This window comes from Centropristis striata, chromosome 13, assembly GCF_030273125.1.
Source record: "Centropristis striata isolate RG_2023a ecotype Rhode Island chromosome 13, C.striata_1.0, whole genome shotgun sequence".
In the NCBI taxonomy this organism is placed as follows: Eukaryota; Metazoa; Chordata; class Actinopteri; order Perciformes; family Serranidae; genus Centropristis; species Centropristis striata.
In genome coordinates this window covers 10,230,829-10,375,007 of record NC_081529.1, presented here as the reverse complement: position 1 = coordinate 10,375,007, position 144,179 = coordinate 10,230,829, and the positions used below count along the sequence as shown (strand labels likewise).

General features: G+C 37.0%; 6 protein-coding genes and 1 non-coding gene across 13 annotated transcripts in view; 1 reads left to right on the top strand and 6 right to left on the bottom strand.

The window, feature by feature from the left end:
• Positions 1–11,188, bottom strand: part of LOC131983711 (ral guanine nucleotide dissociation stimulator-like 1) — a 27,681-nt gene extending 16,493 nt beyond the window's left edge. Inside the window, exons 1-8 of one of the 2 annotated variants that reach the window (XM_059348489.1) lie at positions 10,839–11,188; positions 5,441–5,730; positions 3,954–3,998; positions 3,648–3,847; positions 2,575–2,729; positions 2,239–2,487; positions 1,124–1,227; positions 655–739 (exon numbers count right to left, since the gene is read on the bottom strand). In XM_059348489.1, the coding sequence (XP_059204472.1) occupies positions 655–739; positions 1,124–1,227; positions 2,239–2,487; positions 2,575–2,729; positions 3,648–3,847; positions 3,954–3,998; positions 5,441–5,730; positions 10,839–10,862 (1,152 nt within the window). In that variant the 5' untranslated portion in view covers positions 10,863–11,188. The remainder of the gene's footprint in view (positions 1–654; positions 740–1,123; positions 1,228–2,238; positions 2,488–2,574; positions 2,730–3,647; positions 3,848–3,953; positions 3,999–5,440; positions 5,731–10,838) is intronic. The other variant, XM_059348490.1, reaches the window with a different exon arrangement.
• A 14,602-nt stretch (positions 11,189–25,790) lies between these two features.
• Positions 25,791–63,479, bottom strand: LOC131983092 (choline transporter-like protein 2). Of its 3 annotated transcripts, none has more exons than XM_059347682.1 (22): positions 52,367–52,658; positions 49,232–49,280; positions 49,066–49,139; positions 48,893–48,977; positions 45,760–45,844; positions 43,214–43,327; positions 43,052–43,112; positions 41,770–41,893; positions 41,563–41,646; positions 41,334–41,446; positions 38,785–38,916; positions 38,585–38,684; positions 38,209–38,301; positions 37,444–37,528; positions 37,010–37,272; positions 36,834–36,928; positions 34,788–34,891; positions 34,121–34,194; positions 33,940–34,010; positions 31,538–31,626; positions 31,332–31,416; positions 25,791–26,552 (listed from the first exon to the last, which is right to left on the bottom strand). In XM_059347682.1, exons 1-22 carry the CDS (start codon positions 52,416–52,418, stop codon positions 26,446–26,448), a joined length of 2,139 nt encoding a protein of 712 aa, XP_059203665.1. In that variant the 5' UTR covers positions 52,419–52,658; the 3' UTR covers positions 25,791–26,445. The 3 variants fall into 3 exon arrangements, with proteins under 3 accessions (XP_059203665.1, XP_059203664.1, XP_059203663.1); XM_059347681.1 differs by lacking the exons at positions 25,791–26,552; positions 52,367–52,658 and adding exons at positions 27,148–30,829; positions 63,321–63,479; XM_059347680.1 differs by lacking the exon at positions 25,791–26,552 and adding an exon at positions 27,148–30,829.
• Positions 63,480–66,112: 2,633 nt separating this feature from the next.
• On the top strand, positions 66,113–82,981 carry LOC131983093 (glutaryl-CoA dehydrogenase, mitochondrial-like). The gene is made up of 12 exons (XM_059347683.1): positions 66,113–66,264; positions 67,980–68,095; positions 69,602–69,634; positions 69,744–69,884; positions 72,194–72,256; positions 73,063–73,233; positions 73,972–74,101; positions 76,800–77,016; positions 77,849–77,952; positions 78,500–78,625; positions 81,148–81,308; positions 82,480–82,981. Exons 2-12 carry the CDS (start codon positions 67,993–67,995, stop codon positions 82,551–82,553), a joined length of 1,323 nt encoding a protein of 440 aa, XP_059203666.1. The 5' UTR covers positions 66,113–66,264; positions 67,980–67,992; the 3' UTR covers positions 82,554–82,981.
• A 13,433-nt stretch (positions 82,982–96,414) lies between these two features.
• On the bottom strand, positions 96,415–107,555 carry farsa (phenylalanyl-tRNA synthetase subunit alpha). Its single transcript, XM_059347082.1, has 13 exons — positions 107,372–107,555; positions 106,991–107,128; positions 105,500–105,598; positions 105,282–105,400; positions 104,661–104,753; positions 104,056–104,184; positions 103,848–103,963; positions 102,523–102,607; positions 101,270–101,369; positions 99,197–99,365; positions 98,928–99,005; positions 98,113–98,227; positions 96,415–96,881 (listed from the first exon to the last, which is right to left on the bottom strand). Exons 1-13 carry the CDS (start codon positions 107,516–107,518, stop codon positions 96,776–96,778), a joined length of 1,494 nt encoding a protein of 497 aa, XP_059203065.1. The 5' UTR covers positions 107,519–107,555; the 3' UTR covers positions 96,415–96,775.
• Positions 104,489–104,623, bottom strand: LOC131984200 (small Cajal body-specific RNA 11). The gene has a single exon (XR_009395545.1). It is a non-coding gene; the product is annotated as a small Cajal body-specific RNA 11 (non-coding RNA).
• Positions 107,556–108,847: 1,292 nt separating the features above from the next.
• On the bottom strand, positions 108,848–129,686 carry LOC131982581 (interleukin enhancer-binding factor 3 homolog). 4 transcript variants are annotated; one of them, XM_059347079.1, is made up of 18 exons: positions 129,606–129,686; positions 127,816–127,908; positions 125,857–126,080; positions 125,568–125,742; positions 123,810–123,957; positions 121,745–121,836; positions 119,867–119,962; positions 118,387–118,498; positions 118,197–118,294; positions 117,611–117,722; positions 117,367–117,480; positions 117,072–117,277; positions 115,733–115,900; positions 115,362–115,628; positions 113,187–113,319; positions 113,047–113,094; positions 111,178–111,597; positions 108,848–109,700 (listed from the first exon to the last, which is right to left on the bottom strand). In XM_059347079.1, the coding sequence occupies exons 2-18, from the start codon at positions 127,816–127,818 to the stop codon at positions 109,561–109,563; spliced, it is 2,556 nt and encodes an 851-aa protein (XP_059203062.1). In that variant the 5' UTR covers positions 127,819–127,908; positions 129,606–129,686; the 3' UTR covers positions 108,848–109,560. The 4 variants fall into 4 exon arrangements, with proteins under 4 accessions (XP_059203062.1, XP_059203060.1, XP_059203061.1 ...); XM_059347077.1 differs by having other exon boundaries at positions 115,362–115,643; positions 129,606–129,685; XM_059347078.1 differs by having other exon boundaries at positions 115,362–115,643; positions 118,197–118,291; positions 129,606–129,685.
• Positions 129,687–132,302: 2,616 nt separating this feature from the next.
• Positions 132,303–142,595, bottom strand: LOC131982583 (prostaglandin E2 receptor EP1 subtype-like). The gene is made up of 3 exons (XM_059347083.1): positions 142,270–142,595; positions 138,464–139,347; positions 132,303–133,169 (listed from the first exon to the last, which is right to left on the bottom strand). Exons 2-3 carry the CDS (start codon positions 139,298–139,300, stop codon positions 132,894–132,896), a joined length of 1,113 nt encoding a protein of 370 aa, XP_059203066.1. The 5' UTR covers positions 139,301–139,347; positions 142,270–142,595; the 3' UTR covers positions 132,303–132,893.
• Between the last annotated feature and the right edge of the window lie 1,584 nt (positions 142,596–144,179).

The following is a 144,179-nucleotide window of genomic DNA, read 5'->3' as shown; positions in this document are numbered from 1 at the left end:
TACTTAGTTACATTCCACCACTGCTTGCAACCAATATTACTGAAGTTGTGGAAGTGTTGCCATAACCAAGTAGCTCAGTAGCTTAGCTAGCTCAGAAGCAAAGTAGCATAATTTAAGAGAGACTCTACAATTCCGTTAAAAGTATCTGCCATTACAATGAAATGACTTCATAGCTTACGAATGTTAGCTTGCTAGCTAACGTCACTGTTTTTGTAGTCCAAATTGGAGGTACTCGGTGTTAACAACTGAACGGAGTACGATGGATAATTGTGCGCTTTGGATACTTTAGGTGAATGTAGCCATGTCTAAACAACAATTTTTCTCGGTCTGACTTATTGGAACAGCCTAAAATATGGCAATAATTAACCATTTTTCTTAACAACACTCAGGATTTACTTCAGTGCCTGTGTGGAGTACCTCCAATATGGCGACTGCCGGTCTGATGACGCGTTGGGAAAACCCTCTATACATATATAATTTGATGATGAAATGATAAGTAAAGGAATATTTTTAGAATAATGATAAAGATGGCATGTATTTATTATGAAGAAAAAACATACAGGACATTTTTTACTTATAGAAGAGTGAATATTTGCATCTAAAGTTAACACTGTGAACACTCAAGTTATTCTAACAAGTTTTAGTCCTTCTCACCTCCACCAGGAGCTCTCTGTTGGTCAGAACACAGTTCTCATCAGGGAAGGTTTCCCAGAGATTATCAAACATGGACATGCACTCCCTGCAACAGCCACAGAGACAATATGTTATAAATATGCAGCAATTTAGTCCAAAAACATAAACTTTAATCATTAACTGTTATACATAATAACTGGTGTCATGGTGTTAGATTTCGCTACTTGGTCGATGACCAGATGCTTAGAGAGCATCATAAAGTTATGCTTCAGTTATCCTTGACTTTATAATAGCTAACTGTATGACCCGATTGAAAAAAAGAAAGTGTGTCATCCAACAGCCAGACATTTGCTGACTTAGTCTCTTAGTGACACTGAATTGCACTAGATGAGACTTCAACGTCCTCATTAAAGGACAATTATGGAGAGCACAATATAAAGGTAACCATGGAGTCATGGCCTTTAAAATGGTTATTATAACCCGACATTACCTGCTTACAGCAGCCCAGGTCTTTCTCAGCCGGTACACTGCATTGGACTGCAGGGCCGACAGGATCGCCTTGAGAGAGGAGAAGTTCTTCAAGAGACGGCAATCCTGCAGAATCACAACTTGATTTCAGTGAATTCATATCATTTTAAATTAAAAAGTAATCGTAGCTTTGCGCTAATGATTTGTCCCAAGGAAGTTCTTTTGCCTTGTGTGATTCCTTTTTAAGACTCATATACATTAAAAACCTGCTGAAACCTAAAGTAAGAACTTGAAATATATCTTAACTCTATGGAGTCTTGGGCTATTTTGTCCATTTTTGAATCCTTTCCATCCTGTCTGTATACACCACTTAAAAAATGTTTAAATGCCATGTTGGTATATTTTTTTCACCTACCTAATAATAATAATTAATTTTTTATTCTGACTTACTGGATCAACATTTTTAACCAAAAAAGAAACAAAGAAAAACCAACATTAATGTGATCTTGTGATTGTGTGTGATCCTGTCATCCAACTCTGGGGTTTTTCTCGCGTAACAATTTGTCATTTTGTCTTTATTAGTCATTTTGTGTCTTTGTAAGTCATTCTGTGTCTTTTTTGGTCATTTTGTTCCTTGTTGTATGTTTTTGTGTCTTTTTTGTGTCTTTTGTTGTGTCTTTTGTTGTGTCTGTTTTAGTTATTTTGTGTCTTTTTTTGGTCATTTTGTGTCTTTTTTTAGTCATTTTGTTCATTTTGTGTCTTTTTTTTGTCATTTTGTGTCTTTTTTAGTCCTTTAGTCAAACATAAAATGTGATTTTGAATCTTTTTTTTTAACTTTAAAAACACTATCATGCTCACTAAAGAATTTTAAATGTTACAAATGTGAACAAGGGTTCCAAATATAACATACAAGAGGGTTACATCCAGTTCTATCATTTTATACTAAATATATTTGACCTTACTTGGTATATCATCAAACTGAAACTGGCTTCATGGAGTTTACAGCCAGAACTTTAGAGGTAAATTTACAATAGGGCTCCACGCTGCTTTGTTTTCTAGTCTGGATGTGATGAAGAAGTCATGCTTTGGAGCTTTTGGAGACTCCAGAGGGTTAATGTTAAGTCATGTCTGACTGACCTGAGCTACTCTGATCCACTTCTCTATGATGCGGGCCCTCTGAGCTGGTGTAGTGGGGGGGCGGCCGGGGGAAGTGGGACTGGAGGTGGCGTCTGTCGGCCAGCAGAGCAGGGACATGATGACCTGGTTGGTAACGGCGTTGAACTGCGCAATGGTGGCTCGGATGGTGGGAGACATGTTTTCCTTCTTGTCCCTTTGCGACCACACACAGCCCAGACACTGGTATGGCACCACTTTCACAAACAGAGCCTATAAGCATAATGAACACCAATTATCAGCCTGCAATCATCAATGTACAACAATAGTGTGGAAGGTAAAACATATCATCTAACGTACAGAGTCCATTCGGGTGAGCTGTTGAGCAATGGCTGTTGTGGAGAAATCCATGAAGCCACTTTGATCCAGAGAGTTTTCACATCCTGAATCCTCATCATCAGAACACTCCTCTTGCTCCAGATCTGCCTGGGCGCCACTCAGGTTTGTCTCACCTTCTAAACAAGCAGACAGACAAGCATTTTAGAAATGGTGAGCATGGTCTTTTGCAGGAGGATGTATGTGGATACACTTTTCATGTTGTGAAATGTATTGAATATGTGCTCATGTTGCTCCCCTATCCTCTTGTTTTGCTGCATTTCTTCCATTCCTGTCTTCCTGTCATGTCCACCCCTTTGTCATATTGTATGTATGTTTACTTATATGTTTGGACGGGTTGGTGGTCATATCGTTGTCCTAGTACTTGTTACACTGCAAAAAAGGTGTGTCTAAAAACAAGATAAAAACACTAAATCTGAGGGAAATGATCTTGCTGCACGGACAGATAATTTCACTTGAAAAGATTTCTTAGATTAAGATTATTAAATCTAGAAATAAGCATGTTGTGCGTTTAAAATAAGAAATTAACTCTTAAAGCTACTCATTATTTTTTACATTGAACATGTGATTATCTATAGTCTATAGATGGATATAGTCAGATTGCAAGAGAAATAGAGTAAGAGTTTCAAGCATTTACAAGCACTTTATCCAAAATCCAAGCACTTTTCAAACCTTGAAAATACAACTTTTAAATTGAAGCATTTTCAAGGATTTCAAGCACCCGTACAAACCCTGTTGTTTCTTACCAAGATAAAAAAAAATTTGATTTAGAAGTGTTTTAAGAGTTAATTTCTTATTTTAAGCATTCAACATGCTTATTTCTAGAGTTAATAATCTTAATTTAAGAAATCTTGTCAAGTGAAATTATCTGTCCATGCAGCAAGATCATTTCCCTCAGATTTAGTGTTTTTATCTTGTTTTTAGACACACCTTTTTTGCAGTGTTCAATGACAATAAAGTTGAATTTCATCTCAATGTCATCTCATATGGCACGTAGATGTTATAATTTCTGATTATGTTATGTTGGGGAGGATCACCTTCTTTCTGGAACGTCCTGAGCAGCGCCTCAGCTTGCCCAGCCAGCGAGCTAAAGTTAGGCTGGCTACGCATGTTGTCGTGAACTGCAGAGCTGATCCTCAGGTGATCCAACAGCAACCTGAGTGTTGGGTGCAGGGGAGGATCCCTGAAGTCCTCACTGTACTCATCCAACCATGTCTGGACAAAGGCCAACAGAGGGCTGAGGAGGCAGCGGAACAATCATTAGTGTTCAACTCATGAAACAACACTTCAAGAGTGACATATTAGAAATAACCAAGGTAAAGGTTCAAAAGTAATCCGCCCACCTCCTGTAGCATTCACTGTTGTCCAGATCTGAGGCAGCATTGTCTCTATTGGGAGGGAGAAAAAAAGACAGACTTAGCCATTCTCTTCAGGTTGTTTTCGGCACATTTTTAAACTATTATGATTTGTTACTGCCCTGCAACTATCCGAGATCCGACCGCAGTCTAAAACTGCTCTGTGCATAGAACTGTTGTTGTCGAAAGCCTTGAGATAATGAGCACCTGCTATGTACTTATTACTACATCAAAGCAGGCAGGGGGTGGTTGCTTTGTCAGGGTAACAATGTATAAAAAGATCCTGACGCAACATGGTGACTTTGCATGTGAAGCAACCCAAGTTGTTTTTTTCCAAAAATCTAGCACAAAAGAGATGGCTTTTCACCTTTTCACCTGTGGCTTCATCATGTTTAAATTGGAGCGTGTACTTTTTGATCAGAGGAGGTTAAACAGAGAAAGAGTTGAAACTAATGCTAAAACGTTTGCAGTGTCTAAGAGAGAAGTAGATACACAAATTAGAGAGAAACTGAGGCACATTGAGTGTTTTGGATGTGTGAATTTGAATGTGAAAGAGGGAACTGCCATGAAATGTGTCATTCAGCTAACCATTACAAGAACAGTTTCACATTTGTTGAATTGGCACTTTTACAGAGTGTTAAATTGGGAGATTGAGATTGATTTTCGTATGCATGTATGCTAAATGTGAAGCTACCAGCAGCCAGTTAGATTAGCTTAAACCTGGAAAAAGTAGGTTACATTTAGTCTACAAAATCGGGTAAAACCACAAATTGTAGTTTTTCACAGTGTTACATACAGCAGCCTGTTAGCTTAGCATACAACCTGGAAATAGCAGGTTACATTTAGCCTACAAAATGTGGTAAAACCACAACTGGAAGCAGGGGGACATGGATAGCTTTTACACTTCAGTTTTGGTATTTATAAGTTATAAGGTAGACTTGCTGGTGACACATTTTATGACTGGACAGAGTCAGGCTAACTTGCCATCCATTTTCAATCCTTTTATGCTAAGCTAAGCCAAGCTAACGAGCTACTGGCCGTTACGTAATATTTACCATACAGACATTTAGCGCTGCAACAATTATTCGATTAATCAAACAATAATCGATAATTAGATTAATCGTCAACTATTTTTGATACATCCAAATTCTCTGATTTCAGCTTCTTCAATGTGAATATTTCTGGTTTCTTTGTTCCTTTATGACAATAAACTGAATATCTCTTTGGTTTGTGGACAAAACAAGAGATTTGAGGACGTCATCTTGTGGTTTGGGAAACACTGATTGGTATTTTTCAACATTTTATTGACCAAACAACTAATCGATTAATTGTTTCAATAATCGACGGATTAATCGATAATGAAAATAATTGTTAGTTGCAGCCCTACAGACATGACAGTGTCATCAATTGTCTTGTATTTTTTCATGTCAAAAGAGACAAAACCAGACACAGAGTGGTATAAAAAGAGCTTGTACCTCTGGAAGAGCATCTCTAGGAGCTCTGAGGTGCCGGTGAAGGTTCTGTATGTGGAGAGGAAGATCCTCCCGTAGTCCTGCTCCTGGTAGCCTGGGTTGAGGAGGTGATTCACAAGGAGGTCCAGAGAAGCGGCCTTCAGACGCAGCACCTTGCAGGTTCGGTACTGCACAAAAGCACAGCATGGACTCTTCTCACCGGGGTTGGGGGAGGACGGGACGGGCTCTCGGCGCAGAGTGACCCCATAAACCGCCCCATTCTCGAACTCCTCACCCCACTCCTGCACTGGGTTCTGGGGATGGCAGAGGTTGGAGATAATGTTTGAGGTGGCTGCTCTCCAATGTCCTGCTTGTTTCCTAGGGCTGGGCGATATATTCGATATAGTTCAATTTGTTTTCTTTCTTTATATATAAATGCTGCCCTTACTAGGGTTTGTCATATTTAGTTGTTTTGTAATGTTCGATATCCTTTTCTTATATAAATATATTTATTTCAGAAAAAGATTGGCCTATTTTATTTCATAGGCTATTTTCATTTAGATATTTACTTATTTATTCAAATGTGCACTTTATGGAGTTTTGATTTTTTTTTTTAAAAGGTACTCCTGTTGTTATACAGTATTTATCTTCACTTAAATAAACGGTTTCAATAAAACTACTTGTGACACGTCATATTTGGCTTTGACTTTGACTGAACATTTGCTCTTAGTTTGCAATAAAAAATATCGTGATATATATCATATATCGATATTCAGTGTAAATATATTGGGATATGACTTTTGGTCCATATCACCCAGCCCTATTGTATCCCAAAGACATACAGGTACGGCTCAAATAAACAAATATATATCTAGTTCTGTTACTGGTCACAACATGAGGGTCAGAGGTTGGCCTGTGAGGAGGCAAAAATAGCAGCAAGCCTCCATGGCCAAACAGCAAGGTGAACCAACACAAACAAGTGACACAACATCCCACTAAGACTCGCTGATCCCATGTCAGCCACAATGACTACGCAATATTTGCTCATATTCAGCATTCCAAGCCCTGCACAAACAGTTTAGTGTGTAATAATAATAATTATTAACATGCTGGTGTTAACTAGTGCTTAGTTTTCAATTTTTCCTGGCTGCACCAACAACCTGAAATTTCCCAGAACTTTGTAGGTTCACATGAATGTTTATGGACAAATATCGGATTACCAAAAGGTTAGTCCAATGAATAGTACACCAAAGCAAAATATCACAACACATGCAAAACACTAACTAAATGTCAGCGAGTTCCCATCTGCATCTCTCACCCTCCAACGTCCAATAAAAAAAATAGCCTGTAGGCTTTATGTTCACCAAGTGTCATGGCTTTGTTCAGAAAATGTTATACAGTCTATGGTTCAGACATACTGTTTTTCTCAATGCATATTCAGAAAAGAGGTCAGACCTTGTTTGATCTCAGTGAAAGATCTCAGTGTTTGATCAGTGGCTCCTCCAAAAATGCACTTGACACAGCAAACACAGAGGGACAGGGTTTAGCAAATACTGAGCGCCTTGTTAAGGCTCTCAGATTATCTGAACGAGACAACAGCTGTGACATGGTCCAAAGCTGCTGCTAATTATTATTTATTTATTCTAACACCAATGAATAATGAGAACTTTCAACTGCAGAAGACAAGATTCAAGTCAAAGGACACCCATCCCTTCCCTCTTTACCTCCATTAAACTTAGTATTACACTTTCACAAAGAAATAATCAGAATCAAAGCAGCGGAGGCAGATTTTTGTTTCTGGTAGCCAACAAAGAGCGCCATAAAAAGCTAGATCCTACATTGTAACATACAATGAAACTAGAATAGACATTTCCATCCAAATCAACACAAAAGGATGGTCAGCGTGGCGGCTATTTTGATGTGTAGGCCTACCGTTGTTATAACAACCTGTTGTAGCAGGCTAGCTTCTCTATAAACGTCTGTATAAACGGCTGAGGTGAGGCGTTGCAGTAACCAAATGGGCGTTGGAGCAGTAAAAAGCATGGAGAGCCGGCTGCTACCTGAATAAAATTTAACAATGGTTTGCTTCATCTAAACACTCTTGTCACACCATAGAGTGACAACTTTGTCCAGCTCATTTTCTGTAACCAGTGAAGCATTAAAGCATGTTAGAATCATCAAGCTAGCTATCTTACCAGCCAGCCCTCAGCTAGTGAGCTAGCTGGCCTGCAAATTCAACAATGCTTATGTTATACTTGGGTCATTATAATACTTTATTATAATACTTTACTGCAGCGTAAATGTAACTTTCCACTTTGCTGGTGATTTTTGTAATCTTTTTCTCACAGATTTACGAGGGCACAGTTTGGGTTTTCAGCTGTCATGTTTGGATTTGGTAACTCATACAGTACATTTACATGACACTTGAAAAAAAACAATTATTGCCTTAATCTGACTATACCTGGACAACTGAAGTTCATGTAAACGTGTAAGTCCGACTTTTTCTGCGGCATGTATGACAAGACAACGCATGCTACCACTTTTATAGTGTTCGTGGTTCACTCTAACTCAATTTCTGGGAAAACTATGTAATTCTGAGAGATCAGCATAATTTTTACCTTTGGCCAAAAATAAAGACTAGTATTGAGGCCTTACTTTATCTCCAGTGTGTGTTTTCTCTGGGGCTTCCAATCTACGAACCAGAGTGACTTTTACACTTTAATGCTTCACTGGTTACAGAAAAGCCCAACAGAGAGACATTGCCAGTAGCATTGCTGGGTCTGGTCCAACGCCTGGAGACTACTTTGTTAGGAGGAGAGCAGCACTAGAGAGCTAACTCACCCACTTTTCTTCTCTGAATCCACAAACACATTTTTCCGCTCCACTGACAACCAACAACAATTGTCATGTAGCAGCAAAATGACCTCAATGAACTATCCATTCTTGATTCTATTTCTAAGATGATGAGGTAAGATCAGTGGAGTGCTCCTTTAACTGCCCACTGCATTATATAATTACAACTCAGAGCATCAATAAAAATCCTTGCATGACTCCTATCAAATCAATCTTGTTAATTTGCAGATGTTTCACAATTCTATACTGAGATGATGCCCTGGAGTGAAATCCAATAGGCATTCAATATTAGGCTTGTTTTGTGCTCTGTATAGAATAGAGAATCATTTGTGTTGTGAGCTTTTGAATCTGCATTATTCTTTACAACTATCGACTTCTTGCATCTTAAAATATATATATTATAGTATGGTCTCAAGGTCAAATTTCACTGCAGCTTTTCTCAGTGTGGTTCCTTCTTGGTGACTTTATACTTACCACACGGTTAAAAAAAGGCAAAAGGCAGAGTCTCACCTACTACTGAATAAATGCAGACCAATCCTAAAATTATGAAAAATCCTACCCTTAATAGACAAAGACTAATTTGATCCATGCTGCTCATATCCTCATCCAACACTGAACCATGGATCAAACTCTTTTTTTTCTCTTTCATGTCATCTTATAATAATGTTACTGTCCCGCTTACAAAAAACATCTCTAACCCTTGTCATTCCCACTAGCTGTGACCAATAAATTTAAAAGCAAAAGTTTTACTTCTCGATGATCATAAGGCAAGCTGCACTGTAAAAAATATTTGTAGAAATTACAGGAAAACAATAGCCTGACTAGGAAAACACTGTCAAATTGCATCAGAAATAGAGCGTAAAATAAAAAAATTGCATATGTCCATAATAGACACTTTTAATAACCATAAATCAAGGAATAGTACAAAACGTTTGAAAACACACAGTTTTACTGTAAAAATACAAAACTGTTATTGTAAAATAAATGGAGAAATACCATATTGTCACAAGGACACAATTACTCTAAAAATAAAGGGACTACTCAGTCTAAATTACAGTTTTTGCTGATATTTACATTTAAATTTACAGTAGAAAACCCACTCACTGTATTTTTACTGTGAAATTCTGGCAACCACAGCTGCTATTTTACCGTAAATTTAACATATTTTTTTTACAGTGTGTCACACAAAATTTAGCCTCTGATATATATATATATGCATGCATTATACTGCAGAGGAGATAAAAGTAAGGGTCTGTGCTTTCAACAGTCACGGCTTGTTTGAAATCGAAATGGTAGGAGTCACATCATGATATGTAAATGATCATTTAAATGATGTTATGTAAAAACCAAAGTTTAGCTGCTGGCTCTGCTAGTGCTAACCAGTATCACACAAACCCCATTGTCCTTGATAGAAACTAGGATTGTTTGTAAGCTACACAGATGGGAAACTGTGCATTGTGTTCTACTGTTACTCAGTGTCAGCGATGGTGGTGCTAAGCACTGCCAAACAAGGTTATTATAGTTATTATAGAATTGAAAAAACATTTTCGTTAACTGAAATAAAAATAAAAATGAGTTATTTTAAAACAATAACTAACTAAAACTGTATTTTGTGGTTACAAAACTAACTTAAATTATAGTGAAAATGTCCTTAGTTTTGGTCTTTGTCAACTTTTTTCATACGTAAACCTTTTTGGTTGATATGAAATATATTTCATCTGGTTTTATGACTTAATAAACTTATTGGGGCTGAGATGGATCAGACAAAGGAAATAAAGGAAACATTTATTGTGACTTTTTTTAATCTGGCACCCAACGAATACCCCATTACAAAAAATCTAAAACTAATAAAAACTAAACTAAAACTAAGCATTTTCCAAAAATTAAAAACTAATTAAAACTAGCAAACTCACTCTAAAAACTCATTAAAACTAACTGAATTTGAAAATAAAAATTGACAACTAAATTAAAACTAAAACTAATGAAAAAACAAAACTATTATATAACCTTGCTGCCAACAACCACATTTAAATCAGAACTAGTATCTATGGAGATCAGATTATGTAAGCCTCTACAGCATTCTTGAGTGACAGATTTAAAAACAAGGAAATAAAGGCCCTTCAAAGTAAAACATCAATAGTTTGCCAGCATTTTTATCCCTCCAAAAAACACATTTCTGTTTCCCTTTTTTTAAACCAGATGATTTTATATATTTAAAAACATATATTCTACACCTATATTCTTAACTAATTTAATTATTCATTTTTCAGAAAACCGTTGCTTAGCACTAAATGTTATGTTAATATAATTGAGACACAAACTTGAGACTTTGCAGCTGTAGTATAAACAGCCTGTGGACATTATTTTACATATGAAAAGTAAAATTCAAGAGCTAAGTGGATCCCAAGGATCTCTTCACATATTAATCAGAATATTAATTTACATTTAGCCTTAATAGATTACAGAAAGCAATCGCTGGCTAGCCCCTTTAGAAATATACTACACAACATTTATCATTTATGGATCAGTTTATTCTTGCATCATATCAATAATCAAACATTAGTCTTACCATTGTTAACTCCCATTTCCCCATGTCGTCCTGTAGTCTTAAGGAGCGATGCTTTCCATCTTGACAGGAATTGTTGACTGAAAATTAACTTCCACCTCGACAAACAGCAGCTTTACGGTTGCATTTTGATATATTAAAAACGTTTTTTTAATGAGGTTGTTTGAAACTACATAATGCGCCTGTATTATAATTACAAAGACGAATTTCACTGCAAAGTGTTGGCTACATTTTACGCCAGCATAATGTGTCGAGTTGCTCCCCAGTTGAAACTAACGAGGTTTAAACTGTTCCGACTTGTTTTCTGTCCGCAGTGAAACGGTTTGTATCCACCGGGAGCCGCTGGTTCCTCTCACTGTGGACACTGGAACTGAAACTCACTGGGCTTTATACTGGGAGGAGACTCTCTGCTGGTGATGACTGGAGGAGTGACAGGAGGTGTGTCTGGCGGTGTGTGTGTGTGTGTGTGTGTGTGCGCGCGCGCGTGCATGTGTGGGGAGGGCTGCTCTGCTCTCTATGTCTAGGCTTGTCTCAGGTTTTAAAGCTAAAGTCTGGGGAATCAATTATTCTCTTTCTTGCCAGGAGTTAGATCAGAATATTGATGCGACTGTCTACTTTGAATGGTAAATGTGAAGCCACAGCCTTTTAGCTTAGTATAAGTGGTGGAAAGTAACTAAGTTCATTTACTCAAGTACTGTACTTAATAGTGGTCGACCGATACAGGTTTTTTTTTAAGGCCGATGCCGTTACCGATTATTTTGACATCAGTCTGCCGATTTTTTTGGGCCGATTCTTGAAGCCGATATTGCCTTTTCTTCCTCCATTTACATGATAAAAATGAAACAATGATATCAAATGTTACACAAGTCTTAATTTAAACAAAAAAGAAACATTTATTAACAAACCAAACATATTAACAGTTGGATAGCAAACAATGTGTATGTTGATCTAGGCCTCGAGGTGGTGGCGCCTCAGATGAGTCCACATATTTGATGTGTTTTTCTTTTTTCCTTGACCCAAACTCAGGTCAAAGGTCAGGATATCTCGGTCTCTGCTCTCTCAAGTGCCCTAATTTTATGGAAATAAACACTAAATCACTGAACTACCCCTTTAATCTTTTGTCACTGTACGGTTAAAGTTTTTCCTTGCAAATTCAAATAATGATGATCGCCAGTCAGGATGAAAACCATATTTACCAAAAGCCCCAAATTTTCAACAACAAAAAAAGATACTTAGCTCCATACAAACCGGCTGCAGATTAACAGAGGTTAAAAAAATGCTTTTTATATATAAATAGCTCAATCATATCAAGCAGAACTTTATCACAGAGTCCTAATAAAAGACATAGAATATATAAAGGAGTAAAGACCCAAAGAAGTGGGACTTACGGACCCAGAGAGCTCCACACAAATGAATCACACCAACATTTATTTAATCCGTTTATTCTATTAATGAATACTTTTAGCTGATGCTTTCTGTAATAATTGTTGCAGAATCAGAATGCTGAATACTGGACTTTTATTTGTAATGGAGTATTTTTATAGTGTCGTATTGCTAATTTGACTACGACTGTCCTAGACTCAAGAAGTCTACTACCTCAGTGAAAAACATTCTCAACAAACTTCCTCCTTTAACAGATGCATGAAAACAGCATTCTAGTTTCAAACTATGCACATACATCATTCTGCAAAGTGTAACTCAAACATCCAAGTTAAGCAACAATAAGCAAAAAAAACATTTTTGAGTGAAGGGGGATTTAAAACATATTTGCATTCTTGTTGTTGAAGAGCCCAAAGAATGTGTCATTAGGGCTGTTTCCACTACCGGGCAATACCCTGAATGAGGCGAGTCTCACTCACCGAAACGCCCCTAATTTGAATACCAGCAGTCCGGAGCGGACTTTTGTTGGGACTTTTTTCGTCCCTGTGGAAGAGCAGGGTCTTTTTTCTCCCCTGAAAACAGCCTGGTTACTGATTGGATAGATCACTAAGCAGGATGTGACGTAGTACTCTACACGACAACAACACACGCCATTTGTAAAAGCCGGCGAAGCAGTGTTCCCAACTTAGCCACTTTGTTGCTAAATTTAGCGACTTTTCAGACCCCCTTAGTGACTATTTTTCAAGAAAGCGACTGGAGACAAATCCAGCGACTCCTTGTTACTCTTCTTAACGAGCCGCTAACGAGCCAGAGGCCGGCTTGTTAAGAAGAGCCTCCGTTAGCGGCAGTTAGCTCCAGTTAGCTCTGTAGCAGTACAGTGTGTATATGCTGCTGCTACAGGAGGTGTTCACTTAGCGATCCTTGTTTGTTTACAACAAGCACCAGACACTAATTCACAATCACTATGTTTATGATCAGCGAGACTCTGTGCATTATTAGCCATGCTGCTTTCAGCTGCTGACGTTGTGCACAGTTAGCGACGGTGAAAACTATACATCACCCCTGGAGTCTCTAAATCCCTCTGGGGGCTAACTTGTAGTGGAGACACGCAGAGTGACCAGACTTTTGAGAGGGTGTGGCCTGAGACTTTTCCCCCTAGTTGATACACGGCTAATGCACCTTTTCTGGAGAATGAAAGTTTCGTTTAAAGGGTTGTAGGGGTTGTAGGTGAAGGCATCAGGTAAAAGTCTAAATGTTTGTTGTGTTGTCTGATTTGTCGGTTGGAAGGCTTCTTGAGCTACAGGAACACAGGAAAAGATACATTTAATAAAGTTTTTGGTGATAAAAATGTCAAGATCATATGACCTGGCATGTCAAGTGGTTTTTGATACTGATAGGAGTACATGGTTGAGCTCATGGGAATTTAAGATTTCTATCTGTGACACACTTTACATGCACACTGAATAATCTAAAACAGTCCGAGTGACTCTACACTTATTTTATCCTATTCAAAATTTCAAGGGGATGCTTTTGTCTGTCTTTCTGTCACTGGACTGGTTGTCCTTGCTTATAGTCTCATTTTCTTTTTGCTCTCCAAATATGGGAATCAGAATTGAATTAGATCCTTCCCCAGGTTAAGTATGAGTGAGTGAGTGTGTTTCAAGTAACAACTTCACAGTCTGACCTACACTGGCTTTCCAAGAAATTGAAAACATACTAAACTTTTCTATGAAACGTGGCTGTTCTTTCCTGAGTGTGGCATTTTGCCATGCGTCACATTCACAGGTGAGTGGTAGCTTTCCCCTTCCGATCCCAAGGTAACAGACAACAAAAGCACCAAACGCTCTTTATTTAATAAAGACACAGATGTGCTTTTTTTTTCACCCAGTGAATTACTAAACCACTGAGCCACATATGAAAGTTGTACGACTAACTGACGTCAAATGTTTTGACCTTATTAAATACTCATGCATCATACACCACATGGATCACATTTAAATCTTTTGTATTCACAATAGCATTCAAACTACTGACATGCGTGATGTTCATGTTTCCTCGTCATTTAAAATCTTGACACAGATTTGGTTTCCATTGCTTTGAACCCTTTGACGCCTTTAGGTGTGGTTCTGTCCCCGGGGTGCCTTTCATTGTTGATAGTGATATTAGCACAAATGTGACACCATGCAGGCCAACACCTACACTTGCTATGAATTATTTGAATAATCTCTTTTAATATATTGTAGAATTTCAGCTGAAGTGCATATCTTAAGGTGTGAGCAGACATTGCTTATTTTCTGGTATTATGAAGCTTTTCAGAGTGTAACAGCAAAGGAAGAAGTGAGGAAAAGAAGTATAAAGAACAAAAAAGCAGTTTAGGGCGGGTGACAGAGACGGTGAACGGGTCAAACAAACAGGACGTTCACCCAGGAGAGCAGCATTTGTGTCCTCTATGAAAACAAATGTAAACAATGTTATTGAATAAAGTATTGTATCTCAACTTCTGTGTGTCATGTTTTTAAGTTACCAACATAACTACTTCACTGCAAGTTCATCTGGTTTTTGGTCCTAACTTTAGGGAAGTAGTTTTGTGGCCTAAACGTAACAAAACTGCAGCAGATTCACAACATTAACAGCATTTTTTAACCAGCAAACATTACATTTGGGTATTAGGCATAGACTGTATATTAATAATGGACGTAGTCACTATGAAGTCACCCATTGGTTTGTGGCCCGTTGGAAGCATCAAGTTCAGCGTGACACTGGTCTCCATCTTGTTTCCAATATGGGGAGCAGACCATATCTGGACTGTGGAGGAGCGAGAGGGATCTGATCACTGACTACAGCCTCTCTACACCTCAACCTGACTGAGAGAAGTCGCTGCTAATTCATGTTAGCACTAACTGGAGCATTAACTGGGATGTTAGTCTTGGCTAGCAAAAAACAAAAACAAAATGTACGTTAATAACCTCAGAAAACTGAACAGCGACTCCTTGGAGTGTCTGTTAGTCCAACCAAACGCTGAACAAGACATTTTAATGGACAAAACGTTCAAATAAACTGTCCTTGAGTGAAAATACAGTGAAAGGGTCAAAGTTATGACACCAAACCGCTAAATGTCCTTTTTTATATCTATAGAACGTTATATATATCCTTATTGACATGTTGCCATGAATACGCATTGTTCTGCTTCTCTCCTGATGATGGCTCGCCTTGTTAGTGACCTGTCAATCAAAGGTAGCCGCCCCCTGCTGGAATTTTCGGTAGAATGCAGCTTAAGGCACTTCCTGGTTTGCCTCCCTGCTCAGACCCGGAGGTTGCCACTTGATATTAGGATGTGATCTCCTGTCAATGGTAAGGGCGCTAATTTTAGAAACACTCCTGTGGGCCATATTTGAAAGTAGGAACAAATTAAATATGCGGTCGTATAGTTTGGAGGACTTATTGCCATGCATGTGAAGTCGTTCGGCATATACTATATCCATTTTGATAACGCTTTTCACACATTGACTATCGCTACATCAGCTTGCTACCAGCCTATGTTTACACCCTCTAATGATGAAATGAATGTTACGAAGACCCTAGTGAACCCTCATACTCCTGGATGCAGAAAGTACAGTATAACTGGACATAAGGCATCACATGAGCAAGACTAAGAGTCAGAAGTCATGCTAGCAGAGTGTGAGGCTGGGCACAGCAGTGCTTTGAGCTAAATGCTAATGTCAGCATGCGGGAGCGTGTCTACGTTCCCCGGGTCCTATGTTCCCCTCTTTGTATGAGACTGGGGAACATAGGACCCTTTTTCCCCGCTTTTCCCAAAAAGGGTCCTATGTTCCCCAGTCTGTTACTTTTTCCACCATTACAGCCAAATTCCATGGTAAATAGGCCTAACCCTAACCCAGAGCGGGGAACATGACCCCCCGCATGCCAACTGGCTAACAATGCTAATAAGTTTCACAGGTTTTCGGTCTTAAACCAAATGTGGCAATCCATCCAATAGCTGTAAATGAATGTCACTTAAAAAATAAAAATGGTGGTGCTTGGGCGTCCCGGTGGCTCACACTGGTAGAGCGCATACCATTAAGGCTGAGTCCTTGCTGCGGCGGACCCGGGTTTGAAGCCGGCCTGAGGTCCCTTTGCCGCATGTCCTCCCCTCTGTCTCCCCCTTTCTATCTATCACTTTCAATAAAGCATGAAAAATGCCCAAAAAAAATGGTGGTGCTTGAGGAAAATTAGGGATCATCAAAGTTCATCCTCTGGGGACCATGAATGTGAAATTTTCTTGCAGTAGTTGAGATATTGTGGTGGTCCACTTAACTCAAAGGCCATGCTGCTAAACACATAGGCTACATACTAGACAACCGGTTGAACACACTCCCACCTCTGCATGCCGTCTACTGAGTGCTCTTCGGATTGTGTAAGACTCTTGAGCAGCTGTCCACTGAATATTTTCATGGCTGCTTTTTTCCCCAACACCTTACAACCTGACTTTTGATAATTGCAGTGATTGGGCAACAGAGAAACATTTATTACCATGGCACACCCATTATGATTAATTTTGACTGACACACTCTGATTGGCAAGCCTATCTGACTAAACATTTCAGACAATAAGAGAATTTGTTCTCTGTATTTTGGAATTCAAAGACTTCAGAGGATGGCTGACGCACAGCACTTACAGCATTGGTAAGGAATGCAGACAGACAGTTCTTTATCAACACACCAAAGGAGACAAACACCTTTTGAAACTCTTAGACTTATGATCCACATGATGGGTTTGCCTTAAGGGCAAAGCATAAACAAAAAGTATGTTAATCAACAATATGTTTATCGCTTCACTACATTTGGAGTCAGCTAGAGAAACATTTAGACTGGCCCTTACTGTCTTTCTAGTGTTACAATTATTTTAGCTGCACTCATCAATGTTTAATATTTACAATGGAGAAAAATATTGTGTGTGATGTTAAAAGTGTTGCTTGAAATGACAAACCCATTAAAGAGTATCAACCAAAGCACTTCTCCTATAATAATAATAATAATTCATTGAATTTATATAGCGCTTTTCAATAACCCAAAGACGCTTACAAGTATACATACAGGGGGGGGGACAACAAAAAAAAAACGAGCAGGGTGGTGGGGAGCAAGACAAGAAACTGGTTATGGGTAGGGGAGGTCAAAAGCTTGGGAGAAGAGGTAGGTTTTCAAACGGGACTTGAATGTGGAGAGTGAAGGTGAGTCGCGGACAGTTTGGGGAAGAGAGTTCCAGAGTCGGGGTGCAGTTCGGGAGAAGGCTCTGTCGCCAAAGGATTTGAGTTTAGATGGTGGTACTGTCAGTGAGAGAGTGGAGGAGGATCGGAGGGCACGGGTGGGGCGGTGGGGGATGAGGAGGTCAGACAGGTAAGGAGGAGCCAGATGGTGGAGGGCCTTGAAGGTGAGGAGGAGAATCTTGAAGTTGATGCGCTGTTTGATGGGGAGCCAGTGGAGAGAGTGGAGAACAGGAGTGATGTGTTGGCGGGACCGGGTGTGGGTAAGGAGGCGGGCAGCAGAGTTTTGGACCAGTTGGAGTTTGTGGAGGGAACGTGAAGTGATGCCAGTGAGGAGGGCTCTTCAGGTTGTGTTAGCATCTTTTAGCCCATTATTTTGCCTTTATAGTCCCCAACGCACTCTCTCAGTCAGTAAGTTTACATGACACTTGAAAAAAAATAATTATTGCCTTAATCTGACTATAACTGGACAACTGAAGTGCATGTAAACGTGTTAGTCCAACTGATGTGGCAGTTCTCCAACTACCATTAGAACACCCAGATAATGTGATTGGAATAGGATTTTCGGTGGCATGTATGACAAGACAACGCATGCGCCGCCTGCTCCACCCCTGCGCTGGTGTATGACCCCAGAACAAAAACATCCAAGAAAGTCGCTTGCATTAGCGGCTCGCACATTAGCGGCTCGCACATTAGCCCCTCAGTAGCGACGGCACAAAGTGTCGAACTGAGGTCAACTGGAAAGGGCGCCATATTAACCCACTGAAACGATGCATATCGCCACCCAGTGTTGAGGAGGAGGACACGTTCCCGTCAGTTAAAGTTTAAGCATAGCTCGATTAAGCTGTGCATGTAAACGCACTGACTGATTGTTAATTCAGCTGTTTCCAGTGAAAAGGCTCTGATAAACCCATTGTACTCTACTTGTTAAGCAGACAGACACATTGAACAAGTATCTAGTGAACATTGTGGAGGATATAGCAGCTAACACACCAGATGTCTCTCAAGTGGCAACCTCCGGGTCTGAAAGCCGAAGCAAAAGTGCTTTAAACCTGCATTCTTTCTCATGGCCAGCAGGGGACGACTCCACTGGTTGCATAAAAAAGTCAGATTGAATGAAAGTCTATCAGAAAATTATCCTACGTTTTACTTGATTAATAGTGAAAACAACATTTTCCTAGTGAGTGAAATAGGTGAAATAGCAGGGTATGCTTTATGGCAGGGCTACCTTGTGATAATGTGTGTTTTCCTCTTCTGTTTTAATCAGAAAGATAAAAGAAACATTTTTGTCGCCCCAAAAATATTTTTCAGCATTTGACAGTAAAACTCGCAAGTCCAAAAAAAGTTGGGATGTTATTATAAATGTAAATTTAAAAGAATGTGGTTAGTTGTTTATTCTCTTGGACACAAATTCAATTGGGAGCTGTACAGAGGAAATTGTTAGAATAATCTGTGATTCTGTCTCTGTTGTCTGTTGCTGTGTGACGAACGTCACTATCTATGCATGCGTAATTCACTATATGTGTGTGTGTTCCCACTCTGTGCATGCAAGATGCTTTGATGCAATGATCATGTGCTAATATTGTTTTTAAACTATGATTAAACTAAATAAATTTATTGCATATGATTAAACTTTCTCTGTCCTACTTAGAGTAAGGTTCTATGATCAAAAAAATATATATTTTATGTTTTATTGTTTTGTTGCAAAATCTGTGTCTCCAGTAATATCTCTGCAAGTCATATCAAGGCAGGAGTTTGTGTTTTGAAAGTTTTGTTCCAGGTCAGGTGACAGATATGGTGTGCTGAGAAGAAAGATAACTGTCTTCTCTGCTTGGTGACATGACGTGTCCACGTATTGATTGAACTGATAAATCAGCGGATTGAAAGGAGGTGACTTCTGGAGAGTTCAACCTACATTCTTATTAAACCTCTGTTAGGATATAAAATGGGTTCAGGGAAAGGAGAATGGTCCAGTCTTCATGATCAGTTCAGCCTTTGTCATGTCAGGGACGTGTAGATTGAACCCAGAGACTCTGTAACTGCACATTTCTTAACTTTTGTAATAAAATGAAGTTAAACTGAGAACTCAGACGTCTCCTGCTCATCATTCCCCATCAAACGATCGGCGCAGAGAAATAGGTGAGGATTTTGTGTTGGAGTCAGATAATTTCAGAAAAGGTTTCCTCAATGCATTTCTCAACAAAATATATATATATTTAACCTCCTAAAGCCCACCTGCCCACCAGCAGAATAGACTGGACCGTTTTCTCTCTACCCCTAACCTCCCCAGACAGCTGGGTATTAACCCTTTGATGCACAACATATTGACACCCCTTCTAATGCACAACATGGGTCAAAAATGACCCGCATTCTTTCCCCATGTTATTTAATGCTTGCTGTGTGTTTCTGTGCTCTATCTTTTGATATCAACTTATTTTATGATTGAATATTCCACGTATTCTTTAAATGTCTTGTTTTTAAATAACAACAGATCATTATTTCCATTTTGCCTCTCATACTTTATGAAGAAAAAAAGTATTATTACATAGCTAACTACTTGGCTAAGTAGCTTGCTAAGCTAACTACTTAGCCAAGAAGTTAGCTAAGTAGTTAGCCTAGCAAGCTACTTAGCTAAATACTTTGCCAAGAAGTTAGCTAAGTAGTTAGCTTAGCAAGCTACTTAGCTAAAAATGGATATGGGTCATTTTATACCCATGTTGTACAATAGAAGAGTAGTGACACAAAAAGGGATTTTATTCAAAAATTAATATTTACATTACATTACATTAGCAGACTTTTGTCCAAAGCGACTTCCAATAAGTGCATTCAACCTGAAGGTTCTAGACTTAGACAATAAAGGATAAAGATAATAAAGAAATAATGATCAAAAACTTGAGGAAAACCTGGAAAACTGAATGATGAAAATAATTTATTGCAAAGATATAGAACATAAGAACTCTATCAGGTCACTTTCGACCCATGTTCATGTTTTGCATCAAAGGGTTAAGAGGAAAATGCTTAAGCTGATAATTTTTTGTGTTTTTAAATATATACTCTGAATTCTGAATTGGATGCATTCTGTCTTTATGTATGTTTCATGCAGCTTCCCAACCATGTGGAAACAGGGTTGTATTAATGCAGTATTGGAGAAGAATTAAAACTTGTGAGTCAGACCATAAACGCATTAGAAAGAAGGAAAAAGGTAAAAGGGTTAAGGTAATAAATCACTTTAGAAGTAGGGTGATTTTCTCATTGAGTCGTCCCCTGCTGGTCATTAAATAGAATGCATGTTAAAGGCATTCTGCATTTGCTTCACTTTTCAAACCTGGAGTAAGCACATCCCTCTTAAAGATGGTCAGACACTTAAACACTCATGATTTATTAAAAAAATAAACAACATAAGAGCTTATGCCTCTTCGGGGGGTGCTACAAAACAGAAATAAGTCGAAATGACGAGGATAAAGTAAACTTTTTGTGTTCCGTAAAGTTGGAAAGATATTCACAGATTCTTGTCAGTAAGTCATCATAGTAACATTGTTTTCTATCTGAACAGTTAGGTAGACTGCAAGCTACAACCTGATTTCCATCAATAAGCAAAATAAGCAAAAACTACAATATTTAAGGTTGTAGCAGCACTAAAATCCCCCTAATTGAGATATTCTAAGTAATAGCTACCATAACTATTGTTTTGGGGGAAATCTGCTTTTATGTAATTTATGTGAATTTTTTAAGTCATATATTGTCTGATATTATATATAATACACAAATTTTCTCGACCTTGTATTTATTCTCGTCATTTCGACTTTTTTTCTCAAACTTAATAATGATTTTTTTTTTCTCCTACCTGACCTTAATCCCCTTTCCGTACTTTTTTCCTAATGACAAAAAATAATTATATCAAAACAGGAAATAAAGTGACATAGGATTTAGGCAGTAGGAAAGGCAAAATAAAAGCATCACAAATAACACTTGCATGAGGAGATCCCTTCTTTAGAGTGAAACAAAGCTGGCTCACTTCCATGGGGGTTGCCACTCGCTTCCAACAAAAAGAAGCAGAAAGTGGACAAAAAGAAATAAACTTTCCTTTTAGATAACAGGGCCAGTTGCTGTTATACAAGCTAAAAACACGTGCCAGCAGAAACTCCCCAGACAAAAGAAAAGTGGCATAACATGACTCAGACCGTATTACCTTGATTAACTTTATTTATCATAACCACGCTTGAAATGGAAAAACACTTAGGCATTACCAAAAAGCTGTTTGACATTTTTTCGGGTTGCCAAGGCCACAGTGGCTTATATCAAGTGCATACCAGTCACTCTTAAGACCTTCAGCACTCCTGCTAATGACTCCACCACTCAGGCTCTTCAGGTGTTCTCCATGGAGACTGGAATGAAAGAAAACCCTCCACTGGCCAACAAGCCTTTTCAACCACTCTGGTCCTCTGACGCAAAACTGCTGAGAAAACAGCATCTATTGTGACCCGACAGCTGAACCTACTGTTTGACTGTAAACAAAATGACACCAAGTCATACCGCCTGGGGACACTGATGATGATGCTATTGAGTCAGCTGTTATCTAGCGTGTGTTGACTGGATGTTTTTGTGCAAAGGTTAAAAACTATCTATGCTGAATGTGCATCACCTTTGGGAGAGGTGTGGCATAAAAATCGACCTTTTTCCTTCTTAAGTTACACAAAGAGTTTGATTCAAGGCCAAAAAAACATAAAAGTGGTAATATTACACTGAAAGATTATCGCTTCTTTTGTTCAAAAATACTAGAGCTGTAGCACAAAATATATGCATTCAAAACTTACTGAAGTAAAAGTACAAAAGTATCAGCATCCAAATGTACTTACAGTATCAAAAGTAAAAGGACTTGTTATGCAGAATGAACCCACTCAGATTGTTGAATATATTCTAAATATATTATTGGATTATTACCACGAAAAATTTGTCAGAAAAAACAGGGGGATACATAGACTTTGGCAACCATTTATTGATTATTTTAACCAGAACACATAGTCTGAGGGCAAGTTATAGAAGTGCTCTTAATAGAAGGAATTAACTTTTTTTTTTTAAATTTGATTTTATTTATGTATTTTTATTCCTGCCTGCTTATTTTCTTTTTTTTTTTTTTTTTACTTTTGAAGAGTGTATACATGTTTGGGATATATATATATATATATATATATATATATATATACATTTTAATAATATAATAATAATTAAAAAAAATATTTTTTCTTTTTTCTCCTATGCCTCTCTACTTTTCATTTTGAGATAAATAAGTTAATACAACTTAAATTACCTTTTTGTGTAAACGTGTACTTGTAAATGTGGATGGTGTCTGTAGTGACTGATATGTTTTGTGTTCAAAATGAGGAAAATCAATAAAAAGAGTTGGAAAAAAAGAAAAGAAAGAAAAACAGGGGGGAAAGTTACTCGGAAAGTTGTCGGAAAAACAAACCCAAAAATAAATGACTCAGAAATGTTTTTTTTTTTTTTTTTTTTTAAGTGAATGCAATACGCTTCCATATGGTAGGGTTCATTTTGACTACTTAATATACTGCTATGTGGTTTAATTTGTTAAAATGTGTAATCATTTCAATTGATCGTGTTTTTTATGTTAAATCTCTACCTGAAAAGTAAGGTATTGGTTAAATGTAGTGGAGTAAAAAGTACAATATTTGCCTCTAAAATGTAGTGAAGTAGAAGTATAAAGTTACATAAAAAGGAAATACTCCTCCTAAGTCCTATTCAAGGTCTCAAATACAGTTATTTGGTGTCCTTAATTCACCCAATAGGGCCATTTTTAGAGTCTCCAACACACCTGAGCAATGTTTCAACACAGTCAAAGTGACAGTAGTGACCTCACATGAACACAGAGAGATGATAGTCATCTGAACAGAGCAGAAGTTTCCCGCGGTCAGCTGACACCAGCATGGCAGACATACCGCAGATAAGAACCTCCATCTGCTGTGCTGATTGGACAAACTGGACATGGTACATGAACTACACATCATCTCATGGGTGGTAAGAGAACAGCAGGAAGCATTTATGGCCGTTAACCCTCTGGAGTCCACGAAAGTGTAGTAACATGAGTTTACTTTTTTTTGCAGATATTTTTCTGCAAAGAGATTTTGCAGTGTGCATTCAGCATTTTTAATGTAATCCTTGTGTTTACTGTTTTTTCGTATGTTTTTGTCATTTTTGTGTGTGTTTTTTTGTGTGTTTTTGTGTGTTTTTTGTAATCTTTTTGTTTTTGGTGTGTTTTTGTGTGTTTTTTGTCATTTTATGTCTGGTTTTTTTGTAATTTTCTAGTGGGGTTTTTTGTGTTCTAAATGTGTTCAATCCAGTAATTGAAGAGCAATTGAATGTACTGTTATTATATGGATAAGTAAATAAAGACTATAAAACCTAATTAATCCATACACTGCAAAAAAATTTCAAGGCAACAAACTTCGATACAATTTTAAATTGGACAATTAAACTAAATATTTTAAGTTTTGTTTTTGAGTTTGCTCAACTCTGAATTCAGATTTTTTTTCTCAACTGTAAATTGTACAAATTTATAATTTTACATTGTAATAACTTTTAATCCTTACTTCTGCAATGTGCTGAATTGGCACAATTGTAACGCTGTTATGAAATGTAGGCTAATGTTGTGACCACAATTTTGAGTTAGCATTGATACGCTAATGGATACTCTTGTAGCTGTAACAAGTAGCGCTGCTAGCGTCAGTTAGCCGCTAGCTTTCGCTAATGACGGAATTTCACCGCTTTCCGCATTTCACAACAAAGAAATAAGAGTTAGCAGAACTATTCTCCCTTGTTGTGAACCCCAACTTAAAGATATAAGTAACAACAACTCACCAACTTGTTTTTGAGCAGACAACTGGCTTCCTTTGTTGCCCTAAATGTCAATAATTTATATTTCCAAGTTTTACCAACTTAAATCACTGTTTTAGGCCAAAAAACACAAGTTGGCTTTTTTGCAGTGAACATCCGGGATGGGACAGAAATAATTACCTTGAAAAACAAACCAAGAAATTAATTATTCAATTTTTTCAAGTGAATACAATACACTTCCATGACAATATTTAAATGCTGTGTACATAAATGCAATCTGAGTGGGTCATTTATGATTTGCTCTGCTCATTAGTTCAGCTCCTGTATCAATCAATAGCATAATTTTGAACTTCATCATAGGTGTGTTGTTGATACAGTCTGATGTTTGCTGCCCCCAAGTGGCCAAGGACTATATTTTTCAAGGTTTCAATTCTACTGAGTCGATAACATTTGACATGGATACATGATATCTGTGAGAAAGTGAGTCTGATTATTATAAAATGTATAAAAAGTGAGAAAACATTTCACCCTTCTATCGTCAAGTAGACACTCAGCAATAGCAATAACAGCTGCTGATTGCCTAGCAACAGTCACTAAGTAAATAATCCTTATGGAAGTGATTATGTTAAACTGCCAATAGCTTTCTGGAACAAGGTAACCCTGTGATAGAGAGCTCACCAACTCTCATTACAAGTCTTAAGTGTCTTGGTGCCGTCTTATTGGTGCGGGACATTGCTATCCTAACACTGCCCTACAAAGCCTAAATGCAGTAACATTAACAAAAAAGTTTTTGGTCAAAATTGAGTTATAACTAAAAATTAACTCCTTGATGTCTGTTTTATCCTGTGACAAAGTTTTAGATTTCAATTTTGCTTTAATTCAGAGAAATAATGATGTAAATAATGAAAATTGCAGTAACTACAAAAAGCGAGATAAAATGATATTAAGACTAAAATATAACATTACTTTATACTATTAAATCTAAAATACACAAATCTTTGAATCGAGTTGTTTAACACTTAAATACACTGATAACAAAATCAATTTTAATGTCTATTCACTGAAAACAAAATATAAAAGCTGAAAGACGACCACAACATTGTAGTTACTGCACTCTGTTTATCATTACTATTAGAACCTTTTACAGCAAAACCAGAGTGCAGTAACTAAATTTTTGGGTCAAATAAATCATTCTTTTTTTTATTTTTTTAGCATAAAAATTACCTCATTAATACATGTAGAAATAAGTGTCATATCACTGACCTACCTATAACCTGTTTGGCAGGCAAGTTAAAACATGTTAAAAAAACTTTAAAGCAGTTTTTCTCAGTTTTACCTTTTGAGTAGTTGCTGCAGTTAGACTTTGTAGGGCAGAATACACATGACCAACTCTAAGAAACAAAACAAACCAGACTTTGGAAGCATTTGGATTGGAGACAAATAACTAGTCAAAAGAGATCATGCAATCACGTATAAAACTATGTTTTATTTCAAAAACATCAATTCAACTCCACACATATGAAAAGGCACTAAAATATAACCCTATACATCAGTTACATTATACATTTAGCTTTTGTTCTGATTTATATACTTCTCCATTTGCTCATGATAAAACTGCACCATAGCATCAGATGCTTCATAAGTCTGACTGTAGATGTGAATGACCTGTAATGGCTTTGGTAACTAGGTTAAATATTTATTCAAATAAGATTACACATTGATAAAAAGCACAAAAAGACTTATTAAAGGACTTTAGATTGAGCTCACCTTCATATAAGGCACAAATATTACAAATAAAACATGCTCAAAATAACCTGCGTCTCTGATAAAAATCTATAAACATAGTTACAGTGGTTTGGTTGTCATCTGCGTTCGAAATAGACTTTTTAAAATCCACGAAGCTCTAAATTGAATCGCTTAAATCGCTTTAAAAAGTATCGGATTCATGAGAATAAAAGTTTTGGCATCAACAAAATACAACGTATGACACTTTTGATTGTCACCTGTAGGCTCCTGGTGACTGACGGCATTAAGTTCTTGTCCAAGTCTAATGAACAAAACCACAGTCCAGCTCAGACCCAGTCTGGTCTCACTAGGGCTTCTACAGTGGGAGGAGGTGCTCTACTGAGCCGGCTCGCTCTTGTTCTTCTTATTCAGGACTTTTCGGAGGCTCTCGGGCATCAGGTAAGGCCTCTCTGCACTGCCATCGTTCCTCTCAAGATCCTCCACTGGAAAGACATTTCATAAAATGGCATTAAGGCAAGTGGAGCCACAGATACACATTCATAACTACACTGTAAAAATGTCCCGTTGTTTTTACAGAAAAAAAACTGGCAGCTGTGGTTACCAGAATATTTCCGTTAAAAATACAGTACATATGTCAACATCTTTATAGAACTTGTAAATTTTACATCCTAAAACTGTAGTAATTAAAAAAAATTTTTTTTTTTTAAAGACTTAGATTATACCATCCTTTACTGCTAATTTAACAGGATGATGCTGTTATTAATGCAAAATTTACATGCAGATTTTGCTTATTGTGCATTGAATACCAGTAAATTAACATTCAGTTATTATTTATTGTACACTGAATACCAGTTAAGTTTACAAGTTGTTCTGTAAACTTTTATTTGTACTGTATTTTTTACAGAATTATTCCGGTAACCACAGCTGCCATTTTTTATCTGTAAAAGCAAGAATTTTTTTTACAGCGTAAATCTGGAGGTTAATTTGCCTCATTTTCAGCTTTATTTGCATTCAATAAACAGATAAAGCCTTAATCAATAGTTCACACAACCAATGACAAGAATTTAAAGTACTTAATTGCCTCAAATACTGTTTATTAAACAAACTTTACTGCCAAGCATACACTTTTTGTAAAGAGGTACTGACTGCAAAACTACAGTATGTTGCTTTCACAGTAGAAAAATCAACTTTAAAAGAGTCTACAAAGCAGCTAGCCTCAAGAAAAAAACCCAGTGTTTGTTTATAAAGGATAAAAACCTGTCAGAAATTAAAGTGCATTAATAGTGCAGCTTACTAAAGAAGTAACAACTGATATCTTGTGGTTCTGATTGCATAAACTGTAAACAACTAGTCCAAGGTGCAAACAGACCGACGTTAACACTGTAAATTAGGCACATGAACGGCTTCAAGTTTCTATAGGCCAGTGGCACGGACAAATATAATATGGGCTGAAATATGTGCCACCAGAAACTGAATTTTAATTATTTATATTTGAATTTGAATTGATTAACTTGAATAATTAGTTTGGAACTGAACATTCAGTTCTCACAATTCAAATTCAGTTCGCAAAATTCAGTTTAAATTTTCTGCAACAAACATCCAGGTAGTTGAGGCAGAGCAATCGAGTGCAGATACACAGAGCTTCTCTTCTGCCAATCAGCACCTCCGTTTTCTTTTGTAACATTTGTTGCCACCCGGTTGCCATAGCGCCTCTTCGGCCAATCAGCACATCCGTTCACTACGCTTGATTGCTCTGCCTCAACTACCAGATGTTCGTCGCAGGAATTTTAAATAGATTTTTGCAAACTGAATTTGAATTGTGAGAACTGAATTTTCAGTTCCAAATTAATAAATTAAAATTTCAAATTACAATTCAGATTTTAATGCAATTATTTAAGTTAAGCAATTCAAATATAAATAATTCAAATTCAGTTTCTGGTGGCACATATTTCAGCCCATAATAAAAGGCTAAAACAAAGTTTAGCAGAGTCAGTTTCCCCAGAGTAATGACTCCCAGACATTCAGTTGAGCAGGACGAGTACCAGACACCAACTACACACATTTTAACCAGTGTCATTCAACGTGAGCAGCTGTTAACAGAAGCTTTCTAAACTAAATCTCATCACCTCCAATGAGATCATTTCCTTGACTTCATCGTGCAACAAATGATCCACATTTTATAGGCTCATTCCTCAGACATGTTTGATGTTCAGCTGACTATTGGCTAAGCCCCGCCCTCCTTAGTTACTCTTGATTAACGTTAATATGCCCGTCAAGATTAAAGCGGTGAGTCACATTCACCCTCAGTCCTCACTAACTCACTCTATAGGTTGAAATATGTGCCACCAGAATTATAATTACTTATATTTGAATTGCTTAACTTGAATAATTGCATTAAAAAACTGAATTTGAATCACATCATTTGAATTTGTTTTGTTCAATTTGAATCATTGCACTGAAAAACTGAATCCGAATTATAATTTGAAATTTATTAGTTTAGAACTGAACATTCAGTTCTCACAATTCAAATTCAGTTCGCAAAATTCAATTTCAATTTTCTGTGACGAACATCCAAGTAGTTGAGGCAAAAATTTAAATTTTGTGATTCAAATTCAGTTTTTTAATGCAATTACTCAAGTTAAGCAATTCAAATTCAGTTTCTGGTGGCACATATTTCAGCCCATAACGCTCAGCTTTTTTTGAAACGATGAATTTCAGACGGAGGTAAACAAAAGCAGCATCTCATTTCCAATCATTGATTTGTCCATCTGAAATGACACCTGTCACCGGAGTGAGTCAGTTATAGCTAAATAGCTAATAAAACACAAAACATTTTTTTCAGTGTTTCCAGCTGATTCATTTTTTAAACACAAATATGGCAAAAGGGGGTCTAGTAGGACCAGTATGTAGGATGTTTAATCTATAGGCTGTATAGAAAGACGGATAACATGAAGGTGAAGATAAAACATTATGATCGCCCCCTGGTGGCTGCCTCTAGTACACATCATAAGCTCCACCTCCTCTATGTTCATGGATGGGATATTGGCCAAACAAAAAAAAACGAAACAAAAAAAACGTGTTCAGGTGGGTCTCATCGTGCTGTAGTATGTTAAAGCGGTCATTTTTAAAATAAGTTTGGTTTTAATTTTTTGATTGGTCAGACGGATGTTTGGCTGGGACCTCACTACTCCACCTCCACCCCAATCAAGAAGGATTCTTTAAAATGGCTGAGTTTTGTCATGGACACCCAACAAAGGACCGTTCTGATGTCCCTAAAATTATACAGAGGACAGAGTCCTTCTTTTAAGCAAATTTACAAGGATGTCTGCGTTTCCTCAGCGCGCCTTGTGTACCCATAATGCTTTGTGGTCTGCCAGGAGTTTTAAAAACATCAACAGACTATTTTTTAAAAAAAAATTATATATATATAATTTTATGATAAAAGTATGTCTTCCTCTGTGCTTGAATTGAACATAGGACACGATGATGCACACCTACACACATGCAGCTCACTGTTCCATTTGTGTGTTAAACCAATGACTGGAAGGACTCTTGTCTTGCTTCTGTAGGACCAGACCAGTGGTGGAAAGTAAGTTAATTTACTCAAATACTGTACTTAAGTACAATTTTGGGGTAGTTGCACTTTGCTTGAGTATTTCCATTTTATGTAACTTTATACTTCTACTCCACTACATTCAGCTGACAGCTTTAGTTCGTTTTCAGGTCAAGATTTAACATAAAACATGATAAATTTAAAGTGATTAGACATTTGTTTTTAAATGACACCTCATAATAGTATATTTTGCATAGTTCAAATGAGCCACATCTTTACTAAAGTAAAATACTGCTTACATAATTGCATCAATACAAAAATTGTAATAATATATAAAACAAAACCCAGAGTGGGTTCATTCTGCATAACGAGTACTTTTACTTTTGATACTTTAAGTACATTTTGATGCTGATACTTTTACTGCAGTAAGTTTTGAATGCAGGACTTTTACTTGTAGTGGAGTCATTTCACAGTGTGTTATTAGCACTTTAACCCAAGTAACACATCTGAATACTTTTTCCACCACTGTACCAGACTCACAAGGACCTGTCCTATCAAGGAAGCATCCTTGACCTTAAGAAGCACCGTCTGGCTCCTAATGACATAACGAGCACAGGAGGGCAGTGCGTGTATCTGTCACAGTTTGGCTTCATATTTGTACAGCAGGAAGCAGTGGCGACATGTCGTCCTTCTTTATATACAGTCTTTAGTTCAATTCATGTATGTAAAGCTAACCAAAGCTTGGCCTGCTATGCGTGGTTAGAGTTGCAACAATTGGACAATCCTTGATTAAGAGAGGGGTTTAGCAAATGGTCAATTAAGAAAAAAAGACTTCACATATGTCTCTTTGCGTTAAAGGACAGATAAGGCAAAGGGAAATATACACCACTGATGGTTTGAGTTGGTTAAGTGCAAAGGAGAATTTCCCATTGGGCAACAACCAAGTTCGAGCTCCTTAGTGTCATAATTCAAGTCAGTCTTTAACTGCAGGATTTTAAAAAGTGTTGCATGGATTTTATTATGGCCGTAAATCTCCTTCCTCCTCCTGAGTCTGCTGCCGTTTCAGCTGGAGGTCTTCAGCGTCCTGTTGCTGAGCAGAAGACGGAGACGGAGCCACCGCCGCGTCCTTCCACAGAATCTCATGAAGAGTTGAGGACATGTAATACGGCCTTGCGGCTGAGCCGTCATTGCGCTCCAGGTCTTCACCTTATTGTGTGCATGTGTGTATATGTGCGTGTTAATGGATGGAACAGGAAATTAGTATTGAAATCAAGGTAAATAAAAGGTGTTATAGGGCCAGTGGGAAGGGGAATGGGAGGTGGTGAGAGAAAAAAAAGGAGACAAAAAGAGAAAGAAAGTCAAATAGCAAGCAAGCAAAGGCACCCACAGGCATTTTCAGAATATGAAAGTTAATAGTCCAACACCAAGCAGCAGCACTTTTCATATTCACAAACTGTTATTTTGAAATGGTGGGGAAATTTTCAGGATTGGCACACCATATTCATGCAATTTAGAATTAGTGACAGCCCAACACCAAAAGCAATGTGAGACTTAAAGAAAGTGAGGAAAGTTTGGATTCAGCTGATAATTAAGCTTTGCATTTTATATATCCAGGCTTTTTTTTTTTTAATGCTGGTGCATTTTTCGGACACTGGAGAGTCTAGAATACATGGGAGGAAGCATTAAGGGCTGAGGAGGTGCTACTTACAGAAACAGAGGAACAGAGTGTCCACACACATGGCGTACACACTGAAGAATCCGTGGGCAATGAGGTAGGATCCGACCACCAGAGTCTGGTGAGGACAACAACAACAACCGTAAATACACAAAACATTGTGGCTCATTCTAAACTAAAAGCGCTCTCTTGTGTTTTTTGATTAGATGTTCTTCTGGGAAAAAAGGAGCAGCACTCACCAGGATGGGTACCCAGTAGTAGTGGAGATGAGGAGCTGTATCCTCAAAGGCCTTCACTCTCCCAGAGAAGAAAAAGAAGGAAAAGATCCCTGTGGAGGAAAGAGCAAACACACACTTTGATTTGAAGTCATGTAAAAACTTTATAGTGGGGCGGCATAGCTCAATATATATTACAACAATTGTTTATTTTGCAATAAAAGCACCAAATTTGCCAAATTTGGCAGATGTGTTGATAACAAGGTTATAATTGTTTTTGGTTTTTCAATAGTTTTAAGTTAAGTTAAGTTTAGTTTTCTGGAAAATGCTTAGTTTTAGTTTAGTTTTTAGTTCTATAATGGGCATAATCTAGATCCTATAAGCCTGAGAACCAAATAAAGTACTTGTAGCATCCCTGTCTGACTGACGGTCGACTCTTTAACTGATGTTTCACAAGATTTATTCATTCAACAGTAGTAGTACTAGTAGTAGTAGTAGTAGTAGTAGCAGCTTGTGCCCCTGTCAGCCAGGCACAATAGAACCTTTTTGATACTTTAAATCATCAAAATAGTTGACGATAAATTTAATAATCAATTATTGTTAGATTGATCGAATAATTGTTGCAGCTCTATTGTAATGTTATATTGTGCCGTGAATTTTTTCTGCATTTTTTGTCAGATGGTGGATGCTACAGCAAATGTGGTACAGATGATTTTTAAAAGTATTTACCCACTTATATATGTGTTATTATATGTGTGTACTTTATTTTGCATGTTTACAGACAATAATTAGCAGAGATAGCTGCTCTGGATTTTCCTATTGATAACCGTTATACGGTACATGGAATTTCAGTATGTATAGACATTCTTTTATATTATATTCCAGCAGCTGTATGCAATGTCCGTCTCCATTCAAACTTCAAAATGCTCCATGCTGCACACTTATTGGCTGTGAATAAGATTATAAATGCAAAAGTCTGTTTTGTAATGTTGTGTATGCTATGCAGGGTCTTCTGTGGCAGAGCATAGAAGACACTACAGAAGACAAATTATGTTTTATACAAATCTAAAAGGACAATAAAGTCATCTGAATTTAAATTACAGAGACATGTAGATAGCTATGACTTACAGAACACATCGAAGTGTACGAAGTCTCATCGGTCTCATCATGTTTATCATGCAGCACATGTATTCTGTTTTAATTTAAAAATGCTCAGTATTTTCCACTCATCAAATGTTAATTATCTCATTATGATGGAATGTATAATTGATGAGTTAAATCTTTCATTAAAGTCAGTAGAAGCCCATTCAGTCCAAATTATATTTATAATGCAGTGCCCTTATATAGTACGATCTGGCTGTGAATAGGATCATTATGATGACCTGTGCAGTTTAAGTTCAAACTGTAATTTTTAATTTTGTAAGTTTTATGGTTGTGTGTTTTAAAGCTCCCGTTGCATTAATAACCTGGCCAACACATTCAGATTAATGTGTTTTCATATTAAAAAATATTATCAGAGTTTGACAGTGGTGGAACAACGAGTACTTTTATTTTTGATACTTTAAGTACATTTTGATGCTGATACTTTTGTACTTTTACTTCAGTAAAAGTCCTGTATTCAAAACTTACTGTAGTGGAGTAATTTCACAGTGCAGTATTAGTACTTTTACTGAAGTAAGGGATCTTAATAGTTCTTACACCACTGGTTATAGTTTAGTATCAAATGTAGATTGTCAAATTTGTTTGTTTTTAATTATTTTTTTCCAGGTAGCTTTAGCTAACCAAACTAGCTTTCTCCCTGGTTAGCTTTGCTGCATTTCAAAATGTTTCTAGTGTAAAGTAATACGTATCTTTCAAAGCAGCTTTCCAACACTGATGATTATAAATCAACTTCCATGTGCAGAGTATTGCATACCTTTTCTACAGGAAATACTTTGAGTCTAAAGCAAGATTATAATCATTTTGGATTTTTTGCTAGTTTTAGTTTAGTTTTTGGTGTTTTGAAAATGCTTAGTTTAGTTTAGCCCATTACAAAAAAACTAAAACTAATAAAAAACTATGTGTTGGGTGTGAGATTCAAAGAGGTCATGATAAATTGGCCTTTATTTCCTTTGGTTTATCCATCTCAGCCCCAATAAGGTTATTAAATCTTACAGTTCCAGGTGTTTTGAATTTTGGTTGAAGTGTAAACATCCCAGTCTCAGTATTTTCACTATAATTTTAGTCAGCTTTAGTTAGTTTTGTAATCACAAAATACAGTTTCAGTTAGTTATCTTTTTTTTTTTTAACTTTTAATTTTTATTTCATTTCTAGTTTTCGTTATTTTGTTAGTTTTTGTTAACTATAATAACCTTGAGCTGAAGTACTGTACATGTTCAATGAAATATCCAAGCATGAAGAATAAAAGGTGAAATAAAAAAACTCACCCACAAGCCCGACAATGAGCAGTTTGCCCAAAAACAAGAGGAAATCTGTCACTTTGTCCAAGACAGCAACCCTGAGGGAATAAAGAGAACATTTATCCTCTGCAATGACAGACTTCTAATTATATTCAATTAAAAAAGGTAAAGCCTTCAATTTATAGTCACAAACCCCATTAACACCCACCTGATCATGTTCCTCATGAGGAGGAAGAAGGCATCTCTGGCAGAGGTGCAAAAGTTTTTGCCATAAATCGCCACCTAGAGGCCAGAAACACTCATTACACCCAAATACTTCAACATTAAACCTCTGAAGTAGGAGATTTTGTTTCAAATTCATCAACTTCCTATGCATTAATTTCTGTCTGTGTTTAGCATCTTTCAGTCTATCACATGCATGGCTCCTTTTTCTCAACACAAACTTGGCTATCAGTCAGATTTTTCATTTTATTTTAATTAAAGTATAAAGCTGCTGAAAATACAAACAAAAGACAGGTTTCTATGGAAATGTACACATTTTTTTTTTACCATTTATACACAAAAAAACAGCAGAAAAAAATAATAAATAATAAAACTACAAAACAGTCTATTTGCATGTAAATTAAAAATAATATTGTAGAAAGAAAATTCACATTTTAAAAATGGTCTACAAATATAAATGACACAGTGAAAACTCCTATGATGCACTTTCAACTGGCTTTCTCAGCTTGTCTACATATCATATATAAATAAAGTCATTACTGTAAATAAAACTTGTAAAATGTGTATTTTCAAAAAATAAATGGACTCCAGAGGGTTAAAACAGAGACATTTTTTGTAACAATGAGCCGAGGACGGTGAAATAAACCACTCACCATAATGTAGGCATTTCTGTTTATGAACTTGACAAATTTCTCCAGACACCAGAAGCAGCACTTCAGACAGCACAACAGGAACTTGGTGCACTTATTGTGGGCTCCTGTGAACATGATTGACAGCTGAGTGAACATTAAACCCACACTGGAGACACGTCTCCCAGGATATTACAATGATGCATTGTAGGATAGTTTTACAGATGTATGTCAACAACAAAGAAACAAACTAACAGACTTTTACATCAGTTATGAGAGCGCTTTGACAACCCAAGTCTGTCTCGTTAATCCAATTCACAGCGAAATTGATACATTCTGTTTCATTTTGTATTTAGTCTGGTTTCTTTCACAGAGCAGAAATGAAGCAGACCACATTTAAAAAATATATTTGAAGAGGGGAGTTCTTGTGTACGAAGGTGGAGGGCTGGAAATCTACTCGCACTATTATTTTTTTATTGGTTGAAAAGTTGGCGGTGAAAAACTGTAAACACGGAAACAAACAAAGCAATGTGGAACTGAGCGCAAACACAGTACGTTTGAATTTACGGGCCGTAATCTGCTCTGGTGTTCAGACCAAACTAATGTGGGAAAAAGAGAAACACTGAGAATGAGCTCCTGTTGAGGCTCTGGTCATATGTGTTGATCCATTATTTCCACAGACATCTGATAGTGCTTCAATCAGAGTGGAGAGCCTTGATGCTCCTACCATAATCTGCCATTTTGAGCAATATGTTGATAATTCATCTCTATAATATTATCTGTGTACATCTCACTGCGCAGGTCGCCCACAATCCACTGCGTTTTGGTTCATTTCTTTTAATTGGGTCGGATTGTGGTTGGATTACATTCACAGTGGAATCGAACCACACTAGGGTCCGTTTGGAAAAAGACCGAGAGCCTCTCTCAATAGCTCCCAAACTCTGGAACGCTCTGCCTGCACCCTTGCGGTCTGCGGTATCTGTGGATTCTTTTAAATGTCAACTTAAGACATATCTGTTTAGAATGGCGTTTAGTTGACTATATGTAGCTGGTCAACTAGACGTCCAGGCTTTAATTATGTTTTCTTGATATATTGTGTTATTCTGTGTTTGCCTGTATGTTGTTTAATACCCTTGTAAGGAACTTTGTGTTTTTTTTCCCCGTGAAAAGCGCTTTATAAATAAAATTTACTTATTTACCCTCTGCAAGTGGTCTCGGACCGCTTGTTTTGGTGCGCACCAGAGTACGATTGGAGCGTTCACAAGCAACCAAACAAACCATAACAAGGACCAAGCACCGCACCGTTGATGACAGAGCCTTCTCCACTCCAACGTTTCTCACTGGATGAGTTTCAGGCGGACCGATTATACTGGAGCACCAACTAGCGTTCATGAGTTCAGACAACAACAAACCACAGTGAACATGAAGGAAGAAGCTGATGAGACGCTTTGGTTGGCCCCGTGGATGATGGGACATTTTGTTACAAAAAACCAACGGATGGAATCGTCGATAAGAGCATGATTGTGTTGCTATGCAACAAGGAATTCACATATCAGCGCAGCACATCCAGCCTCAAGTATCACCTCAATGCAAAACATATAGCAGCTAGCGGCTAGTGTGGTAGCTAGCGTGGATTGTGTTTTACTTAAAAAACCAAAGTATTATAGTTTACAGAAGGTCTACCTACCTATAGGCTACCTGAATTTCTGAAATGTACTATATTTCTAAATATGCAATTGCTACACTTAATGGCAAAAATTGCACTGGTCTGTTGGACTTGAACAAAAACAAACAATATTTTTGTTGCTTAAGCTTATGTCATTATTCAATGGTATACTAAAAATCTATGTGAAAAAAATTACTTCTCACTGTTGTCAGGTCAAATATTTATATGCGATTAAAATGTGATTCATTTCGATTAATTAATTACAAAGCCTCTAAATAATTAGATACATTTTTTTAATCGAGTCCTGGCCCTAATTATTATTAACCGCACCAGAGTTTGAATAAAACGGATTGGAACTTTGGGTTGTGAAAGCGCCCGAACTGGAGTGAAAAACAGCAGCAGACCTTTCAGCTTGTGGTCCAGATATTCCAGTAAAACCCTGATGATCTGAACTATGGAGAGGATGAGGGAGCCAAACGCCAGAGTTCCTGTATGATACCTAAAACAATATATACAACAATGTCACGCATTATGTCGAATGTGTAAAAGGTGTGAGTTGAACTGAACTTCCTCTACACACCTGAGAGATCTCCCGAGGGCAGAAAACACGGGGAAGGCAGGCATGTCATCCGGCTTGACGAAGGCCCAGTAGTAGGAGGCGAAAGCCCCGGCCAGGGTCATCTGTCCCATGGCCGTGACGAAGTTGGCACACCAGAAGAAGAGGAAGACGTTGTAGAACTGCAGGCCGATCAGGTACTTGTGGTAAATGGTCTCTCCGCCATAGAAGGCGAAAAGGCACTCGGAGTCAGGGCACTCCAATTTTTCAGGACTCGTCGAGTAATTCTGAACACAGATACAGATTATAAAGAAACCATGTACACACATTATGGAAGTCCACAAGATTTCTATTTTAACATACATTCAAGTGGACATTTAAGGGAACAAGTCAGGTTTAAATCTAAAAATACGTAATGCTTACTATTAACAAAGAAAACTAATAAAATGAGAACTTACTGCTGGTTCACAGGTTTTTCTTGAGTGTTCACAAACTGACTCATTGAACACTTTGTAGATGGGTTCATTAGAGGTAGACAAGAAGCTGATCAGTGCTATTCAGGACAATGATCATAAGGTGGAGCATAAGCAGTAGACAACTTGCCATTTGTAGTAGTCTGTGTTTCTGTAATCCAATTTATCCATCTGGCGGGAGATTAACCCACTAGGCTTCACTAGTGCCCCGCTGGCCAGCATTACCTGTTTCCATCTCACATGGGATGTGGGGTTGGGTTTTGTCAGACTAATCCACACCAAACTTGAAACTTTCGTAGTTTTTTGGCTCATGGTTAGTTCTTGGGCTGCAACTAATTATTTTTTCATTATCGATGAATCTGTCGAGTATTTAAATGATTAATCGATTAGTTGTTTGGTCAATAAAATGTTGAAAAACATCAATCAGTGTTTCCCAAACCACAAGATGACGTCCTCAAATCTCTTGTTTTGTCCACAAACCAAAGAGATATTTAGTTTATTGTCATAAAGGAACAAAGAAACCAGAAATATTCACATTGAAGAAGCTGAAATCAGAGAATTTGGACTTCTCGTCTTTAAAAAACTGCTCAAAACAATTATTCGATTAATTTAATAATCGATTATTGTTTCATTAATCGAATAATTGTTGCAGCTCTAGTTAGTTCCACAGGTGTTGCTGAGTGTTCATTTTCTCTATCAGTTGTTTTTGGCTGAAGTCGGCCCAAAGTAATGCCAAACGTTAAAGGATACACAGCAGTGACTGCCCAGTAGGCGACCACCATGGCCAGGAGGACGAAGGTGAACAGCGGGTAGAAAAGGGAAGACATCACGTGTCCGATGGCTCTGTAAACACAACAACATCACAAACAAGCCAAACAAGAAACAACAATCCGTGTATCATTCGTTCTTTCCATTTTCAATTGGCAATTTTTTTCATTATTTGATTTTTGATTGCTAATTGAAAATGGAAAGAACGAATGATACACGGATTAACAAGTATCACTAGGAGTTGTTGTTTGATTAATAAGACACTTTGCTGTGACTCATAGTAATGGATTAAAGTCATTGTATTTTAACTGTCATTGCTCTGTTTTTCCTACATCTCTTTGTGAATGTGAACTCTGACCTGCTGGCCTCTTTGATGAGAGCGATGGCAATGAGGATCCTCTTCCTGAGGAAGATTAGCAGTAGGATGATAATGACCTCCACAATGGCCAGGATAATCACTAAAGGAGAGGGCAGCAGAGGGAGAGGTCATATGGGGGTCCCTGTTTTACAACAACTTGTTAGAATCTAGAAGCATGTAGATTGTGTGTGTGTACTGACTGAAAGCCAGCCAGGTCTGTCTGATCTGCAGGTAGACTGTGAAGTCTGTCTGGAAGCCCAGTTGCTGTAGAGTCACATTAGCCCCAGCCTGTCCTTTCAGGCCAGCATACTCCATGTAGCAGTGGAAGATACCTACACACACACCACAAAACAAACACATATACACATCACTTAAGCTAATATATTTATCCTTCCAGAATGTGTCTATTTGTTAAAGTGAGTTTTTGTCATATAGAAATGGTCAACTTTTACATTAAAATGTCCCATATTGTAAAAAGTGGACACTTTTTGATTATACAGCAGGGCTAGGTGCTACAGGTGCATCTCAATAAATTAGAATATCATAGAAAAGTTTATTTATGTCAGTAATTCAATTCAAAAAGTGGAAATAACACATTATATAGATCCATTACACACAGAATGAAACATTTCATGTCTTTATTTATTTAATTTCTTCTAATTATAATGATTATAATTATGGCTTATGTTTAATGAAGACCTACAATTCAGTGTCTCAAAAAAATGTAATATTACAAAAGACCAATTTTAATAAGTATGTTTTCTGAAAAGTATGTCATATATATGACTCAATACTTGGTTGGCGCTAGTTGACTTCAACTACTGGAAATGGACTTTTCCATCATATTCCAATTTATTGATGCACCTGTATATTAAATTGTTAAAAGTATTAAAATGCTCAGTCCACAGAAATGCATATAGCCCATATTCTGAAACAGTGCCTTTAATCGAGGCTTCAGGACTTCTTTAAGTTTGTGATGTCACAACTATACTTTATATTCTATAGAAAGTGCAGCTAAACCACTTTAAAATTAATTCTGGGTATATGAGGAAGACCCAGAAACACTGACCAATCAGAGCAGACTGGGCTCTTTCATTAGAGCAAGATTATAATAGTTTTGTTTCTTTCATTAGTTTTAATTTCGTTGTCAATTTTTGTTTTCAAATTCAGTTAGTTTTAATGAGTTTAAGAGTGAGTATGCTAGTTTTAATTAGTTTTTATTTTTAGGAAAATGCTTAGTTTTATTTTAGTTTTTTTTTGTAATGGTGTATTTGTTGGGTGCACGATTCAATAAGGTCACAATAAATGTTGGGTTAGGGTTTGTCTTATCCATCTCAGCCCCAATAAGTTTATTAAGTCATAAAACCAGATAGATGAAATAGAGCGGCTTAAAGAGACAGGTGCTACAGAGTGTGAATACAGGTATACTCAGACAGACAATATGAGAAAAATAATGTGTCTTTTGATCATTAAAGCAATGTAAATATGCTAGTAGAAACCCAAAATAAGGGTATGAACCTGAAAATTAGCATATTATGCGCCCTACCACACGACTCTGATGCAAGTCAGGTGCCCTAACACTCGACTCTGATATGACGTCATATTTACATATTGCATGCTCGCAATAAAGCACCTGGTACAAAAGAGAGAGCAGAGTGAAAGAGACAGATTTTTTTTTTGATTTTTTTTTAGTGAGGAAGAAAACATTGTTTTCTCTTCTGTCACAGGCCGCACCACTGATGGATTTTAAAACAACATAAAGCTGATCGACTTTTTCACTCACTAGCTGCAGTTGCTGTGTTGCTTTAAAGATAAATGAGCTAAGTCCACATCCAGCTCCACTTGATAGATTAAAGTTGAGGCTCTGCTCTTTATTCATGTGTGGTGTCCAAATATCACACTACACACTGTGGTTTGAGGAAGTGCAGAACACACTCAGCCAAATATATGAAGTACTGGTGTTCTAAAGTCACACTTGCTTGAGGTTGTTCATTAGAAATATCGCATCACTTCCTCTTTGTCTTTAACAGTAATTGCCAAAGCAGGATACTATTGACATGATTGTATAGTATCAACTGTATACAGTAAGTATGCAGTATGGGATTGGGACCAAGGTTATTATAACTAACAAAATAACGAAAACTAGAATTGAAAAAACATTTTTGTTGACTGAAATAAAAATAAAAAAGTTTTGTTTTTTTTAACGATAACTGAAACTTTATTTTGTGGTTACAAAACTAACTAAAACAAACTAAAATTATAGTGAAAATGTCCTTCGTTTTCATTTTTGTCAACTTTTCTCATACGTAAACCTTTTTGGTTGATATGAAATCTATTTCATCTATCTGGTTTTATGACTTAATAAACTTATTGGGGCTGAGATGGACAAGACAAAGGAAATAAAGGAAACATTTATTGTGACCTTATTGAATCTGGCACCAAAAAAAAAAAAAAAAAAAAAACGAATAAAAACTAAACTAAAACTAAGCATTTTCCAAAAAATTTTAACTAGCAAACTCACTGGAAAAACTAATTAAAACTAACTGAATTTGAAAACAAAAAATCAAAACGAAATTAAAACTTATGAAAAATCCAAAACAATTTAACCTTGATGGGGACACAGTTTAGGTTCATTAAACTAACGATCTGTTCGGGAACCAGTATTATGTTAAACCTGCTCTCTGAAACTGGCCCCTGAAGTGGTAGGGCAGGTGTGACAAAATAATGAATAATGTGCTTTGGCCCTTACCATATCCTATGACCAGTATCACCATGGCGATCATGACCCAGACCATGATCCCTGCCAGGAAGCGCAGGAGGACGATGAAAAGCAGGCTGGTGAGCATAGCAATAACCAGGCCTCTGGAGAGTTGATGGTGTGAGGAGGGAGAGTAAGCACAGAGAGGGAGTGAGCGGTGAATCCAGCTCAGGTTTCATTGGATCAAAGAGAGATTTACAAATGTAGGTGGGAGACTTACAGCAGGATCCAATACCAGGACTGCGTGTAATCCTCAAAGATTTTCATGACCACCTGACGAGCCTCGATAACCACAGTGGCATTCCTGGAGAGAGATTCCTTTGTGTTTATTTCTCCTTAGGTACTGTTTGTAAAGCCTAATGTGGCAGGTTGGGACAGGCCAGGCCACAGATATTTACAAGTGGTGAAAGAGCTGTGATGTACTTACTTGACTCCATCTACAAGATCCTTGGCATCTCTCATTTTACCGCTTCCATCGTCAAATTGTGAGTTGTTTCCCACAGTTATCACCCCTCCTTTCTCCCCCAAAGCTGGGAAACACCTCCGAGTGACTGAAGGAAAGAAGAATAAATGAAAAATTTGTACAAAGACTCATAAAACACATTTTTTGCCAGATCTACACCAGCTCTCTGGATGTATACCAGTGGTTCTCAAATGGGGGTACATGAACCCCTGGGGGTACATGAAGGCACTCCAGGGGGTACGTGACGTGAGATTTTAAAATATACAGTACAGGCCAAAAGTTTGGACACACACCTTCTCATTCAATGCGTTTTCTTTATTTTCATGACTATTTACATTGTAGATTCTCACTGAAGGCATTACAATTATGAATGAACACATATGGAATTATGTACTTAACAAAAAAGTGTGAAATAACTGAAAACATGTCTTGTATTTTAGATTCCTCAAAGTAACCACCCTTTGCTTACTAGAATATAAGACATGTTTTCAGTTATTTCACACTTTTTTGTTAAGTACATAATTCCACATGTGTTCATTAATAGTTTTGATGAATCTACAATGTAAATAGTCATGAAAATAAAGGAAACGCATTGAATGAGAAGGTGTGTCCAAACCTTTGGCCTGTACTGTACATTTAAAAAGTAGCATCCATGCAATAATCCTTTAAACATAATTATTTAATAAATATTTTAGGAAAATGTAAGTATAAGTTCATAAAATGAATTTTATATTCAGTAGGCTATTCAATTTGATTCTCCTAAAACCCCAGAGTCTCCCAGGATGGTTGGACCCAACCTGTCATAAGCCACCTGGCATCACCTGTCAATCACTTGAAAACTCAAAGATGGAGTCGTGGTTGAAGCGTAGCAGTTAGCAGAGTGTATTTTGGTAATATTCTCACTGTTTTTACTACATTAGTTTGAATCACTACATTTTAGTGATGAGAAATATTTGCAATACATTTAGTCATGGATTATTAACATTTGAAATGTTTGATTTTTTTTTTTTTTTTTTCAAAGGTTTGAATTTTGTATGTGTTTATCAGTTCCAAAGTTTAATAAATCAGACACTGATGGCACAGCGCTCTGTTCTAAAAAAGTTTTTTTCCCCAACCAAAAATGCTTTGCCCTGGTTAGGGGGTACTTGGCTGAAAAAAATATTTCACAGGGGTACATCACTGAAAAAAGGTTGAGAACCACTGTTACATAGCATGTCATATATCATATATTTGGGATTCAACTCACAGGGTCTGCTGGGGGTCAACATGGCAGGACAGAGACCTAACCTGAGGATTTCTGGTATACCCTGAAACACAGTGTATCCACAACAGATGGGATGTGAGGATGGATACAGTACAAAGTGGCATTGGAAAGTCTCAACAGTCAACAACATGGCTTTAAACTCACCATTGTGTTAGTCACACCTTCCTTGCAGAATGTCTTGTAGTAGTCAAAGTCCTTTTTGTTGGTGTAGGCTTTGACTAATGTCATGAACTTCTCAGGACACTTCTCCACACACATCTGAGGAGGAAGCAACATTGACAGCAGGACCCGGTTACAACAAGTGCAGAATAAGGGGGACTGGTCAGGATTTTGGATACAAAGGATACAAGGAGGTTTGATGCCATGACAAACTATTTTCAAGCAATGGTGATACAAGAATTACTGCCTTGCAAGTGTATGCATCAGCAAACAAGTCAAGTTTGCATTTCAAATCCATATCTGTCCAGACCAGGGATGGGCAATTAATTAAAATTAATTAAGGGGCCACATGAGACACTGCGAAGGCTGTGGAGGGCCGGACCAAAACTCCACAGCCTCCAAACCTTAATTCTGCTCAAAATGTATTTAATCGCTTTATAAAATGCAGTAAAGTATCTGGTTTTGAGCTGCTGCTGGTAAGAATACATGTTATGATAAGACTATGTTAATGTGGAGTCAGATATAGCAGTAAAATATAGTAAAAACTCCAATCACTATCTCACTTTTCCCTTTATTTTAAACACAGCATACATCCAAAAAACAATATAGAGCATGTATTTTGCCAGATCTACACCAGCTCTCTGGATGTATATACCAGTGGTTCTCAAATGGAGGTAGGTGAGATTTTAAAATATACATTTAAAAAGAAGCATCCATGCGAAAATTCTTTAAAAATAATTATTTTATAAATATTTTAGGAAAATATAAGTACAAGTTCAGTAGGCTATTCAATTTAATTCTCCTAAAAACCCAGAGTGTCCCCCATACCATGATGGTTGGACCCAACCTGTCATATGCCACCTGGCATCACCTGTCAATCACTTGAAAACTCAAAGATGGAGTTGTGGTTGAAGTGTAGCGGTTATAGTTTTAAATGGTTATATGCTCACTGTTTTTACTACATTAGTTTGAATCACTACATTTTACTGATGAGAAATATAAAGCATGTATGTTATGCAGTGAACCAGCAATTTATTAAATTCATGCAAAAAGCAATAAGTGTTGATCACAAGGTAACTCAGTGGTTTTTGTGGAACGTATTTCTGTGCAGGTGCCTATGCATGCACAATGGTAAATCACCTACAAAATAAAAGTACTATGGTTGTATTGGTTTCTAATTTCTGGGTAATCTCACGTGGGCCGGATGTGTCCCGCAGGCCGCCTAATGCCCAGGTCTGGCCCAGACTCATTTATATGAAACCATGACAGTTGAAAATAATTCAAATATGCATAATGCTGCGAAGAAGCTACAAATTCTAAAACGTGGCTGCTTGTCAGGTAGTCAGTTTGGTTTTTGCTGGTGTGAATGCTCAAATGAACTCTGGTGGAGACCAAAGAACCGAACTCTGGTCCCCTAAAAAACTGGGGGCTTCCAAGTGCACCAGAGTTCAGTTGGCTGCTTGTGAGAATGCAGTCCCAACCAAAGTTGGTAAGGCAACCAAAACACAGAGCATTCTGGGCTGAATTTAGGCAGAAATTTGAGAATCAACACCAGGCAAGAAATTAAAAAAAATAAATAGATTTTTTTCCACACAATGATGCTGCATAATGTAGTAATTATCCTTTTCTAAAGATCAGATTATGTGTTCTCTAATATACTGTATTTAAAGCAATCTGATAAATGTTCCCAGAGCAGACAGAAAATCAAGATAATCTTCAGCATTCTTTTGTATTTTATCAACAAACTACAAGTTTATAGTTTTAACCCTCTGGAGTCACCGAAAGCTCTGGGGCATTATTACTTAATAACGTGAAATCGAAGCAACACTGAGCCTTGCCGCCAAATTCCCTCTAATGTACTGGCTTGAAAGTCCATGCCACTTTTTGTTTGATGGTGATAGGCTAAGTAAAACTGAAGATAAGGTCAAATATATTCAGTATAAAAATATAGAACTTGATCCTCATTTAACTCATGCGTTATATTTGCAACCTGGGTTAAAAAAAATGTTTATTTTATTATTATTTATAATTTTCAAAATCTGATTTTATGGGGTTTTTAGGTTCAAAATGTTGATCCAGTAAGTCAAAGTGAGAAAATAATTATCAGGTCATTTAGGTGAGGTTGTGCTGAAAAAAAAAAAATGATACCAACATGTCATGGTAAACATTTTTACAAGTGGTATATACATGCAGAAGGAAAAGTATTTAAAAAAAAAAAAATACAGTCCAAGTCTCCAAATGGTTAAATAGACATCTGAAAGGCTTGAAAAATGTACCGTGGACAGTCGTGTTTAGGGCTATTGTGGCTGCATTTCTACCTCTGCTGCGGGTTCAGAGGCAGAACAAATCTGTCCCACCATTCTGGCCCTGTAAATTTGATATATATATATATATATATATATATATATATATATATATATATATATATATATATATATATATATATATAGACAGCAGGCAGAATAAAGGCACACTATTCCCCCTTTGAGCAGGCTGTGTAACAGACGCTGAGAGTAAAGAGGAGTTGACACCTGTGTGGTCGGACACTGGAACTCCAGCAGCACCATGGGGCTGGCACACTTCATGATGTTGAAGTAGAACAGCAGCGGCTTGTTCCTGTTCAAACACACATTCAAATTAGTCAGAGGAAGAGAACGCTTAAAGAGAAAGTACATGAGAGGTTTTCGAGCAATATCTGTGCACTTCAATGACAAACAGACTAATGCACCATGTTTCATTCTTATTTTTGGCTACTTTGTCAGAAAGTACCCAAAACAGCATTGTCAGCCTGTTATATAAAAATACTACAAATATTAGTTGATACAAACAGAATGGCCTGTATGAGGAGGGTTCAGCAATCTTCATAAAAGTAAAATGGTACAACTGAGAGGAGTGGTTTCATGAACCACTAAAGGTGTTCTTTACCACTTAACATGTCCATATCATCCACTCTGTTCCCTTACGTATATGGGAATGAAGGCGTGTTTGTCGAAGAAAGTTTGATTTAGAGAAAGTGTTCTTTTAAAGCTGAGGCAGCATTTCTGGAGAAGTGTTAATATTTGAACTCCACAACCAAATACCACCCCCCACCCCATTACTCTTTCAGAACATTATCGTATACCAGATTTACCGTCGCTCTCATTCCCACTTACTTTTTATAAATCCATGGTCTCTGCCCTGTCCTGTTTATGAGCGCCAGTGGAAAAGTGGTGTGGCTCATTCTCAGCCACTTTGTTTGTTTCCAATTTACTGAGCCAGGGCTATGTATGAAGTAGATATTTGCTGAATGTGACAAAAAGTCTATTGGATTAGAATCTTAGATTGCCCCTTGGGTTTTACATTTAGTCACATGGGATACGATAAAACATAATTTTAAGTGTGACTTCCACTTCTTGAGGGTACCATTAGCTCTGGAAAAGTTTTACTGCAGTTGTGTATAATCCATGGGTACACTGCAAACATCATTCACATCACTCGGAAATAATAGAGATGCTTTGACTAAATGTGAACAGATAGAATCAGGAGTTTTCTGTGGTTGAGGAGGCTCGGGCATGTGTCCTCACAAGTATAGTAGTACAAATATGTGTGTGTGTGTGTGTGTGTGTGTGTGTGTGTGTGTGTGTGTGTGTGTGTGTGTGTGTGTGTGTGTGTGTGTTGGGACTCGAACCTGTGGCTGCAGTGTCACATGGTTTTTCCATATCAATCGGCTGATAAAATAAACCTTCCTTCAGTTTAAATCCCACTCTTCATTAGGGTTGTGCAGCTTGGGGGGGTTAAATAAGGAACTAGACTTGAAGAAAGTTCAACAGAGTCTTCTGAATTATATTTGTTGTCAAAAAAATTATTTTTCCTATAAATGGATGTGTAAGGAGAACTGCAGATTTTGATTTGATTGATTAAGGTTAGTGTTGACCAGAAAGCCCAAAAGCCTCCTACCCCGATCCACACCAACACTAGGGTGCAGGTTTTGCAGAGCTAATTGCATTTATCGGCTTCTTAAAGTCATAAGGCACATTTCCATCAGATACTTTTCCCTCTAATGAGCTGCTATGGGTGTGGCTTGGGAGAGAGGATCCACCCAAGATCTGCCCAACTTCACTGGTTAGCGGCTCAGAAAATACCTGCCTTGGGTCGTTACTTTCTGAGCCGCTACTAACTAGTCGACGCTGACTGGATATGGTTGAGGCGGGATATGAAGTGAGTAGAACTCAACACAACCACAACATAACAGCTCCATCAATGGCTGATGTCTTGTCTGGTGCACGGTCTCCAAGACCAGGCGAACAAACATGACAAACAGTATTACAGAAACCATAGCCGTGTTTCGACTAGGGGGAGAAGTGGCCACTTGGAAAGTCTCAGGCCACACCCTCTCAAAAGTCCGCTCACTCTGCGTGTCTCCACTACAAGTTAGCCCCCAGAGGGATTTAGAGACTCCAGAGGTTACGTATGGTTTTCACCGTCGCTAACTGTCCACAACGTCAGCAGCTGAAAGCAGCATGGCTAATTATGCACAGTCTGATCATAAACATAGTGATTGTGAATTAACAACATCACTAACTGTGCACAGAGTGTCTGGTGCTTGTTATAAACAAACAGAGATCGCTAAGTGAACACCTCCTGCAGCAGCAGCACATACACACTGTCTTCTTAACAAGCCGGCCTCCGGCTCGTTAGCGGCTCGTTAAGAAGAGTAAGAAGGAGTCGCTGGATTTGTCTCCAGTCGCTTTCTTGAAAAATAGTCGCTAAGGGGGTCTGAAAAGTCTCTAAATTTAGCAACAAAGTCGCTAAGTTGGGAACACTGCTTCGCCGGCTTTTACAAATGGCGTGTGTGGTTGTCGTGTAGAGTACTACGTCACATCCCGCTAAGCGATCTATCCAATCAGTAACCAGGCTGTTTTCAGGGGAGAAAAAAGACCCTGCTCTTCAACAGGGACGAAAAAAGTCCCGATGGCTCGTATTCAAATTAGGAGCTCATTCCGGGTATTGCCCAGTAGTGGAAACAGCCCTCATCTCCTCTTCTTCCATGTTGATGTCTCGACTGTTTAGATATGCCGCATCAGTCTGTTGTCAGTGTCGCGTCACTGACATCACGGTCACATTTGTCGCTAGTAATCACACAAGTGTCGCAGAACTATTTACGTCATAATGGAACTCCGTTGGTTAGCCGCTACAAAGTACCTGTATGGGAACAAAGGCCGAGGGGAACTGTTTGACACTCAGCCACTTTACAGAAAAGTACTCAGTGGAAAGACACCTATAGTTCTGATTTATCAACAGTGCGCGGGTTGATTTTTGATGGACCGCAAGTGATTTTTTCCCCCCCAAATCATATAGACCGACATATATCCTATTGTTAATGCATCAATGGGTTTGGATAGAAGACTGTTATTGCCAGAGAATATTCTGTAAAAGGGGTGTATAATGATTAGGTTTTGTATTCATGCTCATTTAACTTGCAAAGTTTGTATTACCGAAGAGTCTAACATTTGGAGAATGCAGGATGGCGTGTGATGTTTGTTTTCAGTTTGATGGACATTTGTTGCACTGAAACTCACACAGGTCCGCACCTCGCTGTGTGTGCGCTCTCAAAGCAAAAAGAAAATGTCCAGCAGAGAAACAGGGACACTTCTTATTATAATCTATACTTAGAAATCAACTCACGCGAGCTCTGTGCCAGCCTGCCCACAGAACTGGCCTCGACTGTCTGTGGGATAGATCACCTTCCTGGGGTCACCCTGGGACCAGGCTGCAAGCACGGAAATAGAAGGTTACAAAAAAAAGGTACTGACATTGTATTTTTTAAGATAAACTCAAATGAAGAGCGCTTTCCTTACCAAGTATTCCCACAGCAATATAACCCAGAATGCAAATAATGAAGAGGATGCAGCACACAATGTCTGTGCAGCCCCTGGAGAGGAGAGAGCAAAGTTTAATGGGTTTCAAGAAACTCTTTGTAGTGACTTACACACTGTAAGAATAGAAAAAGCACATCTATCTCACCTGTTGTGGATTGGGCCCTTGAAGGTTGGGTCATACTTCCTTGGCTCACCTACACAGAAGAAGAAAGTCTTAGCTTACTAAAGGCATGGTTTGGTGAGCGGCCCACAACCAAATAAACAATGTTTTTTAAAAAGAAACGCCCCTTGCACTCATATCGAGTTTCTAAATTGGAACTCTTTGGGGTTAAAAACAGTACGCCCCCTCTCTTCCTCCCATTCTTCTGTCAGATGACTTTTCCCTTGAGGCAGACACGCCTGGCAACCCAACAAATTCCTCCCTAGTGACTAAGCATTAGCAGACCCATGTGAAAGACAGAGCCAACATGACATGTACAACCGCTAGAGGGCCTAATCATTTATTGCAATACATTACTTTGACATGACAATGTTGTGAAGTTTATGTGAGAAGAAGACTTATTATTTTGGGATGAAAAATTGGAACAAGACTTGTTCCAAATTAATTTCTAGAGCAAAACACATTCATTTCATAGTCCTAGATGCATCCATGGGATTTTAATACGTGAACATGAAACATTGATGTGTTATTTTACTGCCATGTCTTAATGATATTTGAGATTCTGCCTAATCGCCATTGATGTTCTGTGGGTTCTGAGAATTAGCTTTTAGTCAAATTTGAGGCAGGTTATCTGAGGCCAGCATGTGGGAAGCAGGAGGCGGAGCTTGTGTTATCTAAGCAAATTCATCTTGCAGCTTTAAACTTATTCATCAGGAAACATTAGCTTCACTTCACTCCAGGACAGAAATTAAAAATCTATTTGCTACTTGATTACTGAACAGCAAACGGAAAGTATTGATCAGAAGGCACCACTCCAACACAAAATAAATGATCAAAAATAATAATTAACTTAAAAATACATTTTCCAGAAAATCATATGTATGGATATATATTTATTTTCAATAAATTAATGTTTTATAACTTCAATTGAAACAGAATTCCCTTATATAATTAACTACTTACTTTTTCTGGTATTTAACTCACACAGGGATAAACAAAAATCTGTTTTTTCCATGTGGTTACTTTATATAGATTATTAATTATTGACTTGCCAGAAAACATTATAAATAATCATATATATCAAGATATGAAAGGACCTATATCTAGATAGAAGCCATATCACCCATCCTTAATAATAATAATATTATAATAACTTTATTTATATAGCACCTTTCCAAAACAGCAGCTTACAAAGTGTTTTGACAGAGAGCAGTTAATCACAACGAGAATGATGCCATAAGGCTAGAAACTATTCTTACATTAAAATAAAAACAATAAAAGACAGAGCAGGAAAAATCACAAGAAATTCTCAGATACACAGAAAATAAAAAAGGTAAAAAGATTTAAAGTAAAAAGTGAATAAGTAAAAAGGAGTGGTGAGATAGAAAGCATTACATAAAGCAAGTATATATAAGTGGGTTTTAAGAAGTGATTTAAAAGAAGTTACAGACTCTGTGCGCCTTATCTCCTCAGACAGCCCGTTCCAAAGTCGGGGCGCTCTGGTGGAGGAACCCTTTGGTTTTCAGTTTTGACTTTGGAACGGTCAGCCGGGTCACTCTAGGATCTTAGGACGTGGGTCGGCTCGTATGGAGACGTAAAAAAGAGCTTTAAAAGAGATCAGTAAAATCTCTCCATCATTAACACCATACAACCACACCATGCATGTGAAACAAGGGTGTTGTAATTCTCCAAATCCATGATTCAATTAGACTTCTGATTTCAACATGGTATCAAGTGTGATAAAAGGTCGACATTTATTTTCTGGAATGTAAAACACTAAAGGCCTTATGATCAAATTTCCTATTTCCTTGATTCTGCTTTTGATTTCATAACTTTGATTTTAAATGGAAACTTGTGACGCCCCTAATGAGTCAACATGGTCAACATTAACTAGAACCGTATCAGCACATTTATTGTTCAATATGCGCCAGTTATTATTAATTTAAATTTTAACAACCGACTGATACTGAACATATGTTAAATTCTTTTATTTTTATTTATTCTTTATTCTCTTTCAATTTTCTAGAATTGCTTGACAGTGAAATACATTTTTTGTGAAATCATATCTTTTTAAATAAAGTGTAGACACACTTATCTGTGCAAAATCCACATAGAAAAAGTCTATTTTCATTCCAGCTCACACATTCACTAGATCAGCCTTCTTTTAATTTTCCCCTCTAAAACCTGGATCAGTCGTGAAAAACCACAAATCAGTCAGGCTCTACTGAAGAGCAAACAAAAAGCATTGCTCAAAAGTCAAAGACTATGATGCAGCACATCAACCCTCTTCTACAAAAATAATAGTTTATACCAAACACAACCAATATTATGACAACAAGGCTGCCTTTTTCAAATCTCTGAGTACCATCACCAGCCCCATACTACCACATCATGTGTGTGTGCATATGTAGCATTGGATCCTGACACCTTAGAGTCTAGACAGCACTATGATATTCTCCATGGCGTCTTTGCATATTAATTATGTATGCAGTCCGGAAGATAATGCTGCAGCAAGCATTTACCAGATGAGCTTTTAGAGAAGTCACAGCTTCCTGTTAGAAAGAGCATGGCTGTTCATACACATGCGCAATGTCAGCTGTTTGTAGTTCTCGGTTTTATATACATTTCAGTACCAGAGCATTTTAATTGACAACTATAATCAGAAGAACAGACTCAATTAAAAGCGAGGCCTTCTTAACTCCTACACGCAGCTGTAGGAACCAGTGACAAGCTTAATGAAGCATTGATTCATTAGTAGAACAACTGCCCTTATAATGATTATACACACACAGCACAGCACAATGTTTGTGCAAGAGGAAACCGTGATAAAAGAGCTCCCTGCTGCCATGCTCTCTCACACACCTGTATAATCAGCCCAGCTGCCAGCAGTAGCAGGTTCCACACAAACACACACACCCAATCCTTCCCCACAATGTTGACATGCTGATACTGCTGCTCCAGTTTCACCCAACACCATTTACACACTTCATGACACAGATTCACTTTTTTAAAGCAGTAAGGAAAGAGAGATAACCAATAGTTATACAATCATTAGCTTTTCTTAGACGTACACAGACTTAAAACAGCTGAGAATCAATAGAAGCAAAAAAAAGCAGTTACCATGCTTTCCATAGTATTCTCCCTCTCCCTCTCCCTCTCCTTCCTCAGGCATGTTGATATTCCTCTCTGGGCAAAAGGTTGAAATGTACAGAGAAGCCTTTTACTCTTTCCACTGCTACTTTTATCTAGTGCACTTCTTCCTCCCTCTGTGCTGGTATAAATGATCGAGAGCGAGGGAAACACTGGTATTGTGGAGGGAGAAACCAGTCCAACCTGTCCCTGAATAGCTGTGAGCCTGGCCAGTCAGCAAAGCTCCACCTCACCTCAGACTTCCCTCTGTGTTTATCCTGAAACAACTGCCTCTTTCCAATCCCTGCCCCACCTGTGCATTTCCCTCTGTCTCCTCCCACTTCCAAAAGACTTCTTTCTGTCTGTTCATTCCTCTTGGTTTCTGTCTCTAAACAGGCGAATTAACCGTGAAGGCTGTGAGGGAAAAAGAAGAGGCATGGAGAAGAGAGACTAAGGGAGGGGAATGTTGTTGGGAGCAAAACTAATTGCTTAGATGTTATCAAAAACATCTGTTTGGAGACAACAAGGAGACATTGCGCCTGCACCACTGCCCCTGGTGGTGTTTGGTGAAGCTGCGGAGGAGTGGGCATGATTGGAATCAGGTGCGCGGAGTATTTGGGAAAGGAAATACTAAACATGTGGACTTCAGTTATTGTGACTTGGACACAAGTCGACTCAAGTCACTGTTTTAATGACTTGCTGCTTAACAGAAAATACATGACTTGAAACTGGACTTGTATGTTAAAGACTCGAGACTTGACATGAGGCATGAAGACTTGAATGTGCTCACTGTATTTTTTCAGTTTTACATTAAATATAATAAGGCTGGGCGATAACTCAATATATCATTTATCTTATTTGAAATAACTACACAGAAAATCGTATGTATGGGTATATATTTATTTTAAATAAATAATTAATTATATAAATAATAAATAATGTTTGTCTGTAACTTCACTTGAAACAGATTTCACTTATAATTAACTACTTACTTTTTCAGGTATTTAACTCACATCGGGGTAAACAAAAATCTGTTTTTTCCATGTGGTTACTTTATATAGATTATTAATTATTGACTTGCCAGAAAACATTATAAATAATCATATATATCACGATATGAAAGGACCTATATCTAGATAGAAGCTATATTGCCCAGCCTTTAATAATAAGAACTTTATTTGTATAGCACCTTTTAAAAACAGCAGCTTACAAAGTGCTTCTACAGAGAGCAGTTAATCACAACGAGAATGATGCCTTAAGGCTAAAAACAATTCTTACATTAAAACAAAAACAATAAGAGACAGAGCAGGACCAATCACAAGAAATTCTCAGATACGCAGAAAGTAAAAGGTAAAAGGAGTAAAAAAATAATAATAATAAAAAGTGAAGAAGTAAAAAGGAGTGGTGAGATAGAAAGCATTACAAAAAGCAAGTCTATAAAAGTGGGTTTTAAGAAGTGGTTTAAAGAAGTTACTGACTGAGCGCTTTATCTCCTCGGGCAGCTCGTTCCAAAATCAGGAACAAAGTAATATAAAATACTAAAACTGTTCAGTGATTTCAGTGTTCAAGTTAAAGTGAGTAACGTTACTTGGTATGCAAGCACACACTGCTGGGAATGTCATGTTTGGATGACTCAGTCAAGCAGTCACTAAGATTACAACATCCAACTTTTGTTGTTTGAAGACTCATTCAGATCAGTATGTGTCTATGAGGGCTGATGTTAGCTAACATTAGCCAGATAATAACTGATATCACTAATCAACTCAATCGCAAGTATAAAACTATAGCTTTGTAATGTTAGAGTTCTGCAAAACACAGATATGTTGATTCTAAATCTAAATGAATAGTACGTATATAGTATTATAAAGTTACGTTTCAATGTTGGTTTCATTTTTTTAAAATATGAGTGTCGCCATCATTTAACACAGAAGTAAATGGCCATTATTAGTTTAATAAGTATGGGTCATATTTCTGACTGGACTTGGTATTCTACTTAAGGACTCGACTTATCAACTTATACCTGGAAATACCATCACCAGCAGTGAATTGACAACATTAAGCTCAACAATGCATGATTTTGTGATATTGAATAGTTGCCATTAAACTGCCATGTGGAGCAGCTCAACAGGACATTTTTTTCTCCCATCTTGTGGGGACATGGCAGTATACTGGCACCAAATATGATAAAACACAAATCTGTTTAGATCCCATTTTTTCTGCTTTCCTTCTTAGTGTTTCACGCATTCAACATTTCGGATAACTCTCTAGACTGTTTTCAACAGCCAGAAGCAATCACAGTATGTTAGAGTCCAACAAAGAGTCCACAAAAAGACTAAATGCCTCAAATGTTTTTAACAGATGTGGACAGAAACTTTCATTTCAGCTGGAATGACTGAAAGTTTCCATCCACTCTGTTCTCATTTTATGGCCTATGTTACTGTGCATGGGATTTCCCATCAGGAGCCCTGGCATGCTGTAATTTCCATCACAAAAGAAACAAGTTTCTGGGGAGCTAAATGTCTTGGGTCATGATACCAAACACAACAATAGTCCTTACTTCCATTTATTGCAATTAATCCTGAACTTTTAGCAGACAGCTAGTTTCACATGTGGGACAGTGACGTATGGTGAAGTAAAACCCACTGTTGTGTTTTGGGGGGTTTTAAAAGCTAAAGGCTAAATTAATTATTGATAATCTTTTTTCTTCTTTGGTGGCAGTGAGCAACTGTTTTAATCTGTTAAAAGCTCTCTAATCCAATTCCTATGAGCCACCCCTGTTCAACCAGACAACCCTTGAGCATTTACTAAAATCATTAAAAAATACAAATAGCATTTAAATGGTAAATGGACCTGCACTTATATAGCGCTTTTCTAGTGGCTTTGCGACCACTCAAAGCGCTTTACACTACAGACTGACTCATTCACCCTTTAAACGGTGGCTCTGGCCACCATTAGGAATTCATTCACACGCCGATGAACGCAGCACCGGGAGCAATTTGGGGTTCAGTATCTTGCTCAAGGATACTTCGACATATAGGCTGCGAAGGGTTGGTGGTTCGGGCAACCCACTCTACCAACTGAGCCACAGCCGCCATTTTCCGCTATATACTACACGTGTAAGAGCTTTGATTTAATTATCAAATGCCGGCTGACTTACAATGAGTATTTTCAAGGGCACCCATTTACAGAAAAGGTACCAGAAGTTATAGTGGGTTTTCCTTTTGATTGTGAATTTATGTAATTTTTGTGTTATTTATTATTAAAGAATGAATCAATGGGGTGATGGGTTTTTTTCATATGTTTCTGTTGCAGTTCATGCTAACTTGGAGAGTTCTGTTTCTGCAGAAACTAAATCAAAAATGAAACTGAAACCAAACTTGGTGTATAGTGTCGCCTTTAGGTACAATATTTATTTTGGACATTGTCTGATGTGTCCTGACATTCCTGAGTTTCCCTGCTTTATTTCCTTGCCACCGCCCTTCACATCCTTAATCTACAAGAATTCTGGCCGGCCTTTTCAGTTTAGAAAGATCACAGAAGGATAAGCACAGGCCCAATCCTAATCAGTCAATCAAGTCAATCTACATTTTTGGACCTTGCAGCACAAAGTCTGTGAGGGCTTAGGGCCGTCTCACTGTCAAATAGTAAAGGCCATAAGGGTTCTCTTGCAGACATTTAGCACCTTTTATGCACACTTTCTGTTCAAGTTTGCAAGTTTGCATTTCTGCAGACTTTACCGAAAGAAATTACCCATAATTCAAAGCGTTGCGACACAAGCTATGCTTTCCAACACAGTGTGTAAAATGCAGTATGCCAAAAGTACCAGGATGTCCTGTTATACCCATTGTAATTTACAGTATGCAAGCCAGCATGTATTTCTGGATACTCTTACCCACAATCCTCTGCACAGCATGTATATGAGTGCCAGGTGTCTGGTAATGATGAAGTAGTATGTCCTAATTTTATGCATTTTATGCAACAGTATGCACTTTGTAAGGGAAGCTGGAGTACATACTAAAAGTAAAAAGAAGAAGCACGCAATGTGGAAAAGAGCTTAAATACGGTGTTATGTGAAAAGCCCAGGAGGGGGAGAAAAAAAAAACAAGAACAAAAAAAAAAAACGGTAAACAGATATGGAAGGAGCGACCTCAACTTCTTAATGATGATTTGTGGACAAAAATGGGTAAATTGATTATTTGATAATTCGCTCACATTCACTTTGTAAGGAAGACGTTCAAATCAGGCTGTCTGCCTGTTATGTGAGTTGGCCGTGAAAAGTAAAATAAAAAAATAAAAATAAAAAGTCCAGAACCAACAGTTGTCTGTAACATGTTTTGTCAGGGTAATGTGATATGTCGTGAAGTGTTGTCCAATTCCTATTTATACCACTTCGAGCCCTTGAAGCCTCTCCCACTCAGGTAGTTACCATACGGCATCAATTAGGTTCCTGACGGATCAAGGATTAGGGTTAAGTGGAGACATTGGGATTGGGCCAAAATGTCTGCTGTGAAAAGAGCATACGTCCACTTTAACCCTTCGATGCCCAACATATAAACACCTTCTAATGCACAACATGGGTCAAAAATGACCCGCAGTCATTCCCCATGTTATTTCATGCTGGCTGTGTGTTTGAATATCTTCTAACAGATCATTACATACATTTTTTCGTTAATACTTTATGAAGAAAAATATATTTTTTCATTATTACATCAAGTTTACACACATGGGTCAAAAATGACCTTGTGCATTAGAAGCGTAGTAATACAAAAAGTGATACACTAAATTAACAATTTGAGTATATGTGTAACTATGTTTGTCTTATTTTTAAGGTTTAACTTTAAAAGAGTTGTTAGAACCACCAGATAACATTGGAAAATCACATATTTTAACATTTGAGACTTATTAGAGCCACCAAATAATAATTTCCATTGAAAAAACACAAATTTAACAACATAGGATAGTTAATATTTGTGTCTTCTTTGTCCGGTTTTAAATTGATGACAACATATAAACACCTTCTAATGCACAAAATGGGTAAAAAATTACCCACATTCATTCCCCATGTTATTTCAGGCTGGCTGTGTGTTTGAATATATATATATTATATATATATATATAATAATAATAATATAATATAATATATATATTTTTTCAACAGATCATTATATACATTTTTTCGTTAATACTTCATGAAGAAACATTTTTTTTATTATTATTACATCAAGTTTACACACATGGGTAAAAAATGACCTTGTGCATTAGAAGCGTAGTGATACAAAAAGGGATTTTATTCAAAAAGTAAGAAATGAAAACAAAAAAATTAGGATGTGCGATGATCAAAAACAAGTTAATTGAGGAAAACCTGCAATACTGAATGGTGTAATTAATTTATTGCAAAGATATAGAATATAAAAACTTAGTCAGGTCACTTTAGACCCATGTTGTGCATCAAAGGGTTAAATGGTACAGTACAAATGTATATTATCTAGCCCTGTGGGTCCTTAACTCTGTATTTATTTTGATCATGCCACCTCATGCCGCCATAATAACATTTCAGCCCCACCCCAAACTTTAGCATTCTAATTGACCTGCAACGATACTGGGTATGTAACAAGTTGCATTTTATTGTTATAACATTAGCAATATTTAACAGAATTGTGACATTGTGACTTGTCACAGCAGGAAAATCACAGGTGGAACATAGAGCGTTGCCAATGACTCCCACCCAGCAATTACTGCCCGCAGCAATAAATAATGGCATTTGTTATCTGTGTTTGACAGGTCAACATGTCTGCTGTTTACGAGCTCCGTTCAACAATGTCATCGTCATAAATTGGCATGGTGTGTGAAGCAGGAGCTGCTTTTGCCAAACAAAATTTCGCCCCTGTTATGAAACAGGACAACAATACATTTTTTGCTTTTTCTAAAAGTAGCTACAGTAAAGGTCAAACAAAAAGCTGTATATATGAAAAAGTATAAAAGTAAGAAAAAAGCCAAAAGTTCTAGATATCCAAGGGCCATATATTAAAAGGACTGTTATACTGTACAGTAGGCAGACTGTTATATCATCTAAAGGTTACAGCAGCTGTTTCCCACATGTATTTCATTACAGTAACAGGGGGTGGAGTGTTTAAGTACAAGTTCTATTTTTGATGTTAAAAAGGTAGCAACGTAGCAATCACACACACATCTACAGCATATGGGTGATTCTCATGAACATGGTAGAGCTCATAGCAAAAATCCAAGAGCATTGAATACATATTTTCTTTGACCCTTTATAACATATACAATCTAAAGTCGCTGTTTAATATGAATTTATAACCTTTTTTTTTTTTTAAATTAAGGTATTTTCTGACATTTTTAGAGACACTGTGAGCAAAATTCATTACCGTAAAATATTTTTAAATAAAAAACACAACAAAGGGTTTTGTTTTTTGTTTTTCTTTGGCAAGCACTTAAATATGCTCAAGTGTAGCTGGTATCACCAAAATGTATTTTATTAAAATATACACATATTTTAATTCAAACAATTCTATCATTACCGTAACATTTAACCATTTTTTCTCATCAATTTTCATTCAGATTTTGCTCATTACACATTGTTGAAAACCATTATGACTGATTATATTCTGTAAAATTATACATTTTTAAACAAATGTATATTTATTTTTATAAAGTTTATTAAATATTTATTGTATATAAGTGTGGGGAAACCATGACATTTTTATCTGAATTTGTAAATCAAAAATGTTTAATGTTTAGAAATATAGAAAATATTATGTTAACACAAAACAATGAATTGTGCCTCATTATGGCTTTATTGTTCATTAATATAAAAGTGAAATATATTTAGTTTAATAAAGTATGTCCTTATAATCTTCACAGACATAACTTAGACTGGCTTCATGAGAATCACCCTTAAGTCGTAGTAAAACTGTGTATCTCGAAGACAAGCAAATAAAATGTTCCCTTCTTCCATTTTTTAACTTGATGTCTAACCTTCTCTCTTACATAATCATGTAACAAAACTAAACTTAAAATGTGCCATATCTTGACCTAAGGTCTCACAACAGTCTGCTCCCATTTTTACTGGCTCATAACGTCAACCCCTTATCTCTGTGGTTACAGCCGGGGTAGCTATTTCTGTAACCCAGACACAGGCAACAGAAGTGAAACCAAGATTTAATTCATAAGTGTGAAATTAGACTTGTGATAGTGATTAACAGGAAGAAGAAAGATATTTAGACTAAATATGCCCTTTTGTGGCCTCATTGCTGGCGTACAAAATCCCAGTCCTGACTATTGTATACAGACATTTCAAGGAACATTTGAGGAGAATATCTGCTATCTGCTAATAGAGAGGAATATTCATAACCAGTACAAAGTGTCAGCAAGATCAGCCAAGATCAACAAACACACTGGTAGCAGAAACTGACTAACAGGCGATAAATATAGAGGACAGCTCAGTGGGGTGGTCCTACTTCTGCATCTAAATTACTCGGCATTATAGATCCTCCTCTCCCTAAATTTTTTTTCAAGAGCTTAATAAGCAGTCTCACACTGCTCTAAACATGCTTTGGATCTCAGACTTTAGGCAAGTTGACTAGACAGAGTCACATGGTCTGCTGTGGGTTCTTAGAGTATGATGAAGCACTCTTAAGTGGAAGCGGGTGGCTGCAATGATGAGGATGTTTCTGCTGTTTGGTAGAAGTAGGAAGGAAAAGCTGAAGCCAGTCTAAGTTATGTCTGTGAAGATTATAAGGTCATACCTTATTATTTATTAAACTAAATATATTTCACGTTTATGTGAATGAACAATACAGCCACAATGAGGCACAATTCATTTTTTTGTGTTAAAATAATATTTTCTATATTTTTAACATATTTTTGATTCACAAATTCATTACTCTAATGCGTCCAGATAAAAATGCCATGGTTTCCCCACACTTATATACAATAAATATTTAACAAACTTTATAAAAATAAATACACATTTGTTTAAAAATTTATAATTTAACAGAATATAATCAAACATAATGGTTTTTAACAATGTATAAAGAACAAAATCTGAATGAAAATTGCTGAGAAAAAAAGGTTAGATGTTACGGTAATGATAGAATTGTTTGCATTAAAATATGTGCATATTTTAATAAAATATATTTGGGTGATACCAGCTACCCTTGAGCATATTTAAGTGCTTGGCAAAGAAAAAAAAAACCTTTTCGTTGTTTTTTTATTTAAAAATGTGTTACAGTAATGAATTTTGTTGCTCACAGTTTCCCTAAAAATGTCAGAAAATACCTCAAAATGTTTTAAATAGATTATAAATTCATATTAAACAGTGACTTTATAAAGGGTCAAAGAAAATATGTATCCAATGCTCTTGGATTTTTGCTATGAGCTGTACCATGTTCATAAGAATGACGCTGCAGCACACAGAGATTGAACTGAAGTAGGACAAAATGTGCAAGTGTAGCTCAAAGAAGCATAAGAAAAAACTGTTTGAACATGAAAGAGAGGCCAGAGAAGCTGTGCATCGACTTTCAAACCACTCTCCTAAATATGGCTTATAATTACATCTAATCTGAACCAGGGCATGGCTGCAGAGCTGCTTTAAATCCTGTCATTGAGGTTTCTTGTTATATCTCAGCCTGAAATTACTCCAACATAGGAACTATACTGTATCCTCCTACAGAATGTTTGAAAATTGCATGTTTAGGATATTGTCCTTGTCTCCTTTTTTTAGCTGGTTTTCCTAAAGTCTGAGACGGATGCACTGTTAAATATTAATGTTGCACTGAACGTTTCTAGAGAGTGTTTCCTCAAATCATTTCTGAAGTGAATTTGCAGCAAACAGGCACCAAAAGTATTGTTCAGCCTTCTGTTGCGGGTTGGTAATGTGAGTCAATTAGCCATCATGTGGAAGGCAGAGTGGAAAAGGGTGTGTGCAGAGAAGAGGGGGAAAAACACAGAGTAAAAGCCACATAATGAAAGCCAGCAGACATAATAAGTGCCTCTTACCGTTTTTAGTTCTGCTTGTTAACATCCTGCAAATGCTGAACAAGCTGAATAAATATTGCAAATCTCATTTTAAAACTGAAAGAGTCTATTTAATTTATTAATATAAAGATGATTTTGAGTTCATGCATAAACATGCTTTTCTTTCTGTGTTTATCGCTTCTATCTCTCTCTATCTCTCTCTCTCTCGATGAAATGCACTTCCCTTGTTAGGAGCAAAGAGCTACATGTCACACCCCAGCATATTTCAGGGAGTGCCACTATAAAATAGGGCTGGGAGATATAGCCAAAATATAAATAATATACATATATAAAATCATATATATATATATATATATATATATATGGTTTCTAGTAATTAGTCTGTATCAAATAATCACAGCCTATTTCCTATTTTTCTATGCTGTTTGTGAATTGACAAATAAAAGTCTACTGAGTATTTTCTCAGGCATCAGAAAGTAAAGTGTGTGCAATTCAGCTGCTGGTTATTATGACATTACAATAGAAACAATATAGAAAAATATAGCCAAAGACTTTTTAAACATTTTTTTTGACAATATCATAATTTCCCCAGCCCTACTATGAACATTTTGGGGGTAAAGAGGGCATTATTACACAACACAGAAGAGTGGCAATCAAAAAAAAATACATACAGTCATGGAAAAAATTATTAGACCACCCTTTTTCTTCAATTTCTTGTTCATTTTAATGCCTGGTAAAACTAAAGGTACAATTGTTTAGAACGATAACAACAAAAACAGCTGATAAGAGTTTAATTTAAGAGCTGATATCTAGACACTTCCCATGGTTTTCTTGATAATAACCAATATCATTATCAAGAAAACCATGGAAGATGGCTAGATATCAAACATAACACAAAATAAACATTAAATTGAAATAAACAAGGATGTTCTAATATTTTTTCCCATGAGTGAATATAATGAAATATAGTATTTAGAGCTGCAACAATTATTCGATTAATCAAACAATAATCGATTATTAAATTAATCGCCAACTTTTGACAATAATCAAATTATTGGTTTGAGTTGGTTTTACAGACAATAAGTCCAAATTGATTTGACTCTGATTTCAGCTTCTTCAATGTTAATATTTCTGGTTTCTTTGTTCCTTTATGACAATAAACTGAATATCTCTTTGGTTTGTGGACAAAACAATAGTTGAGGATGTCATCTTGTGGTTTAGGAAACACTGATTGATATTTTTCAACAGTTTATTGACCAAACAACTAATCGATTAATCGTTAGATAGATAATGAATGAATGAATAATGAATAGATAATGAAAATAATCGTTAGTTGTAGCCCTAATATTATTTCTAATAGGACACCACCAGGAGAGAGTGGAGGCGTGCAGTTGACAAACAGAGCCCCTCTTCACATGTTTGAGGTATTTTCTAATAATCTCTATACATAGCTGGGTCAGAGCTCAGCTCCTGCTGCCATACCAGTCTGAGGAATGTGGCAGCAACTGGACAAGCACAAGTTAAACTGGGACATTGTATACCCTGACAGTATACCAGGCACTCTGTACCACCAGCTTATTTACATAAAATTGCATTTTTTAAACCATGCCTGGCCAAAAAAAGCTTAATATTCACGCAGCATATATCAGTAGGTACAATTCTGAGTTTATATGTAGGTTTGTGACGAGAGAAAGTGGTCCACTAACGTTAACTTAACGTGCGACAGTAAGAAGTAGAACGAGCACAACACAAAAACACGTATTCTCGTAAATACTGAAACTATTTCATATACTACTAGCAGTAGCAACAACAAAAAAGTAGCAATATCGTGTAGCGCCAAAATAAAGCAAGCTAACCTTGTTTATATACTCGGCTAACGGTGAAGTCGCTGAGTGGCAGCTATCCCAGGACAAAATGAAGTGAAGCATGGACTTTAAATAATTACCATATTTCGGTTTCTCCTCCAGTTCCATGCTTACGGAGTGTTTCTTCTGGGCCAAAATGTGGTTGCAGGCGACGACTAACTACAGCATATTCCGAGCTTAGACAGACGGAGGTTATCGTGTGGCGCTTCTGTCACTTTGAACACTTCTGTACAAGTCCGCTCCAAAATCTTCACCATCCTGCCAACATTTAAAGGGAGATTCCTTAGAGGAGAGTGTTGACCAATGAGAACGCAGGACGCTGTGATTGACAGGATGCTAAACCAATCAATAGGTGAAGGCGGGAGTTTATGTTCCTGGACTTGGTTCATTTCTAGTACCGTTACCTGCTACAGACATAACTGTCCAATGAGCTTCTATAACTGTTTAATAAGCAGCGACAATGCACCAAAACAATTAATTTCATATTTAATCAAATACAACGAGGTCTTAATCACTTGTGTTTGTTCATCATTACTCATTCACAGCGAAAATGTGGCTTCATCAACCAAGAGCACAGCAAATACATGGCAGAGCAAAAGTTTTATTGGCCTGATGAAATTCTAGACAACATTAATTATAAAAGCAATCTATTCATTCATAATTCAGCATACAGGCCTAACATTGCCTGGTTTGACTCTGCACTCTGTGAGTCACGACAGCTGCTATAGTCAGTCGGCTTCAGAGGTGGAAGGAGCCAAATTTACTCAAGTAAAATATGAAATACCACAGTGTAAAAATAGGCCGGACCCTTTCAGAGGATTATATATTAATGCAGTGCATAGATTGTACTGTATTAAGGAAGAATTAAAGGGGCCATCCACTTCACATATCAAGTTTAGAGAGTACTTATAGAGAATACTATTAAACCTGTGCAAACAGTTATTTAACATATTCCATGCTCTGGAGGAGCTTTCCAGTCCAAAATAACCCTGGTGATGTAATCAGGGTTTTTCATTGTTTGGTAATCAGAGTTCATCATGCGTTGATGAGTACTTGGAGACAACAGCTGTTCAGCTGTTCTGGAGTTTGAAAGCCATGGACAACTGCTGGAGGAACCCTTGAACATGTACATGTTGTAGCTGGTCCAGATTGAGCTAATTTTAGCACTTACCCTGATCATGTTATATGAGTTGAGCAAATATTATATCGGATCTGCAACTAAGTAGAGTAAATTCAGGTGATTTGGGTCATCTATGGCCTTTTAAGTATTAGTACACCGTAAAAAAAATGTTTTTACGGTGAAAAACTGCTAAACCATGACAGTAAAAGACCGTAAAATGCTAAATGTGTTAATTCAGTTTTAGTAACAATGAAACACTGTAAATGTATATATCAGCCAAAAAGTGTATTTTTTTACAGTTTTATTTTTTGAAAAATGCATTACTCCACTGTAAAATAAACTGGCACTGTGTTTGTAACAAAAAACCTGTAATATATATACAAACATCACTGTAATTTTTGGCATTTTTCTAACTGTAAAATCTTTAACTTATGCGGCATTTATAATTATTATTAGTATAAGTATTTTCTTGTCAATTATATTGCAGAACAGCGTTTCTTTTGATGGAAAAACTTTTTATTAATACGGTAAAAAATTGAATAAAAAGGAAATCTTAAATGACAAATCAACAGTGCTAATATAATTTTACCGTAACATTTTAAAAAGTTCTACCGTATTTATTAAGGTAAAGTTCTGGCAACCACAGCTGCCGTTTTTTTCACCGTAAAAATGACAGGTTTTTTTTTTATAGTATAGGCAATCAGCAAACTTTTTTTTTTGCGACAAATGTCCTTTACACAAAGATAGATAACTGGCTTAGTGGAGCAAAGATTTGAATAAGCACCCAGTAAAACATGTGGCATGCTGATTTATTATTTTTGGTAGCACTAAACATGGTTGTAAGAAGTTGGATTCTATTTACTATTTTACTTAAAATATATATATTTTTACAATACACTTAATTTTTAAGGGTATTAGATCCGAGTGACTCATTAATGCATTTGGCTACAATTTGACAAAAAAGAAGCTCATCTGTGCATATAACAGATTTAGTTCAGCTACATTAAGAATGTAATGAATTAATGACTGAACTGATAAATTGACAACATGTTTTCTATATTTTTCTATATAATATTGCAGAGATCCATTATAAGATGTAAAGGTAATACATTGGGTCTTAGTCTTCAGAATTTAAGGTGGTTTTCCTGGTAATCTTCTGTATCAAAACTTTCCTCAAATTCACTGACTTCCCCCAAAGAATGTCATATAAATATGGTGGGGGGAAAAGGAAGAAGGGAAAAAAGGCAAGTTAAGAAATGGGGGGGAAGGGAAAGCAGAGGAATGCAGTGTTTTTGGGAAATAGTTGCATTGAAACTTTTAGAATTCTCAGACAATTTGTCCCTGAGTAGCTCTGTTAATGATAAATCTGCAAAATATGTCGGTCAGATCATCCAGCAGAAGGGAGTACTGCTATGAGGCAATAAAGTTCTTATTGTGTCTGCTGCAATCTGGACTGAGGGGGCTGGGTTTATTGTGAAATTGGCAGCTACTGTCATCCTTTATTCTGAGAAATGAAACATGAATACAGCCACAGATCTCCACTCCTCTAACAATCACGCCTCTTCTAACGAGCCAATCAGAGCCGTTTGCAGTAGCTGAAGTATCCCTTAAAGGCAGCCATCTTTAATGATGACGGATGGCAACAAACAAAGAGTTCATTCATATTTCTATGTCTTAGTCTCATATTTAAATTATACTGCCTTCGAGTTGATAATTTTTTTTTTTTTGCACAACAATTGACTACGGCCCAATCACTGGTACACGGTTCAGTTATGACGCCCCACTCAACATGGCACGTCCAGCTTGGCGTGCTTTACGTGATGACGTCAGCTGTGTTTTGACTTCAGTGTCACTGCGTCTTCAAACTGAGAATCAGTAAAAGGGATTGTTGTCCAGCTAAACAGGTAAATACTCCTCATACAGCTGCCGCCGTTGTTTTTATGGCTATTGTCAACACACAGCGCGCATATAGTGCTTTATTACTGTGACAATTCGGGAATGAAGCAGTTAACATCCAAGTTGCCAGCTAGCTGTTGGAAGCTAACGCTGTTAGCTTGTAGCTACAATAGTGTCATTTAAGGCCACTCAGGTTAGCTGGACTGTTGTCTGGCACTGTGACAGGTTGCTTCATTTTAGATATTGCAGTGAACGTTTTTTACATGTTTCAGTGAGAATGAAAGCGTCAGTATACTGTCATTTCTGACAGCCAGCTACAGCATCTGCTATTATCTCTGATTCTTCTCAGATCCACAGCTATAGTAACTTAAGCCCTGCGTTCATGTCAAACTCTTTGCATGTTACAATTTTTCTCAGTCGCTTTGGTGCATTTCTCACATCAATATTAACATTTACACAACAGTTAGTTCAACCTCCACAACATTTAGTCATTGTGCTCAGCATAGTAGCAGTTTCTCATTCCTTAAAACACATTACAAATGTTTTTGGACAGTCATCAAGTGCTTTCATACAACTCTCTGCTGTTTTATAACATTATCATTTGCTTATGTCATGTCAGTCAAAAGGAACTATACTTGTGAATGCTGGATAGACATTCCATATAAAACTAATAGTCCTCATTTCATTACTTGAGTCATTACATACAAAAATGTTGAACTAGTTGTCAAAATCTGTAGAGCAAATTTTATACATTTTATTAAATCTTTATATATATTTTTACTGAAAATGTCTCCTAAATTAAATGATTTCTCTCAGGTGAACCTCAGCTTTCACTGATGAGAAGGCTGTGTGAAGCATTTGTTGAACCAATGATAAGCCACTTCTCAACAGTCACTCAGAGCTGAATCCATAAACCCATAAACACTTTACAACATATATGAACCAAGCAGGACATAGTGTGGAGCATTTCTACAACACTGTGACACTGTACTGTCACAGCTCTACCCAAAGGGACTTTATGTTTGTTGTAAATAAGGATGTTTTTTTCCTTTTGCACAATGCTGTAAACAAATTAGAATTGCAAAGAGCATATGCAATAAAAATGTGAAACATACATATTCAGTATGTTGTACTCAGTTACCTCACTTAATAAAGTAATGTGTAACTTTACTGTAGTTTTCAAATTGGTTGTGTAAATAGTATATAGTGTCTGGAGCATTTTCAGGTAGCGTCACCAAGATCTGACTTTTTTGCATTGGAAAACATTTCCAGAGTAAACTGTCATGATGAAAATATCACAGAGACATTTTACTATCTTGTCCATAAACATGGTGTCAGGACTTTTATAGATAGATTGCTTTTGTGGAATGAGTTATCCATTTTGAGCAAGTGGCACACTTTTACAGGTTATAAACAAGGTTTTGCAGTTTGTACTAATTGTTTTGAAAAATGTATTAACTGTTGAGCAAATGTTAATAGTGATGTGAGAAATGCCCCAAAGCGACTGAGAAAAACTGTAAGAAAGTTTAACAGTCATGCAGTCAAACACTAAATAGACCAAACTCACCTGAAAGCATCAGCAATTAAATTCTTCCTGCTTTAAATTCTCAGCTTCTCAAGTAACTGACATTACCTTCACTGCAAGCTACATGGTTGACTGTACTAGCACATTTAAGCCAGTTTAATAAATGTAAAGTAAATGTAGAAAATGCTTCCTTTATAGACTCACCTTCATCATGGCATTGAGAAGCGCTGTGTGTCGTCTCTTGGTCAACCCTCACAGATGTGCCATCATCTCAGCTTCAAGAGCACAGGGAACTGCAGCAGAGGCCAGATATGGTTAGTACTATTATATTTGAATAATTAAAAGAAGGCAGATAGCCAATGCGTTTTTCTCCACTGTAGCTTCTTTTTTTCCAACAGACAGACCTGAGACAGTTTGTTCTCACAGTATGATATCACAGTGGTTCTCAAATTGGGGTACCTGAAGGCACTCTAGGGGGTACGTGAGATTTTAAAATATACATTTAAAAAGTAGCATCCATGCAAAAATCCTTTAAAATAATTATTTAATAAATATTTTAGGAAAATATAAGTATAACTTGATAAAATTAATTTTATATTCAGTAGGTTATTCAATTTAATTCTCCTAAAAACCCAGAGTCTCCCAGGATGGTTGGACCCAACCTGTCATATGCCACCTGGCATCACCTGTCAATCACTTGAAAACTCAAAGATGGAGTCATGGTTGAAGCGTAGCAGTTATAGTTTTAAATGGTTATATGCTCACTGTTTTTACTACATTAGTTTGAATCACTACATTTTAGTGATGAGAAATATTTGCAATGAATTTAGTTAACATTTAAAATGTTTGAAATAGTTTTTTTTTCAAATGTTTGAATTTTGTATGTGTTTTGTAGTTCCAAAGTTTAATAAATCAGACGCTGTTGGCCTGTCCATGTCGTTGGTAACTGGCAGATAGAACTCGGTTTGCGTGTAACTCCAACTTCTGTGAAAAATTAAATGTGAATTATTACAGAGATCGGGGCTCATTCTGGAATCCTGCGAGAGTGATGTCAGTCTGAGTCCAGCGATGCAAACATTTACATTTACCTGTGACCTAAATAAAAAGCCTGCATTGAGACCAGTCTTTTTTCTCCAGTGTGTGTTTACTCTTGGGCTGGGCGATATATCGATATAAAAGATATGTCGATATATTTTTAAATGTGATATAAAATTAGACCATATCACATATATCGATATCATTTTTTTCTTTATATATAAATGCTGCCCTTACTAGGGTTTGTCATATTTAGTTCTTTTGTAATGTTTGTTATTCTTTTCTCATGTATATATATATATATATATATATATATATATATATATTTTTTTTTTTTTTAAAGATTGGTCTTATTTGAATGATTGGTTTTATTTCATAGGCAATTTTTATTTAAGATATTTTTTTTATTTAAATGTGCTCTTTATGGGGCTTTGGTTTTAAAAAAAAAGGTACCCCTGTTGTTATACAGTATTTATGTTCACTTCAATAAACGGTTTCAATAAAACTACTTGTCATGACTGGTCATATTTGGCTTTGACTTTGACTGAACATTGCGATAAAAATATTGGGATATATATCGTGGATTGATATTCATCTTAAATATATCGGGATATGATTTTTTGTCCATATCGCCCAGCCCAAGTTTACTCTACAAACCTGAGACCTTTACAGTACTATGATAGCATCAGAGATGAGATTGTACACCACCCACCGTTTCTTTAAAAAAAGTATTTTTCATGATTTATCATTATAGTAATCATTTTTCTGGTTTAAATTTTCCCCAGATGCAGCGAAGACTGAGCAGAAGCCCAAAGCACGTAGGTTTCTTATTTGTGATGTCATGTTTTGAATTAGTATTTTCTCACCGGAACATATTCTAAGCTGTTTTAAGGTTTTTTTATTGTTCCTCTTCTAAATGTCCGACAGCTAAAGTCCAGTTCAACTGGCGTGATGCCCTGGACCTGGAGGGCTTGCTGACAGAGGAGGAGATCATGATCAGGGACTCCTTCAGGACCTACTGCCAAGAGAAACTCATGCCTCGCATCCTAATGGCAAACAGAAATGAAGGTGAGGGACTCTTCTTATATTGACTCACAAAGAATAAACAGAAGTACTTCTCCTCTGGAGCTCATGTTTCACTGTATTCTGTCTTATTGTTTTGCAGTCTGACATCTACCTTTTCCAACTTTTTCGAGTTGGTGTATTTAACCCTCGAGGCCTCTTTAAAATCACCTTACACTTTACATCTTAAGGCAGCTATTCTCAACCTTGGGGTCGCTACCCCAATTGGGGTCGCGAGATGATTTCTGGGGGTCGCCAAATCATTTTGGAAGTCAGCTCTGTCTCCACTGTGTTAAAGTGTTCATATGTTAATGTGTTTTAGTCTTTTTGGTCATTTAATGTCTTTTTTTGGTCATTTTGTGTCTTTTTTGTGTCTTTTTTAGATCATTTTGTGGTCAATTTGTGTCTTTTTTGGTCATTTTGTGTCTTTTTTTGGTCATTTTGTTTCTTTTTTGGGTGATCTAAACTGTGCGTGTGAGATTCTGTTCAGTGAGCAGGGGTCGCGGACAACATGCATGTTAAATTGGGGGTTGCGACTCAAAAAGGTTGAGAACTACTGCCTTAAGGTCCCTAAACGGTCCCTCTCATATGGGTGTCATAAAAATGTGATATATAAATAATTTTTTTTTACTTTCACCGCATCAAACCTTTTAGCAGCTTCCGATCTAACCATAGATATAAAAATGTTTTTTTTTCTTTAATTTTTTACGTTTTAATGCCATTTTTGTCAAAAGAACCCCTGATTTTCTCAAGGGCAAACGCACTTATTATTACTACAAGGTTATTACAGCCTCGACTGACTGGGTCAATAATTGATAACTCCTTTATTACAATCCCAACACACCCAAGACCGTTTTTATGGTGTTCAGCTTTTTCATTGCTATGCATTTTGCAAGGTAAGAGAAGCGGGCCTCCATTGAAACTGTATGTGATTTAGCTCTGCTGCCCCTGGTGGTTTGAGGGGGGTCATCAGACCTAAAACCTATTTTCCATGTATTTTGAAGGGAGAGGCTTAGATTTATTAGGTATTCATAGGAAAAGCTTTATATTATGTCAGGATTACAGTGTATCAGAAATATGGGTTTCTAATGGGAGTCAATGGGACCAAAACAGGCCTTAAGGGTCAAAGTGTAAGTGTTATGCATATCTCCTATTCTATTCACCTTGCAAAAGAGGAATTTTGGAATTTTGAAAATTATAATAAAAAAAAAACCCTGGCCAAGTTTCATACAATTAGCCTTTAAACTGACCGATATATTGAGAATCAAAAACATAAAATTAGCTGAATGTGCACGTTTGGTCCCTAAGGTTCCTCGAGGGTTAAAGCAAACCAGTTTATCAAGCAAATCTCCCAGTATGCTTGATTGTTATGTGAGTAAAATGGCTTTATAAGTGTGGATCATCACTTTCTGTGTGCCAAAAATCTTTCAGTTAATTGCAGTCTCACAACAGATGGAGCCAAGTTCCACCACAAGTTGCACCACATTTTATACTGTCATCCCTTATGTCCCTTTTATGTAACAGTGACGGGGTGTAATATAATCTGTTGAGTATTTTAAATAGCCTGTGTCTTTCTTGTACAACAGAAGGGCTGCCTTTCAAAGAATAATCCCCTTTTTTGTGGAGGTCCCAGATCAATTTCATTGCACAATTCTTAAATTGATCCTTGATTCTTTTATTTGATACTATTTAACACAGTTAACCTGCATATTTATTTAATACGTTGTGGTTAAAAGTATGTTTTCAAAGGTGGGAGACTTATCTTGCTCGTCAACATGCCAGAGACTACATTATTTGTTTTTTATTTTAATTCAGCTTTAATAAGTCCTCATACTAGGGTTGTCACAATATTAAAATTTTCAACTTGATACCAATACTCAGGAAAATATTCGATACTGGATACCATTTTCGATACCACAAAGATAAAAACAAAGACCCCAAAATTTAACAGAAATAGTTTTATTAACAAGTAAAATGCAACATATAAAAATTAACAGAACCACCGGTTAAATCTTTTTTATAAAAAACAGTTGTGCAAAAAGAAACTACAACTATGATAACAAGCTTCAGATACTCGATACTTTTGAAAATGAGTATCGTGTCCGGATACAACATTTTAGTATCGATACTTTTTTGAGTATCGATACTTTTGACAACCCTACCTCATACTGGCTTCAAATGCATAATACCCTGTCCCTGTGTCTTCAGAATGAGATCTTAATGAGAAATGTAATGTGTGCAGCAAAATATCACCACTTTGTTACTCCTCTGATGTAACCTGATGTTACAGCTGGTTGTGTCTTTTTTTTTTTCAGTTTTCCACAGAGAAATCGTGTCAGAGATGGGAGAGATGGGGGTCCTGGGCCCGACTATTAAAGGTGAGTGTGAACGGGGACACAGTTCATTACTCGCTGCATGTTTGTTATTTAGGCAGTCTTACATATGTATATACCCTTGAACTTTCAACAGAATGGACAATATATGGGTGTTATTATTGTCACATTTTATTGTCAAACTATAATCTTTCATCACACTTCTACACACTACACTACCAAGGTTATTATAGTTAATGAAAACTAACGAAATAACAAAAACTAGGATTGAAAAAAACATTTTAGTTAACTGAATAAAAATGTGAGTTTTTTGAAAAACGATCGACTGTATTTTGTGGTTACAAAACTAACTGAAATTATAGTGAAAATGTCCTTCATTTTCGTCTTTGTCAACTTTTTTCATACGTAAACCTTTTTGGTTGATATGAAATCTATTTCATCTATCTGGTTATATGACTAAATAAACTTATTGGGGCTGAGATGGATCAGACGAAGAAAATAAAGGAAAGATTTTTTGTGACTTTTTGAATCTTGCACCCAACAAACTAAGCATTTCCAAAAAAATAAAAACGAATTAAAACTAGCAAACTCAGTCAAAAAACGAATTAAAACTAACTAAAATTTAAAAAAAAAATTGACAACGAAATTAAAACTAAAACTAATGAAAAAAACTAAACTATTATAACCTTATCCACTACTAAAAGACTGTCTGAAATGGACTTTGGCCATGTGCGCACTGGACCTGTCTGTGTTGTTTATTCTTTATAAATCACTAACTGTGTCTATGAATGTTTCAGCCTTTTAAATCCTATTTTGTGTTGTTAATATCTCTCCCTGTGTTTGATATAAAGGTTATGGCTGTGCTGGGACAAGCTATGTGGCCTACGGGTTGATCGCCAGAGAAGTTGAGAGAGTGGACAGTGGCTATCGCTCAGTCATGAGTGTGCAGTCCTCACTGGTCATGCACCCCATTAATGCCTACGGCACAGAGGAGCAGAAACAGAAGTACCTCCCCAGGCTGGGTAAGAAAAGGCAACAACGCCTATCAACAATAGAGAAGGGGGAAAGGATGAGAAATATGTGACACCGGAAACTGAATTTAGATCACATAATTTGAATTTGTTTTGTTCAATTTGAATCATTGCATTGAAAAAACAGAATCTGAATTGTAATTTGAACTTGAATTTATTAGTTTGGGACTGAACATTCAGTTCGCAAAATTCAATTTCAATTTTTCTGCGATGAACAAATATAAATAATTCAAATTTCTTGTAGCATATATTTCAGCCCATAGACTCAGCTCTTGGTTTATTCTGTAGATGCAGTTTCTTTCCAAAAGAGTGTTTCTCTGAAGAAAAATGCAATGAGCCGGTGTAATCAATCAAAGCCTTTAGTTACGTGTACACGGAGAGAGTCTCAGCAATCTCTCCCGACAAAGTAAACTTTCTTCCTTATATACAAAGTTTCAGTCTTCTATGATCAAAGAACAGGAGGAAGTTACAGGTGAAGTCGCGTCTTAATGTGATTAAAATACAGGAACCAGACATTGCAAAGTAGTGAGAGAAAACTTCAAAGAAACAATAGAAACGTGGATTGGGAACCAGTTTAGATACTTGTCATGCAAATCAACTTCAGTAAGCTTGTCTGCCCATTTGTTCATGAGACATGATTTTAATTCACTGTGCTCTTGTGCTCTGTTTATTGTTTAAATATCAAGAATCTAATACTATTTTTCCTCTATTCCCCTCTGTCTCTCCCAGCTCGTGGAGAGATTCTCGGCTGCTTTGGCTTGACGGAGCCCAACCATGGCAGTGACCCAGGCGGCATGGAAACCAGAGCCAAGTTCAACCCATCCAGTCGCACCTACACCCTCACTGGCTCAAAGACCTGGTGAGTCAAGGATATTTAAAAAAAAAAAAGCTTTTTTTTTATTTAACCAGGAAATATCCCATTGGAATTAAGAACCTCTTTTTCAAGGGAGCCCTTGCCAAGAGGCAGCAAACACAAAATACAGTTACATATTTACATAAGACACAGACCTTAAACGTTTATGAGAAACAAGTGCATGTTGTGGATTGGCCTCAATTACTCTCAGTTTGGATTTAAAAGTGATCAAAGAAATTAAGTCAGTTAGTTTCCAGTCTTTCTGTAGCATAATCCAGCATAAGGTGCAGATAAACAAATGCCCTTTTACCCAACTCCGTACGAGCAGAAGGGACAGAAAGCAACAATTGATCTTGTGAACGAAGAGAATAGTAATATAGCATAGATAGTAATGAAGCTCAAAGAAGCTGATAAACACTATCAATCATTCTAAGACATTGAGCAGCAGCATTCATGTACTGAAGATCTCTGTAATCCAACACAGATAAAAAATGTTGCTGTGACAAGACGCTTTTTTACATTAAAAGAAATTTAATCTAATTTGACGGTATCACTTTTATGGAATTCAAATTTCACTCAAACGTCAAGTCACGATTGTAAATAGAATAGTAAATAAATGTATAAAATAGAAATACAAGGAAAGAAGCAATATAAAATATATATTTTATGCCCGTGGGATGTTTTTCCCCCCGGTTTGTCTTTTAACCCATTACAGTCTTTGTCTTCAGTGATATTAACACCTATGTGCATGTTTAAGAAAAGGCATGTAGGATTATAAATCAGGGTATTTATTATACATTATTGCAAAAGCAGAAATTGATGTGTGTGGAAAACAGTCACACATTTCCCACCATACTGTATTAGTTTTAGTTCTTAAACAGATTTCGTTCAGGATTCTTGGATCTTTTGAGCTTTCTAGGAAACCAGCCTGAGTTTCTTTCAGTTTTTAAGACTGTTAAACTGTTGAAATCAATGATGTGTCATCAACAGAAGGCGTTGCACAATACACAACAGATGGTGGATTGCATTTTTTATCTGCAAGCTTTTGCTTTATTATAACAGATATTTGGTTTTATTTTATTCTTTGAAAAAGCAAGCAACTAATGATTGGAAAATGTAAAAAAAAAAAAAAAACAGATTTCATGCCAGAATCCAGCCTCTCTTTCCAACCTCTACAATATGACATTCCCACATTGGATCCAACTTCAGGTCAAGGAAAATCTGCTATTTTTTTGTTCCAGCTGGGAACCAACTTTCCGCTTATGAAAGTTGTTTTATTTTTGGTGGAAATGCTCCGAAAGGTTAGGGGCTTGAACTGGAACAGGCTCCATGTTGGTGGAAAAGGGATACTGTAAGTGTGATGTGTCTGATGGGAAAACATTGACAGTGAGAGTTCATTTTAATAGACAAATCAAGTACCAGTATGTCTAATAAAAGCATGGTGCAGTGACCCTAATTTTATGTCTTATGTGCAAATTCCTCCTGTCATCTAATACTGTTAACTTCTGTTTTTCAAGATAAAGGTTTATGTTGTCGCACAGGGCTTTTCTGTATATGGCATTAATTGTCCACATGGTGGAGCTCTTCACACTTAAAGTACTGAATGAGCAAGTAGAAATACTCCAGTCACTTTTTATTGATGTTATTTCAAAGGAGTTCTGCTGTTTTAATATAGTCTTTTTTTCTTTTTCTTTTTTAAATTTTTCTCTTTGCATTTTAAGAAATTATATAACATCGTAATACTGGAGTAATACAAAGCATACTGAAGAATATAATAAAACGCTGATCAAAGTAACAGAGAAAAAGGATACAAGAAAAAAGACAAGGTAAATAAAATAGTTGATTATGTAAATATCAGTTTGTAGGATATAGTTATGGCAGTCATTTTGAAACTTCAGACAAGTAGTTTCAAGGGAAAAGCGATATCAGAAGAAATATTACTGTTTATTACTAGGGCCCGGACTTTAACGCGTTAATTAAGATTAATTACACAAAAATTAACGCGTTAAAAAAATTTGGTTGGCCCCGTGGATGATGGGACATTTTGTTACAAAAATCCAACGGATGGACTGAAATTAATTTGATTTTTTTTAAATCAGCTGTTGGTAAATCAACAAAGTCTGTTTTGGCCTCTGAAGCAACAGAGAGATGTTTTCTAATAGTCAGGGTTTCCAATGTTCTGAGTGTACTTGAAAGTATTGTGTTTTACTTCAAAAACCAAAGTATTATAGTTTACAGAAGGTCTACCTACCTATAGGCTACCTGAATTTCTGAAATGTACTATATTTCTAAATATGCTATTGCTACACTTAATGGCAAAAATTGCACTGGTCTGTTGGACTTGAACAAAAATAAACAATATTTTTGTTGCTTAAGCTTATGTATTCAGTCATTATTCAATGGTATACTAAAAATCCATGTGAAAAAAATGACTTCTCACTGTTCTCAGGTCAAATATTCATATGCGATTAAAATGCGATTAATTTTGATTAATTAATTACAAAGCCTCTAATTAATTAGATTTTTTTTTTTATCGAGTCCCGGCCCTATTTATTACTGTTCACAGGACTGCGAACATGTTGCAGTACACCAGTAAGGAGCAATACTGCAAAGTAACGGTTCAGATGTGTGTTTTTTTACACTTTATAGTAAAGAATGAGGCCTACTGTTGTTTCCTTAACATTCCCTTTGCTTCCACCCACAGGATCACCAACTCTCCAGTGGCAGATGTTGCTGTGGTCTGGGCTAAATGTGACGATGGGAAGGTCCGTGGCTTCATCCTGGAGCGTGGCATGAAGGGCCTGTCAACACCTAAGATTGAGGGGAAGTTCTCTCTGAGAGCCTCGGCCACCGGTATGATCGTCATGGACGACGTGGAGGTTCCTGAGGAGAACCTGCTGCCTAAAGTTTCCGGCCTCGGGGTGAGAAAACATTCTAAATGCAGTAATGGAGAATACTATCCCAGACTTTGTTAACGTACCTTTTTATTTGGGTATTTAGTAGGGCTGGGCGATATATCGATATAAAAAATATATCGATATTTTTTTAAATGTGATATGGAATTAGACCACATCGCATATATATATATATATATATATATATATATATATATATATATATATATATATATATATATATATATATATATATATATATATATATATATATATATAGTTCAAATTTGCGCAAATTTAGATAAAAATCACTTAAAGGATTAAATACAATTTTGAAAAATCAGGAAATAATAGAATATAATATTTGATATTTATGATTGGTGTTGATTAAAAAAACAAACTATGAATCGAGAAAGTAATACTAATGTAGAATATTTCTAAAGCTTGAATTTGGAAAGCACTTGGTTATATGAGTGTATTTAAGTGAAACCAGAGTGAAATTTAATTTAAAGATATTTTTTTATTTAAATGTGCATTTTATGGAGCTTTAATTAAAAAAAAAAGTTACTCCTGTTGTTGTACAGTATTTATGTTCACTTAAATAAACGGTTTCAATAAAACTACTTGTGACATGTCATATTTGACTTTGACTGAACATTTGCTCTCACTTTGAGATAAAAATATTGCAATATATATCGTATATCGATATTCAGCCTAAATATATCGGGATATGACTTTTGGTCCATGTCGCCCATCCGTAGTATTTAGCATCATGCCCATTGTTTTTTACATTTTATACACCTACAATTCTTCACAAAACTGCATCAATTTGCCATCTCACTCCCTCTGCTCCTTCCAGGGTCCTTTCGGCTGCTTGAACAATGCTCGTTATGGTATTGCATGGGGCTCTCTGGGTGCTGCAGAGTTCTGTTTCCATGCAGCTCGACAGTACACACTCGACAGGTCAGACGCCCCAAATGTCTGTGTAATATCAAATCTATTTGGTCATATGTGTGTTGATTGATTCCTGTGTTCAGAACCAAGGTTATTATAGTTAACGAAAATTAACGAAAACTAGAATTGAAAAAACATTTTCGAGTTTTTTAAAAAAAAGATAACTAACTGAAATTGTATTTTGTGGTTACAAAACAAACTAAAATGAACTAAAATTGGACCAGACAAAGGAAATAAAAGCAACATTTATTGTGACCTTATTCAATCTGGCACCCAACAAATACCCCATTACAAAAAAACTAAAACTAACACTAAAACTAAGCATTTTCCAAAAAATAAAAACAAGCAAACACACTCTAAAAACCCATTAAAACGAACTGAATTTGAAAACAAAAATTGACAACAAAATTAAAACTAATGAAAAAAACTATTATAACCTTGTTCAGATCTACACAAAACTTTGGTTAAGTGTTGAAGTGAAAATATAAGTTATAATGACATTAATTTATTTATTACTAAACAGAAGTATAACACATTTTTTTGTTTTCTATTCCAGGATCCAGTTTGGCGTGCCACTTGCAAGGAATCAGCTGATGCAGAAGAAAATGGCCGACATGCTGACAGAGATCACCCTCGGCCTGCAGTCCTGTGTGCAGCTGGGAAGACTAATCGATGCTAAAAGGTAAAGACAGCTTCATCCTCTAAGTGAAGTGTATTGATGGGATGTAACGTGGTTGTATCGGCATTCTGACCTCTTTCTGTCAGATTGAAAAGGAAAATACTGTCACATTTGTGATTTGCAAACCTATAGAAAGAACAAATATCTGATGAATGTATTTCATGATGTGACCTTAGAGATACTTTTGTTTTTGTATTCATTTGTACCATAGGAAAGGACAATTACAAAAAACAGAAATAAAACAAGAAAAGTAAGTGCAGGAGAGGTTAAAAAAAACCTATATGGGCTTATACAAGCACCTCCCCAAGAAATATACAAAAATAGCACGCGCACAAAAAAGTCAGAAATAAAAACATGGGTGTGTATAAACGTAAAATAATTGTAATTGAGTGTGTAAGTGTATGAGCATGTATACGAGATAATGATCCAATGACAACTATTATATATACTGGAAAAGAAATTTTGACTTTTTATCTCATATTTTGACTTTTTATCTCATCATTTTGACTTTTTATTTCATAATTCTGACTTTTTATCTCATAATTTTGACTTTTTATTTAAAAATTTTGACTTTATCTCATAATTTCGACTTTTTACCTCGTAATTTTGACTTTTTATCTCATAATTATGACTTTTTATCTCATAATTTACTTTTTATCTCATAATTGACTTTTTATCTCATAATTTTGACTTTTTATTTCATAATTTTGACTTTTTATCTCATAATTATGACTTTTTATCTCATCATTTTGACTTTTTATCTCACCATTTTGACTTTTTATCTCATAATTTCACATTTTTATCTCATAATTTCAACTTCAGTAATTGTATTTGAGTGTATGATCATGTATAAGAGATAATGATCCAATGACAACTATACTGGAAAAGAAACTATTAGGAGTCTTGGTTTAACAGGTAAGCTTTCAGTCTTAACTTAAAATTATTGAGGGATGAAGATAGTTTAACTGCATGAATATGAGAATTCCAAAATATGGAGCCTCTATAAGCAAAAGAAAATTGAGTATGTGTAGTAGATGAAGTTTATCAGTGTGTCTTGTGTTGTAATAATGGACCTGAGAGTTAACTGTAAAAAAGAAATGGAGACAAATAATTAGAGAAGGTGGCTAATCTAACACATTTCTTTTGTGTGATAAATAATTTCTGTAAATTAGAAGGATAAGTGCTGGCCCAAACAATATTAAAGTAACTGAGATTGCCATAGCATAAACAAAAAAATAAACAAAAGATGTATTTAACAGGCTTGTAAATAGAGCCCGACAGATATTTTTTGACAGATATTATTGGCAGATATTGCCATGTTAAAGGTGTATCAGTATTGGTGTATATGCTGTCCGATATGTGCTGTTATAAAAAAATGTACACAATATATAATGCAGAAAACGTTATTGAGAAATGGTTTTAGCTATTCATTTTTCTTTTCTTTTTTTAAAATCGTCAGCAATTGACTGACACTGAACAGTAATGATCTTTTTTTTAATTTTCTCTTTTATAGAATTGGTTGATAATATAATCTATTGATTGTATAATGTTAAATATTAGTATAGGTGCAGACTAGGGTTGTCAGGATACTAAAATTTTCAACTCGATACCGATACTCAGGAAAATATTCGATACTCGATGCCATTTTCGATACCACAAAGATAAAAACAAAGACCCCAAAATTTAACAGAAATAGTTTTATTAACAAGTAGAATGCAACATGTAAAAATTAACAGAACCACAGGTTAAATATTTATAATAAAAACAGTTGTGCAAAAAGAAACTGCCCAATCCCCCACACCTTCAAAAAAACAAAAAAATGCAATCAGTTTTTTTTATAGCCATATTATAGGCGGCATGTTTAATCATGCTCAAATGACCAGAACACACATATAATCAAATAATCACCATCACAACAATGAGCTCTCGCATTTGAATTAATCTGAACACAGTTTCAATATAATGCAACAAAGTTATGTGCAAGCTTCCACTTTAAAGAGCAAAGAGGATGATGACAGGCTCAGGATCAGAGGCAGGAAGCACATCAGTCAGGAAAATGTTATAATATTTTGAGCTGCGATGAACAAAAATTGCAGCAAGTTTAAATGAGCGTGGAGCTAAACAACCCGTCATCATAACACAGGCTGGTAAAATGGAAGAAGATAACTTCTACGCTTCATTTTAAGATGAAGTGCATTTTGAATAGCCTGCATTTATTTATTAATTAATATTACGGTTTGTTTATTTACACGTCTTTATTGTGTGGGGGGAACAAATGTAATTATGTAATTATCAGACCGCCATTACATTTTTCATCTCGCTCACCCCCTAGCAGCAGCTTGTGCACCCCTGGGGGTCTGCACACCACACTTTGGGAATCCCTGTTGTAGAGGAAAAGTCAAGATACCCATAAATGTCTCAAGACAATTTAATGGCGTTCGCTTTCTATAGTTGACAAGATACTTCTGTCTGCTGCTAGCATGGCTAAAAACTAATGCAAACCAAATGTGGTGTTGTGTTAACAGAGCAGCCCCAGAGATGATCTCCATGCTGAAGAGGAACAACTGTGGTAAATCCCTTGACATCGCCAGGCAGGCCAGAGACATGCTGGGAGGAAACGGCATCGCAGACGAGTACCACGTCATCCGCCACATGATGAACCTGGAGTCTGTCAACACATACGAAGGTTTGTGCTTCAATTTGGATTAGGGGTGTGACGAGATTAAACTTGACGATATTTCTCGTTGCATTAAAAAGCAGTCTCAATCAAATTTGTGAGCTATCAAATCTTCTATTTGTGACCTGTGGGGCTAGTAAAAGGAAAAAAAGAAGAAGAGGAGGAGAAGCAGCAAGCAGCCAGAATGACGTCTCAGGGGCCAGCGACTCGTTTAGAAGAGTAAGAACGAATCGAAGCCGCACAGTCCTCCTGCAGCAGTCTCTCCTGCAGCAGTCTCTCCCAGCTGTAGAGCTGGAGTCCGCTAATAGGCTAACAGTTAGCTTCGTAGCAGTACAGTGTGTATGTGCTGCTGCTACAGGAGGTGTTCACTTAGCGATCTCTGTTTGTTTACAACAAGCACCGGACACTGTTGTGCACAGTTAGTGATGCCGGTTCATTCACCATCACTATGTTTATAATCAGCGAAGATGCTATGCCTAATTAGCCATGCTGCTTTGTTTATGATCAGCTGCTTTGTTGTGCACAGTTAGCGACGGCGGCCACAGTTGCTTCTCCAGTGTTTAATCCATCGCTTATGTGATCACGGTCGAAAATATCGCTAAGCGATTACGTGACGATCGAAAACCATACATCACCTCTGGAGTCTCTAAATCCCTCTGGGGGCCTTTTTGTAATGGAGACACGCAGAGTGAGCGGGCATTTGAGAGGGCGTGGCCTGAGACTTTCCCGGTGGCCACTCTTCCCCCTAAAGGAAACACGGCTTATATTGTTTGCACTTGAAGAAAAGAAAGAAATATTTAATTTGATTTATTTTAACTTTTATACATTTTAGTTTTAGTTTCAATTTGAAGAAGAAGAATTTTATTGAAAGCTCATGCTTACATCATGCATGTAAAGAGTTATAATAAAACATTTCAAAATACATGTGCAACTCGGTTAAATAAAGGCCGGTCGGTCTAGTCATATATTGTGTCATTGTAGTTTTTTTAAAATCTCGTCTCGTCTCGTCTCGTCTCGTCTCGTCTCGTCTCGTCTCGTCTCGTCTCGTCTCGTGAACCCAACATCGTGTCTCGTCTTGTCCCGTGAGCTGAGTGTGTCGTCACACCCTAGTTTGGATCTATCAGAGAGTACATTTATCTGATGTTTAATGCTGTTTGATATGGGTGGTCTCCTCCTGCAGGTACACATGATATCCACGCCCTGATCCTGGGCAGAGCCATCACAGGACTGCAGTCCTTCACTGTGGACAAATAGATCCAACCTCCCACTGCAGGAGCCTGCTGTCACACATGGAGCTCACATGGCAACTCTGCAGCAGTTATGAGATGATTGTGATGAATTGTCACGTGTATAGAGTAGGGTTGTCACGATACTAAAATTTTCAACTCGATACCGAAACTGGATACCATTTTCGATACCACAAGGATAAAAACAAAGACCCCAAAATTGAACAGAAATAGTTTTATTAACAAGTAAAATGCAACATGTAAAAATTAACAGAACCACAGGTTAAATAGTTATAATAAAAAAACAGTTGTGCAAAAAAGAAACTGCAACTATGATAACAAGATTCAGGTACTCGATACTTTTGAAAATTAGTATCGTATCCGGATATACATACACTTTTTTGAGTATCGATACTTTTGACAACCCTAGTATAGAGACATGTTTGTTCTCATATAGGTATAGGTGCAGACTAGGGTTGTCAGGATACTAAAATTTTCAACTCGATACCGATACTCAGGAAAATATTCGATACTCGATGCCATTTTCGATACCACAAAGATAAAAACAAAGACCCCAAAATTTAACAGAAATAGTTTTATTAACAAGTAGAATGCAACATGTAAAAATTAACAGAACCACAGGTTAAATATTTATAATAAAAACAGTTGTGCAAAAAGAAACTGCCCAATCCCCCACACCTTCAAAAAAACAAAAAAATGCAATCAGTTTTTTTTATAGCCGTATTATAGGCGGCATGTTTAATCATGCTCAAATGACCAGAACACACATATAATCAAATAATCACCATCACAACAATGAGCTCTCGCATTTGAATTAATCTGAACACAGTTTCAATATAATGCAACAAAGTTATGTGCAAGCTTCCACTTTAAAGAGCAAAGAGGATGATGACAGGCTCAGGATCAGAGGCAGGAAGCACATCAGTCAGGAAAATGTTATAATATTTTTTTCATGTTTGTTCTCAGTCAGGTTTATAGAATATATATTTGAGTGCTTTATTGACAGAATGAACTTGTGAAGTGTAATTATTCTGAAAAGGGCTATTTTTCTACTCTCAATCACAACACTAGTGCAGAGATTCCTCCTCATTCTTCAGTTGTATAGACAGTAAAAATCAATTCTAGACATGGACACCACTGTAGCAAAGTATTGGTCTAAATGAGGTCAACATCTAGACTTGCTGCTGGTTACTAATGTATGCAACGTTGATACTGTAATCATAAAACAGAGCATTAATGCCCTCCATTTGTCTGGAACTGCATGTGAAGCTTTTTGTTTTTGATCTGATCATTTTAAGTTGTCACTGTATGGTTGGTGCAAGACATAATTCTACACAGATGATGAGTTGGTCACTATTGTTAGGTTCCCCTGGTGATTACTTCTAGCACTTTACTGGCTCTGTGACAGGATGTTATTGTTGCATGTTGTGCCAGAGGTCAGGGATCAGAGCTCATCAGAGTTTTAATAAATAACACATATTTAAGTTTTCCAAATGTCTTCAATGTAATTTATCACATTACAACATGAGTGGTTTGACGTTATAACAATATACTGAAGTATATTCTTAGTATATTTTGTTTTAACGTGATTTTCCTGTACAGCCCCGATTCCAAAGAGGTTGGAAAGCTGTGCAAATCTTAAATAAAAACAGAATGTATTCAGTTTAGAAATCTTTAGAAGTTTAAAGGTGTGAACATTTATTGACTTTGAACAGTTTTCAATTGAATATATGTCACAAAGCAATCATACATTTTTGCATTCTGTTTCATTTACTTTTTTGAATTTGGGTTTGTATGTCTAAATAATGTCAAATGTGGCATGTTAAAATGTGATAACTTATTGTTATTACAATAAACTTTTCATCTTATACTGTGCTACAGATTTTTTATTTAATTTCCTGCAATGGCAGCACTAAACTTCCATAGCCCTCTTTGGGCCTTAAACAGCTATTTAAAAGAAAACCATCTGAGAAGTTTAACCCTTGTACTCCTAAAGTATAACACCCATGCTCCTCAGGTGTGATTCTTTATTTTTTATTTTTGCTGTCATCCAAAAATGAACAATGCTATCAAAACACAAGTTTCACTAAAAGTTGACATAACCTACTCTGTGCATTCCCATCAAGAATTTATTATTTCACTATAACTATTAGGGGAAAAATCAGGTTTTATTCCTTTTTTTTCTCTTGAAATGAGGCTTAATTTTGTTTATATTTATTGTATGTATATGAAAAAAATATGAAAATGATATATCATTTTTTTGGTCATGAGTTGCCTTAAAAGGTGGGAGGAAAAAGTTGGTAATCATTTTTTTCTACATGTCCTAAAACCAGTCTAATGTCATGGGGTCCTTTTTGACACAGGTGCTTTTTTGGACAAAAATGGCTCTTTCCATGGAAAAAGTTGCCGACCCCTGCCCTAACCCTAAAGACCTCCATCCTCTCCAGCTCCATTGCATGTCTGTCAAGTGAAGGGAATTAAAGAACCAATAGAAGAATCCATACACAATGCCCAGGCCTGTTCTGAGCTTACACATGGCCTTTCCATCTTCCTTCCATGCGTAGATCTCCCTCACTGTGACTAATTGTAGCCCAAATGGACTGTGTGTCCTGTGTCCTCTCTGTTGTGGATGATAGAAGATGGCATTATGGTTCCCTTGTGATCCGACATGAAGTGAAATGTGGAGAAGAAGACGCTGGCTGTCTCCTGTTGTCTCTCTCAGAGTCTCTCATCCAGACATTAGCAGCAGCTCTGGCAGTCTAATGCTCCGATAAGTGGGATGCTTTTCATCTCACTCTCACTTGACAATCTTTTAAAGCATTAACAGGGACAAACATGCTAATCCTCCGTCTACACAAAAATATGAGATTATGAGTCATGATTTGCAGTGGTGGAAAAAGTATTCCGATCCCTTACTTCAGTAAAAGTACTAATACCATACTGTGTTTTACTCCACAAGTAAAAGTCCTGCATTCAAAACTTACTGAAGTAAAAGTACAAAAGTATCAGCATCAAAATGTACTTAAAGTATCAAAAGTTAAAGTACTTGTTATGCAGAATGAACCCACTCAGATTGTTTTATATATATATATATATATATATATATATACACACATATATATATATATATACATATATATATACACATATATATATATATATATATATATATATATATATATATATATATATATGTATATATATATATATATATATATATATATTATTGGATTATTATTTTTGATGCATTTATGTAAGCAGCATTTTAAATTTTTTTGTCAAGGTAGGATTAACTTTATATTTTTACTATACTGGTATGAGGTTTAATTTCAACAAAAGTCTAATCACTTTGAATTTACATTTACGTTTTCTCAAGATAGGGCTAATTTTAACTACTTAATATAGAAGTTGTTATTATCATTATTAGTTTTTGTTTTTTGGAAAATGCTTAGTTTAGTTCATAGTTTAGTTTTTATTAGTTTTAGTTTTAGTTTTTTTGTAATGGGGTATTTGTTGGGTGCCAGATTCAATAAGGTCACAATAAATGTTTCCTTTATTTCCTTTGTCTGATCCATCTCAGCCCCAATAAGTTTATTAAGTCATAAAACCAGATAGATTAAATAGATTTCATATTAACAAAAAGGTTTATGTATGAAAAAAAAGTTGACAAAGATGAAAACGAAGGACATTTTCACTATAATTTAAGTTAGTTTTGTAACCACAAAATACAGTTTCAGTTAGTTATGTTTGTTTTTTAAAAACTCTAGTTTTTATTTTTATTTCAGTTAAAAAAAATCATTCTTGTTTTCATTATTTCGTTAGTTTCCGTTAACTATAATAACCTTGCTCTGTCATCCAGCACACCTTACATCAAGGAAACTGTGATCAGCCTAGATCAGCTCTGATGCATCGGAAAAAAGCTTGATTGATTTCCTTCGAGGTGATTTCTTAGTAACGTGAGGGGATTAAGGGCACCACGACGGCCACAAATAAGCCTGTGTTTAGAGGACATGTAGGCAGAGTTGAAGCGGATATGGACGAGTGGGTGCAGAGTGGGTGGAGCTAGCTGTTCAGACCTGAGGGGAGAGGACGTGCTTCATTCCAGCACCAAGGACAGAGACGGAGGCAGCAGCGGCAGCAGCAGCCTGTGGACACTTTAGATACACAGAATAATTATACACTCAGAAATGTGGATGGATTTGGAGCTACAAAATAAGGTTAGAAGTGAAATGCATATATTAAATTCTGTTAATTCTATTTCTGTCTGCTTACATGTCTCTTTTGTTGTTTTCTTTGCAGGATTTGAGACTTTGCTTCTTGCTCCATGTGAGGACTATCTCTCCCATGTCTCTGTCCAGTTCTGGCTGAGGAGGACAAAAAGAAGTCACTTACTCTCGGTTGGATTAATTCCCTATAGTCATGAATGGATATAACTTGACCGGCTTGAACTTCACTCATGAAGCACAAGCTTCCATGTATTCAGCGTCCATAGACGACCCTCTATACAGGCAGTACAAGCCCCCAGTCAAGGACCTGATCGCTCTGCCCAAGGCGGTGGTCTACCTGCTGATGGCGGCCCTGGTGGTGGTCGGAGTGGCCTACGCCATTGTTGGACATCTTATCAAGGATTTGGCCATTGACATAACAGGTACATGAATAAAATTTTTGATCTAATTTACATTTTTATTGTGTTAAATTATTATGTTATTTTACATACATATACTGTAAAAAATGTCTGTAGATTTTACAGTGAAAAACTGCTAAACCATGACAGTAAAAAACCGTAAAATGATAGATGAGTTAATTCATTACTCCAACATTAACAACTCTAACATTACTCCACTGTAAAATACACTGGCACCGTGTTTGTAGCAAAATATACTGTAATACAAGCTATAATTTTTGCATTTATTTTTTGTTAAAAAAAAAAAAGTAAAAAAAAATGTTTTTCTCGCTGTTAAATGTACTAATATCTCTAACAAAAATATACTGTAATATTTAATGGTAAACTCTTTAATTTATGCAGCATTTATAAAGTATTTTCTTGTCAGTTATATGGCAGATCAGCATTTCTTTTGATGGAAAAACTTTTCATTTTTTTACGGTAAAATATGGAATAAAATGGCAATTTTAAATGTGGAATCAACAGTGCTAATATAATTTTAGCATAATATTAGAAAAAGTTACACCGTAAAGTTCTGGCAACCACAGCTGCTGTTTTTTTTGTTAGTTTTTTACAGTGTATGGAGAGTGGATTTATGCATTATAATTTTGATTTTGCGGGGCTTCAGTAACGTATTTGTTGTTGATCAATGAGTATACAGTCATGGAAAAAAATATTATTAGACCACCCTTGTTTTCTTCAATTTATTGTTTATTTTAATGACTGGTACAACTAAAGGTACAATTGTTTGGATAGATATAATGATAACAACAAAAATAGCTCATAAGAGTTTTAAAGTTTCCATGACTTTAGGCTATACCTGGCTGCATGATAAAGGGAGGTTAGTTGCACTGTAAAAAAAAAAAAAAAACCTGTTGTTTTTACTGTAAAAAAATGGCAGCTGTGATTGCCAGAACTTTACCGTAATAAATAGCCTACTGTAGAACTTTTTTAATATTAAGGTAAAAAGATATTGGCACTGTTGATTTCACATTTAAAATTGCCATTTTACTAAATTTTTTGCTGTATAAAATGAAGTTTTTCCATCAAAAGAAATGCTGTGTTGCCATGTAGTTGATAAGAAAATACTTTATAAATGCCGCAAAAATCAAAGATTTTACCATTAAATATTACAGTATATTTTTGTTAGAGATATGGTGTTTCATCCAGTGGCGGTTCTAGACCAATTTTACTGTGGGGGCCAAGGAGGGGCCAGTGTTTAATCAGAGGGGCACAATAACACATGAAAAAATGGCAAAAATTATATTTAAGCATTAAAAATCTTTGAATGTCTTGAAAAAGACAAAAAATGACCAAAAAAATACACAAAATGACCAAAAAAGACACAAAATGAGAAGACAGAATAACAAAAAACCCCACAGAAGACATAAAAATGACAAAAAAAGACACAAAATGACAAAAAAAAGACACAAAATAACTAAAAAAGACACAACAACAGACAAAAGATTACCAAAAAAAGACACAAATTACCAAAAAAGACACGTAAAGACATGAAAGAGATTTAAAAATGGACCAAATAGCCCTATAAGACTCCAGAGAGTTAAACTATTATACAATGTAACATTCTGGGTTCCTTTTGTGTAAAATGAGATATTGTTTGAACAAAAAAAAAAAGGTTAGAATTGTTCCATTGTTCATTGTTATAAATTGATCATTTTATTATTAATTTGACACAGGGGCCACAGCAGGGGCCAAAGGCTTCTTCACAGGGGCAGTGGCCCCTGGAGGCCCCTGTGTAGAACCGCCACTGGTTTCATCCATACCTTTGAGCTAACAATTTCAGCCATTATTCATTACTTTTAGCTAAGAATTTCACCCATTTATCCATAACTTTGAGTTTACTATTTCACCCATTTATTCATTACTTTTGCTAACTATTTCAACCATGTTACAATGTATTTTTAGGCTACTTTTAGCCAGCTAACTATTTAGCTGTTTTGCTTGCATGGTGTTTAGACGTTACACAGTTGACTCAATATTTGAGCTCCTCCACTCCTCTGTGTTTTTAAATTACCCCTGCATCCTGCAGAAGCCGCCCCATGGTGTAGGCCTACATATACGCCTGGTTGGAAATTACTGATTTAGCATTATCTTTATGGTGAATATATATGTTATAGTGCCCTACAAAGTAACTACATTTTTGGTCAAAATTGAGTTATAACCAAAAATGAACTCCTTGATGTCTGTTTTATCTTGTGACAAAGTTTTAGATTTCAATTTAGTTTTATTTCAGAGAAATAATGATATAAAAACCACAAAATCCAACTCAAAACCAAGCAGTAATTGCACTTACCACAGTCTGCTTTGGATATATATACTAATTTTAACATTAAAAAAATGGAAATTATAAGTTTATTTGAAAGGGAAATTATTATCTAGATAGTGATGAAGTAAAAAAGTGAAATCAAATTATATTAAGACTAAAAATACGCACATATTTAAATTGAGTTAAACAATTTTCAATACACTTCTAACAAAATCAATTTGAGAATGTTTTTTCACTGAAAACAAAATATAAAAGCTCAAAGAAGACGACAACATTGCGGTTACTGCACTCTGTTTTCGCATCACTATTAGAACCTTTTACAGCAATGCAGTAACTACGTTTTTGGGGTCAAAGGTCAAATAAATCATCATGATTTTTCAGCATAAAAATGACATCATCAATACATGTAGAAATAAGTGTCATATCACTTACCTACCTACCTACCCATTTGGCTGGCCAGTTAAAAAAAATGTTAAAACACTTTAAAGCAGTTTTTCTCAGTTTTACCCTTTGAGTAGTTACTGCAGTTAGGCTTTGTAGGGCGGTACACTCGAACCAAAATTCAAAACACCCAGAACTGTAAGAGTTAATAACCTTATTGGGGGTAAGATGGATAAGGCAAAGGAAATAAAGGCAAAATTTATTATGACCTCTTTGAATCTCGCACCCCACTCATAGCCCATTACAAAAAACTAAAACTAACAATAAAACTAATAAAAAACTAAACTAAAACTAAGCATTTAAAAAAAATAAAAACCAAACTAAAACTAGCAAACTCACTCTAAAAACTATTTAAAACTAACTGAATTTGAGAACACAAAATTTCCAAGGAAATTAAAATCCCTATTATTACTACTATTTACAGCAATGCAGTAACTACGTTTTTTGGGGTCAAAGGTCAAATAAATCATCACGATTTTTCAGCATAAAAATGACATCATCAATACATGTAGAAATAAGTGTCATATCTTTTATCTACATATAACGCATCTGGCTGGCCAGTTAAAAAACTCAGTTTTACCTTTTGCATAGTAACTGCAGTTAGACTTTGTAGGGCAGTCTATGATCTCTGTCTCCCTTGTTTAGAGTGTCTGTTGGGTCCAACTGGTGATGAGGACAAGGACACCAGTCCCCAGCGCGTGGCCGCCAGCCATCCTCCCTCCCTGCATCCCTTTGCCCACAACGCCTTCCACGTGTGGGACCAGGACGACGTGGTGGTCCCTCTGCCCCATGACGAGGGCGCCCAGGTCAGCCCGCTGCTGATGCTGCCCTACATGCCCTCCTTCTTCCCACACTCACACTCACACAGCCCGACCAGTCACAGCTCTCTAGCTTTCTCCAGCAGCCCGGGGCCGCTCAGGGAGATCGAGCTCTGATTTCTGACCAGGACCGTGATCACGAACATCACTGATGGACTCCAGGACACATAAGAACATGCACATGTGATTTTTATGGATTGCCTAACGATGTGGATGGTAGGAGATGGTTGTCATACACTGTAAAAAAAAGTCTGTAGATTTTACAGTGAAAAACTGCTAAACCATGACAGTAAAAGACCGTAAAATGATAGATGGGTTAATTTCAGTAACAATGAAACACCGTAAATGTATGTCAGCCAAAACAGTAATTTTTTTTACAGTTTTTGTTTTATTTTATACATTACTCCACTGTAAAATACACTGGCACCATGTGTGTAACAAAAATATACTGTAATATATATACAAGCATCACTGTAATTTTTGCATTTATCTTTTGTAAAAAAATACTTTTTCTCACTGTTAAATGTACTAAACACCATATCTCTTACAAAATATACTGTTATATTTAATGGTAAAACCATTTATAAGGTATTTACTTGTCAATTATATGGCAGAACAGCGTTTCTTTTGATGGAAAAACTATTTATTTCTACGGTAAAAAATGGAATAAAATGGCAATCTTAAACGTGAAATCAACAGTGCCAATATCTTTTTACTGTAATATTAAAAAAAGTTGCACCGTATTTATTCCAGGTAAAGGTCTGGCAACCACAGCTGCGGGGTTTTTTTACCGTAAAAACAACAGGGGTTTTTATACAGTGTATGCAATTCTTAGAAAATCTCATGTTGACACTGTGCCCTTTCCTTGTTTTTCCATTTTAAAGGACTTCTCAGAATTATACACTGTGACTCAAGACTGCTGTCTCCCTCTTTCACACTTCATATCATCAGAAAGGTCAAACCCTCTCAAAAGGGTAACCCAAGGATAAAAAGGATTACTGGAGAAGGTCTCTGGATATTGTCTCTGTGTGCCTGAGCTTCACTGAGAAGCTGTTAGATGAAGTTAAATAAAGCCTACACTGCAAAAAAGGTGTGTCTAAAAACAAGATAAAAACACTAAATCTGAGGGAAATTATCTTTCTGCATGGGCAGATAATTTCACTTGACAAGATTTCTTGAATTAAGATTCAATTTCGATTATTAAATCTGTTGAACGCTTAAAATAAAGCTGCAAGCAGCGAACAACTGGCCCGAGCAGAGTGCACTGCAAATTATTTGTTTCTTGCCAAGATAAAAAAAAATTTAGATTTAGAAGTGTTACATAATTCATCTTGTTTTAAGAGTTAATTTCTTATTTTAAGTGTTCAACGTGCTGATTTCCAGATTTATAATTTAAGAAATCTTGTCAAGTGAAATTATCTGTCCATGCAGCAAGATCATTTCCCTCAGATTTAGTGTTGTTATCTTGTTTTTTGGACACACCTTTTTTGCAGTGTGGCTGCGAGATAATGAGAGCGGAGTACCTTTTTGTGTTCAGTGTGAGTGACTTATGTCTGTACTGGCAGCAAGAGATCTTTCTGTCTGAGTATAAAGTGTCTTTGTGGAACTCATTGGTGTTTTTCCTATTTGTTGCTTTTGTTATTGCTTAAAATGTACCTTGTGTTTTCAGACTGTTGGTGGACGTTAAATGATCTGTAGTCAACAAAGCTGCTAGCAGCCTGTAAAACCACCCAGCTGGCTGTCTCACACACTTCAGTAAAATGTTATTTCCAGACACCGAGGGATTAGCTTAAGAGGAAGACTTAACGGAGTTCCAGCAATTCAACATGTACACAACACAACTTAATCCTGTGGCTTTTACTGCAGGTGTCACACGCACTCATGGATTCCCCTGTCTGCTCTGTAGAGCCGCCAGCACCGTATACGATATCAGACACAAAGCGCTTTACATAAAAAAGAAAGGAGAAAATAATGATGATAAAAAGATAACAAAACATAGAAACAAATACCCTCCGCCCATCCCATCTTCATCCCACCCATCCTATTAAAAACAAAGCACAAACTGAGGAACTGAGGAAGCGCCATCTCAACATGGAGCAGTGAGGAAACACTGGAGGCAGGTTCGAAATAAATAAATAATTAAGATAACTAGAGCATGATAAAATATATAGAGAGAGATAGACTAATAAATAGTAGCAAATAAATAAAAGAGAAGATGTAATAACACTAAGATGCATGAGCAGAAAAATCTCTAAAGATGTTTCAGGTAAAAGCCAAGTTAAAAAGATAAGTCTTAAGTTTGCTCTTAAAAATCTGAAGCGTCTCTGATGGCCTCAGATCTTCAGGAGGCTGTTCCACCAACGTGGACCACAGTGAGAAAACGACGCCTCACTGTGGGTTTTAGTTCTAACTTTTGGTATTATTAAAAGAAGACCTGAGGGTTCATAGGATAAAAGTAAATCAGATAAATAGGCTGGACTGAGACCATTAAGAGATTTATAAACCAGTAAAAGAATCTTAAAATCTATATGTAGCTTGCTGGGAAAGTAAGCATACTTCTCAATGCTGCTTTAATAAATCTGAAATAAGTTTCAATGATATTTTTAACCCTTTGATGCACAACACACTACCGGCAGCTGTGGTTGCCAGAATTTCACCATAAAAATGACAGTGAGTGGGTTTTCTACTGTAAATTTAAATGTAAATACTATCAAAAACTGTAATTTTGACTGAATACCCCTTTTATTTTTAGGGTAATTGTGTCCTAGTGAAAGTATGGTGTTTCTCCTTTCATTTTACATGAAAGAAACTGTATGTTTTCTGCAGTTTAAAAGTTTTGTACTATTCCTTGATTTACGGTGATTAAAAGCACCTACTATGGTGATATTCAATTTTTAATTTTACATCTACACTGTAAAAAAAAAAAAAATCTGTTTAATTTATGGTAAAATATCGGCAGCTTTGGTTGCCAGAACTTCACTGTAAAAATGACATTGAGTGGGGTTTCTACTGTAAATTTAAATTTAAATATCAGCAAAAACTGTAGACTGAAAAGTCCCTTTTTTTAGGGTAATTGTGTACTAGTGACAATATGGTATTTCTCCATTAATTTTACATGAACATTTTTATATTTTTACAGTAAAACTGTGTGTTTTCAAAAGTTTTTCAAAAGTTTTGTACTAGGCTATTAATTGATTTACGGTCATTAAAAGTGTCTACTACGGTTATATGCAATTTTTTATTTTACACCCTATTTTTCATGCAATCTGACAGTGTTTTACTGTCATTTCTACAAACATTTTTTTACAGTGCATATAAACACCTTCTAATGCACAACATGGGTCAAAAATTACCCGCATTCATTTCCCATGTTATTTCATGCTGGCTGTGTGTTTGAATGTCTTATTTTTTAGTATTACAACAGATCATTATATCCATTTTTCCTTTCATACTTTATTAAGAAAAATAGTTTTTGGATTTTTACATCAAGTTTACACGTATGGGTCAAAAATGACCTTGTCCATTAGAAGTGTAGTGATAAAAAAAGGGGTTTTATTAAAAAATGAAAACAAAACACTAGGACTGCAATACTGAATGATTTAATTAGTTTATTGCAAAGATATAGAAAATAAAAACTTAGTCGGGTCACTTTAGACTCATGTTGTGCATCAAAGGGTTAGGCTCCTTATTGGCCTAAAACACATTTTTAAACTACAAAATCTAAAACAGTGGTTTGTCTACTTGCTTTTATTATTTTTTAGGAAGAACAAACTGAAGGTGAAAAGATCCTGGGAAGTTCTGATCCTTTAATGGAAGCTGAACCAAGAAACTGTATTTTAATTTACAACGCTTGTCTGAGTGATGTCATGTGATCAGTTCTTGGAGCGGGAGCTTAGGAAGTTAATTTGGGCCCTGAACTTTGACCGAGTCTGGAGCAGTCAATTGAAGTGTGCTTTATATGAGACTAACAATATTCATGTGTTTTAATATAAGATTGTATAAGTAAAATACAGTAATTACAGGACGAGAGGGATTAAATGTACTGTAAAAAATGTTTGTAGAAATTACAGTAAAACACTGTCAAATTACATCAGAAATAGGGCGTAAAATGAAAAATTGCATATTACCGTAGTAGACACTTTTAATTACCGTAAATCAAAGAATAGCACAAAACTTACATATAACATTTTCATGTAAAATGAATGGAGAAATACCATGATGTGAAAATGAATGACACAATTACCCGAAAAATAACAGGATTATTCCAGTCTAATTAACAGTTTTTGCTGATATTTACATTTAAATTTACAGTAGAAAATGTACTCACTGTAGTTTTTACAGTGAAGTTCTGGCAACCACAGCTACTAGTATTTTACTGTAAATTAAACAGATTATTTTTTACAGTGTGGTGATCAAATGCAACTGAAATTAAGCTACAGCATCACTACAGCATATTTTGCATGGAAATATATCGATTCATGGCCACAAAGAATCAATATTTAACGTTCCGACGAAAGCCGTAGTGGGATCACTTTTAGGAATATACTTGAGATACTGGTATCACATGAAACTAGAAGATCTAAGGAATCTTATCTATAGACACCATCAGGATATCGTGTCAGGAAGTTGTCGAAATAACGCTGCAAAGTTAGGTGTTTTTAATGTTTCATTCAAAAAATTGAGAGCAGTGAAGCTTTTGAAAGTTTGATAAAATGCTACAGTTGTTGTCGTCCAGACATGTTTGATATCAGTTCAGTTTGACTGAATACTTTGTTGGTCAGCCTGTGGGTTTGACTCTCATTGTGGAGAAATAAAAAGACTGAAGTCAGATGAACAGACTGACAATTTTCTCTTATTTGGCAAAATAATTCTTGATTTAATTTAGTTTAACAGTTAAATCACAATATATTGTATAGCAATATTCACCATATCGCAAAATCCTTAAAATCGCAATAATATTGTATCGTGACTCAAGTATCGGGATAAAATCTTATCATCGGGCCTCTGCTGATTCACACCTCTAACTTGTTACATCACAAACTTATCAGAGTCCTTATGGCTCATTAAAGGTACAGTTTCCGAGTACAAACTGTGTGCATTCTACCATGGATCAAGAGTTTTGATACCTTTACATTATTGCGTATATAGCACCTTCTGTCTGCTTTATAATCAAAAGGCATGAAAGTCTCACTTTTTACAATATGGGAACTTTCGCCAACAACATATTTCAAAACAAAGCAAAAAGAAGTTTTTTTTCCCTGTCTTGCGATTACACTTTCTCTCCTTTTCTACATTTGATTTCTTCATGCTGGTGTTTTATTGCAGCAAAATATACTTGTACTTTTTAACAAGCACATCAAAAAGATCAAAGGAAATTACAATCTTTCTGCCGCTGTATCGAGAGAAAACTAACATTCACAGCACGGCAATTCGCATGGGAAGTATGGTGTATTCAATAGTGCCCGAACAGCTATGGTGCGTTCATGAGCATGGGATATATGAAAATTTACAAACAAGTAATTACTGAATGGAACTTAACCTGGACAGGCTTGGTTCATCACAGTCACTGTTATCAATGTGTGTCTGCTGCAGCAGTTATGAACAGACAAAAAATCTGTGTGTCATGGTAACGACAACAAACACACCAGTCATGTGGTAATGGTATTTGGAAAAAGCTTTTTATTAAACCTTTGTCACATTCCAAAAGGTATTTTTCCTGTACAAGTTGGTAATATGCTGTAGTAAGTGGTGCATGGTGAAAGAAAAAAAAACTGTTCTCAGTATGTAACAAAGTCACGGCTCATTGATGTTTTGCATGGCAGCAGGGTATTAAGTTCATACAATGGCTGCTCCTGTGTGCTAAAAACAGTTTGTCTGAAGAGTTGCACGGAGAAAAACACATCTTTCTGTGATAGTTTTGACTGGCCGAGTCGGACTAGAGAGTGAGACGTAGAAACGAGGTGTAAGGTGAGGTGGGTCCATTCAAAGTAATAATCATGATGAGGAAGGCTGGGGGAACCTCAGGACTCCAGTCGACATATGGGGTTGTCGTAGACCATCTGTAGGTTCACCTTGTGTCCCACCAGCTCTCTGATGTTGTTGATGCCGTATTTAATCATGCAGGGCCTGCAAGTCAGAGCAGAGGGCTGAGTGAGCACAGTGGAACAGTGTTGTGTCTATTCTAGGTGGGACAGTCAGAAAGAAAACAACACAGGGTTGGGTGGAAGACAGAGGATTACTCAGCATGGATTATAAAGTCTTTCCCAGCTCACTCTCTTTATGGTTATTAGACGTGACAGTTGTCCCCGGTTACAACTCAGATATGAATAGAGTTAAACCCAAAGTATTCTCCACCACAAGCAGCACACTGTAAAAAAAACCCTGTTGTTTTTATGGTAAAAAAACGGCAGCTGTGGTTGCCAGAACTTTACTGTAATAAATACGGTGCAACTTTTTCTAAAATTACGGTAAAAGGATATTAGCACTGTTGATTTCCCGTTTAAGATTGTCATTTTATTCCATATTTTACCATAAAAAATAAAAACTTTTTCCGTCAAAAGAAACGCTTTTATTAAAGGTTTTACCGTTAAATATTACAGTATATTTTTGTAAGAGATATGGTGTTTAGTACATTTAACAGTGATAACAATTATTTTTACAAAAAATAAATGCTAAAATTACATGGATGTCTTGTATATATATTACAGTATATTTTTTACTACAAACACAGTGCCAGTGTATTTTACAGTGGAGTAATGTTTTTTTTTTTTTTTTATGTAAAAAATACTGTTTTGGCTGGTATATATATATATTTACAGTGTTTCATTGTTACTGAAACTGAATCAACCCATTTATCATTTTACGGTCTTTTACTGTCATGGTTTAGCAGTTTTTCAACGTAAAATCTACAGACATTTTTTACAGTGCAGTGTGACCATCAAGTAAACATTATGATGAGGTTTACTTCAGAAAAATGACAACAAAACAGGGAGTTTTGTTGAATTAAAGATAAAGATGGCCCTGTGAATATATATTTCATAATACTGAAAAGCCTTGTAGCAAATTAAATGGATTTCAAATATTCATAAACAGATCAAATCTGCTTAAATGTGGGTCAGATATGAGGTCGGCGGCTGATGACGTCTACAGACGACCAGTCTGAATCGCACACCTTTAATCCTTAAATGGAAAAGGGATTAAAAAAAACGTATAGTTTGGTTTGCACAAACATACAGATGTGTTCCACTTTTGAAACACTGACATGGCTGTAAAATAAAATGCAGGTCAGTTATAATCTTTCAGAGCCACTGGCTGAACACAGTGTGGATCATATTCATGTTCACATTCATGTGTTTACCTCTCCAGAGACAGACCCCAGGCAATGACAGACACATCCTCAGGGAGACCCATAGGCAGCAGCATCTCTGGTCTGAAGACACCAGAGTTTCCCACTTCCACCCACTTTTTCAATCCTGTATGTACAGAGAGAAATGGCACAGTTACACACAGAAAAACAGCACTGTCCTACAAAAGCACAGCAGCCACTATAGAAGCAGTGAAGTTTAGAAGAAAAGGATTATAAGTTTTCGGTAACACTTTAGATTAGGGAACACATATTCAACATTAATTAGTTGCTTATTAGCATGCAAATAAGTAACATATTGGCTCTTAATTAGTCATTATTAAGTAGTTATTAATGCCTTATTCTGCATGGCCTTATTATACAACCAGTAAGACATTAACTAAGAGTTTTCCCTCAGTAACCTCAGAATAATTGCTTATTAGTAGTAAGTAAGGAAGTTGTTGTATATGAGTTATGATCTTAATATGCTTTACTTTGTATGGACTTTATAATCTCTACATAGCGGTGAACGAAACCATGGAAACGGCAAATAGCCACCTTCTCCAGACCTTTGACGTGACTGGTGGCTCCTTTTGGATGATTGGATGAGGATTGGTAGATTGTAATGTCAATCATTACTCCACAAAGTGGGTTACTCTGCACCAATGTTAGTGTATCAGTGACCCACTTTGTAGAGTAATGATTGACATTATAATCTACCAATCCTCATCCATAAGGAGCCACCATCATATAATATATTGTGAAAAGAGGAGAATAACAACTAAAGGGAATGTCAGTGCTTGTAGATTATCTCCATGGTTGTATTTTACCTTCGTGGTAGCTGAACACCTCCATGCTGGGCTCTGTGTACGGGTTGTAGGCAGGTTTGAAGCGGAGCTTGGTAATTCCTGGGAAACGAAAGAGAAAAGCAGATTTATGTGGCTTCAAATAAACAACCCGTAGCAGACAGCTATATGTATATATGTATATATATATATATATATATATATATATATATATTTTATACACAGTCATAAACCCCTAAGGAACATTTGAATTTCTGCGCCCTTATAAGAACATCTAGCTGAGTTATTCTGACCTAGTTTGGTGAAGAACTGATGCAGGATGCCCATGAGGTCTCCCAGTGTGAGTCCGTAGTCGGCCACCACGCCCTCGATCTGGTGGAACTCAGCCAGGTGGGTGGCGTCTAAGGTCTCGTTCCTGAACACCCGGTCGATGGAGAAATACTTGACGGGGGTGAACTTCTCCTGGAGGGAGCGAGAAGAGCTTAATGAAGACACATTTACAGGATTTATATTTTCTTTTCTACTGCATTTTGTTGTATCTAGGGACTACAGATGGAAATGAATATTGCTAAATCTGGTGCATGCCAAGGTTATTATAGTAAACCAAAACTAACGAAATAATGAAAACTAGAATTGAAAAAACATTTTCATGAACGGAAACAAAAACAAGAGTTTTTTTAAAAACCATAACTAACTGAAACTGTATTATGTGGTTAAAAAACTAACTAAAATTATAGTGAAATGTCCTTCGTTTTTGTCTTTGTCAACTTTTTCCATACGTAAACCTTTTTGGTTGATATGAAACCTTTTTTTATTGTGTGTCATTTTTTCTTATTGAATCTGTTACCTAACACATACCCCATTTAAAAAAAAACTAAAACTGGAAATAATTTATGCTAAATCTGGTGCACGCATCTTTTTATTCCCTGTCTACAATCTATGAAACATTGCACATTGACAGATAAACTGTCAATGTTTTTAAATCAAATATCAAAAAAATACCAAATGTGGACGCCTGAACTTTACACCCATGTGATTGGCTGCTGTAACCGCCTCTGCACTTCCAGGAAGGCTTTTGGAGCGTGGCTGCAGGGATTTGCTCCCCGTCAACCACAACAGCATTAGTGAGGCGCGACATATGGCCTGGCTCGCAGCCTGCACGCTAGTTCATTCAAAGGTTGAGTCCAAAAGAGTAGTGATGTGCTTAAGGGGTCAGACTTAAGATGCATTCAAGAAACAAATGCTGGTGTCTTTGAAAAAAAAAAACAACAGTTACAAAAAAGCATCTCCAGTACCTGGAAATTGCCTTTTTAGGACATTCCTCTTGATATTGTATGCATTTATTTTGGCTTATTGGGCTATGCATGTGAAAAGTAAGTACCTAATTTTGGTATTTGCAGGCTCCCATAGTCCAACTACCACTAGTAGTATACCAAAACTTATTTATTTTATTTAGTGTTTATTTGACATGGACATAGCAATTACATTGGACAGACCAGATGCATTGTTTAAGTGTTTTAGTGCTAATTCGCAACACTTGTCCATAGGCAGTTTTTTTTAAATGATAGGGCAATTAAATATATGGCAATTAAAATAACAAGAATGGAAAAAGGAAGGACCAGACAAAGATAGGGAAAAAAACAGCAACAGAACAATGGGAAAAAGAAGTCAGGAACATAAAAAGGCAACAGGGCAAAGGCAATATGAGCAAGCAGTAAACCAGTTAAGAACTATTCATGTGTGCACTGTTGATTAGATTTTAACCACTGTTTGAGTCCTTTGTTAAAAGCTTTACTATTGGTTCTAAATTTAACTCAGTGGGTAAAGAGTTCCAAAGTGTGCCCCCCTTTACAAAGAGAGCAGACTGGCAGAAAGAAGTGTTGCATTGTGGGATGAGACAATCACCACAAGTGGATGCTGGTGTGGTAGCTCTGACGCCTGATGGCCACTTCAGAGAACAGTGTTGACACATGATTATTTAAACATTTAAAAAGTAATCTAAGAATACTGAGGTTAATAAAATGTTCAAAAGTGAAGTGAATTATACTATAGCAAAAACCTAAAACATCAGGAAAGCTAATGGATAAATAGATCGAAGATAGATAGAAAAATTACAGATATGTTTGGACAGATTCAGAAAACATGATGAGCTTCATTTTATCAGGACATTTGGTTTGAAAATAGGAAAACATTATTCTCCTCATTTTTTTAACCGAGTTCTGCTGATACAGACAACAGCTCAGGAGGGGACAGTGGGAGGTATGTCTTGTCTGCTAGAAATGAATATTATAGTTAGATTATATCTTATGTCCCAATAGCATTAGGTGAAAGATCACCAATACGTGTGTTCTGCATATTTAACTCACCTGTTGTGCCAGTTTGTACAACATGCGTGCGCTGACTGCTGTAGTGTGAGTGCGGAGGATGTTCTTCTGAGCCTCCTCAATCTTCCAGTCATATTTGTACCTAAAGACGTTAGCAAAGACAATATTGTCACAGGCTTCTTTGAAAGTGGATTTATTTTACTTGAGATTAAAGCTGTGTTTTGACCAAGAAGTTCCTGGTAATTTTAGCCTCCGAACTGCTTTTCAAAGGACTAAAAGGTTTGTTTAGTCCACTGTTGTCTAAGGGGGCTTTCACAACCCAAAGTTTAATCCGTTTTAATTTAACTCTGGTACGGTTGAATCCTTGTTACGGTTCGTTTGGTTGCTTGCTCGCTCCAATCGTACTCTGCGGTTAGATTCTGTTGTGAAAATAATCCAACCAGAATCCGACCCATTTAAAGGAAATGAACCAAAAAGCAGTGGATTGTGGGCGACCTGCGTGGTGAGATGTACACAGATAATATTATAAAGATGAATTTGTGTCCTTCAGTTTCACTCTGTAGGCTACCACTGAGCTAAAGCTAATTTGTCATTGCAGAATTATCAACATATTGCTCAAAATAACTTAATATTTACTTTCTTGGTAGAAGCAGATCATGGTAGAAGTGCATCAACACTGGCCTTCTCTGATTATAGAGGTGTCAAATCAGTTTGGTCAGAACAGAGCAGATTACAGCCGGAATAATTAAAGGTACTCAGTTTTTGCTCGGTTCCACATTGTTTTGTTGACATTTTTCACCGCCAACTTCTCAACCAATAAGAAATAAGTATAAGAAATAAGTTTGGTATAATGAGTAGATTTCCAGCCCTCCACCTTCGTACACGCCCCTCTTCAAATCTTTTTTTTCTTTTTTAAATTTGGTCTGCTTACATTTCTGCACTGTGAAAGGAAACCAGACTAAATACAAACCAAATGTATCAATCTCACTCTGATTCGGACAAACCAAACGGACTTGGGTTGTGAAAGCGTCCTAAGATTCCATAGTGGTCTAAAAACTAACAAAAAAAAGCAAATTAGCCTGCTGATGTATGAAAAAAAATCAGATTTGATTTGTCTTTAAATGTTATCAAATACAGAGAAATGTTCATTACTTGTCCTTAAATAGTTCTAAATCAAGCATTTTTTACCCCCTGACTAGGGGCTTTTTGGTGTGTAAATGTCCCCAGAACTTCATAACTTAATTGTGGTGGAAACGCCATGAGTGGGGAAAGTAAAAAAGGGGCTTATGTCTCACCCTTGGGAGCCATAGCCTCCCTCTGAGTGGACCTTCTTCACCCTCTCCAGATACTCCGGTGGGAACTCATGGGCGAGTGCTGGGTCTGAAAAACAATGTTCAGAGTAAAAAGGAGAGAAGGGGTTTAACTGGCTTAGGTGTAGGGTTGGTGTTCCCATTAAAGAACACATTTACAGATGTCCTGATTAAGGTTGATTTATTTAGCTGTGTTCTTCTGGCATTTACACACAGCAATAAACCAGGGAGGTACAGGTGAATGTTGGTGAAAGAACATTCACAGCACAGCAATTCGCATGGCAACTTTGGTGCATTCAATAGTGCCGGAACAGCTATGGTGCGTTCATGATAATGGGATATATGAAAACTTACAGACAAACAAGTTATTACTGAATGGAACTTAGTCCAATAACAAGTTAACAAAACATTAACAGCCTGGGCTTTCTAACACAGAGTAAAGATCTTTCAAGTGACTTTAGGCACGTTTCCATTAGGTACTTTTCCTTTAGTGAGCCGCTATGGGTGTGGTTTGGGAGAGAGGATTCACCCAAGATCCACCCAACTTTACCTCAGAAGGTTCCTGCCTCAGGTAGGTACTTTCTGAGCCACTACTGAGCCACTTATAACTAGTCGATGCTGATTGGATACAGTTGAGGCGGGTTATGACATCAGTAGAGCTCGACACAACCACAACATAACAGTGTCTCTTTTAAAAAGAAATGAGCAGAGCAGACTGAGACGAGAGAATCCAGAACAAGAAACCAAAGAAGAGAAGAAGCAATGGTTAACAGGGATGTCTTTCTACTTGGCTTTAGAAAAGACAAGCTACACCATGAAAAACGATCTCGACAAGTTCTGGAAAATCTGGAAGGTTTTCTGTAATTTCCTTGAGAGAAATGATATTGAAGTAGATGGCTGGAATGATTAGCTGAACTGAAGATTTATTTATCTTTTCATTTTATCTTGATTTAGTATACACATTTAGAGCTAGACATGTATATGTATCTCTCTGTGTGTGTGTGTGTGTGTGTGTGTGTATATATATATATATATATATATATATATATATATATAGGCATTTATTTATTTACTTATTTTTCATTTATTTATCTTTCTACCACCATGATTTTGTTTTGTGGTTATAAATTACGTCATATTGGAACTCCGTTGGTTAGCCGCTTCTAAGGTACCTGTATGGGAACAGAGGCCGAGGGGAACTAACTAGTGGGCGGAGCCAAAACACTCACCGCTTTCCAAAAAGTACTCAGTGGAAACACGTCTTTAGATACAACAAGCTGTGACACGACTCGGAAAGAAAAGTGACTCACCAGACAGGAAGAAGGTGTCGTGTGCGTCTCTGGCCGGGTGCTGCTGCGGCTGGAACAGGGAGTCAAAGTTCCAGAAAGAACTCTCGATGAAGTTGTTGGTCGGCATCTCTGTGAAGCTACAGGAAGCACACAGTTCATTTTGTGTGTTTTTTTTTAATTTATGTGTCAAATGTTTTTTTCCCACTGTAATATTTTTAGAGCCACTCACCCCATCTCCAGGAAGATCTGCCTGAACTGTGTTCGCACCTTCAGCAGCGGGTGCAGGTGGCCGCAGTCCGGGGCCACGCCCATGGCCTCGAAGTTGTAGGGCTTAAACTTCTTCTCTTTCCAGCTGCCACTGCAACACAACAGCAGCATTACAGGAGAAGAGTTGTTATGGGAACAGAATCCGTGTATCATTCGTTCTTTCCATTTTCAATTGGCAATCAAAAATCAAATAATGAAAAATTGACTGGTTATTTTGTTATTTGTTTTTTAGTCATAGTAACAGATGATAAAAAAGCATTGAAATTTGTCATTTATAAAAGAAAAACATGCTACAGTACAACCCGTGCTTATGTTCAGGAACTGCTGTAAAAGAGCTGAACAACAACATAATACCTTAGAATCAGTTCCTTTTCATTGTTTTTGTTCACAATCATTTTGTCCTGCCCTGCCTTTAGGACAAAGCCCACATCTTTGGACTTGTCCCCTTATATGGGCGGAGGTTGCTGTGTGTCCTCTGTCTGAGGCCCTGCACACCATCACTGACAGACAGAGGAGGGCAGACGGGACACAGATCAGACCGATTGTGTAAAAGCTTCAACTACTCACTTGGCGATCATCTCTGGAGTGAGCTCTGTCTCCTGTTTGGTGATGGTGGTGCTGAAGGAGCTGCCCTTAGTGATCCAGTACGACTTCACCGTCCTAAACACAGAAATAAAAATCAATCCAGACAACCGTTAAGATGCTGTGGGTCAATCACTATTGACCATTTTTTAAACTTTGCATCTATGAGGAGGATTAGAACGAAAAAAAAGTAAGAGGATTCTGTAATAAAATGCACCCCGGCATATAGATACCGGCTCTTCTATTAAACCACAATGAATCTGTGTGGACATCTGCAGGTCCTCCAGGACTTGGGACTACCCACAGGAGTGAAACTAAAGACTGAACCGGTAAAAGTGGAGGGAGTAGCTATTGCTACTATCGCAATATGTATGTAGATTTTAAATTTGATGTTAGTTTTGTATGGTGAAGTCCTATGGGGACTCATTTCCAGTTAACTCATCACAGTCACTTCTCTGTTGTAAGGAACAGATCAGTTTCAAAAATGATCCATGCATCATTCTGACTTGTTGGAGTCAACCAGAGCCACAACAAACCTTCTGCTGCCACCTACTGGTGGACAAAGCTACACAATCAACACTCATGAATTAAAGTGTGTGGACTTACACTTCAGAGAGCAGCTTTCTCTTCTTCAGCTCGTTCTTCTCTTTCTCCTCCAGCTGAGAGGCGTTGCCTTTCTGTAGCGTGAGCAGCTTCTCTCTGATCTGGTCCTCTATGCTCTCCACCTGGGGGCCCACACAAACCACTCAGTCATACACACATTACTCAGAATGGGGACTACTGATCACAGAAGGTGATGAAAGCTGAGCAGATACAACACATACAGTCCTGAATATCCTGGGGCCGCCCTCGTGTGCCTTGTCCACCCTGATCCACTTGTTGGACATGGCCTTGCTGAAGCCGATCTTCCCAAAGGAGAGTTTCTGCACAAGGACAAACACAGGTGCATGACAATGTTACTGGAAATATCCAATATTTAAAATTACAGCAGTATGATCAGTCTGTGCATATAAATAAAAATGACACGTCCATGAATTACCTCCACAGCTTTTCTACGATTTTCCCTTTATTAGCAATATACATTTCCCCCATTCAGTTAACTTGAAATTGACCTTTTCACCACTGGCTGAGCTAACTCACTTCTTAACTTAACTCTATGGAGTTTTGGGCTATTTTGTCCATTTTTGAATCCTTTTCATCCTGCCTGTATACACCACTTAAAAAATGTTTAAATGCCATGTTGGTATTTTTTTTCAGCACAACCTCAACAAGTGTCTTTTGTTGTGTCTTTTTTTTTAGTTATTTTGCGTCTTTTTTGTAATTTTATGTCTTCTTCTGTGGTTTTTTTTTGGTCTTTTTTTGTCATTTTGTGTCTTTTTTTTAATTTTGTGTCTTTTTTTAGTCACTTTGTGTCTTTTTTTGGTCCTTTTGTGTCTTTTTTAGTCTTTTAGTCCAACATAAAATGGGATTTTAAATCTTTTTTTTTACTTTCAAAACACTATCATGCTCAATAAAAGAATTTTAAATGTTGCAAATGTGAACAAAGGTTGCAAAGAACATACAGTAATGTTCAAAATAATAGCAGTCCAATGTGACTAACCAGATTAACCCAGGTTTTTAGTATATTTTTTATTGCTACATGGCAAAATAAGGTACCAGTAGGTGCAGTAGATTCTCAGAAAACCAACAAGACCCAGCATTCATGATATGCACGCTCTTAAGGCTGTGACATTGGGCAATTAGTTGAAAGGGGTGTGTTCAAAAAAATAGCAGTGTGGCGTTCAATCAGTGAGGTCATCAATTTTGTGAAAAAACAGGTGTGAATCAGGTGGCCCTAAACCCGATTGGACCTATTATTCATCTGTTATTAAAACAGCAATTCATTTGGTGAAGAGCACATACTGGTAATTGCATTGGACTTGAAACTTAATGTTTAGGACTTGTTAGTTTAGATCTGGGATTGTTTGTCTTGACTTTGGTATTATTATTATTACTTAGGAGTTCTCAAAGTGCATAAGATTGGTGCACCCCCTAGATGGTTCGGTTTGGTTCAGTACCAAATCATTAATTGCTTTGATCTGGATCTCCTTTAACTTGATGCTAATCGTAATCAAGAATGAGGACTGTTTCATCATATATTATGCATCATATCTTCTTGCGTTGGTGGGGACCCATGTTGTGCAGAATGTGCCCTTTTGATTTTTTCGCCCCTGCCCTTCTAACAGTCCGAGTCCGCCACTGTTTACATGTGAAGCCAGGTGGTGATGTGTCACTCCCACCGTGGGGGACCTGAGCTGTCCTCCTCTGTCACTCACCATGAGCTCACTCTGAGCCAGACCCTCCGGCGGGATGGAGCTGAAGACCCGGGCTTCATGGCTGCCCTGCTCGGCTATCTCGGTGCCCTCCGCCGTCAGCTCCCAGTGCTTGGAGGAGCGCAGCTCGGCTGAGATTAACTGCACAGAGGGGAACAAACATGACTTCAACAGTGGAAATATTCACTACATCTGGATAAACTAACTGTGCTTTACTTTAAAATAAACAGTATTCTGGTTCCATCCTGAGCTCACTACAGCGGTCTGTCCTGACAGCTCTCACTGACACTTCTCGTCTCTTTAAAATTGACGTTATTGCATCAGTCACATTAAATGAACAATGTTGTCAGCGACTTCCGCCGCCGCTCAGACCGGGAAACTCACGTCTCCGAGCGCCTGCAGACTCTTGACGGCCCCGACGATGACCTGGTGGTCCACCCCGAGGCTGCTCGCCACCTCCAGGCTGTCCACACCGTCGTCAGCCTTCTCAATCCGCTGTAGGAGCGTCTCCACCACACCGGTGTCCGCCATGCTGGAGCCCTGCGAAGCCCTAAGAGACCGGATGTGACGTCGCGTTTACGAAGGCCGAATGTATTGGAGTAGCGAGACGTCGAAAAATTACCGTAATTACTGTAGTCAATTTGTTTTTGTGGTGCCCTTTGTTTTATTTTGGAAACATGTCATTTTTGGTATCTACGTAATTACTAAAATAAAGTCGAAAATATTTAATTAATTACTAAAATAAAGTCGAAAATATTTAATTAATTACAAGAATGAAGTCGAAAATATTTAAATAATTACTAAAATAAGGTCGAAAATATTTAATTAATTACAAGAATAAAGTCGAAAATATTTCATTAATTATTAGAATAAAGTCGAAAATATTTCATTAATTACTAGAATAAAGTCGAAAATATTTAATTAACTATTTACAAGAATAACGTCGTAAATAATCAATTAATTACAAAAATATAAAATCGAAAATATTTAATTACGAGAATATAGTCGTAAATATTTAATAAATTGGAGAGTTGTTAAATGAGGCAGTGGCGCATTTCGTATAAATGTACTTTAAGGTTTCACAAACAAGGAGATACTAAATCTTTTGGCACTTCAGCATCACATTATCATAAATGTAAGGACTTTAAAAAATATGCAAGAAAGGGCATCTTTTCCGCACTTTCGACTTGGAGGAAGTTTATTTATTCTCGTAATTAATTAAATATTTATTTTATAATATCATTATTATTTTTTCTAAATGTGGCTCTAATACCCCGTCGTAGGTATCCTAGAATAGAAAAAGAAAATAATTTAGTTTTCAACGGTATATTTCCAACCTTTCGATTCCATTAGCTCAATGCTTTATTCATAAATGCAAATTAACAGATATTACACTATTCACTAAGGTCAAATAGTATTGTTTTGATTGTTTTTTTTGGAATTCCAAATACTGACAATCATGAAGACTTCGAATTAGTCAAAATTTTGATTTGAAATGTAACGCCTCCTTGTTTTACATGTATTTGATATCCAACCTAAATATATGGAGCCTCTGAAGCCCAGAAAGATGTTTAAAAAATTATTTCTTAGAGGAAAAAATAAATAGCTTTACTCATAATGAAATGCACTTCATAAATAATGTCTAATACTTGAAACTATTTTACTTTATTAATAATCTTTACTTTAATATTTTACCATGCCCTATGGATCAGTTAATAATCAGATTGCCAGGTTGTGAATAATCTCTAGCTGTGAGCACTTAATAGTCACGTAATAAACAGTTAACCAGGTCAATAATTACATAAGTCATGCAACTCCCAATTGTAAGATATATATTTAAGTAAAAACTCCAATAAAGACTTCTTCTCAAAATAAAAATCATTTATTAATACAAACACACTTTGTTATACATTAACAGGAACAAATTCAACCCAATGAAAAAGCTACATTGAGCAGAAATAAGGATTTAACATCATAATGTATTTCCAGTAATCTCCAAAACCATTTATTAAAATAACTACATCACATTAGGTAACTTACAAAATAAGCCAAAATTACAAGCAATGCAGAAAAGAACAAGCTCTTGGGGTCTATTGAATTCTTAAAAAAAAAGAAAAGAAAAATCTTTGTAGTTTAAACTACAAGATTTAACTAGTTTCACAGAAGAAAAAAAGGCTGCCGCCACACAACTCTTTATAAGAAAGGAAACCAAGTCAGAGCTAATGAGTGAGTAATTTGTAGAATCAGCCTTCATATTTAGTGGAGGATAAGGACTGGTAGTATAATTTAAAAAATAAAATAAAGAAGAATAACCTAAAAACACAAGACTAAGCACTGACCAGACCACTGACACAGACCACTAAATTCAGCCACAACTCAGCTCTGACTCTTACAATGTCCAGACGACTCATTTTGTGCCCACATGTGCTACATATAAACCCAAAAGCACATAAGAAGCAAACATGGAAAAGGCAGAGAGCACAGGCAAGCCATCAATCACTTTCTTTGGAGAAGGCTTGAGACACTGATGCAGGGTGCTTGGTGCCGATGATTCACAGACGGAGGAATAGAGTCTATCTATACTGGTAGTTCATGCTGCCGTCTCCTCTGCCGTAGCCCACAGGGTTGTGGTACTGAGAGTGGTTGTTGCCAAAGCCCTGGTTGTTGCTGCCTCCTCCTCCCTGCGAGTTGTAATTGGACTGGTTGTTGAAACCTACGAGGCAAGTAGGTGAAAAAAGTGAAAGTTGTTTCCAGAAGAATACATATAACAACAACAATATTACCCTCTGGACAAAAAAAGAAGCAGCGTCTTATTTTATCATGTAAAGCTTAACATTCAGAACTGTTTTTTTATTATTATAAAGCACCCAACAACTATTTGCTATGTAAATATGTAGTGGAGTAATGGTGTCCTGTGCAGAAAATAAAGTCCCTCTCTGTGTCCTTTCATGGAGCGTCATGGTTTTTTGTTTTGGTAGCCAGGCCAGCCATACATGCACGTTTGCATATATATATATATTGTTTTGTACTATGCACTACCTGGACAGTGTGTGTGAGAGCTTTGTTCATATGGCAGTTATCTCTGAAAACCACCTGCTGTGGAACAGAGTGGGCACAGAGGTTGATCTATAACATGTTGGAATAATAATATAATGTCCGAACGTAGCCGCAAACCTTATTTTGAGCCTCACAATGAAGATGTAACAGCCTACTAAGGCTCCGTTTACATGATGACGGTCTGAACAGAAGACGCAAAAGCGGCATCACGTCTTCACTTTTTATTCCGCATTTAGACGAGCGTTTTCAGGAGGAAATCTGCTGCATACCGTGATGCTAAAGTGTGTGAATTGGATTGGGTATGCATGCCAGGCGGCATCTCTTAAAGCCATAAGAGCATCGTTGGGCATGTGGAAGTTTTCATACCACGTATTTTCATCAGCTACTCCTTCCACAAAGTTCTCCACCATCCACTAGATCTCCCAGGTCTCGTCCAAAGCCGTCTGGCTCGCCTCAGACCAATTGGTGCATCCAAAATGTGATGGAGGTAATTCCAGATCCTTCTCCGTTCACTAATACTATCTGTACATATCCTGTACATTTGGTGGAAAGACTCCTGTAAGTTTATTAGAGCTGCCAGAGCAGCTTGAAGGTCCGACGCATGGAAATAATCCCACGTTTGTTTATTTCCCTGTACTGGAGCATGTATGTGAGGTAAACGCGTGAGCAGATCTGAGCAGAGTCTTACTAGTGACTGAGGCCATGAACTGATTATGATTGAAATGTTTACTGAGGTAATAAATCAAATAGTAGACTAGTAGACTCATTTTCCAGTTGAATTTCATACAATTTTACATATTTTTGCAACCAGTGGATTCAGCCCCTGCTGGCCACTAGAAACAATGCTGGTTGAGGGACTTCCGCATTAGCTTTGCTTTTTTTAGAACCAGAGGTTGTTGCTTTGCTATTCCCCATTTGTTTTAGTTCTGCCAGCACTTTTGCCATTGTTAGCACCGCTGCTGCTGTTTGCACTGCTGATATTGCCATCCTGACCCACAGTGGTGGAATATTTTGTCGTCACGGTAGTAGCATTTGCTGCTGAAATTTGTCTGCAAGATATAAAATTAAATTCTATGTGGAAATAGCTTCTGGATTCATCTCGACATTTCCATTTAAAACAAAACAAAATTCACCTTCATAACTGTAGTCTTGGCTACCTGCAGCACCCCCCGTCACCTGGCTTGGATAGGCAGTGCTGTACGAGAATCCACCTGCCCCTCCTTGGTTCTGGCTGAAACTCTTCTTTCCCTGCCCATAGCCCTGGCCATACTGGTTATAGGAGCCCTGCCCTGGGGGGCTGCTGGACTGGTACCCCCCTGCAGATCCACTGTTGGCTCCTGGGGGACCTGGAAAGGGTGTCTTCCCTCCCTTGTGCATGGGGGGTTTCTTTTTGGGGGTTTTGGTGGCAGAAGTGGCAGTGTAGGCTCCATCGTTCTGGTAGTAGGAACCGTAGGAGCCCTGAGCTGATCCTGGGGCTGTGCTGGCTGGAGGGCCGCCTGATGGGCTGCCTGATGCCCCGGCTCCTCCATTTGTGCCACCATTGTTGTAGTAATCTGGGAAATAACAGCATGGCACAATCTTAAAATAAGCATAACTTTATATAGGTTCTGTGCAACATTCTTCAGGTACTCAGGAATTAATTCAGACCCTGGAGTAACACAGTAATGAATAGTGACGTCACATTTATTTAAAAAAACAAACAAAAAAACATATAAAAACAGCTGGAGCAAACATTCGTCAGATTTTCTAATTCAGCAACAGTCTTAGTGCCAACAGCCTCACTTCATCAATGCTCATGCCGTTACAGATGGGCTACTGCAACTACCAAACACCAAAGTAAGACCATCATGCATTCAGTGTAGCCATGACTTAACAGTGTTGCTGATATGACACAGAAACAGCAGATTCTACATAAACAATGTGGCCATTTTTTAAAAGCAAAACAGAAATAATACAAAAATAAACAAAAAACAGCTCAATCATGACTGGAAGTGACAGAAAGGTATTAGAATGTAGAATGTCCAGCTCCCACAGGCCTTCCCTCAATCATGATGCGAATGAACAGAAACAAAGCCCTGTCCCAGTCCCACACATGGAGGCAATCAACAACAAATGAGCCCTGCGGTTTGGGGAGGTCCAGGCGTTCGGGTACATCCACAGAAGGTGACTTGGCTACATGCATGCAGTGGCAGATCGTCTCCTCGAGGTGTCAGGACATGACAAGTGGATTGGCAAGACAGGGCGGAGGGGTTGTTGTTGTCGCTTTATTCCCAGGGTTGCGGACTTGTTGGTGAAGGGAGTTCATGATGCTGCTGGAACACTACTGAGAATTTTGTCCATTTTTTGTATCCTCTCTACGGGACTGTTTTTGATTTTTCTAAGACTGGGGGAAGATCTATGTCGCAAACTCGTGGTAGCCATAGCAGTCTGAGACAAAGTCACCTAAAGAGTGAGACAGGGCAGAGAAGGGAAAAAAAAAATCAAAATTAGATTTGTCTATTTCGATTTTTCTGCCGCAAAAGAGGCAGTTGAATGACTCATTTTGGTCAGATTGTATTCAAGCTGAGTTGTTGGGTTTTTTTCTTATTATTTTATTTTTTAGATTTCTCTGCTCCTGTCACGCTCAGGTAGGTCAGTCCTCAGAACAGGCTGCCAGAGGGAAGAAAAGGGGTTCTCATAGGAGTGGGGGCTTGTCAAAACAGATTCAATCCTGTGGCTTAAAGCAGAGAAATGTAAAATCATTGAACTGGGAACATCCCAACATGTTTTATCATTATATGGACTCCTTTGCCGTTTGCCCTGGAGTGAAACTGTTCCCTATAATAGGCTACATCCCTTTAGTTAGGTAGATGTAAGACAGGTAAGAGTCCTGGCCAGAGGCACCATCCTGCGCCAGGACATCTATTTCTGACATGGTAAATAAATGACAGCCCAACTGCAGCCCAGACAAAGAGGAAATATCCAGTCAGAGCAGGATTAGAAGAGATGAAATGAATACTCACTGTAACCGGAGTTCGCGTTGTTCCCATAACCGTATGTTCCGAAGCCACCTGTGTTGAAATGAAACACGTTTGATATCCAATTTCACACCCTGTCAATCATTTTAATACGTCTGTCTGCTACAGTATAATTGGGTTTCTACCTCCTTGACCGTAGCCTCCTCCATTATTGAAGCCTCTGCCCCTTCCACGACCTCGTCCTCCTCTCCCTCTGCCCCGGGGAGAAGCAGCATCTCCGCCTCCAGATGCTCCCATCATGCCAAAGCCTGGAGTGTGCTAAAAAGGAAACAAACAATTTTATAGGTGAATTTTCACAAAAGTCGAATACCGGGAAAGAGGCGGGTTGAAACGTCCCTGATTTGAATGTGAGCTGCTCTAGCAGCTGTTTGAACGGACCTTTTTTGGCCCTGTTGAAGAGCAGGGCCATTTTTCTCCTCTGAAAACAGCCTGGTTGCTGTTTGGATTGAACGCTAAGCGGGATGTGACATAGTACTCGATGACAACAAGCGCCATTTTTTAAAAGCAGCCGAGGCAGGGAGTAGTCACTAAGGCTGCACAATTCATAGAATTTTAATCGTGATCACGATTTCAGCCGTGAGGCCGTCGGCTCGTTAAGAACTGGGGATTTCCACTGTCTCTCCCAGCTGCAGAGCCGGAGGGGATGTTAAGCCCTTGGCGTCCAGTCTGCAAATTGCTAACAGGCTAACAGTTAGCTCTGTAGCAGTACAGTGTGTATGTGCTGCTGCTGCAGGAGGTGTTCACTTACTTGTAAACATTGTTTACAACAAGCACCGGAAACTCTGTACACACACTAAAAAATATTCCGATTGTTTGTTTAAAAGTAGTGTAATAAAAATACAGATGTTTTCCCTAACATGATGAAATTGTGATTAACAATCGTGATTACAATATTGATCAAAATAATTTTTGGCCATAATCTTGCAGCCCTAGTAGTCACATCAATAATTGTATTATCAAGATGGAGCAGCAGAGAGTAAACAACAAAAGAGGTACGGGCCATGTTGGTGTTCTGGGGCCAGGAAACTGTCGCTAAGCATGCGCCGATCGAAAACCATATGTCATCGGAGTCACCGGAGTCTTGTAAATCCCTCTGGGACTTTTTTGTAATGGAGACTCGAACTTTCCCAGTGGCCACTTTTTTACCCTAATGCACCTTATTTGTACTTTTTTTATCAACACTGAACAGCAGGTTCATTATTTTCTGTCCATGCAGACCGTCATTTAACCCTTTATGGTCCAGTACATTCAATACTTATCAGAAAATTATATTTTCTTAGCTAGGGCTGCCCACTATTCATCAAATCAGGTTAATTTAGTTGTTATTAAAACAGGATTACTTGTGGAGAATGGAAGCTGGCATTTCGGAATCGTGTAGGTCACAGAATTCCGGTGGGATTCCTGCTGGATGGGATTAAATTTGACTTTTTAATCACACTACTGGGACATGTCAGGAAGAAGCCCCCTAAACATGTCAGAAATAGGAACTCTTGGCTGATGTTTTATTTATGTTTTTGTGTCCTTTAAAAAAGGCTTTTTACAGGAGGAAACAGGAGGTTTTCGTTGTGGGAACAGCTTGGGACAGATGGAAAATAATTCACGTCTGTGTCACCCTGTAGTGGAGAACTCAGTTCTAAATATCTGTTGATTCAATCAACCATCAACTTCCAAGCAACTTAAATTTGTTGATTTTCTAAATGTAATGACAGTTAGTCGACTAATAATTTATTTAGCTCGATTCTTAACTGAAGTGATTACTGCGATTAGAAAAGAAAAGGCAGTTTGCAGGCATTCTTTGTTTACCACATTTGATACTTTCAGCCATTTCAGCTTTTTTCCTCTAGAAACAAAAAAATAAAAATCTTCACTGCATTTACTTATTTTTTATATCCATTTTACATCTGACAGAAATTATATGTTCAACATATAACATTTGTTATAAATATATGCGGTGATACGTACACATTTATTGCAAAGCTTTTATTGTATATTTATTGATTTCTCTTTTTATATTACCTTAATATCCTCCATTCCATTACTACATTTTGTATTAATCATTATATCCACCACATACTTGTCATTCCTTACATATTCTCATACACAGAGAATTATGTACCATAGAGCTTTCCAGTTTCAATATTTTAGTTTTTGTACTTTTTGTACTCATTTGCTCTCCTTCTTTAGATACCTACTGCATCATATTTGACACAAACCTTTTCAATATATCACATCATAATAATTTCAACTTTACCCTTGATTTAAGCCTTTTTTCATGTTCTCCTGTTCTACTGGGTGCTTACCATGGGTGGTCCCTTTTTCTTTTTAGCAGCCTCGGCCATGGAGCCCTCGGGGAAGAGTCGCTCCAGAGCAGCCAGGGCGGCGTAGGCCTTGGCCACCTTCTTATTGGATCCCGTCCCCTGGAACTTCTGACCGTCGATCTCCACCTCCATGACGAAGCGTTTGTCGTGGCTGCCGCCGGTCTCCGAGATGAGCTCGTACTTCAGGCCGCGCCGCTTCTCGTTCAGCTCCATCACGGGGTTTTTGCCGTGTTTAGTCAGGATTGGTCCCTGTTGGCGAGCAGCCTGACAGTTAAGAGACATGGTCAGTGAGAAAAACTTTAACTAGCTGCGTATGATCAGCAGTCGCTGACATGCTGACAGGAGCTCCGTACCTCTACAGCATCAGTGGCTTCTGCAGCGGCTGCTCCTGTGGCAGTAGTGCTAGTTTCAATGGGTGTTATGACCGGCTTCAATTCCTCCACGGCGATAGCTACTTCCTCCACTTTTACCGGCTCAGTCTTCAGTTCCACTCCTGTGGGCAGGCCCAAGTCCTGGAGGACCTGCAGATGTCCACACAGATTCATTGTGGTTTAAAAGAAACCCCAAAGAATGCCAAATACAGTCACAGAAAAAATATCAGAACACCCATGTTGTCTTCAATTTATTGTTCATTTTAAATAGAGCTGCAACAATGACTTGATTAATCGAACAGAAATCGATTATTAAATTAATCGTCAACTATTATGATAATTGAATAATTGGTTTGAGCAGTTTTTAAAGACAATAAGTCTCACAATAAGTGATTTCAGCTTCTTCAATGTGAATATTTCTGGTTTCTTTGTTCCTTTATGCCAATAAACTGAATATCTCTTTGGTTTGTGGACAAAACAAGAGATTTGAGGACATCATCTTGTGGTTTGGGAAACACTGATTGATATTTTTCAACAACCAAACAACTAATTGATTAATCGTTTAGATTCCTCAGATTCATCGATAATGAAAATAATCGTTAGTTGCAGCCCTAATGTTAATGCCTGGTACAACTAAAAGGTTGATTTTGGTTTTTATCAAGAAAACCATGAAAAATGTCTAGATATCAGCTCTTAACCCATTTAAGGCGGGAAAGCATTACCGCATTTCTACCATTAAAACCGGGGGTGCTCTTGCATTATTCTACCATTAAAGCCGGGAAAGCAGTAAGTTCTAGTTTTTTCCACCTATTTTCGGTCTCTTGGCCAATAAAATGCATCAGAATACATGTTGTAGTGTCGCAATGCAACATGGGACTTTTCCAGAACTTTGAAATCATGGCGGAAGACGACTATAGCGGAGGGAGCTCAGATATAGCTCTAAGCTATAAGCTCTCGAATACTTTTTGAATTTAATTTCTATCTGCTACAGAGGCTGAAAAATCTATTATTTAGTAGAAGCGTTGACACTTCTGTTGAATTTCCAGAAAAATTATTCTTTTAAAATCGCCCAGAGGTTTTCCAGGGATTTTTTCCAGGCATTTTAGGCCTAAATGGGTTAAATGAAACTCTTATGAGCTATTTTTGTTATTATTATACATGTTCCAACAAATGTACCTTTAGTTGTACCAGGCATTAAAATGAAAGAGAAATTGAAGAAACAGGTGGTCTAATAATTTTCTCTGTTACTGTATAATATATCAAAATATAATATTAAAATGTATTATTTACTGAAGATGTTTGCTGTGAATGCTGTGCTCACCTTTACAGCTACATGCAGCTTGGCAGTGCGTTTGGAAGGACCAGAAGCCTTAAAGGTCTTGCCGTCCACTTCTACAGCCATGGTGAAGACTGGAACATGAACTGGGCCGGTCTGAGATACCAGTTTGTACTGGAGGCCTGGCTTCAGCTGGTTGAGCCTCATCAGAGCGTTCATAGCCTGGGGAGGCTCAGCCTTCTCTTCTGGAGCTGATGTAACAGCAGGACATCCAGTCAGACACAAATCTCATACACCACTCGTACAAATGATTCAATACAGCAGCTAAGAGAGCACTTACATTTCTTCTGCAGCTTTTTCTTCTTCTTATTTGGACTCTTATCATCAATTCCTTCCTCTTCCTCAATGGGCCTTTTCATTGGTGGGGCGTAGGCTGTACTAGGGGGGATTTGCACTGCAGCACAGACAAAAAAAAAATGATTATAAGACCATAAACAGCAGCTCATGGAATTGCATCTATACAGTTAAAAATAAAACAATCAACAGTCTCTACTGTGGATCTCAGGTTATTCAGACTGGTTTACCTGTGTAATCAATAGGAGTCTCACTACGAGGTTTCTTGGGCATCTTTGAAGGAAGAGGATCCATTCCAAGCACTTTGTGAAGCTGTCCGAAAGCTGACAGCCTTAAGGCATGCTGTAGATACAAGAAACATTAATTTCACACATACATCTCGGAACCCGTCAGCTATCGGTTTGATGACGGTTTAGCTTCTGGGGAACATTTTTAAGAGGAGGATATGTAGAGAAGTGATAATGTATATTTGGGTCAAGACGTCCTCCTCCCTGCGCTGGTAATTGCTTACAATCTGATGAGCAATTTGAGACGTGAGAATGGAGCTGGGATTCAATGTCTGTGATCGAGTTGTTTCTCTGCATATGAAGGCAGATTGCATTTTTGGCCATGTTCTACTTATCTGGCTCCTCACACAGACAGCTTACTTGCATGCAATAAAAGCCTGCTCAAATGTGACTGGTCAATACTTCTCCATCTACAAACGGAAACCAGATCTCTTCCGATACATTAATAAAGTCCCGCTGCTAGCAGGTATCGGTTTGCGTTACACATTTACGACATTGTGATGTATACAAACACTTTTATCTCACTTACTTGTGCACTCGCTGTTATGTCTTCTCTCTGCTGGAGGTCCAAGTGACCAATAGCATCTGTGGGCTCCTTCTCACATGGATCTGACACTCCAGCACCTTCTAAGACACAAGGAAACGTCATGCTCCACACTTATTCTGCACTTTAAAGGAGTAATTAAATAGCATTTTAGAGATACTTTCCACACACACACCTGCCATGAGGATTCCTGAAGCCAGACACTCTAAAACTCTCCGCAGAGCTTCTCCTGCCCCCATGGGCCGGTTCCCTGTACCGATGGCTTTCTCACAGATCAGCTCCAGTGGCTGTGAAGCACAAGAGAGAGAGGGAGACTCTTTGTTTGAGGATGCTATTTTTAAGCTCGGCCACTAACACGCAGAGATTTTAGGTCACTGCATTAGATAGGATCTCTGCAATTTGACAACTGGGATGGTGGCGTCTTTTTGTATCCAAGCAGACAAAGCTTTATCAAAGGAAGTGTTAATGTCAAACAGAGTTTTGGGGCTTTGAGTCACAGGACTAGTGTTTGGAAAACGACTTGTTACATATTTAACGGCTCTGAGAAGCCGCGATCACCTGAGCTTCAAATACACTTGTTTATAGGGTTATACACCTTTTTCTTTCAAATACAAATTCAAGCACCTTTCAAGCCTTTTCCAGGACATTATAACTGTGGTAAATTGCACATTTATATACAGAACATGTAGTATATACACTACACTGATTATTTCACTTCCAAAACAACCAAAATGATGTATCAGCATCCTACAAATGGGTCACACATTAATATGTTTCATAATGTGTCACCTGTTTCTTAGTACACATCCTATATAAGCTACATTTCAAGCAATTTGAAGCAGTTTTGAATCCAAACACTGGACCTCAAAAGTACGCTTTCTTAGATAGAAAGTGTACAGAATAACAGGTAATATCAGATCTTCAAATTTCTGATGGTCGTTGAACGGATCATGTTCAACCAGAAAAAGTAACGTCAAATAGTGATATTTCTTTTAGGGATGGAAATAATTAATCGATGATCGATTAATAGTTGTTAAGAATTTGGTCCATCATGTGGAATTTTTATCGATCTGTGTATTTTTAAATTTTAATTGTGTCTATGACTGTGTATCAGTATCACTGAACAGAAACACGCCGAGAGTTCAGTTCTGCAGCCGTACGTGAATAAACCAATAAGCTGAGAATCAAGTTGGATAAAGCTTCAGTTTGCAAAGCGAAAGTTGCAATAAGTTGCATTTTATTTTGCCCATGCATGCAGCATTTAATCGATTAATTGATCGTTAACATTATAGGTAATTGAGTTGGCAGATTTCTTCCAAACGCCCATCCCTAATTTCTTTAAAATCACTTTGTACAATATTGTGTCAATTTCCCGTTTAAACAGTTTGCATGAATCAGATCCTGTCAGATCCTCAGGTCAAATGGGGAAGCCATGAATGACTCTGCTGAGACCAACAGTCATGCAACAAATATTTGTTAAACCCAGACTGATGCAGAGAGAAGACTAGAAGTAAGTAGTGTTGTCAAAATGTCAGTTCAAAATGTATAGCATGTGGAGAAGGTGCTGGGCTTATATTTTGTAGTGTAAAATGAGGCCATGGTGAGCAGGGTTCAGGGGGATTTCCAGCACCTGTAAGCAGGGAGCTTTCACTCACCCAGCCACGAAGCGGGGCCCATGTAGGGACGCGAGCGCAGAGGTCCCTTAGGATCCGGATGACGATGACGCAGGAGCGCAGCCCGTTAGCTCTGGCCTGGGGACACAAGCAGGGAGGGGGGAGGGAGGGGCACGAGGAGGACAAGCAGCCTTAGTCGAACAGGAAGACCACGTGAAGCGTGAAGCAACATAAATAAATTAAAAGTAAATAAAAATGAAGCCACACAGACTATAACAGCTGAGCTTTGTCATTATGGAAGTGTCTGGAATTATTGATCATGTTTGAGTTGTTTGAAGAGCCTACTTCAGATCATTCATGGCTGTGAGTCAATAGCCAACGTGACTGATGGTGTTATCAGACATGAAACATTTCTGATCGTGTTGAAAAACACGCTCATGAATTAAGTTCAGGAAGAAAAGTGTAAATACAGCCACCTCAAACTTAATACAAGCTTTGATGTGAGAACCAAGTAAACTTTTTTTTTTTTTTAAAGCATGTGCTTAGGTCTGTAGTCATTGAAAGGGGTGATGGTTAAGTCAGTGACAGTTAAAAAAAAAAAAAATACTCAAGGTGCAATATTCCTGTTGATTTTGTTGCACACAGTGACAGAAACAGCCAGAGAACAGGAAAAATTGAGGCCACATACTCTACAAAAGCTGCAGAGATGGAGCGGATTGTTATAGCGGGAGAAGCCAAAGATGACACGCCACAGTACTATAATGAGTTATTATCAACATGGTTCACTACAAGGAACATTTTCTCTTCAAACTACAGAATGAGGTAGCGGTGCTCTAAAAGTATAGAGACTGTACCCCAAATCGGACACATCTGCAATGCCGCACTTTCCAGTGTTTCATGGTCATTTTGAATAAGGTCGCCACCACCATTGTTGATTTATACATATTTAATAATCCACGTGTGAAATTTAGTTTATGTACATGGGGATTTACATGTCTAATTACAATAGGAAAGTAACTGATGAGAGAAAGCAGTAAGAACGCTGGGGCAACGAAGTACAAAAAAAAAAAAGTACATCTATATTTTTACTGTACTGTGTTTCATTGTGAAGGACAGAAGTACAGTCCAGGTGTGTTGATAACAATGGTTGATAATGGTAATATTTATTTGGCTTACCCAGAAAAATCCACTTTCCCCCGAAAAACTCAGCAGCCCCCCATTGTTTTACAGCGAATAGATCCAAGTGTCCGATATGGGATACAGATAGCACACAGCTAATTGACCGGCGTTAGCATCCTTTAGCTATGGTAAACCCGAGGCTAACGTACACGGTTAAAACAATATACAGTTTGAAAGATAAGTTAGACTCTAGTTTCAGACCATTACATTAATTGGAAGCATAACATGATCATTTATATTAGTAGTTAATGTGAAATTTTGATACAAGCTTAGCTGAATGGTGTCCGATTTGGGATACAGTTACGTTAGCTTGCATAGATGTGAAAAAATAACAACTCACTCACACCAACATTGACATGATAGAAATATTGCACCTGGAAACATGGTGTGTTAGTCCCAGATTTGTTTCGCTGATTGTGTTAAGCAGCTGTGAGGGAGACTAAGGAACTCTAAAAAGCAGCACTGAACGTCTTTTTTGAGGAAAAAAAAAAAATGGCACTGCGGTAGAACCTGTTAAGTGAGCAAAGCAACTCTACAACAGTGTAATGACAAAGGTTTCCTAAGAAACAAACATCCAGATCGTCAAGTATTACTACAGGAAGTACACTTCAAAAGAGTAAATAAAGAGGAAAAAAAAACAACACATGGAACGCCCAAATAAAAGACAAAAAGAACAAACAGCATAAAAACCAAACTCAAAACTACTTCTGTTTTAGAGACAAATAAAGACAAGATCCAAACCTGGAACCACTTAGCGTGGCGGAGAGACGCCAAGGCAGTTAGGCATTTCTGCCTGTCCAGAACATCCGGGGGATCGTTGACTGAAAGCGATTCTATTGGCAGGTGGAATAAGAAGACAAGGTACAGTTTGACCAAGGGGAGTTCTGTCAGCCGGCCAGGGGGAACACAGGCAGCCTTCCCAAACCACAGGCAGGAGGGGGAAGGGGAGGGGGACCCCTCCACTGCAGAACCACCAAACGCTCTCAACCTCCCAGTTAATAGAGTTTAGCACGGCCCGGCACACAATGATTAGGCTTAAAACCCACCACAACGACAGTATATTGAGGCAGGTTGCAACTTAACTAAGTAAAAAAACATTTTTTATTGCAGATATCCCTGTCATTAAAAATTAGGGCTGTACCAAATGTTCTTTTTTTCATTCAACGCTCCTATTTTGGCTTTTGAATGAAGCTTCAAATGTCTTTTATCATATTTGATGAAATCATCACCCATAAAAAATAAATCAAAAGCAAAATAAAAGTCACAAAATCACTTATTTGAATAAAGTGATTGATCAAATTACATGAGTTACTCCTTTTATTGAATACATTTTTTTCTAAAGAGCACACTTGTCCCCCCTTTCCCGAAACAAACATTTCAACAATAGTGAAAATTTTGTTTTTGAAAGCCTAAACGCCAACAAATGGATCAAGGCAGAATAATTAGTTAATTTTTTTTATTTTACTTTCCCAATTAAAAGCCTCTGGTTAGTGAAAAATATTTGAATCGCACCGGTTGGAAAAAATCCTATGCAGCCACCACTGGAATCTAATTCTACATATTGTGTAATAACCACAATATTGGTGTAGTTTCATCTTTACCTACAACTGTGCACAAATACACAGTTTAAACTGAATGAATAATTATGAAAAAAGCTGTGCAGCATTCGAATGTTGATTTTGAATGTCAACATTATGAACAACGCTTCAAACTATTCGGTACAGCCCCATTAAAAGAAATGCCTTTATTAAGGGCTAATTGGTTGTATCAAAAGGGAGGTTGTGTCTCCATGGATGGTTCAACATAAATGTTTTTTTTTTTCTCTCTGGCGTCAACAGGAGGTAGAGCCCCTCCCCTTTGCCCCTATACTGGGTACACTGCACTTTGCCCCTTCCGAGACAGAGAGCGGCCAGTTGGTCAAAGGTCCAGCGTCCCTAAAAATTGACAAACTAGAAGGCTTGACAGAGAGAATCAGAATTGGAACCACAGGCAGAAGTTATCAGATGCACAAAAAGTGGGTATCAAAACAAGTCCACACTGCAGCAAAACTGATGGCTTAAAAGAGAAGACCCAAACTGGGCATCACTGTCGGCACGGGGCTACAGATAAGGTCAAGGTTCAACACCTGCCAAAACTGAGATCCTCACTACTGTTGGGTGCTCTTAAAAAACAAGAACCATTGGAAACTTTACTTTTGTTCTTGTATAGCTACAATTAAGCTACCAGTAGCTCACAACTGGGGCCGACCCCGTGGATTTTGAGTGGACATACATGCAGAATCCAAGCGTCCCTTGTCGTTATCCGTAACCCCGAGCCTTCCCTGCTAATGAACACCAGAGACAGTTAACAGCCCACTGTTGGGTCTAACAACCAAGGACAGTTTCACCACATGTTTTTGCTACTCATTTTTGCTGCAATGCAAACCGTTCATCATCAATGATAAAACACATGCAAACAAAGTGGTCTCTCTTTTTGGTTAAATTCTCAGTAAGCCTTCATTTCGTTGGCGACCTTGATCATTAAGGGGGGAAGAGAAAGCCATGTCTTCATAGTCAGTAAACTACCTGCCCTATACTGTATATTGGGCCATCAAAAATGTACAATTACATTACATGGAACTACGAGAGAGTCTAGAGAGCTATAAGCATAGCGCAGTTTCATTATGTGACGGTGCATTCTTGTCCCCTAGCTCCATTGAAGGCCCAATAAACAATATCTGTCTAGCCTGGTTGCCTGCTTGGCCGCCCTGCTGGAGGAGGGGAGCCACTAAAATAAAAAACACTGAGGCCCTGGTTTCGGAGCTTACCTCCGGTAGCTGCCCTCTCGATCTCCTCACGAACCAAAGGGGATGTCAGGTGAATAGTGAGGGTGAGAGGGGGCTCCTTGGTGTTCTTGATGACGATACTGGCCTCGCGGATGTGCTGCGTCACCACATACTTGTCTTCTGTGATGGACTGTGAAAGGGCAAAGTGTTTAAAGACACAACTAAATTATGGCTTAAAACGTCTCTCTGACCTGGCTGTGTGACACTGAGTGGTATGGAAATATGAGCCCACATTTTTGCAGTAATGCAGAAAACCGTATGGGTGTGTGAAAGGTCTAAAGGGTTATTTGTCCCCTGGATGGTGTGAGCGTGTAAATATCAATCAGCAATTTAGCAAGTATAAAAAATTACACTCGGCCACAAAACAAGCTTTAGAACCAGAGTTTCCCACAGGAGTTTAAGAGACTATGATGGGGGCAGGGCTACAACTAACATATTTTTCATAATCGATTAACCTGTCGATTATTTAAACGATTAATCGATTAGTTGTTTGGTCAATAAAATGTTGAAAAATATCAATCAGTGTTTCTAAAACCACAAGATGACGTCCTCAAGTCTCTTGTTTTGTCCACAAACCAAAGAGATATTCAGTTTATTGTCATAAAGGAACAAAGAAACCAGAAATATTCACATTGAAGAAGCTGAAATCACTTATTGTGAGAATTTGGACTTTTGTCTTTAAAAAAATGCTCAAATCAATTATATCATTATCAAAATAGTTGATGATTAATTTAATAATCGATTGTTGTTTGAATAACCGATTAATTGTTTCAGCTCTAGATGGGGGTAACTGAAGAAAGTAGGGGGGTCCAGGGGCATGCTCCCCCAGGGGAAACTTTTCCCCTAAAAGCCTAAATTTGGTGCCTCTCGCACATTCTTATGCCACTAATCCATCTTAGTCATTGCATATTTTAATGAATTATTGTAAAGGAGTATAAGGGTTTTTCTATGTTTTATATATGCATTATATTTTGACTATCTTCTTATAAATTATGTGGTGGACTCTTATGTGGTGTTTACAACATGTGCTCTTATTTTGAAAGCTCCATGTGTTTGCTTTTATTTTGAAACCCTGAATTATAACAACTACAAACACAAAGCTGACATTGAAACAACATCTAGACCAACGAGCCGTTAACTGTGCACTTTTCCAAGTCAAAAAGATTCTTGATAAAGACGGATTGGGGAAATGTGACGTGAATCACCTGTTCAACTGACTTTAGCGGTTTAGATAACACACTCAACTGTCCTGAACTGCCCACAGACACTTTGCATTTATGAACAATTGCTGCCTTCAGGAACTCACTGCGTCATAAATGAATATAGCAGAAACACCTAAATGAATATTTAGCTTTATTTTAGTCAATAAAATAACATTTATAGGGGAGAAAATGTTCTTAAATCAGGTCTGGTCACATTCTGTGCTTTAGCCTCAACGTGCATAAAACTACAGGAGCAGATTTCTGTCTCGTGTCAATGCAGACAAACAAGGATTATTCCCTGGCAGCAGTATGGAACAATAACATGGCTGTACGATGAGCGGTCTCAATCAGTACACATCTAATAATAATCTTCTTTAATAAAACCAAATATAAGGGATCTTACTTAAAAAAACACCACATCTGCAAATATAATGTTCTCTCCATTCATCTGTATCTACCTCGAAACCCCAGTTTTGGTCTGACTAACCAAAATGTTGTAGCATATCAGTGCACTGAATAAGCTGAGCCACGTTCTCACCTTGAGCTGCGTAACAAGGTTCTCAGACACTTTCTTCAGCAGAAGGATGGTCGGCTTGTCCTTACAGAGGAGCACCAGTTCCAAGTCAAGGTCCCCTTTCAGCAGCAGGCCCTTGGCAACTAGTCCCACCCTCATTACACCACGCAGAGAGCGAGTGGCCTGATCTTTAGGCTCACTGTTGGGGACACACAGCAGATACATGAGGAGCACAAAAAAATACACAAAGTGAATTTAAACATTTTTTACTGGCTAATTTACTACCAAGTAGACATCACCGACATGTCCTCACCTTTCCTTATCAGCCTCTGTGCTTTCAGAGTCAGACTTGGAGGTTCCTTTCTCTTGCTTATCCAGCCAGTCAGAAACGGCCTTCAGCGCCCGCTCTGTGTGAGATATCATGTTCTGTACACTTTCTAGTTCCTCCTGAGTCGGGTAGATGAAAGAGTGTTTGGCCATGACGTGTCGGTCATCGTTCATAAAGACACGCATGGAGCGGTGGCGCATCGGAGGGGGCTAGGGGTGGAGAGACACAAGATTAATTTATATTTTTTAATTGAAAAATACCAGGAAAAGTTCCATGCTGTGACTGGGTCAACAAAGACTAATTACAGGGTCCATAACATCAAAGTTAAGCACTTTCTAAGCATTTTCAAGCCTTTACAGCACCCTATAGCTGTGGCAAATGACGTATTTATACACATGCATACAGTATACTGCTTATTTCATTTGTTCATCACATTAAATCAGATGTTATTGAATTTGGAGACAATTTAAAAGTTTCATTTCAAAATGTATCACCTCTTTGTAACTTGACTTGGCATTCTCTTTAACCTAAATTTCAAGCAGTCTCAAGAACTTCATTCAAAAACAAAGCACTTTCCAAACCCACATTAGAAATGTTCATAGTGTTTAAGGATTTCCATCAACCATAGTAGAATTGGGTCATCCTAGGACTGGGCAATATGGACCAAAACTCATATCCCGGTATTTTTTAGGCCGAATGGTGATATACAATATACATTGGTATTTTAAACAAAACTTGAAATTGTTAAGTTTTAACTCAATATCACAAGTTACTATCATCATCAAGTTGTTTTATTTAAAGACTATATCAGTTTCAAAAGCTTACACCTTTTGAAGCAATTTGCTTGTGGCATGTTTTGCAAAAAACGTTGAGTCGCTCTTCATCTGCAATCCGAAATGCAAATTAGAGGCCAAGGAGCAAACAGCCGTAACAAGTGGCGATCATAAGTTAAGGCAACATCAAAAGATATTATATATCGGTATGGCGTCAACTACATATCTCTTTCTAAAATATATCGGTATAATTAGTAATACCGAACTACCGCCCAGCCCTAGGTCATCCCTTGTTGCCTTTCCAGTCCGGTGTACAAGCTTATGCCAGGTTGATTTTCATTTTTCATTTGCTTTGGTTACATTTGGCAAATTCACATAGTTCAGTTCCTAAGGGAAATTATACTGGGAAACTAGTTGAATTTGCTTTATGAACCCAAATCAACTTAAGAAGCGTCAGTCGAATAGAAATAAGCCTGGCGTATTTGGTTAAATTGCTTCAGGTAAGAAGCCCGGGGAGGGATGTTATTAACGGTTATGTGCACAGCCAAAAACTGACAATTACTTTTATAATAATGTATGAACATTAATTGTGCTGTGAGTTTTATAAATCATTACTATCTATAGAACAGAGACCTGTCTCATAAAGCAGGCTTACTGCATTACATTGATAACTGGACAGGTTAAAATGCTCCAGGTTTTATTCAGAACCGTTATTAAACTATCTTCATTAATCCTGCTTTATGGAGCTGGCACTTGGTCAACCTGCAAAGAGCTTTTATGGAGATTAAAAGACACGCTTTCTCTGTCGATCACTTGTCTTTGATTAATTAAAAATTTAATAACAAAGTCTCATGTCTAGGCCAAGCTTCTAACACCAGTGATTAAACAAGCCCAGTGTATGCACAGGCAGCCAAAGCCAATTTAGAGAGGAGCAGTCATGTGGAAGCTCCAGCATGTGTTCCTAAAGCCCCAGGCAGACTGGAGTGACAAAACACTGGCACCAGTCCTGTAACTTAAATTAGCTGTGGCACATTTATTTGTCCCGTTAACAGCGATATTTCACAAAAAGGCCAATGTGTGCTGTGATTTGGCTGGCTGTTTATTGTCCAAGATTAAAAAAATACACAATACTGTGATGCAGGACTTCAAATCACAAAGACAAATGATTTACCATTGTTGTGAAGAACGTGGTGACTCCTTTATCAAGCAAATTACAGCGTTAAAAATGGTCTCCTCTGCAGCAGATGACGATGTTGCAGTCCGTCTGTACAGGAGGGGAAACGAATGTACATGTTTATAGTGAGAATGCATTCAAATGTCAAAAAAAAAATCTGCAGCCAACTAAAAACTAAGACAGACCAGGAGAGTGTAGGTAACTGGCAAACATATTTGATTTGAATACATTTCTGCTGATTAAAAATGGCACATAATTCAGAACAGGATAGCACACTTAATGTTCTCATTTATCTATGAAATAAATAGCAGCTGTAGCAACAGGGAGGACTGTTGGCACAGCAACACATGCCCCAGGGATTAATGGCAGCCCTACTTGTGGAGGAACAAACGCAGTTCATTGTAATAAATCAGCCACTAAGAACACAGGCTTCTTCACATGTTGACATTCATACCTCTGACTAACGTATGATCTAAAAACATCTTTTCGGTAGACTAAGTAAGACTGACAAGTGAGGACAGTGCTGCTACATATAATTGATCTGCAAGTCGAAATCAACCCCAGTTCTAGAGGTGGGGGAAAAAAATCGATACAGTATAGTTTTGCGTGGCAATATTATATTGATTCATGGCAACCAAGTATCGATATTTAGCGGTCCGTCGCTGTAATTATTTTCACCGTTTTTGTTATTTCCGGCTGCTGTCGCTGGCTCACTAGGAATATACTGGATATACTGGTTTCGTAAGAAACTAGAAGATCTAAGGAATCTATAGGTATAGGTATATATATATATATATATATGTATATACCTATATATGTATATATATAGGTATATCGCAAAATGCTTAAAATCGCAATAATATCGTATCGTGACTCAAGTATCAGGATAAAATCGTATCGAGGGGCCTCTGGGATTCACACCTCTACCCAGTTCCTTTACGGGTGATTGATTTTTCATCTGTAATCATGGGGCCTCTACTGTGCAACAAAGACATGATGTGATCAGGGTGAAATGGTGAGGTTATTCACTTATTGTGACACACCCAGCGTGCTCACATGCTCTACTTCAAATGATAATTTAAAGCATACCTGTGATTACGTTTTAGTGTCAGAAAATGCAAATTATGTGAAACTATAACGAGCATAGCCAATGACCCTTTTTGACCCCATTTGTATTTGTTAGTCAACAAGTTACTGGCGCTCAGCTACAGATAGAGGAGTTAAACCTGCAACGGCACACACTTTTTTTTTATTTCAGGAAGGAGATTGAGTTACGAACAAGTCGCCCTGCAGTTAAAGGGGACCAAGACCCAGTTGCTCCATCAGGGGAATTTAAAAACAGACGCCATTTTAATTCAGTGCAGAGCCTCAGTGGCTAACATCCCCCACAAAAACACGCATCTCCCGTTGTTTAAAGCTGCGTCGTGCCGACCTGCTCACCGAGCCACAAAACACAGAAAACATCACATACCTATCACGTTTGTTAAGTGAAATACTAAATAGAATGTGTAGACACATAACTGGTTATTGTGTTATTGGTCTGTTGCCTATTATTAGACACTAAAATGGTCGAGGAGACAAGAAGACCGAGACCCCATTGACTGCTCAGCCACAGCTAGCACATTAGCACAGCCGAACGAGGCCAATGGATCAATATCTGAAGCGGATATAAAATAACACCATATTTTAGACAAACACGCTTCATTAGTTCCCCTTAGCGTTTTCGACCACCTAATTAATTACACTGTTTATATTAAGGGCTATAATTTTCTATTTTTCTCACTCACCGAGGTGTCGTCAGTGGTGTTAAACGGCTGCTGCACGTTAGCTCCCGGTCTCAGCAGCAGGACTGCAGGACACGCCCACGATATGAAAAACCATTATGCTCATTGGACAGAATTAGCACGTGACTGCAATTGTAGCCAATCGGAAAAGGGGGGCAACAGAACCATGGGCGTGGCCAGTAAAAACGTCTGAATTGAATTGTCTGTCTACCTTCAACAGCTGGTTGATTCATTCAATGTTCTTTGAGGCCTGGCTTTGTGATTATTAGAGCTGCAACAATTATTCGATTCATCGAACAATAATCGATTATTAAATTAATCGTCAACTATTGACAATCATCAAATAATTGGTTTGAGTTGGTTTTAAAGACAATAAGTCCAAATTCTCTGATTTCAGCTTCTTCAATGTGAATATTTCTGGTTTCTTTGTTCCTTCATGACAATAAACTGAATGTCTCTGGTTTGTGGACAAAACAAGAGATTTATCATCTTGTGGTTTGGGAAACACTGATTGATATTTTTCAACATTTTATTGACCAAACAACTAATTGAATAATTGTTTAAATAATCAACAGATTAATCGATAATGAAAATAATCATTAGTTGCAGCCCTACTGATTATTATTATAATCAGTCTATTCATACTTTCTGCAGGTGTTGGGGATTACTGTAGGAATCTTCCAGATTGGAAAAAGAGATTATTCTTTCATTTTTGCATATTGATTCAAAATTATGTGGCATTTCTCTTAATCAAAGGTGCAGTTCACACATTTGGGCAGCTACCCTGGCAATCAACAAATACAGTATGTTTTATATCTGTGACATGTCATTCCTGCCCACCATTTACATCCACTGGTCCAAGTCTTAATTTTATCTGTGTTGGCAATCTTACTTCCAGGACAGCATGACTGTGGAGTTCCACAAAGATCAATACTTGGTCCCCTTCAATTCAGTCTTTACTTGCTGCCATGAAGGCAGATTTTTTTCAAAACAACAACCCAAACTGCCATGCTTATGCAGATGATAGTCAAATCTATTTTTTTTAAACCATTAGAGATTCACCAATCCATTTTCCCCCTCATTTTTGATAGAATTGCCATCTTTGTCAATATCTGCAGAAACCAATATTGATATCAAGAGTTCTTTTTGCATAAAATTTGAATTGCATTTCGTTTGGGCTTTACATACAAACAGGTGTAGAGCTGCAAATAGTTATGGCAACCTCTTTGTTTTGGAAACCCTTGTATAAATCAGGTGCACACTAATGCTAGTAAGTCGATTTCTGTACATAACACAAAAATTATAAGAGCATTTAAAAGTGCAATTGCAAAGAGACAATTCTATGAGGTTTTTAATGTAAATAGTAATAAAAGTGCAAGAACTGTGTAGAGAAATAATTATCTACAGTATCAAAACAAGTCAAATATGTTAAAAAACAATAACTGTTGTGGCTACTTAATAAGTCTGCTTTGTTACAAAATGTGTGGGTAGTCAAACCAGACAAACCAGATATTATACACGCATTCATTTTGAGCAAGTAATAAAAAGCGTGACCAGAGGTCTGTTTGTATCGGATGCTGAATAGAGGAAATGATGAGGGGTTGTTATGGTTACCATGCAGAGTTAATAATCCCCCTTTGTGGTCTGTCTGTATTCGTTGCAGGATGAATTTGGCTCATGATCTCTGCCAAGTCCACTTGTCCAAATAAGATGATGTGTTCAATTTCAGGGAAGTAGCTCCTTATATCTTGCGAGTCTGATTCCTTCAAAAGGTCTGTTGGTTCAGCTTGCTGTAAGAGAGTTTGTAGCTGTGTGTAAGATTGAGAAACACATAATCCACCAAATTTAGAATAGGATTACTGTATATTTGAATATTATATTTACAAAAAAACAAAAGTTTACCAGATAAGCTATCTTGACTTTGTGCAGATCATTGCTTTTTAAAATTTATTTACGGGTTTTACAGCATCCTAACTTTTTAAAAAATGACAGAATGTGTAAAAACATCAACACTTAGGAATGCTGCCTATGAAAGACATCAAATTATTGTAAAAACATGAGTCAGGACAGAAGTCTGGGTTTTGTCTGGGATCTAGGTATACATTTTATACATAGAGTCCTATTAAATCAGTGTTTTTTCATTAAAATATTGCCAGAGTGAGGCTTTCACTGTCAGGTAAGGTAGTTATGCTCCTGATGATCTTACACCCTGTGCAAATGTGTTAAAAGTAAAATTTACACATTAAATCTTCAAGCTTTAGAGGTATTATTGTTTTTTTCTCTGTGTCCATGCAGCTTTTGGAAACATGGTCTAAAGTCAATGGCACAGTATGTTCCTGCTATTTAAAGAGCACACAGGGTTCACAACACGTGTACACTCTGCTGTTACACACTGTGATGTGCAGATTGAAGAAAATATTAACAAATAGACTAGACATGAGACTGGCTTGCTTTATTACTCAGCCAGAATAAAGCTGAATGTAAGAATTATAAACCAGAATAAGAATGAACATTGACAGATAACCTTTTATTATCCAATCATTACATTCCCTTTTGGTAACAAAATTACATTCAATTAGCTTTTGCAAAACATAGCTTCACTTCAGTCCCCAGACACGTAGGGAAAATACTGTTCACAAACACACAATAACACACACACACACACACACACACACACACACACACACACACACACACACACACACACACACACACATTCATGTCACAACAATGGACACACATGTGGTGTTTTTTCACATCTTCAAGCTGAGGTAAAAGCACAAACTGCTCTTTGGCTCCCTTATGTGGGCATTTATACAATTCATTGACTTTACATTGTGTCACAGAACAAAACAGACCAAACTTTGGGTTGAGATGTTTGCTTTAAGACTAAACTCAGTCTTCATTTCAGCTAACCAACATTTATTTTATATTTACATCTTCTCTCATAGAGGACACACTGCCATGCAAACACGTCCTGCATTTTGGTTATGTTGCATTCTGATATTAGCAGTTTATAATGAGTTGGAGCTTTTTTTATATGTAGTGTAACATTAGCTCATACTTTACGTACAAACCCAAGAGTTTATCATAAGCTGGTCAGTGATGATTCAAATCTGGAGCAATTAATTAAATTTTTACCCACTTTGGATCCCAACACATATACTTCATACACATAAACCAGGGTGGATTAAAAGAGAACTTTTCACACTGAATTTGGATCCAGATGGTAGATGCTGGACTCAGTGGTGATCCCGCCGACAGGTCCCTTTTCTTCCTCTCCGAGTCCATTTAAATCTTTGGAACACCTTTTTTCTCTGAGTTCTGGTAGGAGTTGACATCCCAGCGAACAGAATGGAACATGCTACTCTTGAAACTGGCCTGTCTTTTCGTAATGCGGTAGATCTTCCTGAGGATTGCGCGTCGCAGTAGGATGTAGACCCACGGGTCCAGGATCTGGTTACAGGTTGCCATCCTGACCCCTGTTATCATCAGTCCCCTATAAGTCTCTCTGTCACTGTCCATGAGACCACTGTAGGAGCGTGTGGCTGACATCAGTCCAAACACCTAAAAAATAAAAATAAATGTTTAGGTTCATCTATTAACATCTGATAAACTCATACTAAGATCTTACATGTGTTGAAACACAGTTAAAAGGAAATTGTTTAAAGGAATATTTGACCTCCAAAATTACAATTTCTATATTCTTGAAGAAAACTTTGTTTTTCGAATGTTATCACATAATTAAATGAGCGTTATCAGATCATCATTCCCTTAAGTTGACGCTACAAAACTACTTCTCTAAACAGTGGTGGAAAGTAACTAAGTACATTTACTCAAGTACTTTACATAGGTACAATTTTGAGGTACTTTACTTGAGTATTTCCATTTTTTATAACTTTTTACTTCTACTTCACTACATGTTTAGGCAAGTATTGCACTTTTTACTCCACTACATTTAGCTGACAGCTTTAGTTTCTTTTCAGGTCGAGATATAACATAAAAACATTATCAATTTAATGATAAAAACATCAATACAAATAATCTAATAATATATTTAGAATATATAAAACAGAGTGGGTTCATTCTGCATAACGAGTACTTTTACTTTTGATACTTTAAGTACATTTTGATGCTGATACTTTTGTACTTTTACTTCAGTAAGTTTTTTATGCAGGACTTTTACTTGTAGTGGAGTCATTTCACAGTGTGGTATTAGTACTTTTACTGAAGTAAGGGATCTGAATACTTTTTCCACCACTGTCTCTAAGGTAAGTGCAAAGAAGTTCATGGTCAGGCGCTATAAAATATCATTTAAAACATTATTATAAGTAAAATAAAAACACAAAAATGCTGAAAGTAAAATTGTTACAAGGGCGACATGCGAACCAGAAATGACAGGTAAGTTGGCCACGTAAAAGTATGACACACAGAGGTTGATTCAAGTAACGGTGTTGACTTTTGTTTTCTCCTGGGTGAAAGTCCTGGGTTGGTTTGGCACATAAAACATATCGACAGTCAGTGGTTAAATGTAACTAAGTACATTTACTCAATTACTGTACTTAAGTATCATTTTGAGGTACTTATACTTTACTTGAGTATTTCCATTTTATGTAACTTTATACTTCTACTCCACTATATTTTGAGGCAAATATTGCACTTTTTACTCCACTACATTTAGTTGACAGCTTTAGTTACTTTTCAGGTCGAGATTTAACATAAAAACAAGATCAATTTAAAGTGATTAGACATTTTCTTATAATTAAACCTCATAACAGTATATTAAGTAGTTACAATGAACCCTACCTTGAGAAAATTGAAATGATATAATAATATATTTGGAAAATAAAGAATATAACTGAGTGGGTTCATTCTGCATAACGAGTATTTTTACTTTTGATACGTTAAGTACATTTTGATGCTGATACTTTTGTACTTTTGCTTCAGCAAGTTTTGAATGCAGGACTTTTACTTATAGTAGAGTAATTTCACAGTGTGGTATTAGTACTTTTACTTCAGTAAGGGACCTGTATACTTTGAATACTTTACTTTCCGCCACTGTAAATTGTGTCATGTGATCAGCGGCTTTCTCAGCAGATGTTTTTATATACAGTAGGTCTAGTTTTTCTGGTGTTAAACGTGGCAAACGTTTACTTTGATTCATCAAGAAATTTGTTCGTTTTCGGATTCGTCCCTCACTGTGGAGGCACGTGGAAAAAAAACAAAGCTTTCTTAAAGAGTTCAAGCTATCAAGAGGTGAGTATCTGACATACAAATTGTCAATTTGGGTTAAATGTGTTCCTTTAAACCTTTAAATATCTTACTCATCATTCATAAAAACTGATGCAGCCTAACAAATATGAATCTGGTTGATGTGAAAAAATACAGATAATATCTTCTGACAGACTGGAGTGACTACATACTTTAGCCCCAAATTACTGTTTGTAGATCAAGTACCATCCCTGTAATACCTTGAACAAAAAACACATTACTCCACCTTACTATAAAAACACTTTCCTGCATTTACTGTCTCAGCTTGTGCAGACACGCTACTCATCTGGAGTCACGTAGACAAGTGGCATACCTGTGCAAGCTTTGTTTTTTACTCATGCGAGGGAGTTAAATAGTAATACGAGTACTGTCCGTCATAAGCTGTTCTACCACTAAAGGTACAAATGAACCAATTTTTTCTGACAGTGTTGGATAAATGAGACTTTGTTTATGGTTTCTGACTTGGCCCTCATTTACTTCAATTCAAAGGCAATTCAAGGGAACACAGTAACTAGTATAGAAAGGGCTATTGTTTGAGTGACCTTTACCTCAGTTAGTCAGAATTATTTTGAAATTAAGAACTTCCTGTTTCCTCATGTTTGCTATGACGAAAAGTCGCGTGTCCTTTCTTAGTGTTTGCAGTCGCACCCGTTCACACTGTACTGTGAACGGGTGCTAGGGGTGTTTTGATGTACTGGTACTGACACAACCATTATATGTTAAAAATAAAATAATAATAGATATTATAAACAATCCAGTGCCTCTTAACCCTTTGATGCACAACATATTGACACCCCTTCTAATGCACAACATGGGTAAAAAATGACCCGCATTAATTTCCCATGTTATTTAATGCTTGCTGTGTGTTTCTGTGCTCTATATTTTGATATCAACTTATTTTATGATTAACTATTTCAAGTATTCTTTACATGTTTTTGATAACAACAGATCATTATTTCCATTTTGCCTCTCATACTTTATGAAAAAAAAAAGTATTATTACATAGCTAACTACTTGGCTAAGTAGCTTGCTAAGCTAAATACCTAGACAAGAAGTTAGCTAAGCAGTTAGCTTAGCAAGCTACTTAGCCAAGAAGTTAGCTAAGTAGGCTATTTAGCTTAACAAGCTACTAAGCTAAAAAATGGATATGGGTCATTTTTGACCCATGTTGTGCATTAGAAGGGTAGTAGGCCTAACACAAAAAGGGATTTTATTCAAAAACGAATAAAGGAAAACATAAAATTAGGATGTATGATGATAAAAAACAAGTTAATTGAGGAAAAACCTGGAATACTGAATGATGAAATGAATAAATTATTGCAAAGATATAGAACATAAAAACCCTGTCGGGTCACTTTAGACCCATGTTGTGCATCAAAGGGTTAAAACACATTTCAGCTTCTTCTTTTTGTACACTTTGGTACAGTTTTGGTAACAGACCCGACTCTCATATTTTGAGTGTAATTTAGAAAGACAAAATGCACAAATAAACTAAGTTCAAGATTAATTTCAGAGATAGCATTATTTTTTTAAATAATCTCTGGATATTGTGACAATATTCCGATTGTGAATTATTTTATCCACAATAAAAGTTCTTTTAATCAGTAAATCAGCTGTTGAGTATTAGTCATCTGCACCATAGTGGAGATACCGTGGCTAATTGTTTTCTCCAATGTGCAAAATCTGTGAAATGCAAAGTACTTTCAGGAAAACAAATAAACAGAAAAAATAATAGATCAATAATAATTGCAAAATAGCAGAAATGTATGTATATAATGAGTATAGAATGTATGTATATGTCTTTTTGTTTATATTCTTTATTCTGTTTTCCATATGTGTCTGTACCTTGAGCTGCTGTGATAACTAAATTTCCCCACTGCAGAATAAATAAAGTCATATCTCATCTTATCTTATCTTAAATCAATTAATCACTTCATCTAACTTGAGCAAGCATAAATCCTATTAAAATGAAATAATTATGAAATGTGTCTTGTAAGAACATCTTTTCAGAGTATTATATTTAAGAGGCATGCTGAGAATTCTCTAAATAGATAACATGATGTTTATGTTGGTGTATTGACATGTTTATCTCCAAAAAAAATAAACAACATACAGTGTAGTTGCAGTATTTTAATCTGTTTGTAAGTTCTGGACATTTAAAGTAACTTTCTGCACTGATCCATCAACATGGTGACATGTTGTCATACCAAACTTGCCTTTTTAACCTTCCTGTTATGCTACCGGTCAGACCCATTTCAAGGTTTAAAAATCTAAAAAACAAATAGTTAAAAGTATGTTTTTGGGATTAAATTTCTCAAGTGCAATCAACATATTAAATGAAAATTATTAATTTCACATATTTGTGTGTCAGTCCATTAAAAGAAAAACATTTTTTTTTTAAAGTCAATGTCATGTAAAACTATTGTATTTCATATTTTAAACATTTTTTATAATGAAAAACGAATTATCCTCATGTAATCAACATATTAAATGAAAGTGATTAATTTCACATATTTGCATGTTGTGGTAATTTATCGATATCAGTCCATAAAAAGAAAAAAAATCAACATGTATTATACTTTTTTTTAAATCATGTAAAACTTTTGTATTTTATATTTTAAACTTCTTTTTTTCATGAAAAACGAATTATCCTCATAGAACAATGATCTGTGAGAGGTAAACTAGTATTACTGCAGCTATTGCACATATTCTTTTTCATTTTTCAAAACAGTGTTGAACTGTTTGTGGACACATTTATAGAAACGGTGGCTGCTGTCTGAGTGGACGTTTCTTTATCACAGTGGTTGACTGACATTTAAGAGCTGGTGTTGGGATTTTTTGGTTTCTGACACTTTTGTATAATTAAATGGAACAAGCTCACTATGGAGTTGAAGCAATGTCCAAACATGAAACAGTTGAGGTACAAAGACACTATTTTCCAGAGGTACAGGGATGAGGAAGTTGTTGGGTAGCACCAATAGTTATGAGGATACTGTGTTTATTTATTTTTATCATTTTTATACTGGTTATCATTTTGTGTTGTTGTTTCTTTTCTTTTTGTTTGTATGTGTGCGTGTGTTTGTGTATGTATGCATATGTGGGCATGTGTGTGTATGTATGTATGTATGTATGTATGTATGTATGTATGTATGTATGTATGTATGTATGTATGTATGCATGCAAGTATGTATGTATGTATGTATGTATGTATGTTTGTATGTATGTGTGTATGTATGTATTACTGTGTGTAAGTAAATTATATTTATGTTTTTTGTAATACAAGACATGTTTAGCCAAGGATTGTAACTAGTCATATTTAAGGAGAGGCGGTCAGAGTTTATAATTTTTACTTCTTCTTCTCACTCCTTTTCGAATATGTATACATGTATATCTCATGTTAAATGTTTTGTCTTACTCTTTTTTCATTATTTTGTTTTCATATTTGAGATAAACTTGAATCGATCAATCAATCAAAAACATGCCCTGGGTCAAATAGACCCAGGAACATTATTTCTGCTCCTGAGAAACAAACATAAAAGGAGGGTTAAGAGGTGAGTTGATATGTGGGAGAGGACTTATCTGACACTCACCAGCAGAGGGCTCCAGCAGATGCAGGAGGTGACCATGATCCCAACCAGCTGGACCACCATCTCTGTGTCGTGGGACCTGGCAGAGCAGCGTTGGGTGCACGACCTCTTCTTTAGCCGAGCTCTCACCAGTGTGATCCCGCTGATGGTGTTGCACACAAAGGCTGAGGCCAGAGAGCTCAGAGCCAGTCCAGAGAACAGCGTCACAAAGGCCAGATCTGTGGCCTTGGTGTCCTCCATCACCCTGATAAAACACCACGTCCCTGGGTGTTGGTAAGTGTAGGCACCCAGGCTGAAGAAGGGTAGAAAGGCCACAGATAAAGCCAGCAGCCAGATCAGGGCCAGCGCCAGTTTGGTCCGTGCCGTGGTCACCAGGCGAGCGTGCAGCAGCGGCCTGGTGACGCCCAGGCAGCGCTCCCCGGCCATGGCACAGCCCAGGAAGAGAGGGCAGAGGCCGAAGAACACCATGCAACCTCCCAGGAACAGACAAGGCATGTCTGGGTTTGAGGGATCTCCTCCCCTTTCTGAGTACCTTTTCAATACGAGGGCTCCGTTGATGACATGTCCGGCCAGGTCTGTTGCCACCAGGGAGCTGGCGAACAGCAGGAACGTGGCTTTGGACCGCCGGCGGAAACGGTTGTAGGCCTTGGCGAGGATGACGAGGGCCACCACGTTGAACAGGATGCCCAGAGTCATGGTGAGGCAGGCCGATATGGGAGACTTCATTACTAGACGGGTGGTGTCGTTTGCTGGGTCAGGGTCCTGCACCATGCTGGTGTGGTTGGACAGGGGGAAGGGGGCAGTGATGCCTGAAGAGTTGTAATGCTGCATGGCCAGCATCACCGCCGAGCTTTGGGCCCGATGTGGTTCCTCTGGGTGAAAAGGTACTGAAAAGAAAACAAATCTGGCTCAGCATGCTGAAATGTTCTTAGGTGGAGAAAGCAACAGTGGTCAGCAGTAAATCTGAAGAAATATTCAAATATCAACAGTTTAGAGTGTATAAGGGCCAAGAACAGGGTTGGGCAACTTAAATGCTGGAGGGGGCCACAATTTTTCATGGCCACTACCAAAGGGCCACATATAGGACCGTGTACTTAACTAGATATGATGAAACTGCAATTTTAAATATGTTTTCAGTGCAGTAACTTAACATATTTCATGCAAATGCATGTATAACAGGATAAATAGGAATACAAAAGGTTTGACGCAAATAAAAAATAACCACTTACTGTGATTTCTTTTTTTAGTGCAAGAACAGCAGACCAACATTAATTGCAAGAAGTAACTGCAACAACTTATAAGACATAATTGAGCTTGGGAATGGCCTTCATATACCCATATCATAATGTTCTAGTCCAGGGATGGGCAACTGGAGGCCCGGGGGCTGATACGTCCCGCACCCTCACTTGAAGTGGCCCTCAGTACAACTACATGCATTTGAGCATGAAATCTTAAAAGTGCAGTGTAAAAATGCACAAAATTACTTCTTGCAATTAATGTTGGTCTGCTGTTCTTGCACTGAAAAAAAAAGAAATCACAGTAAGTGGTTATATTTTATTTGCTTCAAACCTTTTGTATTCCTATTTATACTGTTATACATGCATTTGAGCATGAAATATGTTAAGTTACTGCACTGTAAACATATTGAAAATTTCAGTTTCATCATATCTGGTTAAGTGCACGGTCCTATATGTGGCCCTGTGGTAGTGTCGATGGAAAATTGTGGCCCCCTCCAGCATTTAAGTTGCCCATCCCTGGTTTAGTCTAACTTCGGAGAGTTATTGAGCCCCTTCCTGACATGACACCAATGGATTCCTTGGGTTTTTCTGAAGATTCTATCAGTATTTCCTATCTAAAAATGAGCCCCCCTACAGCCTCTGAAAGACAGAAAGCCTGGATTGTGCTCCCGCTCCCACAGGAGGGTTACCGCCTCCCTCTCCAGGCCAAATAATTTTCACACAGTCCCTTACAGGTTTTTAAATTTTCTGGCAAAATTGCACAGCTGGAAAACTTCCATTAAGACATTTCATTACTGTTGTCTCCAGTGGACAAAATGACTCAACTTGACCACAACAATGAGTCCCCAGCTCCCTCTCTCTGAGGTTTAAGTGCAAAGAGGTTATTTTTTTTCTCTTCACATGATGAGGCAACACGGAAAATCTGAAACAAGTTCTGACAGTTTTGTTGACACTGAAAACTCCTGCACACATTCCTCTAAAAGTGCTCTATCATGCGGCAGCAGCATAACACGGTCACCTTGTTATATCAGGAAATATCATATGCAGCTAAGAACAAGTCACGCATGCAAACATGCCAGATGTTGGGAAATATTGTGCATATGGATACTGATAGCTAGGTAGATAGTATTCTTTTATTATTATTCATATGTCACATTTTTATTTAAAGAGATTATATACGGGAATGTGTTTTCTTATTCTTTGTGCATATTGACAGTAAGTCAATTAAGTAAAAAATAGTAAAAATGAAAAAGTCAATGTCATGTAACACCATTGCATTTTATTTGTAAGTCTTTCCAATGAACATTATTACACATTTTTACGAAAAACAAGTTCATTCTCCTCATTGAACTCATCATTGAGAGGTAAATTAGAGTTTTCAATGGAATACAAACAATGTTTATTGGGATTTTTTTGTTTCTGACACTTTTAGATCATTAAACGTGAAATTGACCCATGAACTTTATAGCTGCTCCTGAGAACCGAACATAACGGAAGGGTTAAATTCTAATCTTGATATTTACTTACACTGTGTTTATTAAGTGGAATATGTAAAAGTTGTTTCTCTGCTTACAGGTTATGCTCTGTGACTATGAAATGATAAACTTCAGATAATAATGATAAAACAGAATGATGACAGCCAGATACTACCTAAGTAGCCTCAAACAGTTCATAGTAGCTTTCCTTCCAGCTGTCACATTTTTATATTTGATAGCGTGAGCGTTTCATTTCATTTTCTGTTAAATATTTTTATGCCTAAAAATTAAGAAAATTAATTTGGAAATAAATTAAATATAAGATATGGAGGAACAAATATACTCATTAATATGAAAAAAAGAAAATATATAAGTAAATAATACACATATACATGTGAAATTAAATGAAGACGCTTACAATTATTCTTTACATTAGATTTTAAATTTTAATCTTTATATTACATTTTATATATTATATATTTGGATTGAATGTGGCTTTATATTTTCACATTTTATTCTTTTATGTAACTCTATATATTTACACTTTTTTTAATTCCTTATTTATTTATTTATTTTTCCATAAATAAAGTTCCATTTCTTAAAAATCACTTATTTATTTTGTTTTTCTTTATCTTTATATTTCAACATTTTTTATTGACTTATTTATTTATTTCCCTTTACATTTTAAGATTATTATTAATCTTAAATGACTAAATGTATTATTATTATTATTATTATTATTATTATTATTATTATTATTATTATTTTATTTCTGTAAAATAATTTATTTATTCTTTTGTTTTTCTTTATCCCAATTATCCTAATTATCCTAATATTTCCAGAATTTTTATTTACTTTTACTATGAATTCCTTTTTTTTTTCAATTTCCACTTATTTTTCTTATTCTTTGACAGCTTTTTCTTCTTTTTAAGGCACTCCAGTGACTCCATAGCCATTCTCCAAATAGTTTAAATAAATCCAAACTGTAACTGTTACTGTAAAATGTGAATTTAACATGATAAATCAAACTGAACTTGAAACAGGAGCCTCGGGGCGTACCATTTGTCCTTTCTTCAATGAAACATATTGAACCTACCTTTGAAATGTTAAATCCATGGATATGATCAGGAATGCTCTGATCTTGACAATTACTCATAACTGAAGCAACTTTTAAAAATAAAGTAATCCAGGCAGCTCTTGATATCTTCTTGTGTTTTACCAAAGTGAGAGGACTGTTCCACCTGAAGAGTTTCCTCGTTCTGCAACTGAACCTGTGAAGAAACAGAACAAGAACAAGCAGCCTCGCTGTAACATTGCACAAGCATGTCCTCTGTTACTCCAACTGTGTCTGGCTGCTTTTATATGGCGGAGCTGCACCGAGCTCACACCGCCTCTGGGTGTCTCAGTCTGTAAAAACATTCAGTCCTCCCAGCAGCAAACACACACAGAATGAATGGCTCACTCACACTGTAAAAAAAAATGTTGTTTTTACAGTAAAAAAACAGCAGCTGTGGCTGCCAGAACTTTACCTTAATAAATACGGTGCACCTTTTTGTAATATTACGGTAAAATTATATTAGCACTGTTGATTTCACATTTAAGATTACCATTTCATTTCATATTTTACCGTAAAAAATAAAGTTTTTTTTATTTTTTATTAATTTAAACAAAACACAACATAAATCACCAATGGACAAACACAGTAAAAAAAAAAAAAAAAAGAACAACAACAACAAAATCACAAAATCAACCTAAATAAATAAATAAAACTACAATAACAAATAAGAACTTTAACACATTAAATAACATTAAAACTAAACAAGACACAAAAAAACATCAAACATAATCAACACATAAAAAATACAGTATATCAGTAAACTTGATAACCTAAGAGGAAATAAAAAAGGGTTAAGTTAAATGCCAGCCTTCCACTTCAAAAAACCTTTACCACCTTTCCAAATACCGTCCAACATCACCATTCCTATTAGCAATATAACCTTCCAAAACAAAATAACGTTTAATAAGCATCCTAAATTGATTAATATTCAAAGAATAGTATTAATATTATTATAAAAATAAAAAGTTTTTCCAGCAAAAGAAATGCTGTTTTGCCATATAATTGACAAGAAATTGCTTTATAAATGCTGCATGAATTAAAGATTTTACCATTAAATATTACAGGATATTTCTGTTGGAGATATGGTGTTTGTATATGTATTTTGTATATTGTGCGTGTTTTGTTTGTTTTTTGTTTCGTAATTCTCTGCTTATTTTTACATCATGGCCAGGGGACTACAGATGAAAACTAGCCTTCTGGCTAACTCTGGCTTTTTTAACCATGTGTAATCACGTTATGAAATTGAACTGTCCCCTTTTAAATAAACGAATAATAATAATAATAGTACATTTAACAGTGAGAAAAATAATTTTTACAAAAAATAAATGCAAAAATGATGGCTTGTATATATATTACAGTATATGTTTGCTACAAACACGTTGCCAGTGTATTTTACAGTGGATTAATGTATTTTAAAAAATAATAAAAATGTAAAAAAAAAATACTGTTTTGGCTGACATATACATTTACAATGTTTCATTGTTACTGAAACTGAATTAACCCATTTATCATTTTACAGTCTTTTACTGCCGTGGTTTATCAGTTTTTCACCATAAAATCTACATGTTTTACAGTGCAGAGGAGAGGGTTATCAGAATATGTCAAATCTAGCTGATTCACCCTCAGAAAACAATTATAAGATGTAGCGGCTTTAATATTAAGCCCATAACAACAAGACCTGGCCGAGGCTGCAGGAAACAGCCCCTTTCAAGTTTATAAGCAGTGATGTAGTTTTAACTAAAATATGCATGACTTCATGTCAATTATTTATAGTCGCCACTGATTAATGCCAGATTAGACTCTTCAGAGTGAAAACTGGCTAACTTTAGGTAGTTGAACATGAATTACGTACTTTGTTTTACAGCTTGAGGAACCCTTCTTTGTTAATT

What these genes read in the sequence shown, in the direction of transcription:
- farsa (XM_059347082.1), bottom strand. Translation starts at nt 107,518, where the DNA reads ATGGCGGACACCGGTGTGGTGGAGACGCTCCTACAGCGGATTGAGAAG. An exon ending in GCCCCAGGATATTCAGGACT is followed by an intron (nt 105,401 to 105,499) that starts GTATGTGTTGTA and finishes GTGGGCCCCCAG; the next exon opens with GTGGAGAGCATAGAGGACCA. An exon ending in CAGATCTTCCTGGAGATGGG is followed by an intron (nt 103,964 to 104,055) that starts GTGAGTGGCTCT and finishes TGCTTCCTGTAG; the next exon opens with CTTCACAGAGATGCCGACCA.
- LOC131982583 (XM_059347083.1), bottom strand. Translation starts at nt 139,300, where the DNA reads ATGCTGGCCATGCAGCATTACAACTCTTCAGGCATCACTGCCCCCTTC. An exon ending in TCTGCTGGAGCCCTCTGCTG is followed by an intron (nt 133,170 to 138,463) that starts GTGAGTGTCAGA and finishes TTTATTTTTTAG; the next exon opens with GTGTTTGGACTGATGTCAGC.
- LOC131983092 (XM_059347680.1), bottom strand. Translation starts at nt 52,418, where the DNA reads ATGCCTGAGGAAGGAGAGGGAGAGGGAGAGGGAGAATACTATGGAAAG. An exon ending in GTTGACCCCCAGCAGACCCT is followed by an intron (nt 41,894 to 43,051) that starts GTGAGTTGAATC and finishes TCTTTCCTTCAG; the next exon opens with TCACTCGGAGGTGTTTCCCA. An exon ending in TACTGGGCAGTCACTGCTGT is followed by an intron (nt 37,529 to 38,208) that starts GTATCCTTTAAC and finishes AGCACTGATCAG; the next exon opens with CTTCTTGTCTACCTCTAATG.
- LOC131982581 (XM_059347077.1), bottom strand. An exon ending in ACCTTGTTACGCAGCTCAAG is followed by an intron (nt 123,958 to 125,567) that starts GTGAGAACGTGG and finishes GCCCTTTCACAG; the next exon opens with TCCATCACAGAAGACAAGTA. An exon ending in GAAAAAGCTGCAGAAGAAAT is followed by an intron (nt 117,278 to 117,366) that starts GTAAGTGCTCTC and finishes CTGTTACATCAG; the next exon opens with CTCCAGAAGAGAAGGCTGAG.
- LOC131983093 (XM_059347683.1), top strand. Translation starts at nt 67,993, where the DNA reads ATGGCATTGAGAAGCGCTGTGTGTCGTCTCTTGGTCAACCCTCACAGA. An exon ending in TGAGCAGAAGCCCAAAGCAC is followed by an intron (nt 69,635 to 69,743) that starts GTAGGTTTCTTA and finishes AATGTCCGACAG; the next exon opens with CTAAAGTCCAGTTCAACTGG. An exon ending in AATGGCAAACAGAAATGAAG is followed by an intron (nt 69,885 to 72,193) that starts GTGAGGGACTCT and finishes TTTTTTTTTCAG; the next exon opens with TTTTCCACAGAGAAATCGTG.